The following is a 143,612-nucleotide window of genomic DNA, read 5'->3' as shown; positions in this document are numbered from 1 at the left end:
TTATTTTAGTGTGTGCAATATGAGTCAGCACGTAAGTTGATTTTTTTCCCCAAATACTTAGTCAATATTCCCAACACTTCTTGCTGAATAATCCATTCCTTATTCATTTGTGTATTCTGCTGCTTTTTCCCCAAAATACAGCTTTATTGAGTTTTACTTTACATGCCATAAAATTCACCCACTTTAAGTGTACAATTCAATAAATTTTAGTAAATATATGGGGTTATGCAACCATCACTACAATCCAGTTTTAGAATATTTTCATCACCCCCCAAAACAACTTTGGAGCATTTGCCCTCAATCCTCACTGCTTCCCTGTCCCCCAGACCTGGGCAACCACTGATCTGCTTCTGTCTCTATGGATTTGATCTTTCTGGGCATTTCATATTAATGCAATCACACCATGCATGTTCTTTTGTCTCCAGCTTCTTTCACTGAGCATGTTTTTCAGCTTCAGCTATGGTGCAGCATGTGTTCAGTAGTCTTATTCTTTTTTATTGCTGAACAATGTTCTGTGTTATGGATATACCAGATTTTATTTATCCATTCATCAGCTGATGGACATTGGATTGTTTCTACCTTTTGGGTATTATGAATAATATTATGAATAATGAAGCCATGAATATTCACGTACAAATATTTGTGTGGATGAATGTTTTTATTTTTTGGGGATAGAGTCCCTGGAGTGAAATTCCTGGCTCATATGGTAAGTTTATATTTAACTTTTCAGAGAAACTACCAAACTGGTTTCCAAAGTGGCTGCACCAATTTGCATTCTTATCAGCAATGTATGATGTTTCTAGTAGCCCTGTATCCTCACCAACACTTGTTATTGTATGTCTTTTTAAAAAAGTTACACATGCTTCTTTTTTATATTTTAAATTGTTACAGATGCCAGTCTTTTTCAGGGTTACACTTTAAAAGGAACTATGATGTCAATTTCTTCTATAGCAAGGGAAATCTAAACAATAATTTCCCTATGTAATGCAATCTTTTTTTTTTTCTTTTTTTCTTTTGAGATGGAGTTTTGCTCTTGTTGCTCAGGCTGGAGTGCAATGGCGCAATCTCGGCTCACTACAACCTCCGTCTCCCAGGTTCAAGTGATTCTCCTGCCTTGGCCTCCTGAGTAGCTGGGATTACAGGCACCTGCCACCAAGCCCAACTAATTTTTTGTATTTTTAATAGATATGGGGTTTCACCATGTTGGTCAGGCTGGTCTCAAACTCTTGATCTCAGGTGATCCACCTGCCTTGGCCTCCCAAAGTGCTGGGATTATAGGCAGAAATGACCGCACATGGCCCATAATGCATTCTTATCTCAAATTCTAGTAACTTTCATGAATGCTTATTTCCCTTAAAATATAAAGGAAAATTAAATATTTATTTTCCATCCCCTGCCCAATGCTTGGAAAATAATTTGAACTCAGAGCCAAGTAAATGTTGGCTTTGTTCTTTGAGCATTGTGGTTGTGTGTGCCATTGGGCTTTTGGAGATGATGAAAGTATCATGGAACCATCAGCTGAGTCCTTGCAACCCCTTGCTCTTGAAGCTCACCAAGTCATTTTGCACATAGCGGGCTGAGCAAGGCTGTTCTCCATGTTAATTTTTCAGGGGGTTCTTCACTGAGTACTTTGCTCTGGGACCTTTATCCCAGCTTTAGAGCTACTTTCAAGGACATCTGACTGTCCCAAATGGTAAACAACTGGACCAGTTCCTAGAAGGCTGGTCTCCATGCAGAGACGTGGGTGTCTGCTGGTTCACCAACCTGGCTATTCCCAGCTCCCACGGGCTCTTCTGCTTCTGCTCAGCACCCTTTGGCCTGCTTGGTCACATTGTCCTTGAAAACACTGGGTTTTTCCACTGTGCAGAATGGAATTTTTCATTTTGTGTTGTTCCTCTCCACTGACTATTTTGCCACCTCACTGGAATAATTAGACATGAAGGAAAAGAACTTCCCTGGTCAGATGACTTTCCCTGTCACTGTGTCTTGCTGAGCTGTGTCTCCAGGACACATGGGTGTCTCATTGTGGTCTGCACAGCGCAGGGTGGAGCAGTCATGAATAGGCATGTTTGACTTTATGAGCTGACGTTTATTTCGGCAAAGTCATTGCAGAGATCAGGCAGACAGACATAAATGAGGCAAGAGGATTTTAACTGCAGGTGCTGAATCTGAGTTGCTGTGTGAGCACCTTTCCCGAGTGTAATAGGGTGGCCTGGAGAAACAGCACATTCTCCTCCGTGAGCTTCTGCAGAGCCTTTTCTTTTTTAAAAAATACAGCTCACAGGCCAGGCGCAGTGGCTCACGCCTATAATCCCTGCACTTTGGGAAGCTGAGGTGGGCGGACCACTTGAGGCCAGGATTTCGAGACCAGCCTGGCCAACATGGCAAAACCTTGTCTCTACTAAAAGCAGAAAAATTAGCTGGTGTGGGGTGGCACATGCCTATAGTCCCGGCTACTCAGAGGCTGAGGCAGAAGAATCACTTGAACCCAGCAGGTGGAGGTTGCAGTGGGCTGAGATCATGGCATTGCCCTCCAGCCTGGGTGACAGAGTGAAATCCTGTCTCCTCACAAAAAATAATAAATAAAAAATACACAGCTTACATATCATTACCATCCATTTCAAAAAACCAATCCACATAAACTATCCAAGTGGATTTTTGAAATAATTAAATATTTATGTATGTATTTTTACTTCTTTCTGTTGTGAAATATGCTACCTATTCAGAAAAGCTCAGAAAACATATGAGTTATGGCTTCATGTTATAAACCAAACCTTCATGTAAACACCGCTCAGTTCAAGAAATGAGTGGCCAGCCTGGAGAACTCTCCTGCTCTCCGGTGCCCCCTGCCTGTCGAGCTCCTCATCACCCTCCAGCTGCTCAGCTGGTCATGGTCACCCCCTCCCACTTCCCTTATCACCCTACCCTCTCAGCAGCATCTCTAAACACTACCGTTTAGTTTTGCCCATTTTGCTTTCTTCATAGTCTCTTTTGATGCATACAGCTTTTCATTTCAATGTAGTATTTATGAGAAATATTTATATCTCAGTATTTTCTTTCATGGTTAGAAAAATTTACATCCAGTTTAAGAAGTCTTTGCTGACCCCAAGGTCTTGAAAACATTTTACATTACTTTCTAAAAGTGCCCCAAAGCTCTAGGGTTTTGCCTTTTACAAATAGAGTCTCAGCGTACCTGGAATTGTGGGAGGCAGTGGCGAAAGGTCATGTCTGGTCTCAACGTTTCCACAGGACTCCTTGGAAAGATCCCACCACTTTGTGGGATTACCTTCCTTGGAAATCAGCTATCATGTTTCTGTGATGTCATTCTGAGTGTTCTAGTCTGTTCCATTGGTTGATTTTCTTTTTTATCCTTGAGCCAAGATCACATTGGCTTAATTCTTGAGCCTTTATCATAAATCGATGTCCCAGAGTAAGTCCTCCAATCTTGTTGAATGTCCTGGCTCTTTCATTTTCATGTACTTTATTAAAATCAGCTTGTCAAGTTTCACACACACACACACACACACACACACACTTGAAATTTAACTGGATCACACTGAATTTATGAATGAACTTCTAGAGAATTGACATGTTTATGACATTGAAGTTTTTCATCCACAGACATGGTATAGGTCTTCGTTTATTTAGGTCTTTTAAAAATTTCTCAGTGTTGTTTTATGTTTTGCTATATAGACTCTTGCACATCTTTCATCAAATTTATTCCCAAGCATTTGATATTTTTGATATAATCATAAATGATATATTTAAAAATAGTTGTCTGTTGCTAGTATGCAGATGTATAACTGATTTCTGAATTTTGATCTTTATCTGGGAAACTTGCTACACATACTTTTTAATTCTAACAATTTTCCCATCGACCCTCTTGGATTTTCGTCCTAGGCAATTGCACTATTCACGTTACTGATAGTTTCATTTCTTCTTTTCCAATCCTTGCACCCTTTATTCCTTTTCTTGCCCTTTTCTGGCTATGGACTTCTGCACAGTGCTGATCCGCAGTGCCAAGGGTGGCATCCATCTTCCTCCCAATCCCAGAGGAAGGGATTTCAACATTTTATCATTAAATAAACATTTATGGTTACCCTTTATCAGTTAAAGGACTTGTTCTACTTCCACGTTTCCATATTTTCTAAAAAAAAAAAAATGAATGTGTACTGAAGAGAATCACAAGGGTCATCAATTTGGGAAGGAGAGCTTCATTTCTCATAAAGGGTTGCAGCCCGTAGATCAGCCGTCCTGCAGGCTGGGAAGCACAGCCTTCACGCCGAGAGCAAGCGCTTGGAGGGAGGGAAGAGTGAGTCAGGAATTCATGCTGAACAGGCTGGCTAAGTGTGCATATTCAACACGCTGTGGGAGGAGTCACGAATATTCATGAAAGGTGAAACATACACAGTGGAGCTTCACACCTCTTCACAGGTCACATATTTAAAATGGGCAGTGTTAGCGCCATCCAGGGGTGGAGTTTCAGGTCCTCTGACCTCTAAAGGTGAAATGGAGAACGAAAAAACCCTCACTGCGAATTCTCCGTAAATTGACCCAAATTAGTCAAGAGATGGTGGTCAGTTTTCAGGAAGGGATGTTTGTCAGCTGTGTGGAAAGCACAAAAGGAAGAGATCATTTGGTTGAGGCCTCAGGTGATTGGCTAATGATTGTCTGTTTCTCGTTTTCCAGGGCTGGTTTCTGCTTATTCCTTAGGAAATAATTCTGGTTAAAGATTAATAAGGAAAGGGGCATACTGAGGTGGGTCTGACCTCTCATCCCGTCACGGCTGGAAACTCAGGTTTTTTTTGTTTGTTTGTTTGTGTGTTTTGAGACGGAGTCTTGCTCTGTTGCCCAGGCTGGAGTGCAGTGGTGTGATCTCGGTTCACTGCAAGCTCCGCCTCCCGGGTTCACGCCATTCTCCTGCCTCAGCCTCCCGAGTAGCTGGGACTACAGGCGCCTGCCGCCATGCGCGGCTAATTTTTTGTATTTTTAGTAGAGACAGGGTTTCACCGTGTTAGCTAGGATGGTCTCGATCTCCTGACCTCGTGATCAGCTCACCTCGGCCTCCCAAAGTGCTGGCATTACAGGCGTGAGCCACCGTGCCCGGCCTGGAAACTCAGTTTTTACACACACACACACACACACACATATACACAACCCGTTCCCCCCACCCCCCACCCCACGCACACACAGGAAATTTGACTGGAATCACATTGAATTTACAGATCAACTTCTAGATAATTGACATCTTTATAACATTGAAGTTTTTAACCCTGGGGTTCCCTTGGCCAAGAAGGGGTCCATTCACTCAGTTGCGGGACTTAGGATTTTATTTTTATTTCTCAGTGAATAGCTGGAACTTTATCAAATACTTTTCTGCCTTTATTAAAATGATTTTATATAATTAAAAATTCTTTATCTTTTTAATATGACAGTATACTTTGATTTTTCAATATTCAACTAACTTTGCATTCTTGGAATAAGTTCAATTTAGTTATGATCTGTTATCTCTGTTTTATAAATTGCTGGATTCAGATTGCTAATACGTTGTTGGGGATTTTGTGCCTTTATTTGTAAGACAGATCAGCCTGTAATTTTCCTTTCACGTTCTCGTTGGCTTCAGGGATCACAATCATGCAGGCCATATGAGCTGAGTGGGAACTGTTTCCTCTATTACCACTTTCTGGAAGAATTTCTCTCTTAAGGAGTAATCTTTGTGGGAGGGTTTCAAATTATGTATTTCATTTCTTTATAAGGTATAGGGCTATTCATATATTCTATTTGTGGTGTGTGTGGGTGAGTTTTGGCAGATTTTGTTTCTCCTAGGACTGTCTTTTTTTTTTTTTTTTGAGACAGAATCTTGCTCTGTCGCCCAGTCTGGAGTGCAGTGGCATGATCTCAGCTCACTGCAACCTCCGCCTCTGGGGTTTAAGCAGTTCTCTGCCTCAGCCTCCTGAGTAGCTGGGATTATAGGTACTTGCCACCACGCCCAGCTATTTTTTTTTTTTTTTTTTTTTTTGTAATTTTAGTAGAGATGGGGTTTTACCATCTTGGCCAGGCTGGTCTTGAACTCCTGACCTGTGATCCACCCTCCTCAGCCTCCCAAAGTGCTGGGATTACAGGTATAAGCCACTGCGCCCGGCCAGGACTGTGTCTTTTATCTATTACTTCAAATTCATGGGAATAAAACTGTTTGAAAGATCTTTTTTTTTTTTAAATCGACTTCTCACGGTTGTGGGCTGGAGGCCACTCTGCCAGGTGGTCCTCTCCGCGGACAGTTCACTGCACAGCTCATTCTGAAAGGCCACCTGGAGGAGCTTCCTGAGGATGCGAGCCGGAGAGAGCCTTCTACACCCCGCACCTAATCTCAGAGGGACAGCCTTCCCCTCTGCACTGCTTTACCAGTTACAAGTGAGCTGCAGGTCCTGCTGACATGGAAAGGAAGGAAATGACACAGGTGTGGGCCACTGGGGGTCACCTACCGTGAGTCCAGGGAACAGTCAGGACCCTGCCGCCTCAGGACTTTGTGTCACTGCAACGGGATGTATGTAATCTGTGCGATCTTTTAGGAAATGTATTCTGAAAATGTATTCCCCCGGGTGCTCTTCAATGTGCACTAAAGTCATGGCCATAGTGCAGGTGTTCTCAGCTGGGGTGGTCTGGAAAAGGGGTAGGTAGAGTGGGCAGGGGGTGGGAACAGGCCAGGGTCTGTCCCCTGCCGGATGTGCGAGTTCCTCCTGCAGGGCAAAGGTGACAGGCTGTCCCTCTGAGATGAGGGTGCTGGCTATAGAAGGCTCTCTCTGGCTCGCACCAGAAGGGGCCCCAGCCCTGTCTCTTCTCTCTCCTAGGTTAATAGGCTAATATGCCCAGGTGAGCTGGGAACCTGGACGACGATAGTCAAGGCTTGCTCCCAGATGAGGAGCAGAAATGTCCTTGTCAGCAGGCATCAACCTGCACGCAGATGCACAGCGATGTGTAGAGCTGTTTTCCTCATTCCCTATTCTGAGGGCTTTTTGAAACACGTAATTACAGTATTTAATAGTAACCCTTAACTCTTTTTCATCTTGAGGATGCCTTCAAACATTAACAGACTAAAGTGGCTTTCTTTGTTCACCTCTACAGGTGTGACAGGGCTGCAGCTGCCCCCAGGGATCACCCTACCATCTCCTTCCCTTCCAGGGAGCCCAGGCAGTCTCTGTCTCCTCCTCTGCACTGCCCTGTGCTGTCTTGCAGCCACCCTCTCAGCCCTGTTTCCTTCCTGCAGCCCCTACCCTGCTGTCCACTTCTCCAGAAGCCCTCTTCACCCTAGCCTTGGGACCTGCTCACTCTTCCTCCAGCCCTGCACTCCTGCTTGGAGCCCTGGGACACCAGAGAGGCAGGGAGCCCTGTTTCTGCTGTGGGGGATGAGAGAAAGAAAGAGAGAGAGAGAAAGAGAGAGAGAGAAAGAGAGAGAGAGAAAGAGAGAGAGAGAGAGGACTTCCGTTTCTCTTGGGTAAGTACCTAGGAGTGGACTTGCTCAATCAGAGGTGACTAATGTTTACTTGTACAGGAAATTGCTGGGAAGTCTCTTGAGAGCAGTGACCATTTCCCACTCCTGATAACCATGTGTGGGGGGTCCTACTCCAACCCACTGCAACCTCCCTGACGCCGAGTGCTGTCGTACATTCACACTCCGGCCATTCTTGTGGGTGTGCTGTGGCACCTTCATGTGGCTTGAATCTGTGTGTTCCTGCAGGTGAACCGTGCTGAACCTTTCTTCATGTGCTTATTGGCCAAGGGTGTTCATTCCTTTGTGAAGAATCTGTTCACATCTTTTGCTCATTCAAAAAAATTCACTGTTGGTCTTTTTGTTATTGAGTTGTATAACATACACACACACACACACACACACACATATATATACACATATATTTGTTGTTGCTTTTTAACATGGAGTCTCACTTTGTCATCAAGGTTGGACTGCAATGGCACGATCTTGGCTCAGTGCAACCTCCGCCTCCTGGGTTCAAGCGATTCTCCTGCCTCAGCCTCCCGAATAGCTGGGATTACAGGCACCCGCCACCATGCCTGGCTAATTTTTGTATTTTTCAGTAGAGATGGGGTTTCACCATATTGGTTAGGCTGGTCACAAACTCCCGACCTCAGGTGATCCAGCTGCCTTGGCCTCCCAAAGTGCTGGGATTACAAGTGTGAGCCACCACACCCGGCCTTTATATATTTTTGATGCCAATTCTTCGTTATAGTTGATCCTTATTCTTCGTAGATTCCATATTTCTGAATTCACTTACTTGATAAAATGTACTTGTAATCCCTAAGTCAATAATCTGGATGATTTTGTGGCCATTCGTGGGCACACACAGAGCCCTGAGACATTGGAGTTGTCTGACGTGCACACCCCCAGCCGTCCTGGACAGGGCAACTCTCCACCTTCTTGCTGCAGCTCCCATAGGGATGGCGAGTATCCTTTTTACGGTCCATTTAGTGCCCATTTTTTCATGTTTCTGTGCATTTTGTTGGGGATCTCAGTTGGTAACAGCCCAGGCATGGTGCTGAAGTGCCGTCTGGTGCTCCGAAGTGGAAAAAGGCTGCGCTGTGCCTTATAGAGAAAACCAGTGTGTTAGAGAAGCTTCGTTCAGGTGTGTTGCCTGCGAGTTCAATGTAAAGGAATCAACAGTGCTGATCAAATAAAGCATCTTGAAATAGAAACACACATCAAACATTGTTATACGTTGATGGGTTGATGACAAGGCTATCACCAGAGGCTCACAGGAACCTTACTTTCCCTAAGAACCGTGGTTCGGTGTTCCCTAAATTGGTGCTGAGGCACTTCACGGGTCGTGACTGCCACCAATAATGAGAATCAACCCTGAATGGGTTGCATGTTTTCTCCCGATAGGAGGCTTGCCTCCTCATTTTCTAAATGGTGTATTTTAATACATCATAGTTTTGTATTTTCATGAAAGCTAACTTACCAATAGTTTCTCTTGTGGTTTTTGCTGTTTTCTGTGAAGCTGGTCCATGTTCTCTTCTAGAAGATTTATAGCTTTAGTTTTTATTCTGGGTTTGTAATCCATCCCGTACTTCTCTTTGTGTATGTGTAGGCAGGAGATGAAGTTTTTTTTCCTATAGATATCTGTTCACATAGAAGCAAATCCAAGGCAGTCTATCATTTCCTCTGAACTCAGTACAGTATGTATCACTGTGTTAGTTCAGGATGCTATAAAATACTATAGGCCGGATGGCTGATAGACAACACTAATGTATTTCTCACAGTTCTGGAGGCTGGGAAGTCCAAGATCAAGGCACCAGCAGGTGTGGTGTCTGGTGAGGGCTGCATCTGGTTTACCATGGTGCCTTCTTGCTGTGTCCTCATGTGATGGAGAGTAGAGAGAGCTAGTGAATTCTCTGGGGCCTCTTTTATAAGGGCACTAATCCTGCTCATGAGGGCTCCACCTTCATGACCCAATCGCCTCCCAGAGGCTCTGCTTCTAATACTATCAAATTTCAGGTTAGGGTTTCAACATATGGTTTGGGAAGAGGAGGCACATTCAGTCTTTCACACTAACGTATGAAAGTGTAAGATTCTATTGAATGCAATACCTGTTAAAGGCCTGTGATCATAGTCTGCCCTCAGCAGAGGCTTGCTCTTGCCTCTGATGTTAACAGTCAAACATCCCTCACTACTCAGGCTTTTGGGGAAGCTTTGGACTGGCTACATTCTCCAATTCACAGGCAGCTGCTCAGCAGGTTCTCTCCACCTAAGCTGTTATCTCTGGCCCCTCCCCTGTCCTTGCAGCAAATCCCACACGAAGTGAACAGCAGATAGTCAAAACATTATTTAATTCACAGCTTCAACTACTCTGAGTTTAGAATGGAGGAAACCCTTCTTTGTTAGGTGTTAATACTCTTATGATACTCATGTTGTTTGAATCAGCCTCTAACCTCATCCATTTATTCAACAAATATGTATTTACCTCCTACTATGTCCCAGGTACTGCACTGGTTTGGGTGTTGTCCAAGACAGATGAGACACCTACTATCCTAGAGCTTCCATTCTTGTTAGGGAAAGACACACTAAGCAATGAAGGATACCCTTCAACATTTAAACTACAACAATGCTCTCATCATTACAGTGCTTTAAATAATAAGTACAGGAGCCATTAGATTGCTCTACAAAGGGATCTGACCTCATCTGGGAAGGCAGGGAAATCTCTGACCAGTGAATTCTGAATTCTACTGGAGGAGGGGAATCAGCTAGATGAGGTAGGCGTATGGGGGCATAGGGCAGAGGCGGGGCTCCTGGTGCAGGGAGCCGCATGTGTAAAGACCCCAAGGAAGGGACTCTAGGATACCAGGCCTGGAGCAATGGGAGGGTGGCATGTGAGAGAACACTGTGCAAGGGGAGGCTGGGGGTGCTGCTGGGCCTCGAGGGCCAGTTCGAGGTCTTGCTTTATGTTTTGATTCAGCACCAACCAGCAGAACTTGCTGCACAGAGAGAAAACCTGTGTATCTGTAGTGACCAGTGTGGCAGCCCCATGTAACTCTTGAGCCCTGGAAATGTCGCTAGTGTGACCAAGAAACTGAATTTTAAATTTTAATTAAATAAAATTTCAATAGCATATGCAACTTGTGACTGCCAAGTTGGGCCTCGTAGCTGTAGGACAATGGCAGGCCACCAAGAATGTAGACCAGGAAGATGATACTATTGGATCTGCATTTGTTACTGTTATTTGTCACTCACTGTGGCTCCATGCGGACAGTGTAAGGACTCGTGGAGACGTTGCCACAGTGGTGCTGGGGGTAAATAACAGCTGCTTGATCTCGGGTGTGCGGAGCCTTTGGAGAGTCATGGAAAGATTCAAGAGACCTTTGGGGGTCAGAGTAGTGGTGGCCTCTGACAGTGGGCAGGGAAGGGAGCTGGCAGGACTCCTTCTCAGGCTGCTGACATGAGAAGGACAAGGTTGGTGGGGTTCCCCGTCCCTTTCAGAGTGGGTGCCCAGTGCTCAGGAAGAACAGGCTGTCTAGATGTGCAGCTGCAGGGCTCCAAGGAAAGGCCTGGGCTGCTGGAATTTCTAAGAAAGTCAGGAGGAATTTCACTTGTGATGCATCAGTATGAAAATACAACGTGAACATGAAAGAAAAAATGCCTGGGCAGGATGTGGTGGCTGCCATCTGTAATTCCAGCACTTTGGGAGGCTGAGGCAGGAGGATTGCTTGAGTTCGGGAGTGCAAGACCAGCCTGGGCAACATGGTGAAAACCCATTTCTACAAAAAATACAAAAATTAGCTGGTCATGGTGATGTGCACTTGTGGTCCTAGCTACTCGGGAGGCTGAGGTGGGAGGATCACTTGAGTCCCAGAGGTGAAGGTCACAGTGAACTGAGATTGCACCACTGCACTTGCACTCTGGGCGACAGAGCAAGACCTTGTCTCAAAAAAAAAAAAAAAATAAAATAAAATAAATGAAATAAAATAGAAAAATGCTCAGTAAAACTCAAACTTTCTTTTTTTTTTGATTCCTGTTCAAAATTGGCAATGTGCTCAGATAGTTGCAATTGGATGTACGAGTCCTATTAGATGCTCTTAAAAAAGACAAAACCAAAGTGCTTGACTTGCTCACACACGCATTTCCAGGAATAGTCCACGGAAATGTTACATTAGCGTGGTGTTTCTGAAACTCACCCATGCTGTGTGTGCCGGTGATCTGTCTATTTTCACTGCCAGGTGGTCTTTTGTTTCTAGATGTGTCACAATTTGTTTATCCATTTACAGGTAGGTGGACATTTGGGTCGTTTTCATGTTTTTAATGGTTGTAATGAACTGCTTTTAAAAGTGGGCAATATAATTTTAGAAAAATAAAGATGTTTATTATTTTATGAAAAATGTGTGTTATGCTTGTTGTAGTATACATGGAAAATAGAGAAAAGCATAAAAAGCAAAAAAACTTTATAGCCCCATAACGGTTTTAACCTACTATGATATTTTGCTGCAGTTCTTCCCAAACTGTTCCGTTCATGTGTATGTAAGTATGAATGTATATAAAATTGTCAACGCCGGGTGCGGTGGCTCACGCCTGTAATCCCAGCACTTTGGGAGGCTGAAGTGGGTGGATCATGAGGTCAAGACACCACCATGGCCAACATGGTGAAACCCTGTCTCTACTAAAAATACAAAAATTAGCTGGGTGTGGTGGCGGGCACCAGTAATCCCAGCTACTCGGGAGGCTGAGGCAGGAGAATTGCTTGAACCTGGGAGGTGGAGGTTGCAGTGAACTGAGATCATGCCACTGCACTCCAGTCTGGGTGACAGAGTGAGACTCTGTCTCAGAAAAAGAAAAAAAAATTGTCAAAATGTGGATCATATTGCAAATGCAATTTTGATTTCTACCTTTTGTTAAAAATATAAAAAATTTGGGCACTTCTCACGGCACAAAACCAGTCGTTTTGTGCAGATCAGACGGTGTCAAATGCAGACCCGATAGTGTCATCTTCCTGCTCTACCTGCTTCGTGGCTTGCCATTGCCCTAGAGCTATGTGGTCCAATTTGACAGCCACAGATTGTATGTGCTATTGAAATTTCATTCAATTAAAATTTAGAATTCAGTTCGCCAGTGACACTCGCCACATTTCCAGGGCTCAGTGATTGCATGGGGCTACCACCCTGGTAGCCAGTATTTTCCCAGCTCTTAGGTGTGTGTGGATGTGTTTTTAGCAGTCACTTTCCTCATCACTGCTTCTCAGTGGTGTTGCTTTTGGTTGCCTGAGGGATTCCTCAGCACCTGTAACCCTCATGGTCCCCAAAGCTTCGTCATGGGACATCTGGTTTTGTGCTATGGGAAGTGCTGAAGTTATTATAGAATCCAACTCCATCATTCAACTAGCATTTATAGAGACTGCTTGCTCTTATCAGGGATGGAGCTTGACGCAGGAAGTTCAGGGCCCATCTCCAACAGCCCAGCCTGGAACACCCGGGTCCAGAGTTTTGCCTTCCTCCCATCCCAGGCTCCCTGGGCTGCCCACCATGTCGTGGTCATAAGACAGTGGCTCCATCAACCCTCCTTAGAAGGGCTTCCTTGCCCTTGGCTCCCTGACCCCCTCTCTTCCTGATGAAATTCGGGCTCTCCAAGGCCTGTAAGTTGGCCAGCCTCAGATGCTGACGTGCTGTGATAGCTCTTGTTCCTTCCAGCACTGAGCAACCATGGGGAGTTAATGAGCAATTTGCAAAGGGCCCCAGAAGCTGGAGAAAGGCTTTAAAAAAGTCTGGGTATGACTTGGGTGTCATAGTTACATAATTCTTTAAGGCCACAGTGATCAGTTTAAGAAATTGTCTTTTCCACTTCACTGCATTCTGTTTGGTTCCCTAGAGAATAGGTCAGGCTAAAGATTAACCACGTTGTGGTCTGCCCACAATACTTAGATTCCAGATTAACTTACTCATATTTTTCATGGCCTCTTCTGTGACAATTTCTTTCCTCTGTAGTTACTAGCTTAGGGGTTGTCACAATAATCAAAAATTTTAAAAAGCATTAAAATATTAGTTTTGAAGCTAAACAGAACAATTAGGGAATCTGTCACCTCGCCAATGAAACCTACCGTTAATAAATGACTGTTTTACATGATTCCTGGGCCGGCTTGCCTTTCTTTTAATGTATGTAATTAGGTTTTTATGTCTCCCAGAGTGAATAGTTTAATTATTAGAAGTATTATATATGTGTGGTCTAACTTGTCTTTTTCTGACATTGTCAGTCCTGATTCAATGTATGTTGGTCACATTGCATCTCAATGACAGAAAGAGATGTTAGGGACGAGTATTGAAGATGACAAGATGTAGCAGTCAGAGTACTAGTGTGATGGGATGTTAGTATCCCAAGGGCAAGACCACCACCCACACTCCAGACCCTCAGCACACCTATGCACACATGCACAGACACCCCCCCCCCACAAGCTTGAATGGGCTGTTCTTATGACATTGTCCCACGGCCTGAGAGCTGGAAAGGGAATAGCTTTTCCACCATGAACAAAACAACTTCACATCAGGCCACTGCCTGTGCCCCTGGGGCTGAAGAACCTGCATGAGATCAGGGACCTGGGTTCGCTGCTTTCTGTTGTCGGTTGAGAAAAATGACGAGAGAAGTCTCAATCATTTTAGGTGGTTTATTTGCCAAAGCTAAGGACACACCTGGGAGACAGGTCTATGCCTTGCTCCAAAGATGATTTTGAGGGCTCCAAATTTAAACGGGAAAGACCAGGATATTGAGAAGCACACAGTTTTCATGTAGGTCATGAATGACTGTTTTTCCCTACCTCAGTGAATCTGCATTTTTACATAAGATGACATTGACAAATGGGGCAGGGGAAAAATGCAGGGAATCTGCATTTTACATAAGATAACATAGACAAAATGGGCAGCGAAACAATCCCATATGCATTTGTGTCTGGTGGGCCGGGGTGACTGCATCTGTAATCATAAGCTATGAATTTACACTGCCATGGTGAAATGTTAACAGTGCACTAGGAATTTCCTTGTGGGCAAAATATGGCAGAGGCAAGGAGCTTTTCATCTAGTAGTCATCTTATTTAGGAGCCAAAAGAGGGAGGGAGGTTTGTGTGGTCCAGGTCCCAGCTTGATCTCTCCCTTTGGCTTAATGAGTTTGGGATCTCAAGATTTAATTTCCTTTCACAATGTTCAGCACTGGAAACGTGCAGGCGACATGGAGGGGCTCAATAAATACTATTAGGTTGAAAATTGCCAACATCTGATCTTTTGTTGTGCCCCGCACAGTGGTCCGTGTGGTTCACCCTAATTTTTGTTGAACGGGGAATAAGGGAAGGATCTCTCTGATCTTGGTCAGCGCAGACCCTGCGTGTGTGTCTCTTTCGGCGTTTTTGCATCTCTAACATGGAGAACCATCCCAGGACTGCAGAGACCACCCAGGGAAACGACCAGAATGGAGGAGAGGCCACTGGCAAAGTAGCCTCAGTCTGTCTCAGGTGGCCAGGGCTGTGCTGGGTCCCCACAGGACTCTTGTTCTAGGCAGGCACCAGTATGCGGCTCCAAACTGCACTGACTGGGTGATTGATCACGGGGAACCACGGCCTCTGAGAAGTGGGGTGTCTCAGAGGCCTAGGGAAGAGAAAGTGGTAAATACTGACAGCCAGTCATTCACAAGATGGCAAAGGACAGGGCTGCTCACCTGCCACTTTTGATTCCTTGGCTAGAGGGAGCTCTCGGTGACAGCAGGGACAAGCCTCCGGCTAGCCTCTAGTGGCTGACAGCGGCTCTGTTGGTCTGAGGCCCTGGTTTCTTCCCGCTGATCTATGCTGGTGATGTCACGAAGCTCTTGGTGGTAATTTTCAGCTCCGTGATGTCAGCCCATCGCAGCCGGCCTAGAGACTGCAGAGCCAGCTTTGTCTGGAGGCTGGGACAGAGCTACACACAGGAGGATGAAGCATAGGAGAGGGGAATAAAAATGTTGATTAAAAACAAAAGCCAAAACAAACAATTTTCTAGTTGAGGCCAGAGCCTGGCATATTGGTGCCCCTTTCCACCACCAGCCCCTATTTAGGGTGCAGGTTAGTCCCCCCAGGCTGGAGAGTGGGTGCGCCAGGGTTCTGGGGTGGGACATCTTTCTCTCCACAGCGTCTCCCTTGCCCTGGGACCAAGTGCTTCCCCCTCCTCTCACGAGGGCTCCTGACCTACCTTTGGAGGTCCCAGACTTCCCACGGCAGGGTTGCTAAAGAGTGTTTTCTTTAGGCCCAGCGCGATGGCTCACGCCTGTAATCCCAGCACTTTGGGAGGCCGAGGCGGGTGGATGACCTGAGGTCAGGAGTTCAAGACCAGCTTGGCCAATGTGGTGAAACCCCATCTCTACTAAAAATACAAAAATTAGCTGAGGGTATTGGTGGGCGCCTGTAATCTCAGCTACTTGGGAGACTGAGGCAGGAGAATCACTTGAACCTGGGAGGCAGAGGTTGCAGTGAGCCGAGATCACGCCACTGCACTCCAGCCTGGGCAACAAGAGTGAAACTCTGTCTCAAAAACAAACAACAACAAAAAACAACTCTCAAGGCTTTTTTTCTTTAATATTCCCTATAGGAATTATGAAAAATTATGTACTACATCATATGTTATAAAACTAATAACTAAAAATGTCATCATAAGCTTATAGAGTTATGTAGAATGTAATTTCCAGTATGTAGTAAAGTTGACCCTCATCATCTTCCCTTTAAAAAGCCATACATTATTTTTATTTATTTATTTACTTTTTAAGAGACAGGTCTCACTCTGTTGCCCAGGTTGGAGTGTAGTGGCACAATCACAGCACACTGTAACTTCAACCTCCTGGGCTCAAGTTAGCCTCCTGCCTTGGCCTCCCAAGTAGTTGGGACTACAGGTGCACACCACCAGGGCCTGACTAATTCAAACTTTTTTTTTTTGTAGAGATGAGGGTCTCACTATGTTGCCCAGTCTGGTGTCCAACTCCTGGTCTCAAGCAATCCTCCTGCTTTGGCCTCTCAAAGTGTTGGGATTATAGGCATAAACCACTGGACCTGACCAAAAAAATCCATAAAATTAAAAGTCAGAAATTTTACATAATTAAGTCATTTTACATATTTAAAATGTTTACATGTGTACAAATTTTACATATTTGCATCATTAATTTCTTTCTTGAACTTGTATTTCTATCCTGATTTTCTCACAAAATTACGTACTAAATGACATATTTTTTATGCTTGGAAACTACAGTGGGTTGAATTGTGTCCCACCAAAAGATATGTTCAAGTCCAAAAGATGTGTTCAAGCCCAAGCTCAAGCTTGCAGTGAGCCGAGATCACACCACTGCACTCCAGCCTGGGCTACAGAGTGAGACTCCTTCTCAAAAAAACAAAAAACAAACAAACAACAACAACAAAAATCTTTACTACTTGTGTTTAAAATTATTTCTTAAAATGTGTAATACATTTTTATTGCTTTGCTCTAATAATTATACTACCAACTGAATCCAGGAAAAAAAATCTGTATTTTTAATTTTGGAACCTACAATCATGAGGAATTTTATTTCAATTTCTATTGAATTGTTGCATATGTTCCTGTATTAGTTTCTTAGGGCTGCCATACCAAATTACTGCAAAATTTGTGGCTTAAAACAACAGAAATTTGTCCACTCAAAGTTCTGGAGGCCAGAAGTCTGAAATCAAGATGGCAGCAGGGCCACTTGATTTCACTCCTCTGAAGGCTCCAGAGGAGAACCTTCCCTTGGCTCTTCAAGCCTTCAGTGGCTGAGGCATCCCTTGGCTCATGGCCACATCACTCCACTCCCTGCCTCTGTCTTGATGTGTCTGTCCTCCCTCAGTGTATGCCTTTGTTTCTCAACTCTCCTTCTCCTTTCTCTTATAAGGACACTAGTTATTGGATTCAGGGCTCCTCCTAATCCAGTATGATCTCATCTTGAGAATCTTAATTACATCTGCAAAGACTCTATTTATAAATAAGGTCACATTCACAGGTACCAGGTTGGTCATTTCTTCTGCCACTAAGTGTGTAGCCCTTCTAGGGTCCTGGGCTTTATATGACGACTCCAGTCACAATTTTCCAACATCTGTGGACCAAGCCCTTGCTCTGTCCCCACAGGGCCACTAAAACCCAGCCTTCCTTGGAACAGTGAACTCAGCATCCCTTTACCTTTCCTTGGGCAAGAGAAGTGCCCTGTCCCCAGTTTAGGGTCAGAGCACACAGACTACCCTAACTAAAGGAGTGAGCATGGAACCACAGCTGGCTTGTCTGGTTCTTTCTTAGAAATTTGCATATTAACTGAGACACACAAAAATGGAGAGGGGTGGGAAGTGAGCCCTCCTGTAGAAAGTTCCCAAGAGCTGACTGATGGGACCCTTCTGCTGAGGACCCCAAACTTCTCGAGACCTGTGATATGGTTTGGTTCTGTCCACACCCAAATCTCATCTTGAATTTTAGCTCCCATAATCCCCACGTGTCATGGAAGGGACCTGCTGGGAGTTAATTTAATCATGGGGATGTTTACCCCCATGCTGTTCTCATGATAGTGACTGGGGAGACCTGATGATTTTATAATGGGCTTTGCCCCGTTTTGCTCCGCAGTTCTCCTTGCTGCTGCCTTGTGAAGAAGGACATGTTTGTTTTCCCTTCCACCATGATTGTAAGTTCCCTGAGGCCTCTCCAGCCATGCTGAACTCTGAGTCAACTAAACCTCTTTCCTTTATAAATTATCCAGTCTCAGGTGTGTCTTTACTAGCAGTGTGAAGACAGACTAATATAGCCTGGCTGCCAAGCTTTTCCATTACAACGATCTACTGAATAGCCTTCCAATAATTTTTGTCTTAAGTCCACCAGATTCAGTTTCCCTAGCTTGCAACTAAAGAGCCATACTGACAGGCATTTCCTGCTTGATAGCATTTTCTCGCAGAGGATGTATGAAGGAAGCAATGACTCTTGAGATGGGTTTTGGTCAGGCCTGACTTTGAGAGGGGCCGGCAGGAGATGGGACTGAAAAAGTGTGGATTTCATCACATTTGACAATGCAAAAGGATGCATAGATTGACATATAAACTCAAAAGTAAGAATACGTTCTCTTTTATTTTCTAAATAAACTGAACTCTATATAAAAACTGTGCCAAGTGATGAAATCAGTAGTGCAAATCATTTAGCAAAAGATTCTAAGAATGTTTTAGTCATCTGATGTAGTTTTGAAATGACTGGCACAATCTTTGGTTTGCTTCCAGATGTCACTAAATGGGGCCCATGTCTGAACCTTGATTGAATGTACGAAGCTGCACTGAGCCTTCTCATGACCATCACGTTATGTAGATGAGGCCTTGCTCCTGGATGGTCCTCTGATCTCCACAGCATTGCTCATGAGAGAGAACCTTGCTCAGATTCTGCTGAACCAGCTGCAGCGAATTCAACAGAGCTTAGCTCCTCTAACACTGTTCGGAGAAGACCACCTTAAGTACGTGAAAATTGCTTATTGGTATGAAATATTTACTCAGTTGGCTTAATTTTATTAACTCACATTCAACCCGTCTTTCAGCCAAATTTTATGAGTCAGTAACAAGAACTTTTGGTTCAATGTATTCTTGCTGGGCATCATGGTGTGAACCTGTAATCCCAACAACTCTGGAGGTTGAGGCAGGAGGGTCACTGAAGCTCAGGATTTCAAATCCTGTCTCTTAAAAAAAATTCAATGTATTTTCCACTCTTATCATCATACAACACATGAATTTTTGTAAAATGTATTCAGACCACCTAATAGATTTTCTCTCGGAATTGATATTTCCATTTATTTTGTTTCCATTGGAATATCAGAGTCCTTCAGTACTGTGAGAGTCCCAAATGCTTTATTGTATATAGCTGATTCCTAATGTTGTTACACAGTTTCATGCTGATGAAACTTTATTTGAAGCATAAACTTTACAACTGCCCATTCTGATAAAAAAAAAAAGTATTTACCACTTTCAATCTTTGGTGATAAAACTTGTGAGTAAAATCTACAGCCAACATTAGGCTACTAACAACAAAGCCGTTTGCTTTTCTTGAAATTAGAGGTTTTATCTTTTCATTTTAGGAAAAATAAATTATTTCATTGCAAAGTATTGCAAGTTATTCAAAGTATGAATATGAAGGGCTGGGCTCAGCCTGTAACCCCAGTACTTTGGGAGGCTGACTCTCCAGCTTTTCAGTACCTTGTTCTAAAACCAGACAGCCAAGAATCAGACATTTGAAGAAAGAAGGAACAGCAAGAAAACACAAGAGAAAGATAAATTGACAGATGGGAGAAAAGAAAAAGAATGTAAAAATAAAAATGAAATTTTCTGAAAACTATAACATGTATTCCCAAATATAGATGTTGTCCCTAATAAATAAAAATGGGGAAAAACAAAAAGGAACATTCTTAGCATGAAAATAGGTCTTGAAAACTAAAAAAAAGAAAAAGAACATGGAAATGAAAGTTGTATTGGAAATGATGGAAGAATGGGAAATACTTCCCAGAAGATAGACTTACAAAGAAAATGAGACCTGGGCACCATGGCTCATGCCTGTAATCTCAACACTTTGGGAGGTCAAAGTGGGAGGACTGCTTGAGCCCACGAGTTCGAGATCAGCCTTGGCAACACAGTGAGACCTTGTCTCTGCATTTGGGAAAAAAAAAAATGAAAAAAATTATCCAGGCATGGTGGAGATGGAGTCTGCAGTGAGCTGAGATCACGCCACTGTATTCCAGTCTGGGTGACGGAGCATGACCTTGTCTTAAAGAAAAAAGAAAAAGCAAAAGAAAAGGGAAAGGAAATGGGAAAGAAAGTGAAGAACATTAGATTAACCGAGGAGTTTCATGATGTGAACAAATTCTACTAATGGAGATCAAAGGAAACAGAGAAGAGGAAATTATCAAAGAAATGCATTTAAAAATTCCTAGAACAGGCCTGGCACGGTGGCTCACACCTGTAATCCCAACACTTTGGGAGGCCGAGGTGGGCGGATCATGAGGTCAAGAGATGGAGATCAGACTGGCCAACATGGTGAAGCTGCATCTCTACTAAAAATACAGAAAGTGGCTGGGCATGGTGGCGTGCACCTGTAATCCCAGCTACTCGGGAGGCTGAGGCAGGGGAATCACTTGAATGCGGGAGGTGGAGCTTGCAGTGAGCCTAGATCGTGCCACTGCACTCCAGCCTGGCAACAGAGCGAAACTCCGTCTCAAAAAACAAAAAACAGAAAAACTCCTAGGACAGAAAGACTTGAGCTTCCAGTTTGAAAAAACTCACTGAGTCCCCTGCAAAATGAAAGGAAAAAGACCCTCGGTAAAACACAAATCCTGAAACGTCAAAACACCGAGATCAAGCCTCACAGTGAGAAAAATAGGACCCAAGCTAAGGACTAATTGTCTTCCCAACAGCAACACGGGAAGCTAGAATGCAGTGAGAATATGACTTCCCGATTCCAGGGAAACAGCATTCCACTTAGACCCTGGACCCTGAAGGGTGAGTGCTCCAGGGGCATGGAAAAATGACATTTTCAGTCATGCGAGTTCCCGAGGCACGCACTTTGCAGATACCTTTTCTGAGGAAGCTGCTATTGGACGCCCTCCAGCAAAATAAAAAATAAAATAAAATAAGGAAGCGAAGAACCCAAGATCGGGGTCAAAGGCACGCTCCCAACGACCTGGCACCTTGAGGTTACAGGGGGCAGCAACCTGAAGAACAAGATTCCGAGGAGGGTCTCTTTCCTAGGAACAAATGCCACTGATGGAATACATGATGTTTTTTGAATGTATTGAAAAGAGATTTATATTGCTGATGAAGAACTGTTGTAATGAATTTTCAACAGGTGCAGAAAAAAATGGATAACCTGTAGTACCTTACAGTGAAACAAGTATCTATTTCTGGAATGAATAGGTTGCTAATTTCAAGAAAAATGAGTGGCTCATTTTCATTGTTAATGACATAAATGTTGGATGCAAATGTTACTTGAAAGTCATTGTCTTAGTCCATTTTCTGTTGCTTATAACAGAATACCTGAAACTGGGCAATAGATACAGAAAAAGAACTGATTGCTTACATTTATGGAGGCTGAGAAGGATGAAGCTCAAGGGGCCATGTCTGGTGAGAGCCTTCTTGCTGGTGGAGACTCTGCAGAGTCCTGAGGTGGCACAGGATAGCACATGGTGCGGGTGCTGAGCGTGCCAGCTCAGATCTGTCTTCTTCTTATAACACTACCAGACCCACTCCCATCATAACCCATTAATCCATTAACCTATTACTCCATTAATCCATGAATAGATTAATCCTGCTCTCATGACCCAATCGCCTTTTAAAGCTCTCAGCTCTCTGTCATGCCACATTAGGGACTACATTTCTTTCTTACTCTTTTTTTGGAGATGGAGTCTCGCTCTGTTGCCCAGCCTGGAGGGCAGTGGTGCAATCTTGGCTCATTGCAATCTCCACTTCCCAGGTTCGAGTGATGCTTGTGCCTCAGGCTCCCGAGTAGCTGGGACTACAGGCACGCACCACCACGCTCGGCTAATGTTTGTATTTTTAGTAGAGACAGGGTTTCGCCATGTTGGCCAGGATGGTCTCAAACTCTTGACCTCAGGTGATCCACCTGCCTTGGCCTCCCAAAGTGTTGGGATTATAGGTGTGAGCCACCTCACCCAGCCAGGATTCAATTTCAACATGAGTTTTGGAGGAGACAAATATTCAAACCATGTCAGTCATTAAACGTTGAAAGCATTGAATACATATTTTATCCTGATAATGTTCACAGTTCAAATACAAAAAAATTATCATCATCAATGAGACAACATAAAACAACATTATGAGCCAGGTATAATAAAGAATTTGACATATACTCTTGGGGGAAAATTTACAGAACATTATTGGTAATACAAATTTTAAAAATGGAAAATAGCATCGGAACCTGCAACATATTTTGGGGAAAATTTCTGAATTAAGACAGTACAATTTTAGTTATCACCAATGAAATACAGTTTTATAGCAGAAGCATATTGTATTAGCCTGCTCACACTCATAACAAAATCCCACACACCATAACAAAATACCATAGATGGAGTGCCTTAAACAACAGAAATGTATTTTCTCACTTCTGGAGACTGTAAGTTCAAGATCAAGGTGCTGGCCAGGGTTGGTTCCTGGTGAGGGCCCACTTTCTGGGTTGCAGAAGCTGCCTTCTCGCCGTGCCTAGGGGTGGGGGGAAGTCTCTTCATCTTCTTATAAGGGCACTGATCTTGTCATGAGAACCCCACCACTGTGACCTCATCCAACCTTCATCACTCCCGGAGACTCCACTTCCAAATACCATCCCACTAGGGTGAAGCTTCAGCATTAGAATGAAGAGGAAGGCACAATTCAGTCAGTAGCATATATTAATATCTAGTCTTTCAAAAGGAGATAATTCTATGGCTGGAGTTGGGCACTGCCTCTTTGGAAAGCTGAATGTATGCATGCCCTGTGACCTAGCAAGTCTGTGCTCAGACATGTGCACCTGTGCACCAGGAGAGACAAAAAGAATGGTTACATCTGCACTGTTTGTATTGTAAAAAAGTGGATAATGTAAATATCCATTCATAGAAGAGTGAACAATTTAGAATATATGCCTACAACAGAATACTGTAGGTGGTTACACAAATGCATCTAAAAATGGTAATGTTCTTTGTAAGAAGACAAGTTGAAAAACAATGCCTTCTGGCTGGGGGCAGTGGCTCACGCCTGTAATCCTAGCACTATGAGAGGCTGAGGTGGGCGGAACACCTGAGACCGGGAGTTCAAGACCAGCCTGGCCAACGTGGTGAAACCCCGCCTCTACTAAAAATATAAAAATTAGCTGGATGTGGTGGCGCATGCCTGTAGTAACAGCTACTCTGGAGCCCAAGGCACAAGCATCGCTTGAACCCAGGAGGCAGAGGTTGCAGTGAGCTGCGATTGCGCCACTGCACTCCAGCCTGTGTGACACAGCCAGACTCTGTCTCACACACAAAAAAAGATGCATTCTATATGAGCCAAGTATACAAAGTAAAAAAAAAAAAAAAAAAAAAAAAAAGCATGCACCACAAAGTATTCTATTATTAATGCATGTATATATTTGTAGTATTTAGATGAACTTCAATTATATGAACAAGTTCTAAAAAGATACCGTACTAATTTTTGACTGGAGTTTCATAAAGCATGTAAGATAAATGCAGTTTTTCCATTAAGAAATAATATATATCTCACTACAGAAAACTCTTTTGTACCTCAAGAAGTAAATTTGGATGATTTTCTTCCTTAGTTTCTCTATATTGCTTTAAAGATCATAGGCATTTAATGTATTTTTGTTTCTGCTATTATTAATGGAGTATTTCCCCCATTATAGCTTATATTCTGTGATTGTCGTGTTACAGAAAAGTTATTAATGGGCCAGGAGGGGTGACTCACGCCTGTAATCCCAGCACTTTGAGAGGCTGAGGCGGGAGGTTCATGAGGTCAGGAGTGCGATAACAGCCTGATGAACATGGTGAAACCCTGTCTCTACTAAAAATACAAAAATTGGCTGGGCGTGGTGGCATGTGCCTGTAATCCCAGCTACTTTGGAGGCTGAGGCAGGAGAAGCGCTTGAACCTGGGAGGCAGAGGTTGCAGTGAGCAGAGATCGCGCCATTGCACTCCAGCCTGGGGGACAGAGCAAGACTCTGTCTCAGAAAAAAAAAAAGGCAAAAATAAGCTACTAATTTTGTAACATTTAATCTTATACATAATCAATGCATTATATGAAATTTAAGATGATTCACTGTGTTTTGTATATTATTCCACTATCTTCCAGTTGTGATACTTTTATTTACTTCTTTTACATAATTACACATCTTGCTTCTGTTTTATTTATTTTTAAATATTTTGCATTAACTGAAAATTCTGGACAAATAGTAAATAATAATTTTCACAACAGGTAGAATTTTTTTTCCCTAATAAAAACGAGAATGTCTTTAAAGTAGATTTTTGTTGTTGCTCAAAGGTAGGTAATAATCTCCCCTTCTTAGGGTTTTCAACTTTTCTTATTACTACTAGATATTAAATGTTATAAAATTACTTTTGGGAAATAAATGAATTTTTTACTGGACTTTTTCAAATTCCTGTATTGCATTATCTTTTAACAAACCGTGGTAAGCCAGAATGATAGTGTAATTGTGGAATTAGACCACTAGATGGCGGTGTGCACCCATTTTTTTGCTTCTGTAACCTTAAGTTACTTATTGTCAAAATTTAAACTTTTTATATAGGGGTGTTCAATCTTTTGGCGTCCCTGGGCCACATTTGTAGAAGGATTGCCTTGGCCACACATAAAATCCATGAACACTAATGATAGTTGAAGAGAAAACAAAAAACACCTTATGATGTTTTAAGAACGTTTACAAATTTGTGTTGGTTTACATTCAGAACCACATGGGCCTCATGCGGTCTGCTGGCCGAGGGTTGGACAAGCTTGTTTTAAATTAACATAATCCACAAGCTATCGTCTTCCTTTCAACTTTCAATTTCGTGATCTTCAATTAGGAATATGCTTAAAAATACTTCTTGTCTCTCCTGTATTTAGTCAGTTTTATTGGGGTATAATTTATACCACAATAACATTCAGCAATTTTAAGGATACAATACAGAGTTGTAACAAATGCATTCAGTGTTGTTTCCACCACCACACTTGTAATAGAGAATATTGGCATCACTCCAGTCACTGCCCATGTACCTTCCCTGCCTGCCAACCCCTGGAAACCACTGATGGGCTTTGTCACTTGACCTTTTCTAGAATTTCATATTAGTGGACTCATACAATATAGAGCCTGATGTAGGTGGCTTCTTTTCCACAGCCCCTTGCTTTTAGGACTCATCCATATTGTTAAGTGATTCAGTAATTCCCTCCTTTTTATTGTGGACTAGCTTTCCACTGAATGGCTTTACAACAATTTGTTTACTCATCCAACCACAATGGACATGTGGGGTGCTTCTAGCTTTGGGATATTATGAATAAAACTGTTTACAAGCATTTACACATAAGTCTTTCTGTTGATGTATATTTTCATCTCTTGGTAAATACCAAGCAGTGGCATTGCTGTGTCATGTGATGAACATATGTTTTAACTTTCTAAGAAATTGTTTTCTCAACGGTTTTCTGAGGTGGCCGCAGCATTTTATGCTCTCCTCTGCCATGTGTGAGAGTTCCAGTCTCTGCACATCTCTTTGCCAGCACTTGTCATTACCAGTCTTTTTAATTTTGGTGAGTGTGTGGTTATACTTTATTGTGTTTTGACTGCACTTCCCTAATGTCTAATGATGATAATAAGCATCTGTTCATGTGCTTATTTGCCATCTCATATCTTCTTGGTGAACTGTCTGCTCAGATCTTTTGATTGTTTTTTAAAATTACCTTGTTTATCTTCTCATTTTGCATTGTAACAGCTCTTTATATATTCTGGATAGAAGTCCTTTCTATTATTTGCAAATATTTTCTCACAGTCTATAGCTTGCCTTTTCATTTAACAGTGTCTTTTGAAGAGCATATGTTCTTAATTTTGATAAAGTTCAATTTATTAAATTTTTAATATATAATTATTGTTTTTTGGGTCCAGTTTAAGAAATCTTTGCCTAACCCCAGGTGTCCAAGATTTTCTCTTGTGTTTTCTTCTAGAAGTTTCATAGTTTAGCTTTTACTTTAAGACCTATGACCCATTTCAAATTAGTCTTCTTCTACAGTGTGATGTAGCGGTTGCATTTAAATATTTTGTTTTGGCATGGACAAATTTGCATCCAGTTATTTCAGTACCAGTTATTGAAAAAAATTATCATTTCTTCATTGAATTGCCTTGGCAACTTTGTCAAAATTTAATTGATTCTACATGAGTAGATCTATTTCTGAACTCACTATTCCATTCCACTGACCTATTTTTTTTCCCTTAGACTAATGCCACAATGTCTTGATTACCGTTGATTTATAGTAAATCTTGAAATGAGCAGTGTTAATCTTCAAACCTCGTTCTCCTTTTTCAAAATTGTGTTGGCCACAAGCAAACAAAATTGTTCTAGGTCCTTTGCATTCCATGTAAGTGTTATAATTAGCTTCTCAATTTCTGCAAAAAAGAAGAAACCTTCTGAGATTTTACTTGAGATTTCACCAAATCTCTAAATCAGTTTGGGGAGAATTGACATTATAACAATATTGACTCATGAACATGGTGTACCTCTCCATTTATTTAGACCTTCTTTAATTTTCCTCAGGATTGTTTTGTAGTTTGTGCATCTTTTGTTTAATTTGTTCCTAAGCATTTCATAATCTTTGATGTCATTGTAAATGTTACAATGTCATTGTAAACGTTGCTAATTTCCAATATTTTATTGTGTTTTGAAAATTTCCACCTTTCAGTGTACTTCCAGTATATAGACATCCAACGAATTTTTAAAAATTGAACTCGTATCTTATAATCTTGCCAAATTCACTTGTTAGTTCTAGTAGCTTTTTGTACATTCCTTAGATTTTTCCACGTAGATTATCATATCTCTGAATAAATCCAGCTTTATTTCTTCCTTTCCAATCATATAATTTTATTTTATTTTTCTCAGAAGGACCTCTGTGGTTGGCAGAATAATGCCCCCAGTGATGTCTATATCTGAATCCCCAGATCCTGAGAATATGTTACCTGACAAGGCCAAGGGGGAATTAAGGTTTCAGATAGAACTGTAGTTGTTAATTAACTGATTTTAAGAGATTATTCTGGAATATCCATGTGGGTCCCAATGTAACCATGAAGGTCCTTGTACGTGGAAGAGGTTGGGAGAGAGGACATCAGCATGATGGATGTGAGAAGGACTCGATCTGCTCTTGCTGGCTTTGAAGGTGGAGGATTAGTCTGGTCTCATTCTGCTAATAAGGACATACCCAAGACTGGGTAATTTTTAAAGGAAAGAGATTTAATTGACTCACAGTTCAGCATGGCTGGGGAAGCCCCAGGAAACTTACAATCGTGGCAGAAGGGGAAGCAAACACACACAAACCACGGGGAACGATGAATTACTATTGAGGAAGAGCACATTCAACATGTCATAGCAATCACGGAATGTAAGGTAGTTCAGTCACTGTGAAAAGAAATTTGGAGATTTCTCCCCAAAGAAAACAGAGCTACTATTTGGCCTGGCAATCCCATTACTGGATATATGTCCCAAAGAAAATAAATTATTCTACTAAAAAGACACATGTGTTTGCATGTTCATCTCAGCACTATTCACAATAGCAAAGACGTGGAATCAACACAGGTGCTCATCAATGGTGGACTGGATAAATAAAATGTGGTATGTATACATCATGGAATACTATGCAACCATGAAATGGAACAAAATCATGTCCTTTGCAGCAACATGGATGCAGCTGGAGGCCATTATCCTAAGCAAATTAGCACAGAAACAGAAAACTAAAGATTGCATGTTCTCACTTAGAAGTGGAAGCTAAATATTGGGTACTTGTGAAAATAAAGATGGGAAAAATACGCACTGGGGACTACCAGAGGGTGGGAGGGGCGCACTATTGGGTACTATGTTCGGTGTCTTGGTGATGATGTCGTTCATACCCCAAATCTCAGCATCATGAAATATACCCAGGTAACAAACCTGCACATGTTCCCTTGAATCTAAAATAAAAGAAAAAAAAAAAAAGAAAAAGAAAAGGCAGATTGTCAGATTGGATTAAAAAAAAAAAAGACACAAGTCTATTTTCTGCCTAAAAGAAACACGCTTTAAACATATAAACATAAATGTTTTAAATGTAAAAGACAAGGAAAGATATACTGTGTTTACACTAATCAAAACAAAGCTGGAGTAACTCTGTTAACAAAAACATAGCTTTCAGAGCAAGGCATGTGGCCAGGAAAAATTTCATAGTGAAAAAGGGGTCAATCACCAAGGAGACACAATAATCCTAAACATTTTTGTGTATAATAATAGAGCTTCAAAATATAAGAAGCAAAAACTCAAAGAACTTGATGGAGACATAAGCAAATCCACAATTGGATTTGAAGAGTTCAATAACCTCTTTCAAATGATTGATAGGATAATTAGGCAGATGTTCAGTGAAGATACAGGCGATTTGAACAATACTATCAACCAATTTGCTTTAACTGACAGAACATCCAACCAACGACAGCAGAACACATTCTTTTTTATTTTTTTTGAGTGAGAGTCTCGCACTGTCGCCAACCAGGCTGGAGTGTAATGGCGCAATCTCTGCTCACTGCAACCTCCGCCTCCCGGGTTCAAGTGATTCTCCTGCCTCAGCTTCCCAAGTAGCTGGGATGACAGGCGCCTGCCACCATGCCCAGCTAATTTTTTGTATTTTTAGTAGAGATCGGATTTCACTGTGTTGGCCAGGCTGGTCTCGAACTCCTGACCTTGTGATATGCTTACCTCGGCCTCTCAGAGTGCTGGGAGTACAGGCATGAGCCACTGTGCTGGGCGAACACATTCTTTTCAAGTTCATATGGAAAATTTGCCAAGACAGACCATAGTTCTGACCATACAACAAGTGTCAAGTGTCAATACATTTAAAGGGATTCAAATCATAAAATGTTCTTTAGCCACAATGGGATTAAATTAGAAAACAACGAGAAATCTCTGGGAAGTCTCTAAATATTTGGGGCGAGATGCGGCACATTCAGGGTGATATGGTTGTAGACAAAATCTCTAAATATTTGGAAATGAACATTTCTATATGCCTCATGGGCTGAAGAAGAAATCAAAAGGGAAACTAGGAATCATTTTGGACTGAATGAAAAGAAATATCAAATTTTGTGGCATGCTGCTAAAACAGTGCTTACAGAGAAATTGTATCACTAAACATGTATATTAGAAAACAAAGGTTTCAAATTGATGATCTCAGCTTTCACATTAAAAAAAGAAAAAACAGGCTGGGCGCGGTGGCTCACGCTTGTAATCCTAGCATTTTGGGAGGCCAAGGCGGGTGGATCACAAGGTCAAGAGATCGAGACCATCCTGGCCAACATGGTGAAACCTCGTCTCTACTAAAAATACAAAAATTAGCCGGGCGTGGTGGCGCATGCCTGTAGTCCCAGCTACTTGAGAGACTGAGGCAGGAGAATCGCTTGAACCCGGGGAGGCGGAGATTGCAGTGAGCCGAGATCATGCCACAGAATAAAAACAAGACAAAACAAAAAAAAAAAAAAAAAAAAAAAAAAAAAAAAAGAAAGAGAACAAAAACTACCCCAAATAAGCAGAAGAAAGGAAATAATAAAGATGATAGGATGAATAAATGAAATAGGAAGATGATCATAGGGACAATCAATCAATTGATTTGAGATGGAGTCTTGCTCTGTTTCCTAGGCTAGATTTGAACTTCTGGGCTCAAGCCATCCTCCTGCCTCAGCCTCCTCTATATCTGGGACTACAGGTGCACACCATCATGCCCAGCTAGAAGCTGATTCTTTGAAGAGAGAAGTAAAATTGATAACCTCTAGTCAGATTGACCATGAAAAAAACCTACAAGTTATCATGTCCAGAAGGATAGAGATGACATCACTACTGATTGTACAGATGTTAAAAGGGCACCAACAAAATGTAATGAACAAATTTATGTCAATAAACCTCACAACTTAAAACAATGGACAAACTCCTAAAGGACACAAATGACTAAATCTTACTGAAGGGGAAATAGAAAATGGAATCGCTCCATATTGATGAAAAATGTGGAATTTGGAGTTAAAAACCTTTCTAGAAAGAAAACTCCAGGCCCAGGTGGCTTCACTGGGGAATTCCACCAAATGCTTAAAGATTTTTAATTTAAAAATTTTTATTTTAAATCACGATTCTTATTTGGTTTATTTAATTATTAATTATTATTTTTGTTATTTTTAATTTTGAAGTTGCATCGCCCATTGTGACTACTAAGTACTAGATTGCGTCACTGCACTCCAGCCTGGTGACAGAGCAACATTGTGTCTCAAAAAACAAACAAACAAACAACAACAACAAAAAAAACAACAACAAAAAAAGAAATTAAGATTTTGGAGTATTTGGCAATACTCCAACGTGATTAAGAGGGTGGACTCAGGAGTCAAAACACCAGGGTTCTGTCCTGACTCATACTTGCTGGGTCCTTGGGCAAATGACCTGACCTAACCTCTGGGAACCTCAGTTTCCCCATTAGCTGGGGTGGTAATATAGGAGTGCTGCCCCATAGGCTGTTGTGAAAATTAAATAAGAGTATGGAAGTGTCTGCACAGTGCCTGATGCAGAAGTGCTCAGTTGATGTTATTTTTATTTTTGAATGTTTTAGTGTTTTCTTTTTCTTTTTCTTTTTTTTTTTTTTTGAGACGGAGTCTCGCTCTGTCGCCCAGGCTGGAGTGCAGTGGCCAGATCTCGGCTCACTGCAAGCTCCGCCTCCCGGGTTCCGGCCATTCTCCTGCCTCAGCCTCCCGAGTAGCTGGGACTACAGGCGCCCACCACCTCACCCGGCTAAGTTTTTGTATTTTTTTAGTAGAGATGGGGTTTCACCGTGTTAGTCAGGATGGGCTCGATATCCTGATCTCATGATCCGCCCGTCTCGGCCTCCCAAAGTGCTGGGATTACAGGCTTGAGCCACCGCGCCCGGCGTTTTAGTGTTTTCAATGGCACTCAAAAAGGAACCAGCATCACAAAAGGGCCTTTTCAATTCAGGGGGACTTTTGTTCCAGAACAAATTCAGGTGAACAACCACAAACCTTTTAGTGGTTCAAAGAAGGAGGATGTGACGTGACATCACTTTTCAGTAGTGTGGATGGTCCAGTAGTATGGATCCTGTGATGTGATGTACAGTTTTTGTACACAGCCACAGCTCGGTGCTATTCATGGGACAGTTGACAAAATGAGAGGTCTAGGTGCCCCCCACCAAGGAGGTGAGGCCAAACCCACCTGGTCTGGCCACAAACCATAGACTGACCAGGAGGTGGGGTCCCTGACTGGCAGCTATTTCTGGCCCCTAAGGGGTAGGATGACATTAGTAGTAGAGTGGGGGAGAATTGAATTAAGCACAGGTAGATACTAGAGTCAGGTGTATGTGGTTCATGCACGGTGAAAACTGTTTTGCTGCTTTTGTAGTGTTTCCATGTTTTTACAAAGATGACCCAGAATGTGCCCTTTAAAACCAATCTCTTATCTTTTCTATACTTCCCAGAAATACAGGATGTTATGTCTATATGCATCCGAAATCCTGCTTGGGTGGGTCGTTGTACCACTGCCAGAGAGGCTTCATCTGCTAACTTGGACTGGATCCTAAGATCCACCCAAGCTGAGCTGGTAGCTGAGTGGAAGGTGCTGGCCACAGAGGCCTCTGTACAGGTTGGGGTGAGCCCTCCCACTTCTTCTTTATTTCTTTTCTCCGCCTTGATGCAAACAGATGGGCATGGCCAGTCCGAGTAGGTCTCTGGGCGTTGGGATAGAAATGGGGGCTTCCAATGTGCTTCTGGAATTCTGAGTTAATGCTACTGTTTGAAATTGTATATGTGCATATTCAGAATCATGGGAGACTTTTAAAAAATATCGTACCTTTTGAGTCACAAGGAGACTTCCTAAATGAGCCACACAATTCCAGGGTGGGAAGACCCCTTGTCTCCAGTTAAAACCTTCTAGTACTTAAGAAACCGTCAGGGCCAGGTTCGGTGGCTCAGGCCTGTAATCCCCAGCACTTTGGGAGGCTGAGGTGGGCGGATCACAAGGTGAGGAGTTTGAGACCAGCCTGGCCAATATGCTGAAACCTTGGCTCTACTAAAAATACAAGAATTAGCTGGGCGTGGTGGCGGGCCCCTGTAGTCCCTGCTGCTTGGGAGGCTGAGGCAGGAGAATCACTTGAACCTGGAAGGCGGAGGTTGCAGTACTCCAGCCTGGGTGATAGAGTGAGACTCTAACTCAAAAAAAAAAAAAAAAAAAAAAGGAAACCATTAAGAAGATGCCAAACAGCAGGACTCTGTCTTTAACATCCATGAAGCCTGCAAAACGTAACCCCCCTCACTGCCCCTGTTAGCTGAGCCCAGGGGTGATTACAAGCCAGGGGTCAGGCGCTGCACTGGGGAGCAGCTGGCCTCGGCCTCAGCCTCAGATCGTTGCCTTGGCATGACCCGAGCAGCTGCCACAAAAGCAGCTTGCCAGGGGTCATCGCATTATTTATGCTTAGTTTGGCCCAATTACCAGCAATAAAAGTTCCATCAGAGCGTGTGCCTGGACATGCAGGGGGTGACATCTGTGTCCCCTGTGGGCTGGGGCAAAGCCGGCTCTGCTCTGGGCTCTGACTCCAGCACAAGCCTCTGCCACAGACCCATCCTGTCCTTAGGTCCGGCTGCAGTGTGGGCTAGCTGAGCGCATCTGCTCAGCTGAACTCAGTTATCCTGACACCAGAGGGGAGCCTCTGTCGCTAGGCAGGCCTCCCCCAGAGAGTGAAGTCCCTGGTGGGGATGAACAGGGTGAGGGAAGGAAGTGGCACTAGGGACCTGGTATCCAGACACCTGGCTGCACAACCCCTTGGCGCCCACTCCAGCAAGGCTAGGGCTCCAACCAGTGGCTCTAGGAAAGCTCTTCAAATGTTCATTTTCTCTTTTTTTGTTGTAGTTTTTGGAGAACTCTCTCCTTCCCCAATCACAGTTATGAGGTCCCTTTCTCTGGGAGCCATCCTGGGTGGCCTTGTTTCTTTGCCTCCATGGCACCCTATGGGTCTCCCGTCTGGCCCTGTGTGTCTGTCCCCTACAGGGCCCTGGTCAGCTGTGCAGCAGGCCCAGCACATGGCAGCGTGGGTGCACGCTTGCTGATTCACATTTGTTCCTTAAGCTCTTCTTCCTCCTTCGAGACCCTGCCTGTACACCTTCCTACATCCTCCTCCAGGCTGCCCACTTGAATTTGCCTCTTCCTTCTCTGTGTCCCACATCCCCCTGGTTGAGCTCTGCTCTGTGTTCTCATTCTGGGGGATACCTATGCTAATGTCATCCTTCCACTGTCCTGCCCTGGCCAAGAGACATGGATACTGCTTCCCTGCCCGGTACGGTGGCCCCGATGCTCCATGTGCACGACAGTGTTCAGAGTCAAGGATTGAGGACCCCACCCTGCTCTATGACAGAAGGCAGACAATCACCAAATAATAAAAGCATGGCCACAGGATGATACTAGGTATATGTGAGAGTCCTGGAAACTGGGAGAGGCGGTCTCCCTGCTGGAGTGTGGAAGGAGGGGGCGCCAGGCAGAGCAGCTTCACTGCTCAGGCAGGAATGGAGCTGGGTCATGAAAGAGTAGAATTGTACCCAGGGCGAAGTGGGGCAGGGGGCAGGTGGCATAGCTGGTGTCCTGTTACCCCACTGCAGTGGGCCTCCGGTTGGAGCCTGCATCAGAAGCCCCTGCAGAGTTGGCTATAACACAGATCGCTGGGTCCCAGGGTTCGGGTGGTTGGGTGGGGCTAAAAATGTGCATTTCTAGGGAGTTCCCAGGTGAGGGGAGCATACTATGAGAACAACTGTTCTATGTGAACCCAACCCTGATGCAGTGCTAGGGCTGGGAGCTACTTGGGAGCTGTGTCCCCAACTGTGTTCCATAGCATCCTCCTTTTATGGTCCCCAACAAAGAGTTTAGTGGTCAAATGTGTGTTATCTGTGGCATGCCCAAACCTCGCTCTTGGAGATTCAAGGCATACTTGGATACAATGGAAGTCTCGGTGAGTCCTGCAGTAATGAATTAGACTTCTTTCAATCCAGCGTTTTCCAGAGCTATTTAAAAATGAAACACTCTTTGGCTTCATCCCTTCTGCCCTGGAGTGGGGCTCTGCCGGGCGTCAGTCTGAGAAGCTGCTCCAGGACTGCCTCTGTCCCCCGCCCCCTTGTGGTTGTTGGAGTCTGCAGGCGAGACCAGCCTTCCTCGCTCTTGCCTTCCCTATGAGACCCAATGAAGTGACATCCCAGGCTTTGTGAGTTTGTGTTTGCATGAGCTGTGGGCTGTCCCTCATCCAATGCCTTAGGCATCTTCCAGACTCTTCCCCACTCCCTTCTGTGGCTTTGTCTCTAGGGCTCTGGGGCACTCCTGTCAGGGGTACACACGAAGAGGGAGAACACCTAATGTCCAGCAAGGTTGGGAGATGCCCCACCAGAGTAAGGGCTTCCCGAGGTCAGAACCCAGTCCACTGCTCGATCCTCAGCCCCAGCTCACTGTCTTGCACACAGTAGGTGCTCAACTAATGCTTGTGGCAGAGGTTGAACTGCATTGACTCAGTCTGTCCTTCTTTCCCACGAATACATGAGAGCTGGCCCTTAGTGAAAATCAGCAAGGACTGCTCAGGGGCACACAATGATCCTGGGATGTGCGCAGAGTTCAGCTGGGGCAGACGCGCTCAGAAATGGAGTCTTCCAGGAGCCCCATAGTCTTACATTCTGGAAGCAGGGGAGAGCTGTGCCCTTAGAAGCTGTGCCCTCGGGAGGGGCCAAGGCTATGGGGGCTGCAATTCAGTGGACATTGAACTGTTTTGGAGGCTGGCTCTCAGCAGGCTCCTGGACACATGGATCTCTGCAGACTCCCCAGGCTTCTGGGTTATGAGGGGCGGGTCCCAGATGAGGCTGCACTCTGGAGGGCAACTGTGTCTCTGTACTGCCCGACCAGTGGGGTGTGGAGCAGAGCAGTGGCCAGCTCCTGACACTGGACATGCTGTGTTGTGAGGGCTGGAGTGGCCCAGGCTGACATGCTCTGCGTTGCAACAGCAGCATACAAACACCACCAGCAGGGGGAATAGGTCACAGGACTGGTCTTGTGCCCTGGAGAGGATGGCACTTGGTGGCAGGTGGAGCATCAGTGTTTTCTGCTGTGGTGGTTTTGGAGGCAGGAGAGGCTTCTGCTCGGGGCCTTGGGTCTTGCCTGCTGTCCAGAGCCTGTGTACAGAGTGACCACTTCTCACCTGCCAGAGTTTATGGGTGAAATGATGAGGTCCAGGCCTGTTGTTCGTAAAGTGCTCAGTGCAAAGTGCTGGGTGAAAAATCCAGTTTACCTCTCAAGGAATGCCTAGATGATGCGACCTGTTTCTGCAGAATTTTGAGAAGAAGCTTTATTTGGGATAGTCTACATAGACGAATAGTTCAGGAATTGGCACCTTTGGTCATGTCTGTGTAAAAGTGGCCTGCTGAGCGGTGTCCTAACAATGTTGGGACCACTTTTACCAGCTCTGGTCCCCTTTCTGTCACCAGGTGCTGGAGTGAGCAGTACCCATCAGGGAGAGCAGTAGGTCTCTCTGCATCGCTCCCTATTAGTTATAAAGGGAAATGTCCATATACATTTTCTGACATAAACGGAGTGAGGACGTCTAGTCACACTGCTTATTTATGACATATGTTGGAGAAAATATTCTACCTCCTTCCCTGCTAGAATTCATTCCGTTTACCCACTCTCTTATTCAGAGACTGCGTGGCACCAGCTGAGAGCCTGACACAGCGCTGGTGTGACCAGGTCCACCCCCCACCGTGGCCCAGCAGATCCCTCTCCTTGCCGCATCCACCCCTTTCCATCCTTCCTCCTTCCCTTTCCTGGGTCTGGCCTGTCATTTGCCAGTGGTTCCCAGACCCTTGAAGCAGGGATCCTTGTCTCTTTGTGTACAGAGGATTCATTCCCAGCTGGAATGAGGCAGACACTGTCCTTGCTCATCCAGTCCCCTTCTCATGGGGACAGTGTATGGGACTGATCCAAGGCCCTGTGAGTGACTCAAAGGCCTGGCAAGACATCCTTGTGATGAAGGTTGTTACCACCACCGTACAGGAGAGGAAAGAGGCAGGAAGCACCACTGTGATCCAAGATTCTCCCCTTAGGGCATATTGGCCCTAGGTGGCCTCGTGGTGGCCTCCTGGCAGGTGCTGAAGGGTGGGGCAGAGAGATGCTCAAAGCCAGGGACCAGCAGGAGCAGAGGCGAGCTGGAAAACAGCAGAGATGGATGGAGCTGGGCAAAGGAGAGGATGGGGGAGCTGCACGGCTCCATGGCACCTACTCCGACAGGGTTGCCATCCTCTTCCTCATTGAACTTAGTGCCTGTTGCATCCTAGAGCAAGGCAGGGGCCAGGACACCCATACCTCCATGAGGAGGGTGAGCCTCTCCAGGTAGGATGGCTACTTAAATCAATTATCCTGGGGAAGAGCAAGAGCGGTGGGATTCAGCCTGAGAAGACAAGGGGAAGGCTGGGTGGAGCCGTTTGGTTCAGCCACCCTAAGCTGGGTCATCTGTCGTGGAAACCAAGAGTGAATAGAGAAGCCCACTGTCCTCTCGGCCATGAACTATTTCTTGCTGTAAACTCTTCAGTAAAATGGAAATGCACCATCCAGGCTCTCTTCCGGGCTGTTTTTTAAAAAATTAATATTACAGTTTAATGTGGATTCAGGGGAACTAATGAAAATTTCCCATCTGTTCAAAATATTAGGGAAGGATGTGAATGTATATACTCAACAACTCCTGATAAGCAAAAGAGCCTGGGTTTGCTGCTGAGTTTTCTCCAGTGCTAACCTAGCACATATACTAGTGACCGCAGCCACCCTGCTCCGATGACCTCCGACATCCTCCTGCAAAACACACTCACTGATTCCAAAGGGCAGAATAGCAACTTTAGGCTGGAGAAACCTGGCAGACACCATCTTGGTCAAATGATCATCACCCCATGGCAATCAAGAACCAGAGGACAAGTCGAAGCACATGATCCTGATATGGCACACCAAGAAGGGCAGAGCATCACCACTGTGATGGTCCAGTTAATGGTTTATCACTTGAATCGAATCAGGAGGAAAGAGCAGACAAGCTAGCCAAACCCCAGCAGTGTGTGGAGTGGAGGCGGAGAGGAGTCTGTAACATAACAGGCCTGAACTCTTAAAAAGATATCAATGCCATGAAATATTACTGTCACAAAGCAAAACTCAGGAACGGTTTCGGATTCAGGGAGATGACAGAGACATGACTACTGAATGGACCCGTGATCCTGGACTTTCCTTTGCTACAGAGGACATCGCTGAAACAACTGACAAAAATCTCAGCATGGTCTGTAGATTAGATAATTATGTCAATATTAATTTCCTGAATGTCATCATTTTACTATATAGTTTATAGATTTTGGATAATATTCTTGTTTTTAGGAAATACATATTGAAATATTTAGTGGAAAAGAGGCATCATGTCTGTATCTCACTCTCAAATGGTTCAGAAAATAATGTATATACTTGAAGGAGAGAGAGAAGGCTGAAACAAATATAGTAAAATGGGGGGATCTGAGTGAAAAGTACATGGGAATACTTTGTTTTACTATTTATATAATTTTCCTATCTTTGAAACTTTGTCAAAATTTAAAAAAATTTTAAAATACCTCCAAAATACAGAGGCTTAAGAGAGAAGATTGTGTCTTGTCTACTGAACACAATAGTGTGGAGTGTACAGGCTAGCAAGGAGGCTCGGCTCCACACAGCCATGCAGGACCCCAGGCCCCTTCCCTTTGACTGCATGATTGAGTCACAACAGCAAGGAGGAGAAGGAACCTAGTTGGCCAGCCCATAACTTCTGTTTGAGCAAGGGAAGTAGAGGAACTGGGGCCCAAGACCACCCCATGCAGCAAGGGAGACTGGGAATGCAGTCTCTAGCTGGGAGTCCCTGTGCAAAGTCAACACACCATTACTGTGGATCATCAGAGAGCAGACCCGGGGGCTCATGAGCAGTCTGCCCCCTCACCTGTTCTCGGATTCAGAGGTAATCTGGAGTGGCCATGACCGTGACGAGCCTGAAGGTTCTGCGTCTAGTTTATATTTCTCACATCTGCCCTTGCCTGACAGCGGCTTCCCCTGGGGGCCTCACACCATCCTGCCCCTTAGCTTCTGAAACAGCGCCTCCCATCCACACTACACCTTGCACCTTTTAGCGAACCAACGACCACACACTTGTGTGCATGCATGTATGCATTACCCTGGGATCTGATTAAAAGGCAGATTCTGATTCCATGAGGCTAATTAGCTCCCAGGGGAAGCTGAGGCTGCTGGCCCTGGATGCACTGGGCAGCAGAGGTCTATGGGCATCTTCAGGGTGCGCCTGCGTGCTTTGCAGATGAAGGAGCTGCGACTCCTGTTCCTTCTGAGAGGGCAATGCCGGGCGGTGTTGGGTGCATGGGAAACTCACCAGCAAATGGGACTCACTTTGTCTGGAGTGGATGTCATGCCGCATATGGGATTTCAGCTGTGTCAGGCTGTTCGTGTCAGGTGTTGCTGAAGAGATTGGGAAATTAGACAGGGTTTTGGAGGAAGTCACCTTGTAGGTCCCTCCCAAGTTTAAATTTGCCTGTGGGTTTATGAGTAAGAAAAAACCTATATACTTCACATCATGTGGCTGACAAGGGGAATTCAGAACCAAAGACCATGGGAGATTCAGAGCATTCCTGAGTTTGTAAGAAAAGCAGGGTATACACCCTGCCTGATCCTCCCAAGCACAGCTGAGCTGCATGGGAGGCTGTGCCCCAGGGCAGCTGTTCAGCTGTGAGCCAGTGCTCTGCCTGTGGTGTGGCCTCATGAACCTAGGGCTGGAGGCCTGGCACATGCTGGCTAGAATTCCAGCTCCACCACTGGCTGTGTGCCTTTGGGCCCGTCGTTAATCTCCCTGAAACTGAGTACTCCTATCTGTGAAGTGGGCACGGGTATTACAGCTGACACAGGAACGCTCCCTGACGGTGGGGTCTGTTCTCCTTGGTGGTGGTGGTTCATACTGCCCTGACTACCAAACCCTACTGCACCATCCTCTGAGCTGGCCTGACTTCTCGGGGGCTACCCAGCAGTGGCACAATGGGATCTGAGCCCACTGTCACCAGGGTCCGCTGCATCTGGATATTAACCTTCATGTGGGATGAGAGCCCACGGGCTCACCAGAAACACGCTTAAGGGGCAGCACTTGCAGGCCTGGAAGGGTTTAGGCCAGCTGAAGTGCAGAGGCTGCTTTTTGGGGCTGGGAGCGATATTCTCTTTGACCACAAGATGTCACCCTGCAACCATGATATCGGGACAGGCACCGTCGGATTCAGGGTTCCTGAGGAGAACCAAAAGTGGTTTTGAAACCTCCTTTTCACCTGGATGCTCTCCTTGTCCTTGATGGTCAAATGGTTTGTTCTAAAGGCTCGAGAAAAGGTTTCACAGTGAAGTTCATCTGTTCCCTCTTGCTTCGGAGAGGAGCTCTGAACACCCAGCTTTGTCACCTCCCAGCTGTGTGACCTTGAGCAAGTTGTTCAACCTCTCTGTGCCCAAGATTCCTCATGCCTAAAATGGTGATAATAGCACCTACATCACGAGTTTCTTATGAGAATTAAATGATGTTTTCAAAGTGCTTGGAACTGTGCCTGGTGCAGAGCAAGTCCTGGAAAAGTCTAGTAAATAAAATAATAACAATACTACTACTAATAGTGTACTCAAGGAGTGCCCCACCCTTCTCAAACAGACAAAATTCAAACACTGAAAAATTAAATCCTACCCTAGAGTCTCAAGCACAGGTTGAGTATATTACATGTTTTGAAATTTTAGAATTCCCTGCTGTGTTATGTAGGCAATGGAAACAATTTTCATAATTTATTGCTGTAATTCATTTCTGGGAAATAGACATTTTCACCAAGAAGAGGGTGAAAGATAATTTCTTCCATTGCTACTTTTGCCTGGCTGTGCGCAGAGGATTCCCCAAGGGTCCTGGGAACCGCAAGTCTACGGAAAGGTGCCGTCCAGGGTGTTTGGTTCTGACTCGCCTGCTGGCCTTCCTTCCTGTCTCCAGCGTGTTGCCTGGGATTCCATCCCAGTCATACCAGAGGTAACCTCCGAGTACAGTTATGACGATTTTCACTCAGTCACAGGAGCAGACCGGCATCAGATGGCAAGAGGAGGAGTGCAGGAATCAAAGGTCACAGTCTCAGGAGCAAAGCCCCACAGACGTCTGGCTTCTGGATCTGTGACCATATGGTCAAAGATTGCTCTGCACGATAACCTCCACAGCAGTCAGGTTGAGGATGTCTGGCACTGAAGTTACTCCATTTGAGAAGTTTTATATATTTGTATTAAATAAAATTGAATTGTAGAATGTTTAATTGCAGAAAAGCACAGTGAAGGAAGTTAAAAATCACTTATAATCTCATCACTCCAAGATACAATCACCATTTCTGCTTTGTGACTTTATACAGTGATAGTCGTGTACGCTGAAAGTTTTTGCAAAATTAGAATCGCACAATTTTATATTTTGCTTTTTTCATATGATATCATGCCAGGAACTACGCTTCAGAACTCCTTCTTATGGTTGCATAATGTTTCATTTCTGGTTACGCCATGAGTTAACACTAGCCCCCTATAATTTTTTCTAATTTTTCACTATTTTAAGAAATGTTGCAATAAATATTTGATTGTCATATACATTTTTGAATGGCTTTTTTTGGAGAGCTTAATTAATGGGTATTTAATGGGCTAACAAGCATGGATTCTTTTTACCGTACACTTTAAATCATCTGCTAACTCTTTGCTCAAGGTCAAAGTTAGCAAGCAGCTAAGCCCAACTTTGAGTCCTGCTCCACAAAGTTTAAACTCCAATGTCAAAGTGCCTTTTGGATGTTGTTAGTACCTTTTAGCTTTTGGAACATAAAAGAAGGAAGGCTTTACTTTGGAAGTTCTGTGGTTCTATTACTCTATTATATGCTACATGTAAACGTTTCCAGAAATCTGTTAGAAAAGAAAGGTTACTGCCAATCCAAATGCCTGCAGGGACCAGGAAAATGCCAGACAGGGCATACACACACCAGCGGGCCTGATGTGACATTTGGGACGTGCTTACGGTGACAGAGAGGATGTGTGCCATCCCCTACACAAATGAACAAGTCAGACTTGAATTTGTAAGTCTTTCGGGACACTGTCCACCAAGCTAAACCCGTCTGTGGGCCGAATGGTCACCAGGAGCAACCTTATAAGACCCCAATAAGGTTCATGAGGGGTAAAGGGCACAATTTTTATTTCCTAGGTTGGGAAACCAAGGTTCAGAAGACTCGGCTGCGGAGTCAAGCTGGGAAGACCGCACGTCTGTGGCTTCTCGAGGGTTTTCAGCTACAGTGCGGGCTGGTGTCTGTCACTGCCTAGGACTGACAGGTGCCATGAATCATTCCTTACCATCGATGGAGAAAGGAACAAATGCATAAATAATGTATCCTTCCCCCTCAATTACTTTGAAGGATTTCCCTGGGCTAATGTTAACCTCTTTCACGCCATGTAAGTGCTTACCCAAGAATAACTGCTCCTTCCAGAAAGCCTTTCCGTAAGCATGACTGACCAGAAATGTCCAGCTTTTGCTAGGTGTGTGTGTGTGTGAGGTGTCCTCCTTTCTCAGCTTCCTGTGTCTTGTCTCAGTCATCATCCGAAGCCTACCCCATGTGCAGATCCACACTTCACCCAGAGTAAGGAGGAGGGCGTGGTGGTGGTGAGGGCCAATGCAATGGTGAAGGCATCTGAGATGCACCTGCTGGGTTTTAAGTAATAGTTTTTATGTGTCCTGCATGAAAACTTGGCTTCTTTTTGAGTTAATGTAGTATTGTCACTGACTTACTGCTGCCCCCTATCATTCAAGAGTTCTTTTGGACCAAAAAAAAAACAAAAAAAAAAAAAAACAAAAAAAACTCAACAGAGGACCCCCGAGGAGACTTGTTCTGGCTCGAGAAGGGGCTGGATGGGGGGGAATAGTGAGGACAACATGAAACCGTTTGGCAAGAGGCCAGCCCAGAGTGCTCCAAGAGCCCTGTGCTGACATAGGACATTGTCCTGCACAAGCTGAGACACAAATGATGCTTAACCTTTTTGGTTTCATCTTTAGGAACTTGGCCCCTTTATTTTGTGCTTCAAACTTCAGTTTCTTGATTGCAAGCGCAAACGTCTGCAGGTGACAGGAAGGTGATGTAAATGAACAAAGCAGCAGGGTGTCCTCAGCTGGGGTCTGGTGGGGATTGTGGTGAATGGGAGAGCAGTGCCCATTGCGGGATCCCAGTGCCCCTGATCCCTGCTGAAGATTACCAAGGTGGGGAGCGAATTCTAGGTACATCATGGCCAAATCCACCCATTTTCCAAGAGAAGCTAGAAATCCAGATGTTTATATGAATGCAGCTAACTTTGAAAAGTGGCAGTGAATCTGACTTTGCCTAAGACACCTCATAGGCCAACGAAATCCCACCTGCAGCCTGCATGGGGCTGGTGTGCAGCCAGCAGCTTGCATCCCACAGCCTCTGGCTGGACGGTAGTGGCTTCGGGCATATTGCTTGGGTAGGATAAGGGCATACACCTACTATTTAATAACGATGTTGTGCACTCTCCACACATAAGTAACGTGTGAGAATGCAACAAAGAATGTCTCCTAAAGCGTACTGCTTACTTAAAGCTCATTTCCTTCTGTACCCAGATGAAAGACATCTGCCCATCAATGACCCAGTCAAGCCATGAAAGAATGAGAAGCACATTTCAGAGAATGTGTTAATAAAAACAGTTCAACTATAAACATTTCCAAAAAGGTTTTAAAATAGAGCATCTCTGAGGATATCCCTTTAAGTAAGTCACCATCACCTGCATTATTGAGATTTAGGGGAAGGTTTAGGGGTGCCGTCACAGGAAGCTCAGGGCAACATCTCAGCCACCTGTGACCTGAAGCACAGAGCAGGCTAAGTCCCCTGGGAGAGCTGTGGCCACAAAGCCGTGTAGTGGGACATTCTAGATCCTCAAACTTCTTCTAGTGGGCATTGCCCACTCCTCAACACAGGGGCATCCCAGGCCCAGAAGCTTTGAGCATGTGACTGAACTGAAGACGCATGGTGGTGGGTCTGCTGGAAGGCCAACTTTGCCTGCAGACAAAATGGTTCTTCCCTAATTGAGATGGAGGCTTTGGGGCCATTGGGACTGACCTAATAAAGCAAAGCGGTGCTGTATCATGTGTCAAAAAGGCAGTTTCCTGAAATTGAATACTTTAAAAATGTGAGCAGAGTAGAACAGCCCCAGGGGTTGTCAATCATCCCTCCTGGTCCGGGCTAGCTCAGCAGGGACTGGAAACGCACCCGCCCCTGATCCAAAGTCGGGAGTATTCAGTAGTGGCCTTCCTCTGGGAGGAGGGGCTGAGGCTTCAGGCCTAGCCTTTGTTTTCTCTGGCCTGGCATGTGGGCAGATTTTAGTGTTATAAATTGGAGGGGTGGAGTGCTAGCATGTTAAGTAAATTTTATTTCCAGCATTTCCTGGAGACCTGTAACTAATACATTAAAAAAAATGTTTAATAGTAGGCCGGGTGCAGTTGCTCATATCGGTTATCCCAGCACTTTGGGAGGCTGAGGTGGGTGGATGACGAGGTCAGGAGTTTGAGACCAGCCTGGCCAACATGGTGAAACCCCGTCTCTACTAAAAATACAAAAATTAACCCGGCGTGGTGGCACACCTGTAGTCCCAGCTACTCGGGAGGTCGAGGCAGGAGAATCGCTTGAACCCGGGAGGCGGAGGTGGCAGTGAGCTGAGATCGGCTCACTGCACTCTGCCTGGGCGACACAGCGAGACTCGGTCTTAGAAAAGAAAAGAAAAGAAAAAAGAAAAGAAAAGAAAAGAAAAGAAAAAAGAAAAGAAAAGAAAAGAAAAGTTTAATAGTTTTAGAAGAGTAATACCTATGTTCCAATCACTTAAAATTAACGTATTTTATCCAATCAAGGCATATCATCATTTTATACACCAAGAGAGAAAGAAAAGAAACTAGCGAACAAACGGGGCATAATGCCTCCTGGCCCCGCTTCCCCCTATGCCCACGTCCTTAGGAGACACCTCTGGAGTTCAGAAATGCTAGGAGAGCAAGTTCTTCATTCTTACAATCCAGGATCGGCCGGGCTTTTGCAGCTCTCCTCTGCCGGGAAGCCGCTGGGGGGCGCAAGACGCCAGTTTCTCACTTTGGCAGAAGCGCCTGCCTGTAAGCGCAGAATGAAAACTTCCCCATAGCAAGTTCAGAAGTACCTTGTACATTCACCACCCACGTGAAGAAAGCCTGAATGAAAGGAACAAAGAAAGCCTCGGCGTTGTTTACTTTCCCATTATCGCCCCAGTCTTGCGGCAGGGCCCGGGTTTCCATCCAATCCACCCGGCCCGCCACTGTCCCAGCCAGTCTCCAAGGCCTCACCCAAAAAAGGGGAGCACTGAGGTGTCCCCAGCGCGCCTTTCCACGTAGAACAGAAGGCGCAGACACCAAAAGTGCTGCGGTCAGTGGGTGAATCCTCTGAAAGTGCCAGCGTGTATGGTCAAGCGGCAGCAACCTCTAGCCTATTAAACTCTCTCAAGATCCAGACTTTTATTCTATTGCTGGAAAAAAGGCTTTTTACATATGCTTATTTAAGTAATTAAAATATTTCAACATGGCATAAGACGTAGGGGCTCTTACTCCATCAGTACTGGATGGGAATCTCCTTTTGCCCTCTACTCCCCAGGGTAACTGCAGCCCCACCTGAATGCGTTTTGCAGCCCTTACTGGGGTTCATATTAATGCGCAGCTTGGACAGGGCTCAGTGGGCCCGGCCGGGCAGCTCCGTGGCCGACCGCCTCCACCGCCCTTCCCCCGCACCAGGCCAATGCAAGGGTGTGTGTGTTGGGGGAGGGGAGGAGAAAAGGGATTCAGGATGTTTTTAACCTGCCTGTAGATGGCGCCCCGGGAAAGAGATTCCGAACTACATCCCCTAAGCTCCAAGGGCCGCAGCCGCGGGGTCCCGGCCAGAGGGCGTCCAGTCGCGAAGGCTGCGCAGCAGCTCTCTGTTCTTCCCAACTCGCGCGGCTGCTCGGCACCCGTGCGAGGAACGGGTGGAAGGGAATTACATGTAGCAGGGCCAGTACAGGCGGCGCGTACTCAGGGACCACGGAGTGGCACTCAGCCTCGACCCCACGCGCCAGGCAGCCCGGCGACCCCCACGCGCGGCGGGGGCCTGCCCACCCCACCCGGCGGCAGGTGGACAGTGTTGCTATGAAGAGAAAGCCTCGATTGTCCCTACTGCAAACCGCCACACGCCAGACCTCTGCTATTGTGCGCCCTCCATAGAAATGCAAACGAGCGGCGTGCGCCGGCCGCAATCTGCTCGCCCCCGCCCGCCCCCCTCTCCGGCGCCCCGCTGCTCTCGGCCAAGGGCGGGGAGGTGGGGTAGGATCTTCCAGCGACTACTCAATGTACACATTGAGTATGCCTGGCAGGCATTACCAGCGCGCTCCGGACGCTAGTGGTCAGCTGCAGGGGGCTGTGCCCACTGCCTTTTGCAAGCCTTTAACTGGCGTTACCTGTTTTTACCTTAATTTCCTGCTCCAATGCAACAGTCTCATAAACTTCAAATTAAAGAAAAGAAACAAATAGAAAGGTAGCAATAAAAAATGGAAATAAAATTCCTTTTGATTCTATAAAGGTGCTTTTCGCAAATTGCAGCATCATATTAGCAAACAAGGTTTCTGTGGATTGGATTTTTTTTTTTTTTTTTTTTTTTTTTTACTTTTTTTTTTTAAGGACTTCAAAAAAAAAAAAAAAAAGAAAGCCAGGCGAGATGAAATCTGCAGGCTCCAGTCTGCCTGGTAACACCCCAACAAAAGCGGCAGATTTGAGGCATTGTCATCCCCCGCACCCCTCCCCACGTGGCCTTCTGGCACGAGCCGCGGGCTCGCCGTCTCATTTACATCAGAAAGCGGGTGCCGGCCAATAGGCGGGCAGCCTCGCGCCAGCTGGCGGCGCCGCACCCACCAGCCTATATAAGGACGCGCAGTGTAGCCCGGGCGCACTCGCTGGTGGTGGGCGCGCCGTGCTGAGCTCTTGGTCTCAGGGTGTTCGCCCGCGTCCCCTCCGCGCTCTCCGCCTGTGGATAACTTGCTGTTGTTTGATCGCACTATGACTCTGGAAGAAGTCCGCGGCCAGGACACAGTTCCGGAAAGCACAGACAGGTGGGTTTCAGGGCGCTGAGAAAGCGGCTGGTCAGTCGGCGACCGTCAGGGTTCTCCAGGGTGGGAATCCGCGGGATAGGAGCCGAGCCCGGGGGTGCAGGCGTCAGATCCGGGTTGGAGAGCCGGGGTGCGGGCGCCAAGCCGGGATTGGAGTGTGGTTGGAGTTGGAAAGCCAAGGGTGAATCCCCGTGGCCGGGGCTCGGGGCTCCACAGCGCCCCACGGCCGTCTCCCGCTCACTAGTTGGCTCCTCCGCAGGATGCAGGGTGCCGGGAAAGCGCTGCACGAGTTGCTGCTGTCCGCGCAGCGTCAGGGCTGCCTCACTGCCGGCGTCTACGAGTCAGCCAAAGTCCTGAACGTGTAAGTGTAGACGCGACCCAGGCTGGGAGACAGGGGCGGGGATGAATGGCGAAGAGACCGGCGGATGGGAGGGGTGGCTGCGGGAGAACTCGGTTTGCCGGTTCTGACCTTGGTCCCCGTCTTGCCCTCGCAGGGACCCCGACAATGTGACCTTCTGCGTGCTGGCTGCCGATGAGGAGGACGAGGGCGACATCGCGCTGCAGATCCATTTTACGCTGATCCAGGCTTTCTGCTGCGAGAACGACATCGACATAGTGCGCGTGGGCGATGTGCAGCGGCTGGCGGCTATCGTGGGCGCCGGCGAGGAGGCGGGCGCGCCGGGCGACCTGCACTGCATCCTCATTTCGGTGAGTACAGCCCCGTCCGGTCTCCGCCCCGGTGTAGTTCCCGCCTCGGCCCGCGGCCAGCCAGGCTGACCCTGCTCTCTCTCAGCAGAACCCCAACGAGGACGCCTGGAAGGATCCCGCCTTGGAGAAGCTCAGCCTGTTTTGCGAGGAGAGCCGCAGCGTTAACGACTGGGTGCCCAGCATCACCCTCCCCGAGTGACAGCCCGGCGGGGACCTTGGTCTGATCGACGTGGTGACGCCCCGGGGCGCCTAGAGCGCGGCTGGCTCTGTGGAGGGGCCCTCCCGAGGGTGCCCGAGTGCGGCGTGGAGACTGGCAGGCGGGGGGGGCGCCTGGAGAGTGAGGAGGCGCGGCCTCTCGTGGAGGGGCCCGGCGGCAGCAGGGCCAGGCTGGCCCGAGCTGAGGACTCTGCAAGTGTCTGGAGCGGCTGCTCGCCCAGGAAGGCCTAGGCTAGGACGTTGGCCTCAGGGCCAGGAAGGACAGACTGGCCGGGCAGGCGTGACTCAGCAGCCTGCGCTCGGCAGGAAGGAGCGGCGCCCTGGACTTGGTACAGTTGCAGGAGCGTGAAGGACTTAGCCAACTGCGCTGCTTTTTCAAAACGGATCCGGGCAATGCTTCGTTTTCTAAAGGATGCTGCTGTCGAAGCTTTGAATTTTACAATAAACTTTTTGAAACAAACTTATGCTCTTTATTGAGGGTAGGGGATCTTTGTGTCGGGGGAGGTGGTGCGCAGGGTTTCAGAGGATTGCTGGAACTCCGTGGAACTGATGGCACCTGTTCCGTCTTCCTGTCGGGCAAGAATGACAGGCTCCTCCGCGCTGGCAGAGGGAGGGCATGCTGCCCAGTGCTAGGGTAGAACTTGAGCCTGGCTCCTACTTTTCTCCTTTTAGGAAGATTTTAAACTTGCAAAACAGGAGCATACTTGAGAAAAGACATCAGTGCAGCAGCTGAAGTCTTGCCTTCCAAGGCGATAACAGTGACCTCTACCTCCCCTCCCCCTCCCTCGGCCCTCCTCCCCCTCCCTCCCACAGCTGCTTATCGGAACAGCTTGCCGGAGGCCGCAGGCTTTCCTGCACAATGAGCATTGCCTTCTGCAGGCCCTGCCCTTTGTGGTCCCTGAGGACGGTGGCAGGCTGCTCCTGCTCTTGGGGACTTTTTCCTCTTAGATGCTCTGACACAAAGCAATGCTACAAAGGTATTAATACCAAATATGACATTGATGACTGCATTTAAGTATGAGTCATTACTTTGTCATGGCTGTAATCGAACTTGGAAGATCTGAGAAAAAATTGGAAGGCAGCATCTATATAAATAGGCATGAGCAATTCTGAGGGGGCCTGGCATCTGCTATCTACTATTTTGAGTGTTCTCTGCCCACATCAGAGTTACGAGGATTGCTGCTATTCACAATTCCGTTTAAAGACTCATAGGAAAAAAAAAATTAAATATTTTAAGCCAAGACTTTCTTTAAGAAGGAAGGAGGGGGAAATGCCCTGATCGAATCAATCTTTTTTATGAGACAGTATGGCTTGAGTTGGTTCTGTGTCTAACTAGTTGCTTCATCTGGGGAAATACATGTGGGGCCCTTGTGCTCTCAGCTAGGCTGCCAAGCAGGCCGAGCCTTCTGGGAAAAGGACACGTGGTGTGCTGTCTTCAGTCCTTGGGGTGGCTGATTTACCTTGTTGAGTGCCACTTCCTAAAATTCTCTCCAAATTACAGGAGCATTCTTGAGGCAACAGGAAAACTACTGAATTACTCTTCTTGCCATGAAAGCATCCTGTTTTCCTTTTATCAGCTCCTAAAAACATCTGCTGCTCAATGGGACAAAAGCCCAGATAAAAAGTTCAGTTGTGTTTGTGCCCAATTTTCATGACTATTTTACCTATTTGCTGCTTGAAGTCTTAAGGTTTTCTTATTGAGGTAGTCTTGGGGTGGGCCTACCAGTCTGTGTTCCCGCAAAATGACCAGAACATGCTATTGGAAACACAAAGTAGACATGATTACTTTAAATGAGTAAATTCAGCAGAACATTATACAGAGCGGTAGGCAGACCCTCCTGTTGGCCAAGCAAGCCTTGCAGAACATGAGGTTGCAAACCCTTGGTTTTTTGATTAGAGCTTGTTGTGAGGCCACCTGTTAGAGCTCCAGAATTTGCAGGGAAAAAAATGCATGATGGAACACAGTAGCATGCCCAAAAGTTGTGCTAAACTTTTTTTTTTTTTCTTTTTGATGAACTGGTGTTTAATGCTATTAACATGAACTAACCCAGAAGGCAGATAATAAAATGCCCAGTGTTTATAAACACATAATTGCATTTAATACTTCCAACAACCCTAAGTGATCATGCATATATAAGCCCTTAATGCATGGTAATTGTCACAACATATGTGTTGAGGTGACCCAGAGAGACAAGCACAATGCCCGGCATCTGGAAATCACTGAATGAATGTTAATGACAGTAATACTTAAAAGCTAATGAAGACATTTGTCTCAGAGCACATAACTCCACGTGAACTAGTGGGTTTTGGACCAGCCATCTGGTTTCAGGACCAACACTTTGCTGCCATGAACTTCCAGGTGCTGGAGCATTTGCAGCAGGTTTATTTTGGAAAGAAGACTATTTTCATTAGATAACTTTCTACCTTTATAAGTTATATGTATTCATTGCAGGAAAATTATAAAATATATAACCATTAAAGAAATAAGTAAAAGCACCTGTAACTGACCATCAGCAAGTTTTGGTGTATTAATATTTCCTTCTGAACTTCTATTTTTCCTCTTACATATCCTGTAACATCCATAAGCACACCCAACAGTTTTTAAGAAGCTGTATTTGGCTCAGTCTGCATTGGATTTAGTTACTGTCTCCTTTTCATTAACATGCTATTACAGCCCACATATATCCACATGACCTTGGGACAGGGCTTGTCTCTGCTTTAGCAGGCTCCAATGCCTGGGTGAAAATACACATTCCAGCCTGGGATCCAGCTGGGGCATCTTCTTTACCTTGCAGCCCTCACTAAACTAGAAAGATGACTGCTGTTTGCAGGATTTTAAGTGTCTCATGTCTAAAAACCTTTGCCACCCCCCAGAAAAATGAAAGTAAAGCATGCTTATTTTTAATTTTTTTTAAGTTTTGCATATGATCACTGTAAAAATTGGTGCTGGCAAAGCACCTGTCATGAAGATGAAATGGATACAGAATGACAACAGGAGCAGCTTGGAGAGTCAGGCATTCCTTGCCCACACCCTGCATTGCCCACATAGGGAGCTGAGGTCTCCTTGTTCCTCTCCTGGCAAGATGATAGGACAAAATGATCTCTGAGATTTATTTTATTTTTAAGGGCTCTAATTCTCTGTGTTATATATTTTATTAAACCATTAGCCTCAATAGTACACTGTGTATTGGTTTTGAAGCCACTTGAGAAAAAATAAAAAATGAAAATTTCAGAGGAAAAGCAAGGATGCTGGCAAGGCGTGTAGGGGTCAGCTCAGTAAACAGATACTCAATTTTGCTTTTTCAAGATTCTTGTGATTTTCAGTTGCTTTTCTAAGACGCCAACCCCTGTACTCCTCATTTGAGTCCGCCCTCCAGAACATCAAAAGGGAATTGTCTTTCCACTGTCACAACGCAGAGTTTATGATGTAACTGGGGGCAATGAGACATGATCGTGTGTGGTGCACCCGAGCTGCAAGCTGCCGCCGGAGGAGTGGCCAAGTTTGTGTGAAGGGCCAGCTGGAAGCCTCGGGGTGCCTGGAATGACTACACGGCTTTGAATTCTGTCCTAGCGCAAACTTATATCTGGTTTTTAGGTCTAGCTCAAACTTTCCTTCTTTATCAACTAGAATAAAATTGCCCAATAATTTCACTTCTTTCATCAACTAATAGTGTGTGAGTAAAGTTCACCCACACAGGGTGGCAGAGTCTAGATACTGGGTGCAGGTGGCTGCACCACCAAGATGAGTGGCTTCTTGCCTACTGATGCAGCAGAGGCCTTTCAAACCTCTGTGAGCTCCTCATGCTGGTAAGACAAGCACTGCCTTGGGCTGCTGGGCTTCAAGGGTGGGATACAGGCTGTCCACCGTGTGGTTCAAGCATTCATTCATTCATCCCCTCATTAATTCAGCTGGTATTTCCTGAACACACATGCTGTGCCAGGCACAGTGCTAGGCATGGCCTCCCCACTGATCCTTGCCTGCCTGGAAGGTCCTGACAGCATTGGGTTGAGCCCATGGCTCTGCATTCCCAAGCCCATGTCTCTTATTCATCCTGCCTAGAAAACACGGTGAGGACAGGAATGAGAAAGGTGAGTGTGGGGACACCATTTCCCATACCAATTGCTAATTTTATGAGACTCTGACCGGCCAACTAAAAAATATGTCACAGTTGGCATTCTGTTACCTTTTGGCATCAAAAGCACCCTCTGCTTCTTTCCTTCTCATCGTCTACCATTTATTTCTATTCCTCTGATTTTTCTCCAGTGCAAGCCTTCCCAAGCTGTGCCTTGTGCTTCCCTCCTGAGCACTGCTAGTGGCTTCCAAAGACTGCTTTCCAATTCTACTTGCCTCCCCACAGCCTTCTCTCCTTCTTCCTTTTTTTTGCCTCCACCTCCACTTCCTCTCTTCCCTCTCGTCCATTTTTCCCCCCATCCTTCCCTTCTTTCCCCTTTCTTTCTCCCTTCTCCCTCCACCTTCACTTCCTTGATGGAGCTCCTGCTGTGCTCCCAGGAGCTGGGCCTGGCCCCAGCTCTCTGGCCTGGCCTGGGGCTCTCTCCAGTTCCCTTCCATCCACTTAGTATCCCAGATCCATCCCCTCACACTTGCCAGGCCCTGACCCTGTGTAGAGGCCCAGTGGACACCTTGTCTGACTGAGCCCAAAGTCAGTCTCTGCCCAGGGTCTGGCCTGGTGCGAAGAGCCAGGCACACCCTCGCTCGTTCCATGCTCTTCCCTGGGGGCCAAAGTCCTGACCTTTGAGGTGGGCCTGTGGATGGATGACTGGGGCTGTGATGACAGTGATGAGGAGCTGAAGTTTCCCAGTGAAGAGAGTGTCACAGCCTGTGCAAACATGGGTGGGATCCACGTATCCCAGCGTGCCCAAGGTGCAGGGCTCTCTCCCTTCTAAGTTTCTCCATGCTCTGTCCATGCTCTGCTTCTGCCCCTTCCATCCCTGTCCTCAGGGTCCCGCTCTTTACTTTCACCTACCTGAGTCCCATACTTTTAGGGATGCTGATGTAGGCTTGGGGGTAGCAGGAAAGCACCTGGTCAGAGGAGCCGCTGGTATAGGGGAAAGCATGTGACTCCTCTGGGTCCAGCCCAACCGGCATCTGTGTCCTGGGCCATGGCCAGAGGGAGCTCACCTAGGCTTCCTTTTCCATCTTCTTGACTCTCCCTAAATCCCTCAGAGCATCTGAGAGAGTCCAGAAGTTGTTCATCGTGGGGGGAAGGGAAGAGAGTCTGGGGGCTGGCTAGCTTGCTGGGGAGGGTGGAGACGCAAGGGTGGGCGAGGATGAGGGCCACCTGCCACCATCGCTGAGACCATAATCAGGCAAGTGGTACAGGCAGAAGGCTGGTGGATGACTGTGCAAGCCTGAAAGCACAGCCTGATAACAATCAATAAGACAATTGTCCCGCAGACTCCCCTCTGAGCTTCAGAATAGAACAGTGCTTCTGGGAGAACAGAGTGGGCCGAGTCCTCCTTGGCTCTTTGTCACATGGAGGAAAATGCATTAGAATTGACATCTGAGAAGTGGCATCATCCTAGGAAATACAACCCGACCAAAATGGGTGGAAGAAGGTGCTGTGGAAAGGAGACAGCCTGCATGTTTTCTATGCCTCTCATGGAATACAGGGTCGTTCAGCAGAACTGCCTTTGGAGCAGAAAGAAGGGATGGGTGACTCCTTGAGATTGAGCCGACGGTGTCAGGCTGCAAATCAGCGAAGGTCACAGGAAGAGTTGTTGGCTACTGGGGAGCATGGGATTCCACAAAACCTGCCGGAGATGAGCAATTTTCTGTTTTTAGAAATTCAGTAAATGTCTCAGAAGGACCCCCCAAAGCCCCCGAGTCCCTTTCCCATCCAGATCCAGCACAAGCAACTCCCTCTGAGTAGGGCTTATGGGGAGCTGCTCAGACTTGCCCCTGCTGCCGTCCACCTGTTTCTCACCTGGATGCCCAGTGACTGACAGACGAAACTGTCTTACTTATCTTAGTGATATCCCAGCTGATATCTCATCAGAAGGCAGAATTCTACCACAGACCCCCAACCACCGCCTCCTATGTTATTCCCACAGTTGTGGGATTAAGGAATCTTGCAGATGTAATCAAGGTTACTGATCAGATGACCTGAAAACCGGGAGATGTTTTGTATGGGCCAAACCTAATACAGGAATATGTTAAAAGCAGAGACTGGCTGGTTGGGGAAGAGGGAGCCGGAGACTTTGCAGATGTTTGAAGAGTTGGACACACCATTGCTGGCTTTTGGGGAAGAGGGAGCTGGAGACTTTGCAGATGTTTGAAGAATTGGACACACCATTGCTGGCTTTGAAGAGGAAGGGGGTCATGGAACAAGATTTGAGGGTGGTCTTTAGAAACTGAGAGTGGTGCTCGGCTGACAGCTAGCAAGAGAATGGGGACCTGATTCCTACAGATGCATGGAACTGAATTCTGTCAACCACGTGGATGAGCCGGAAGCAAACTCTTCCCCAGAGCCTTAGAGACGACCCCAGTCTGGCTGACAGCTTGGTTCAAGCCTTGTGAGATGCTGAGCAGAAAAGCGAGTTGAGCCTGCCTGACTTCAGATACATGGAACTGTGAGCCCATAAACAGGGACTCTTTCAAACTGCTGAGTTTGCACTAATTTGTTTCTCAGCAATAGGGAACAAATACATCCCAGGCACATCAGGGTCCCCTCCTTCCCTCCCCCCACCTCTCATGCTCCAATTGGGTCTACCTGGACCTCGTCTTACAGTTTTTGTACTCGTGTCCTGCACTACCTCCCCCACTCTCACCCCTCCCTGTGTCCCACAGGGCTCCTCCGTCTCTCCAGACATATCATGCCCTTTCATACCCTGGGGCCTTGGACGTGCTGGTCCTGCTGCGTGAACTGCAAGTTTTCTTGAACAGAGGCTCTGCTTGCAGGTGGAATGCGCGGAGTGCACGGGCATCTGCCTAGAGAGGAGATGTGAGGGCTGGGCGTGGAGGTAACAGAGGAGTCAGCCTGTGGGCCCTGGGCCCTACCAAAGCTGGGTTCCACCTTAGCATTTAAGGAGGTGGCCTACACAGAGCAGGTGGCAGTGTCAGGACATGGGGGTCCTTCCAACGTCACGATGGGAATGGTGGGCAGGCCTGTGCCTGTGGGCCACTTTCTGGCTGTGATTGGAGCACGCTCATTCCTGCAGAATATTGGCAATCCTCTATTGCTCACCTGCAGCTGGGGATTAAAAGACCCAAGGGCCACTGATTCATTGATTTTCATCCCCAAATCCTTTCCCTTATATGAAATTTCCCAAGTGCTGTCAAATCACTGATTATTAGTGTTGGAGGGAAGTGAAGTTATTTATTCTTCATTTCACAGACAAAGAAACGGGCTCAGAGAGGTGAGCCCCTTGTTGCAGGGAGGTCCAGGTCTCCTCACCAGGTCTGGGCTTTGTGGACCCAGGCCCTTTTGGTCCAAATTTGAAACATGGGCCTTTCAGCAGCCCCTCTGGGCTGCCATCCAAAGCTTGTGTTTGATGGGCCAAACACAAGCAGTATGGCTACGGAATTCACGGTGCTCCAGAGAAGCAAGCAGACAGGAAAGTGGGGTCTCCACCTGACTGACCTAATTTTCTTGTACTACAGTCTTTTGGTGAAAGTATCTCTCATTTTGTTGTTGCTCGTGGCTTCCCATTACGAAGAGTTGATGCATTTGTCTGTCTGTCTAGCCTCTGGATGTGGGATAGGCAGATCAATGAGATCCAGGAAAAATTTGTGTCTTGCTGTGTGAAAGCTGAGAATGACAGAAAAAGTCACTCAGTTATGGGAACACTTGTTAAAAGGATGTCAAAGCTTTTTATTTTTCCGCCTCAAAGTGGGTCTCTCGTCCTATAACCACCGACCATCTTGATCTCATACTGAGCCATTGATGTGGTTTTACTTCACCACCTCCAGGGGAGGTGGGATTTGCTACTGAGTTTCATGATTCATTTTTCAGCTTTCAGAGTTTGCTTTGGTTTGAGGTTTACACGCCTGTCAGTGATGAAACACGGTCATTAGAATTGATTCCGATGTTTGACACTTGTGCTATCCCTACCCTGCAATGGTAGCTTGGGGTCACTCATTTACGGCCTATCTTCTGCAAGTGGGAAAATTCAGGAGAATGATTAAAATGTGTTGCATTTTCATTATGATAAAGTTCAGACAGATTGAATTCTAAGGAACAACAGTGAAACAACAGTAAAAAGCAACATCGAAAGGAAAGGAAAGGAAGAGATACACTGTGGAGAAAGTATCCTCTTTTGCAGCAAGATTAAATTTCCCTAGAGTGATTCACGGCAGCAAAGCAATTCGTGGAACTCCTGCATTGAGCAAGAATCTGATGCTAACATTCCAGGAAGGAGGATGCAACTGCGGGTTAGGCTCAGCTTTCAGAAGACCAGTTAAAACCATGGTGTCTTCACATGTCTGCACATCATTCAAGTTCTAGCCCTGCAAGGCCAAAACAATGACCAAGGTAAAGTCCAGGGAGTTGGTAGTTGGCCCACATGTCACCAAATGATCCACCCGGGCTGACTGAGGGTTTGGGGTCCTGCCAGGCTGTGTGGGTGCCCACGGCCCCCATGCAGGGGAGAGTGAGCGGGCTTCTGCTTTCACCGTCATGAGCAGGGGCAAGCAGCTGCTCTGCTTCTATGTGGCCCCTAGGCCCCTGGATATGCTGTCTCTCCAAGAGCTTGGAGAAGACTCAGGAGAAACAACTGCCCACCCAGAGGGGCTGCAGGAGCTGGGGGTCCCTGGGCAGCAGTCTCTGCTGGGGAAGGAGCTTAGCCATCTGGAGCTGCCTGTCCACGCTGAGTTCCCTGGCCTTGATCTTGATTATGTTGATAGAGAAGCAGACCACCCCACAACTGGGAAGTCTATTCCAAGGCAAACGGGCCATTCCACCTTCAGAGACCCCCGAGGGGGCCCCGGCTGCTAAAATGAGGCCTGAGCAGACCTTGCTGGCTTCCTCTGGTCGCCAGGCTCCTGCAGTGCCCACATGAGGTCAACAGTGTGGCAAGAGGCCCAAATGAAATCACGTAGGGGTTACAGGGATTAAACTAGGAGCCCAGGGGTACATCCCCAGCTGCATCCTCCAAGGGACTACCATCATAAGCACTTCTCAGTGGTCACTGTAGGCTCAGAGGACAGCTGCTGAAGCCCACTGGATGAGGCCATGTGCCATAGTCTGAATGTGTCCTCTAAAATTCATGTGTTGGAAACGTAAATCCCCAGTGCAATGGTGTTGGGAAGTGGGCCTAACGGGAAGAGTTTAGGGCATGAGGGCTCTGCCCTGGTGAATGGAGTAGTGCCCTATAAAAGAGCTTGATGGAAGGAATTTGGTTCTTTTTTATCTCTCTAACCCTCTTGCCATGTGAGGATGTAGTGTTCCTCGCCCCAGAAAATACAGCAAAGAGGTGCCATTTTGGAAGCAGAGAGCAGCCCTCACCAGACACTGAAACTGCTGGTGCCTTGATCTTGGATTTCCAGCTTCCAGAACTTTCAGAAATAATTTTTTTAAAAAAATATAAATTCCCCAGTCTCAGGTATTTGGTTATAGTAGCACAAACAGATGTACACACCATGCTTACTGTTTAGGTCTTGAGTGTCCTGGGAGACAGACCAGGTGGGGGTGATGGGCTAGGGCAGAGCTTTAAAAGTGAGGCAGAACTCAGGCAGGCAGAGCTCATGCACAGCATTGAGGATGGTCACTGTCCTGGGGACATCCTCTAGGTTTGCTCCCGGTCACCCCTCAGTCCTCTCCTAAGTCTGGGTCTGCAGGGAGCCCACGCTTGGAGAGCAGACGCTGGGCTTGCTTGTGTTACCTTTGCTTTTCCTAGCACAGGGGTCTGGGCTCACACTCTTGCAGTAGGAGAGATTCCAGGACCCAAGGGTACACTTTTCCGATGGGTGAATGGAGAGGGAGAGAGGGAAGGTGTGCGTGTGTTTGTGTGGAAGAAGAGAGAGAGAAAGAAAGAGGTTCTTAGAGGCTAAGCAGGAGTAAGATGGCCCACGGTGGAGAGCATGGCAGCCCAGGGAGTGGGGTCTGTGTTAGATGTGGGCTGCCCATGGGGGCAGGGTGGGCTTCTAACAGGCTCAATGTGTCTGAGGCGCTTGGGGCCCTGGGGTGACCCCGCAGGATCTGTTGACCTGAAGGTGGGGACAGGAATTGCTCAGCTTCTGCGGGGAATGTGGCGTTTCTCTCCATGTCCCTCTGCATAACAAACCACCTCCACACACATATTGCGATGTGTTTCTCAGCTCCCGTGACCAGCTGGCCTGGGCTCAGCAGTTCCCTTGCTCTACCTGAGGCTGCCCAAGGCTGCCTGGTGGTCGTTTGGGGGCTGGACTGGCTGAGAGGCTCAGGAAGTGCCATGGAAGGCATGGGGTGGGGCTGCAAGGCTGGTCTTGGCCGGGAAGCTAGACATCCCTGCTGTTCCCCTCCCATGGGGCCTGTCCACGTGGTCTCATCATGGGGTCTCCCTCCAGAGTGTCCTGCACAGGGATGTTCCACTCCCACTGCATTTCGTGGGTTAATGGGAGCCACTGGCTTGGGTTACACAGTGGAGAAGACCACCTGAGAGCGGGGATCCTGGGAGAGTGGCCAAGGGGCCATCTTTGGAGATTTGCTGTGACTCGTTTTCCTGAATTAGGTGTGAGGCTTATTTAGCTTACATAACTCATTTCAAGGGGAAATAACTTCAAAGTACAAAATGTTATCGTCTGTGCCATTGCAGTTTTGGGGAAGAGTTACTGCTTTCTGCTAGGAAAGGGCTTTGGAGGGTTTTTAGAGACAATAGGAATTGCTGAGATGAATTCCAAGGCAGAGATGCTCATGCCTCAGCTTAGCCCAAGGGTTAATTCGGCAACTTAGCGAGGGCACATCATCAGCCCCTGAACTCTCCACGGGCACCTGACGATACTAGGCTCCACACAAGAACACGGCTGCCTGTGCACTGTGGTGTCTGCCTCCTCTTGTAACTGGGCCTGCACCCACCCCTGCTTCTCGGAGCTGATGGGGACAAGGCTTGTGTCTCAGCACATCCTCCACCCAGCCTCCTGTGCCCTGGGAAGTAAACCCCCTGGGACTCGTTTTCCCTGTGCCCCCACCCCATCAGATACTCTCCACTTCATTGGAAACATCTGGAAGGTGGGAATATCTGTTATACCATAGGGTGGGTAGACGTGTTTTGGAAGTTCTTTCTGCAAAGAGGAGCTTCTCAGCAGGGCCAGGGGACTCTCACTCATCTCCAGGGAGTAAATCAGCTGGGCGGGGTGGAGTGGGGGTGGGCCTGGGTGCCTGTGAGGAAGGGGTTTCAAATCAAGTCCAGGCTTCCCCTGTTAACTCACCACTCTTCCCTCATCCATGGGAAAAATAACAATATCATTTCATGCTATGATTTAAGTCAATAATGACAATATCAGTTAATACACTGAGCTTTAAACCCTGATCCAGCATAGAGGTCCAAGTTCCACTCATCATTCTCCAACATGTGTTCCCCTTCCCCCATGCCTTCTTTGTGGCCTGTCTGTGCTGCAGGACTGCGTGTCCCAGGAGGACATGGCATGGGCCCTGCCCGCTGACTTCTCATTGGATTTGGCCAGTGACAGGTGTGGGTGGGAGATGAGGGGGCTGTGGGGAGGAAAGTAGGGGTGTGTCTTCTCTCTTGCTCCTGCTTTCGGCCGAGTCCCCAGGGGTGCGTTGTTCCTCTGCACTTTACCTCCTGCCAGGAATCCCTGCCCCACGGCACTGGTGTGGGCATCTCCTGCCCTCAGCCCTCGGCCCAGGGCTGGTGACAATCCCAGAGTCCCCGGGAATACATCAGCTCCATCCTCTTGGCTCTCTGAGCCACCACACATCTGAGAATGTGAGCCTTCCTTTCTCCGTGGGAACTTGGGGTGACACCTCTTTCTGCTTGGCCCTGGCTGGTGTGCACACGGAGGAGCTGAGTGGAACCATGACCCTGAATGGGTCAGGTCGGGGGCTGGCTTGCTCTTGGCAGAGCACTTGGCTTCAGTCCCACGTACCTGTCCCTGCCTCTCCCACATCACTGGCCAGAGCAAGGCATAGGATTGTGCCTAATCAGAGAGCAAAGCAGTGCAACCTCTGGGTGCCTGGAAGGAGGGGAGCAGGAGGTTTATGAGTGGTGCCAGGACCCACACTGAGGCTTGGCTGCCAGTGACATGGGTGCCCCCTCAGACTCCCTTTGGCAACAGGTGTGCCCATCCCTCAGCCCCTGAGAGTGTCACTGCTAACCAATTCCTGCCCCTCCTTCTCTGCAGAGTGGCACGCAGGGAGCTGTGGGGGCTTTCCCTCTCTAGACCTCAGCCAAAGACCAAACGGCAAAGGAGATAGGAAAGGCCAGCCTGCTGCCTCCAAGTGGGACCAGCTCTGGGTACAGTTCACACTCCAGAGACCCTGCGGGCTCAGGCCCAGGCCACGTCCTGGCTGAGCTTTCCTTCCTCACACCCCTTCCGCTGAGAGCACCCCCATCCATCACTGGAAGACAGGTCTCCATCCCAGCCTCTGGGGAACCCAGTCTGAGGCAGAAACTGTTTCAGAGTTACAAAGCCAGCAACAGGAGAAGCCAAGACCCAAAGGGAGGCCTGTCTGACTTAAAATCCTGCCTTCCTTCTATTGCTAGAAAGTAAATCTGCTATGGTTTGACTGTTTGTGGCCCGCCCCAAATACGTCTGTTGAAATTCTAACCCCTACGGTGACGGTGTTAGGAGGTGGGGTCTTTGGGAGTTGATGAGGTCATAGGGGTGGAGCTGTCATGACTGGGATTAATGCCCTTACAAAAGACACCCCCAGAGAGACCCATTGCCCCTTCCACCACGTGGGGACACAGTGAGGAGGCCCCGCGTATGAAGCAGGAAGCCACCGAATCTGCCGGTGCCTTGATCTTCTATTTCCCAGTCTCCAAAACTGTGAGACATAAATGTTTGTTATTCATCAGCCACTCTGTATGTGGTATTCTGTGGTACCAGCCCAAATGAGCTAAGACAAAATCCAATATCCCCGAAGGAAAATAAGACTTCTGGTGCATCTTGCGGTATACACCTTTTGTTCCGTGGAGAAGTGTGACACAGCCATAGAAGACCATGGTAAATAACAGTGACTAAACCCCTCACCACTGCGGGAGGAAGCAGGGACTGCACCAGCGGGGAGGACAGCAGCATTTGCCTGCTGGGAGCTTTCCTTGGAGCTGAGACTGGGGTGAATCCCATCCCCCACTAGCTGCAAAACTTGGTTCAAGCTGCTTCCATCTGGAAGGCAGGCCTTATCTCATCAGGTGGTTGTGAGAGAAAGATAGAAAAAATGCTCCCTTTCTCCAAAGGAGTACAACTGAAGTGTTAGAGAGCCCCTGCTAAGTACCCCCTCTATCAAGAGTTGAGGTGTTGGGCACTAAATAACCAGCTATAAAAGTCACACGAGCCCCAGGGCTCAGGCCACCTGCAAGCGGTGGTTCCCTGCAGCCAGCCAAGCTGCTCTCCAGACCAGAGAGCGCTTTGCTTCCCTGCAGGGGTTGTGAAAGGTGCCTTTCCCCGCAGCATGGCAGCTTCACCGGGTGAGACCAGGGCCAACCGTGGCCAGGGATGAGGCAAGGCTAGTCTGCCGGGGATTCCTTCAGGGGCTGGGGAAGAACTTGCCAGAGAGAAAGCCAGGGCACTCTGAGGTAGGCCAGCTTCCCTAGGGGATGTGCTGGCTGGCTTCCCCCAGGCTCTGGCTGGCTGCTCCTTGACCTCAGGGTCTCCTTGGGTTTGGGAAGAGCAGCCTGTCTTGGTCTTTAACTTGCCTGTCAGTCCCCTGGGATTTCCTGCACACTCAGGAGGGCAGCTTTTCCAAAAACGCTTCCGGGGACTGTGCTGCTGCTGCTGCTGGTTCACTGAGCACGCTCTGGGCACCGAGAGGACAGAGGAGCCCTCCACTCCATGGGGTGGATTTGCATTTCCACTTAGGTAGAGCTCTGTGGGGAAATTTCTGGCTCAATGGGGCCAAGCCTGAACCTACATTGTACCTGAACAGGAGCTCAGGCTGCAGCTCCAGGCTGATCCCAGGATAGGGGCCGTCCTCTGCTGATCTGATCCCATGCAGCGTTGGTGGAGAAATGGGAGGAGCGCTGTGCTGTCACACGATGAGACAGGACGCTGTCCTGCCTTGGCCCTTATTGGCCACGGGCCAGAGCTCTGGGCTAGGAGCCAACGTGGGGCTGGGGACTGCATTTTGAATTCCTGATCTTCCCAGCTTCCCAGTTGTGACTTCAGACTCTTTGGTACCTCTCTGAGCTTTAATGTCCACATTTTTAAGACGTCTGATCTCACACAGTACCTGTGTGTTCAGAGGTGCCCAATGCACGAATTGACTCGGGATCCGACCTTGGGGCATGTTGGTGGCCTTCCCCGCCTCAGTGCTCAGTATCTTCAGAGACGGCCAGAGGCCTTTCTGCTTGTGAACTAAGGATTAAAGCCAATGGGCTCTTAAAGGCTCTCTCAGTTATAGGGCACCAATTTCCCCAGGTTCCATAATCACCTGTTCTGTTAGCTGCTTCCTCCCACACATGCATGCACATGCGTGCACACGCATGCGCATACACGGGCACATGTGCCCATAGTCCATACCTGTCTATTGTGAAGCTCAATCATTCAACCTCGCTGGACTCCCCAGCTATTAAATGAGGTCAGCAGTGTTGGCTTTACCAACCTCAGATGGTCAAGGATGAGTGAAAAGTAAAGAGCTGCTTTGCCCCTGCAGAGAGCGGCAAAGGTGCCGGTGAGGAGGGCCAGCATGCCGTGCTCAATGGCCTGCAACATTCCCCGTGAGCCTCCCACGTGGGCCTGGCAGCTCATTTTTAAAGAGTGAGCACTAGAAAATAAACAGAGAGTGATTCTCTTGCTGTTTTTCATTCTCTCGGATTCTTTCTTGAGGCCACCTGAGGGTCTGTGGGGATGTCTGGGTGTTACCTGGTGCAGGCCGGCTCTGCCTGTTCCCTCTGGTTTTGACGTTGTCACCATCCAGCCACGTGCTGAATGAGGCTGTGGCCTCTTTTGCTTGCTTCCGCTCCTTTCCGTGGAGGCTGACATCCATCTCATAAACATGAAAGGAGAAGGCCCTATTTCAAAGCTGACTGATCCTTTTTGCCTTTTTCCACAGGGTAAAATTGAACAAAATCATTTTTTCTACAAGCGTCCTCTCTATCTAGCACTTGCCCTATTTATTTATTTATTTATTTATTTATTTTCAGGGCTGCAAATTACTTCAAATAAACAAGCTAGCACAGAAAAAGCAATGGCCAGAACGCTTGGTTTCTATTAAACGATCATATTATGGGAACATTGCACCCTGTGGAATCCCCGGGTGAGGTGATGGACAAGCAGCTGGTGCACAGTATGTTCTGTTCTGAGCTGGAAGTTGGTTGCTTTGATTCTCTTGCTTGGTCTTGCACAGGTTAGCAATTAGTGAAGAACGACTTCAGCTTGCAGGGTTCTCCTGGAGCCTGTCTTGTTTGTCCCAGGGCCAGGATTTGGCAGCAGACAGCAGATTCCGAGAGGTTCTGTTACCTGGCTGACAAAGCTCTGGGCCTCAGCACCAACGCTGCCATGAGCATATCTGCCAGGAGTTGGGCAGGAGGAGACCTCTCTGGCTGGGGTCTGGCCTGGTGGAGAAGGGACTGGCCCTCCAGTTCACACCTGCTGGAAGGCAGATCTCTGGCACTTCCACACCCTCTCCTGCCCACTAATGTGGTCCCAGCCTCTCCCAGTCTGCTGTTCTATCCAACAACTCCACTCAGACAATTTGCTATCATTGTTGCAAAGACTGAGACAAGACGCATGAAGGGTGTGTGCCCAGGAGAGGGCCTTGCCTGGAGTGGATGCGTAATGAAAGTGAGTTTCCTTCCCACACTTGGAATGTGAAGCATGTTCTTTTTCCCACCACTCGACTGTGCCTGCAGCTGCAACTTCACCCAAAGGTTTCCCCTTTTCATCCGCTGTGGGGTTCCTGTCTGTGTTCTCTACAAGCCACAGAGGTTGACAGTCCCCTTGGGGCAGTCTGGCCTTGGGTTTTCTTTCCTATTCATGCTTACTGGCCACCCCAGGGCCCGCGATGCCAGGAGGTGGAGATCTGGGAAACTGTTCTTGCCCCCTATTTCTTTACTTGCTTTCAGAGGAAGGTGTATTTCTGAAAGTATACACACTCACCCTGGAAGTTTCAGGAGAGGAAGGTCTGTTGGAGTTTCCAGAAAGCCCAGTGAACGAACTCAGGGTGCACCAAAGTAACCCCAGGAGCAGTGTGGTGCGGTGAGCAAGGAAGCAGAGCCGCGGCCAGCTTCAGCCGGGAGAAGGTGAATCCATCTTTTGTGGGATTAAAGCTTTTCTGGTGCATGGCAAGGTACCATTTTTTTTCCAACTGAAAAACAGAAGGAGAGATCCCCCAAGTAGCCATGGGGCCTCCCTGGCTATTATTCTGGCAGAGTGAACACCATGCAGACATGTGGATGAAATTTCTCTTCAGTTAGTTACAAATACGTTTGCAAACCCTGTGTGTCATAAACCAGAAAGCAACTATATGTATATATGTATATGTGTGTGCCTGTGTACGTGTTTATATCATACTTCTGCTAAGTCCTCAGATAGAACCAATGCTGGCAACTAGATTGAGAAATCATGGCCCAGGCTCAGCACCGCCCAAGGGCAGCTGACCTGGCCTTTGCAAGGGCACTGGCATTAGCTGGGGAGGTCCGCACCAGGACACACTCCCTGGCTGGGGTGGGATGTTCTGAACTGTGCAGATGGGGATTAGGCCGAGGTTCGCACCCTGAGCTCCTCTGTAAACAAAGGGCTTCTCACTAAGCAGAGCTCAGCATTTAAAGCCCTGCTGCTGATGGTCCTCGCTTGCCATGACCTCAAAGGCTGGGTATCATTTTCCATCCTGGGAAGGGGAGACCCCAAGCCGCCTGCAGTGAAGTGACTGGCTCAAGGTCACCAGCGAGTGGATGACTCCAGACATTGGGAACAGGCCCAGGGGAGTGCTTTGCAGCCATCCTGAAGCCTGTCTGGGAACTGTTTACAAGGCCTGATCGAAAGCTCTGCTAGGAGTTGGGTATCCCAACTGAGCTTCTCAGATGTCTGCAGAAGCAGGGAGCCAGTGAGAGGGAGAGAAACTGTACAAGCTAGAATGAGGAGGGAGCCAGCCCCCACGGCTGCTGGGGGTGAACTGCCTGCTGTCCTCGCAGTTCGGGTCCCGGCCCCAGGCCCAGCGGCAATGAGGAGCTGTGAGCACAGCCTGCTTCTGGCAGGACCTCCTGTACTGCTGTTATTTTTATCTCTGTGCCGGGCTGGAGTTTACCTTTTTGTTCTGCTTTCCCATAAACACAGCTTGTGGGCTTCCCTTGCTGTCTCCTTTCTTGGCATTTAAGACGTACACCTGCCTGCATTTCAGATCTTTCTGGCAGGCTCAGGAACACCAGCAGGCTCTTTGCAGCCATGGGCTGCATTGAGAAAGTCTAAGAAAACCAAGTGAGGCTCTTGGGCTCTTAGCTCCTCGGCCTGCATCTCCAGAGTGGCTCAGTTCTGCTCAGCAAGGGAGACTGTGCACAGCTCAACACACGGGAACCAGGAGGGGAGCAGGCCAGAAACCCCCACGGAGGGCTGCTGCCGCTTTGAGGTGAGGAGGCCGTGGTGCCCCCCAGCCAGCTGGTCTGCGGCCAGGAGCACTGAGTGCCCTTTGTTTCTTGGTGGTGATGACTTCCCTCTGTGGGTTAATTATGCAGCCTAATAGCTGTTATTACTTCTGAACAAAGTGTGCTGCCGGCAGCCTGTGGCAGTTTTAAGGGCAGCTCTATCTACCAGCTTCCCTTTCTCTGGGTGCCCTGCCCACCCTTCAAAAAAGTAAAGTGAGAGGGTGCCTCTCCCAGCAAGGCGGCGCTCAGTCCACGGCCGGCGGGAGCTTCCTCCGGGCTGCTGCGCTGCTAGTGACGTTGATTATTGGAGGACATCTTACTTTCTTGGGAGACCTGGGTTTGGGGGCTGACTATGCCAAGGAGGAAGCGGCTGGGCTCAGCAGTTTGGTGGAAAGGTGCTGAGCATAGTGAGAACCACTCTGGGTTTGTCCTGAGGCCCCGGGTGCCTTGCTCAAGGCTCAGAATTGTCAGTTGTGGGGGCACAAAGGATCCCATGGGCACGGCTCCTGAGGACTGTGGATTTGGGGTTCAGAGGGTCCCTCAGAGCTCACCTGGCCCCCATCTCTACCCAGCACAGCAACCATAGCCTCAGGATCTCCACCTCCTCCAGCGAGGAGCTAAGATCTCCACTGTGCCCAGCGAGGCCTTCCCTTTGTAGTGGCTGGGAACAGGGACAGCCTCCACAGAGCATACTGGAGTGCACAGAAGAGGCCTCACTGTCTGGCTGTTGGCTTCTGATTATTCTCGAGGTTGACTCAGACTTGTTTTCTGAGGGTCCTTCTGATGGCCGCAGAGGGGCTGTTGCAGTTACCATGCAGATTGTTAGTGAGCTCTCATTGTGTGTGAGAGATGGCAGGGCAGTGTGGGGTCTCAGATGGGCTGGCCAGGACTTCCACCCTCAGGGAACCGAGAGTCCAGGTGAGAAGCCGGTGGTCCAGGATGGAGGGGAGGGCACCAGGTACGCCCACAGGCAGCATGCAGGGTCAAGGCTGCAGACTCTGCTCCGGAACAGCAGCCACTGGTCGCCTGCAGCAGGCCACTCTCCTAGCTCGGGTGCACGGAGGGGGGGTCTGCTGCAGTGCTCACTTCATGGTCATTTTAGCTGAGACAGTCACGTGGCCACCACAGCCAGGCCTGCAGGTAGAGGCAATCTGTGTGTAAAATGGCCGTGGGTTCCCCCACGCTGTGGAGGCAGGGATGAGACCACCACCCTCAGTGCCCGGTGAGTCTGCAGTGACGCCACAGAGCACTGAGCAATGTGAGTTCTATGGGCTTTCTCTCTTCTCCAGGCATTTTCCACTGTTGTTGAAACAGGGGCCCAGAGCAGTAGGATAATACATTGACCTTTGTAAAGTTGTCAATAATAGGTGTTGTTTTAGCTTAAAGCAAAATGCTAGCTTTTCTGCCTAATCCTTTCCACTGGGACACTAAGTTTTTCTTCATTCTTCAAAAACAGGCAGCTTTTTGTTAGCACACGTTTCTTAAATGTTGGGCTGCAGCCCCTCCTGGCTTTGAGCAGAGCCCAGCTGGATCTGGGAAGCATGCGACCCTGCTGATGTCATGCTGTGGAACTGCCAAGCACCCAAGAGATGGGTGCAAGCTGAGTCAGAGAGGCCCCTGGCTCGAGGAGACAGGAACCCTGAGAAGCCGATGGCTACGGAGAGGCCAGCAGCAGGCCAGCTGCGGCCGCTGACTCCCCCACTGACCTGGTCCCTGCCCTGCTGGGGCATTTCTGCTCGCATGAGGGGCTCCTATCCTGCAAAGGCTCTTCCCACAGCCTAACTCAGTGGGCTGGCACTCAGTGCAGGCAGAGAGGCCCCAGATACCTGTGCGATCTGCGGGTGAATGCAAATCGGAGTTGTACCGCCAAGCTGAGTTCTCAGCTTGCTCACATTTCTTGTGAAAATCAGGGAACATTCCACTCAGGTGGGTGTGGAGTTGCCTGTGGCCACAGGGTGTGACCTACAGCCCCACAGAACCTCTCTGAGGAGCAGGAGAAGCAGAGCTTGTGTCCCCGCTCTGGCTGAGACCCAGGGAGAGCTGCCTGATGTCAGAACTCCCAGGGGCAGATAAAGAGCGCTTTGACACGCCTCAGGGAGTGAACACAGCTCCTGGCGCTATTTTTCCGGATCAACTGCAGGCCTTGGAACCCTGAAAGGGAAACTGTCTTCCTTCCCATCATTTCTCAGCATGGACAGGGGATCCGATGAGTGTCCAGTGCTGTGTCAGGCTGGGGCCTTGGCCATTTAAGGCCCCGCTGACCTTGGTGTGAATAGCGCGGGGCTGGGACATGGTGCAGGCTGGGGTTTCAGTGAAGGGGTTCCTGGTGTTATGCTATTCACCCACCATGTTTCTTATGCCCACTGCAGGGGGCAGAGCCTGCCCTCAGGCAGATGGACCTGTAGATGGAGAACAGCATGCCAGCCAGTGATCACAGAAGTAAGCACGCAGTGACAAAGTGAGAGGCATGTAGGGAAGAAAGGCCAACAGCGGTGCAAGAACACACTCTCCGAGGCAAGAACAGCTCCGCTAAGGAGGAGGCATGAGCTCAGCCTGGGAGGGGATGCGCTTAGGAACCTGGATTCAGTTGCTCTGAGGCAGGCTGAGGGCTCCACTGCCATGAGACGCTGAGATGCCATCAGATGGAAGGTTTTGGTGACATGTGCTGAGCTCCCTGGGGCGAGCTGTCCTGAAGGAGACCCCACACCTCGGCACAGTGAGAAACCCGGAAAAGAGCGCTGGGCCGGCTGATCATAGGCACAGCTCACCGTGTGGCACCTGCCCCACTGGCCCTGCTCTGCCTTCCCTGGGGGCAGGCATTGGACAAGGGTTCCCCTCTGCTCCTCTGAGCTCACTGGCCTGGGCGAGTCCTTCCATGGGTCTAAATGACACCCAGTGCACTAAGGAGAGGTAAAGACCAGGTCAGGGGGCTGGGGTGTGAGGGGCCAAGTACCAGGACCTTGGGGTCAAGGTAAACCTGGGGTCTCTATCGCCCTGCTAACCAGCTAGGTGAGCTTACCAACCCTGTTTCTCACTTGTGACATTGGGGCAAAGTCACTTGGATATTGGGCTATTCTGAGAACAACTAAGGGGAACATCTTTTTTTTTTTTTTTTTTTGAGATGGAGTTTCACTCTTGTCACCCAGACTACAGTGCAGTGGCACAATCTCGGCTCACTGCAACCTCCGCCTCCTAGGTTCAAACAATTCTCCTGCCTCAGCCTCCTGAGTAGCTGGGATTATAGGTGCCAGCCACCACGCCCAGCTAATTTTTGTATTTTTAGTAGAGACGGTGTTTCACCGTGTTGGCCAGGCTGGTCTCGAACTCCTGACCTCATGATCCACCCGCCTCGGCTTCCCAAAGTGCTGGGATTACAGGTGTGAGACACCAGTGGAACATCTTACCGTGGCCCATGCCGTGGCACAGACGGAGCACAGTCTATCTGCGCGAACTTCATTCTGCACCCCGATTCCTGTTCTACACCCTGCAGAGCTGCTATCCTGTGGGGTGTCCTGTGGGGTCTTTGGGAGCACTGGGTGGGGTCAAGCAGGGTGGGGCATGTACCAAATCACCCATGCAGGCACTCACCAGCACCCTGACTTCCCCGGTGTCCCTGGCAGCTTTCCTTGGTGACTGAGTGTCCCCAGGCTTAGCTTTGTGCTTTCAGGCAGTTTCTTTCTGGAAAACTCAGAAATTTTCCAGAGATAAAGGAGGTATCCCTAGGAATCTCTGGACTCCGATACAGTGTTCTCTGTGCATGGTAATTAACACCAGGAAAAAGGAAAATGCTGAGTCCCTGGCCTGGGCACCTTGGTGGTCTGAAACCTTGCCTATGGACAGTCATGTGGTAACTGCTTCCAGCGGGGCAGAAAGTCTTAGGAAGCCTGGGGAATCACTTGTAAAACCATGCGACTCTGACAACGACAGATTCAATTTTAGGCATACCTTTGTCTGATTTGGGGTAGGAGTTGCCCTTTAAAACTTGCAGGACCAGAAAATAGAAAGGACATCCCGAAGGCTGACAGATTTGATCTTGGAAAAGACAAACTTGCTGCATCAAAGTTAAACATTTCTGTTTGGCAAGAAGTAAAATGACTAAGAAGAACCTGGGAAAATGTTTGGCAATTTCTGTGAAAGATAAAAGGTCAGTGTCCACCATATGCAAAGAGCTTTACAATTAAACGCAAACCAAAAATGGGCAAAGATTTTAAAAATGGAAGAAGAGGCCACCTTGGTTGCCAAGATTACATAAAAAGATGCTCAATTTCACTAGTAATCAGCAAAATGAAGATAAAAGTCACAATGATGTATATTTTCCACCTCTAAGGCTGGCACGTTTAAAAATGGACAACCTCAATGGTGGCTGGTTCCTAGGAAGTGGGCACACTTCCTTCACATTATTGCTGGGATGGTGAACCACAGCGAAGGCAAGAGAAGCCACTGTGGCAGTTTTCGTTACACTGTAAAATGCCTGGACACTTTGACTCAGCAGTCTCCTTTTTAGGAAGTTATCCTTCAGAAGTAAGTGAACTGATGTATAAGAATATATGCATAGGGTGTGTACTGCAGCTTTATACAAAGATAGCACAAAACAGGACAGCTTGAATGTTCCTGGGGAGGAGAATAGATGAATACATGATAGGACATCCAGTCAGTGGAATATTAGGTAGCTTTCAAGAGGAACAAGATAGATCTGTGAGTATTAATCTGGAGGAATGCCCAGGAAATGTTAAATTACAGAAAAGCAGCAAGTGTCCAGCCAGTGCCCAGGGTGGCCTGCCCCGAGTGGGGCTCTGGGTTGTGTGTGTGCACATGGTGCAGGAAGGCAGGGTGCTGCAGGACAGGTCAGGGCCATGGCTTTGGGTCTTGGAGGTGGGGCGGAGGGTGAGCAGAGGACTAAGAAGTGCTCCCTCATGCAAGTGTACTATGTCACTTGTTCCAGCAACATGCACTATTTTTGTAGTATTAAAAGAGTCAACAATAAAACCCAGCTGGTTGCAGGCAACGTGCCTTCGGTGAGCCTCTGAGATGTCTCATGCTGAAGTTTCTCTTGGATTTGGCTCCATTTCTGTTTTATTCCCTCCAAGCTCCTAGTTCTAGAAAAACCACCAACCATGCAGTAGTTTAAAAAGTTTCCTTCTACAAAATCATGTTTTGAAGTCTCAATTCCTCAAAAACAATGGCACTGTCCATTTGGAAAGAGCAGTGTGCCTGCTGATGGTGGCTAGCATGCAATTTCATCTTTTGAGTCTGTGTGTATGTGTGTGTGTGTGTGTGTGTGTGTGTGTGTAATAACGATATTCTTCTAAGCCATATCATAGAAGAGAGGAAGAAAGTTCTAACATTCCTGTTTGGCAAAGGAGAACAAATAGTCACTATTCTGTGCATGGAACCCATCCCTCCTCCTTTTCTAGAAGCAGTCACATTCTTGCAGACAAGTTCCAGTTTCTGGTATTCATGGGCAGAGAGTAGGGACCCAGTGGCTCCTTGCACTCAGAGCAGGAGGGCCCAAGGCAGAATTTCCCACTTTCCCCATCAGTAGGTACAAGCAGGTAAAGTTTACTAGGTTGAAAAAATCTCAGGATGAAAGCTTTCCTGAGGCCAGGACAAATACAGGGTCAGACCAGGCAATGGCTGAAAAAAATGGATGTTTGGTGAGTATCTTAGTCCGATTACGCTGCTATGAGAAAGTACTGGAGACTGGGTAATTTAGAACACACATTTATTTTCGCATAGTTTTGGGGTTTTGAAGGTGGCCCTGCCCTCAGGGCTGCACCGAACATTCCCTAACGAGGACTCTGCTGTAGCCCTGACTCCACGGCTCTGCTAGGCATTCCCCAGTGGAATGCTATGGTGCGAATGTTTGTGTCCCCTTCCACATTCATGTTGAATTCTAAATCTCAATGCAATAGTATTAACAGGTGTGGCCTTTAGGAGACAATGAAATGATGAGGGTGTCTCCTTCATGAATGGGATTAGGCCTTTTCAAAGAGGATTCACACAGCCTCTCTGTCTCCTCCAGAGGACGCAGCAACAGGGAGCCATCATGGAAGCACAGTGCCAGAGCCTTGATCTTCAACTTTCCAGCCTTTTGAACTGTGAGAAATACATTTCTGTTGTGTGTAAGCCACCCAGTCTATGCGATTTTGTTGTATCTGTATTAATGGACCCAGACAATGAGCAAGGTGTGACAGGGACCCATGGTGACTTTCCTTCCAGCACATGGCACTGTTGAGGCATTGCTATTTGTACTCAGCACTTCTCTTATTCAGAGCATCCTCGGGCAGCCAGGTTGTGTAGGGCCCTCTGCAAAACTCGAACTTGCTGGATCGTGTGCCTGGTCTGCAGAAATGGCCATTGGTTTGCTGGTACTGGCCCAAGTTACAGTGTCTCACTAGAAAGAGAAACGTCTCTGAAGTGTTGGCCTGGCAAACTCCAAACTCCAAACTGGGTATAAAATGCGGCTCCTGATCGTGTTCTGTGAAGATCCTCACCCTATGTGCTAGATCTTGGAAACAATATTGCTCTGGTCCACTCGGACCCTTTGGCTCTTCTGAGGTAAGGACCAATTGCCCAGCTACCTGCAGGACAGGGAGGAGATACCTGGCCAGGAGCACATGCCCTCCACCGTGTTCTTCAGCCTCTGAGTGAGTGTTCCTGTCAATAGCTCCATGTGTCTGCGGGCTGTGGGAAATAAGCCACGGCTCTGAGTCATGGCAGGAGGAGCTGCCTTCAGCTCTCCTCCTGGTGTTTACAATGTTGCTGGGCTGTCAGGGTGATGCCAAGTGAGGCGTGGGACATTTCAGCAGCCTGCTAAAAGCATGATAGGCCACATGAATGGTCCCTTGGTTTTGCCTTTCCCCCTAAGTACTGTATCTGTTCATTTTAACATCTTTATAAATTTGGGGAACATTCACCCCAAAGTGGATACATACATATTGCACTGAGGGGTAGGGCTATTCCCTGAATGACTGGGGTCCTTCTGCATGCTCCTTGTCTTTACCTTTAAAAATAAACAGGGTATCAAACCTGGAAGCTTGTAGTCAAGGTTTGTTGTGGACCCAATATAAGTGAGCTTGAACTAAGAGAACGATGATTGCTTTCTCTGAGCTGCTGCAGGCCACATTCTGACGTGACCCGCTTTAATGGGTACAGCTGATGGCCTGACCTCCTGGCTCTGGGGTCCCTGGATCACCACCCTCTGGAGGGGGTTGCGGCATAGTTAATATGCCAGAATCTCCAAGTTCCCAGGTGAGGCTGCTGGGCCATGTGGCCCGTGGTTGGAACTTCCTGGAGGCTTGCTCTGAAAGCATCTCCTGGATTGGCACAGAGGAGTCAAGTGAGAACAGGACAGTGCCTGACTTGCAGTGGGTGACCCCCTCACAGATCTTCTGCCCAGTGCATCTGGTATGGGGCCTGATTGGACATGCAACCTTTGGGCAGTCTGTACTCGTTCCTTCAGGATGTGACCGCCGGTTTTAAGTGATAGTGGTGATTTGCTTTTACGGTCTTCACGAGTCCAAGCTTGGGAGCCATGCAGAGCATGCCGGTGTCCAGGGCCCAGCTGGGAGCCTCTGTTCCCTGAGCTTACTGGGCTGACATGCCGGTCTGCATCTGCTTATTAGCAGCTCGTAGAGAGGGAAATCTTTTTGTTTTACAAGGAAATGGGATGTTTGATGCTACAAATCTTTCAGGACTGGCATGCGGAACGCCGGCAGATGTTGAAAGCATTCCGACCATGTTGATCCCACCAAAGTTTGTTTAAAGATTTGTGTAAACTGCCATCACAGAAAGGGCTGGGGGGAGGCGAGAGGCTCCAGATCCAGCTCCGGCTCTTATCAGAGATCCTAAGAAGTAAAACACTTGAAGAGTACTCTGGCTTGGAGGACAAATGCAGCAGTGTCTTGCGGATGGCCTTCCCAGGGACACTTACTGAGGAGGAGACTTCTGGGGCACTCTTGGGATTGATGCCTGTAGAAGGAAGGAGATGGGGAGCTTCAGCCGAACCTGCAAGGGCACTGGAACCTTCGGTCGGGTGGTCCTGCAGTGGTGTCCTGAGTCAGGCCGAGAGGATAGGCCTTTGTACCCCAAGGTGGCCGGTCCCAGGGGCAGGCTGCCTGGGAGGAGTGGGGCAGCGCGTTTCAGCGAGGCTGTCCCCGGAGGGCCAGGGAGTGGGTCCAGCAGCTGGGGTGTAAGTCCTCTATTCCTTAAGGGTGCTCTTTGAGGTGCTTGGCTAAGCCATGGCTGGACCCCAAATGAACCTGTAACCTGGGCTTGCCTGGAACATTTGCACCCCAGTAATGCAATGTTGCTTTGGGGTGCAGTAAGGGACTAGGCAAGGCCTCCTTGACCATGCCTCCTGGGGGATCCACCTGCCACCTCTGCAGCTCTCTGTCTCTGGCAGAAACGTCCTGGCCCAGCTTGGCCATGCCTGGCCATGGGAGTCATGTCCTTGAGAACAGTTTCAGTCCAGGAGAGCTGAGGGTTGTTGCATAAATCTCCTCGTCTTGCCCCTCCATGACATGGCACTGGGGCTACATCCCTACCCCTGAGCTCCTCAAGGCTGGAGCTCCAGTTGCCCACAGTTCCAGGTACTCAATAGCATGTCCCTAATCAGCTTTCTCCCCTCCTCTGATCTGGGGCTGAAGGTGCCCAGGATAGCCACGAGGATGGGGCCACCCCACCTCTCCAGGGTCACACCTGATTCCCTGGGAGGCCTTGGAGCAGGCTCAGCCCTGGGGGCCCTCCATGGGATGGCAAGTGAGGGTGCTTTTGAGGGGCTTCCCTTCTGCATGGAGTTGCATCCACAGGACAGGGCTGAGACGCCCTTTGGTGGGACACTTTGATGCCTGCTTTCCATCACATCCTCAGTCTCAGAGGCTGGTGTGGACCCAGGCCAGCTGGGGGGCCTTGGAAGCCAATTGACCCCGTGGCCAGTCAGTGCTACGAATTGTGCATCCCCTCCCCACAAAGACTTGTTGAGATCCAGTCCTCGTGAAGGTGACCTAACTTGGAAATAGGGTCTTAGCAGATGTAATCAGAGGTCATTAAGGTGGGCCCTAATCTAATGATTGGTATCCTTATAAGAAAGCAAAGAGACAGATGTACAGGGAAAACAGCCAAGTGCAGATGGGCCAGAGACTGGAGGGTACGTGGACAGGCCAAGGAACGCCAGGAACGGATGACAGGGGCAGGAGCTAGGAGGCGGCACAGAAGGGTTCCACGTGGAATCTCAGAGGGAATGTGGCCCTGCAGACCCCTGAGTTTCTGACTCCAGGCCTCCAGGACCGTGAGACAATCTGTTTCTGCTGTTTGAGCTGCCCTGTGTGTGATATTTTGTTATGGCAGCCCTAGCACACCACACATACCCCATGATATGACACGTCCTTGTGCTCTCCTGGGCCACGGTTATACCCGCTGTCATGGCCCACCCTATCAGCGCTTCTCTTCCTGTGCTCGGCGGGTCACTGGATGAGTTAAACCCTGAAGCCAAGTGCTTTCACTCCATGCGGCCCAGCCACCTGCATCACTTAGCTCATCTTCACAATGACAGGCTGGGCGGCATCATCATCCCCACCACACAGAAGAAGAAACTGAGGCTCGGAGGCAGCTTAGTGACAGATCCGTAGAACTGCCCAGGACTGCGCAGTCTTCTGTGCAATGTGATTTACCCAGTTTTCTTATGTTTATGCCCTCTTTTTGCTTTCTCTATGAATACACAAGATTAAAAAAAAATCTTTAAGACAAAATTAAATACTCTAGTATCCAATCTCTTGGCTCCTACACTCTGCTCATCAAGATAAGTTGACATTGCACACATTTCCGAATTCATCTTTTACAACATTTCCCGTAGGAAAAATGGGTTGAATCATACATAAATTAAAATGTACCAGCAGTGAAACGAAACACTAAATTTGTTTATATCCGTATCTCTGGGGAAAGTTTCCAAAGACAGAACCTAAAGCTGAGCTCTGATATTAACAATGGGTTTGTAAACTCAAAGTCAAGGATTACTTTGATCCAATGCTAAAAAGTGGGAGGACAAAGCCCAGGGTGTTCCTGGGCAAACTTGGGAATGATATTCACGGAGGGCGTGAGCAGTATTCCATCGTGAAAGCCAGGCCATGAAGCCATCTACCAAAATAGCAACACACTTTCCAGTAACCCTAGTTTCTTTAAAAGCCATGTAATACCTAAATCCCACAATTATAGTTGAGAAACTCTCCTACCCCACCTTTTTTCCCATTAAAGCTGTGCCTCTACTGTGTCCATTAGTCACTTGGCATGTTCTGAATAGAACAGAGTGAGTCAGTTTAAACAAGTGCAGGAGGCAAAATCTTTCTTTTCCATTGTCAGCTCAGAAGAGAATTTTTTCCTTTGTTACTGTTTGTTATGGAAAGGAGGTGTGTGGGAGTTGCTGTGGTCAGTCTTTAGATAGTACCTCGTTGAAAACAGATAGAACGTTCTTCAGAAGGCAACCCTGCAAGGGCAACTTTGTGTGGAGAAGCAGGAACAGAGCCACCCAGAGCCCTTTGCAGGAGCTGGAGGATCGTTGCTGGCCTGGGTTAGCTAGGGAGTGACAGTCCAAATGGCCTTGAACAAGCCAGCTCAGACACACCAACCCATAGCCTGGGATGTACCCAGCCATCTAGTCTACCTGCCATGTTGGTAAGGTAAAGTGCAGATGGCTTAAGCCAGACTGAGAGTGTCTCCAGGTGGCCAGGGGTGCTCTGCATTGCTTTCCCCCGGCGGCCAGCCCAGGGTGCCACTTGAACAGCAGCCAGCCCAGCAGATCACCTGAGGGTGGAAGGACCTAGTGTTTGTGGGTGGCATCTTTTAAGAAAAACACAATCAGGAAGGTTCTGGGATTTTGGTCAGTGCCATGCATTTCAGGGTCCAGGCCATGGCTCAAGACCCCCCCGCAGCACCCTCACTCTGCTAAGCCATTAGAGGTGCTAACCATGTGTGCTCAGAGAAGCTCCAAAAGCCCATCGTGGCTGGGTTGCTAACGTTGGCCAACCACTGTTCACCTTGGATGGCTCTGTAGACAGCTCTAGCTGCGCCATGTATGAACCAGGGCAGTCCTCCAACCATGCCAGCTGCCATTCATGTAGAGACAGTAGATTTGCATGGCCAGTGCTTCACACAGATGGCTCTTCCCCTAGCAGCTGCAGAGATATGCCTGAAATTCACACAGGCTGCTCAAGGGTGAGCCATGGTTCCTGGATGCATGGCCCAGGGTCCACTCAGATTTCTTTCATCTGACTCACCAAGGTAGAGGAATTCAACATGCTTCTCCATCCTTGTATGGCCTCCCTTGAGAATCAACCACAAACTAATCTCTGATGACTGTAGATAACAAGCAGTACACATTTGGGACCAAGAATGAAAGAAACACAAACTACAAGATGCTGATAGATTCCTTTCCACCTGGCCGTCTGGTCTTGGCAGTCACGCCCCGCTTGACGGAGCCCTAACACCTTACTGGAGCTCGAAAACCCACCTAGCAGGGACTGGATCTTCCGGAAACGGTGCCACATCTGCTACCATCTTTGCCACATGTAAGAATCTCCCATTCCACAAGACACTTGCCAAAACCCTCCTGAGCAAAGGGCTGAGGGTCCGTCCTGCCTGGCCTCTGGGAGCCCACCTCTCCAGGGCTCCAGGAGGCCCCGGCTCCCTCAGGAGAGATGCAGTAGGCCCACCCCAAGCGTAGGCTCCTGGAATCAAAGATCTCTTCGCTGAGTTACAGGATGCCTCCGCCTTATGGTCAGGTATCCAGCTGCTACTTTTATACTGATTAGCTTCCTAATAGAAATAAGTCCCTGAGATAGATTTAGTTTTTTAATCCCCAGTTTGTGACAGATACTCACCATTAAAGAAAACATAGACCTTTTCCACAAATTTAAAAATACACTTAAAAAATAGGCTAGGCGCCGTGGCTCATGCCTGTAATCCCAGCACTTTGGGAGGCTGAGGTGGGCGAATCACTTGAGGCCAGGAGTTTGAGACCAGCTTGGCCAACATGGTGAAACCCTGTCTCTACTAAAAATACAAAACAAAAGAAAACAAAACAAAAGTAACGGGGCATAGTGGCTGGCACCTGTAATCCCAGCTACTTGGGAGGCTGAGGCAGAAGCATCACTTGAACCCAGGAGGTAGAGACAAGAGTGAGCCAAGATTGTGCCGTTGCACTCCAGCCTAAGTAACAGTGCAAGACTTCATCAAAAACAAAATACACTAAAAAGAATTGACCTGAGTTTAAGGAAGTTAAAGGAAGTCAGTTCTGCACCTGCAGGTGCTTGTTCTCTATCACATGTGAGCTCTATTGTACTTTGCAGCAGCCCTAAGAAGAAGGGAGGCTTCAGAAGATTTTAATGACTATCCCAAATGCGTGATTTTCCAAGAGCCGGCTGCGGGCTTCCTTCCCTGTCTCTCACCGCTGAGCACCACGTGTTCTAGGGGCTGTGTGTCGGCAGGCTGTGTGTCTGGGGTCCTGGGTGTCTGTAGGGCTATGTGTCTGGGGATTGTGTGTCTGGGGGCAGTGTGTCTGGGGACTGTGTGTCTGGGGACTGTGTGTCTAGGGGGCTGTGTGTCTGGCGGCTGTGTGTCTGTAGGGTTGTGTGTCTGTAGAGCTGTGTGTCTGGGGGCCTGGTTGTCTGTAGGGCTGTGTGTCTGCGGGTTGTGTGTCTGGGGACTGTGTGTCCGGGGACTATGTATCTATAGAGCGGTGTGTCTGGGCCTGTGTGTCTGGATGTCTTTTCATTTGGAGCAGGTGTTTGCCTCATCATCTCCCAGGTTAGCAGGAGCCTCGCAGGACTCCTCTCTGTGGCCAGGCCTATCATCTGCACCAGAAATCCATCTCCACGTGCATCCTGTCCCTGGCCTCAAGTCTTTTTTTCAGTTGTCTCAGTAGAGGTGGTTTGAACTAAGGTTAAAAATTGATCTTCCATGAAGCTGGAAGCTTCGCCAGGGGCTGGGGGACACGACTCAGGTCCCAGACAAGTTTTTTTTTTTTTTTTTTTTTTTTGGAGACGGAGGCTCGCTGTGTCGCCCAGGCTGGAGTGCAGTGGTGCCATCTCTGCTCACTGCAAGCTCCGCCTCCTGGGTTTACACCGTTCTCCTGCCTCAGCCTCCCTAGTAGCTGGGACTACAGGCGCCCGCCACCACGCCTGGCTAATTTTTTGTATTTTTTAGTAGAGATGGGGTTTCACTGTGTTAACCATGATGGTCTCCATCTCCTGACCTCATGATCCGCCTGCCTCGACCTCCCAAAGTGCTGGGATTACAGGCCTGAGCCACCGCGCCCGGCCAGGTCCCAGACAAATTTAACAACAGAATCCTGTGTTTCAAACCTGTGGTCTGCTGGGCCCACAGCCTCCAGTTTTCCGAGCACCCCACCCCTCCCTATTGTGCACATGGGGTTCCTGGCTTTGGGCCCAGCCAGTGAAGGTGTTAGGACCTGCCATCCTCTAAATCTGAACTACGTGGGCATCATGAATCCAAGTCAGTCCAGAACCATGGCCCGTGGATGGGCAGGTACCAGGGAGCTCTGGGATGTGGGACAAGCAGCCTTGTCCATGCAGGCATGTGCACCAGGTGGGGCTTCCCCTCGTGTCTCTTCCTGTGGGCTGCACCTCACTGGCCGAACTCTGTGTGTGGTAATCCAGCCTCGGGTGACTCACCTAACCTCTCCAAGGGTCTGGAGCTCTGTGATCAAGACCTGCCCCTCTGCCCCGCCTCCCGCCTCCCTCTGGGCTGCTCAGCTCCCCAGGACCTCTGGGCAGGCTCCCCCTGAGACCTGCCAGCCGCTCTGGACACCACTGGGCTTGCTGGCTCTTCACAGCCTTGTTCCAGACTGCATCTCTGCAGGACTCACTTCTGTACGGTGTCCTCGTAATCCAGCACTCCCCGCTCTGCTAACATGCAGACTCCAGGGGCAGGCTCTTGTTTTGTTCTGGAGGCATTCTTGCACTGTAGGAGTGAATCCAACACAAGTCACAGCCACCTGGCCTGGGCTCACCTTGCTCCATCTTAAAGGCGAGGAGCTCCAGTCCCTGAGCTCTTGCCAGCCTGTCCAAGACCACACAGTGGCTCTGGAAGAGGAGGAGCAGGTAGCCTGGGATGTGCCTAGGGACTTTCTGAAGGCTCAACCATCCCAGTTATGACCTCCCCCTGCTTCTCCTTGCAATATCCCTCTTCATTCCTTATGGAGAAGTGTGGGCTCCATAGAATGAACTGGCAAGTGTGCACGGTGTGGACGGCTCTGAGCAGCTACCACCACCTGGGGTAACATGGGCAAGGCAGAGGACACAGTCTCCAGCCAGGCCCCTATCACCAGCTATGTTACTTCTCCCTGCCTCAGTTTCTTCATCTGCACAGCGAGGATAATAACAGTGCTTACCTCTTAGGGTTACCATGTGGTTTAAAGAAGGAAATGCAGAGAAAGTGCTTAGGACAGTGCTGGCCTTGTAGGAAAGACTCACAAATATTCATTGTTTCATTGATGAGAGCAAGAAGTGCGCTTGTTACATATTCACCCAATAGTGTGGGGTGGAGGAATGATGTACAGGCGGACACCCTCTTGGAGGACCTGCTAGTGTCTTACTTCCTCTGTACATGGATGGCGACACAGAGGAGGAAGTCTCAAGTTAACTTGTTTTTCGTTTCAAAGCGTCTCGTGTCATTTAATAGCCCTGCACTCACACTCGCCCGGAAGTGTGAGCTTGGTTCTCCCTGCAGCAGCATCGTCACTAATGGGTATTTTCAGCCCTGCTGAGGAATCTGGGCCTGCTCCTTGCCTCCCTCGCCTTCCTCTGCAGCCCACGTGAATTAGCCTGCCTGCCTGCTTAGGGACTGGTCCCTGCAGTGTGGCTCCTGGGGCCCCAGCTTCACTCCTTCAAGGGCCAGGATGTTGAAGAATGGGGAAAAGGACCCCTATGCTAGCCTGCCCTGTGTGGCCCAAGGACCCTTGCCAAGACCAGGTGGGGGTCAAAGTGCAGAAAAAGAAGGATGTCGATTTCAGAAGAAACCGTTGTGAGAATGGCAGGATGGCTCCAGCGTCGGCAGCTCCCCTGGGGCCCCACCCCAGCAGCTCTTGGCAGCAGTCACACAGCTCTCGCATCCAGCCTCGGCCACATGGAAGCAGGCCTCGCTTCCCCCAGCTTTGCTTCTCTGCCCTGCAGGGCTCCTTTCCTGTCCCAGGGAGCTCTACTTCCCAAGCAGTTCTGTGGCCAACAGCTGGAGTCTTATTTTAGGGACAAGCTGGCAGCCCAGCATTTGTACTGAATGTTCCGGGTCGGCCTGGCCCGCGCCTGGTGCACCAGTGGGAACCCCATAAGGCTGGGCGTGGGGGAGCGAATTGCTTCTGAGGTTTGCTGACATTCTGTTTGGCTGCCTGAAATGCTTTCTCTTCATTCAAAAAGCAGCTGCTGGTCTCCGCCCCTCTGTCTTTCCTTCCTCCTCCCAGTGGCTTCCCTGTTCCTGCTATCCTGGCTTTCCTGGCTTTTTTGATCCTTATCCTGGCTCTGGGGGGAAGGAGGATGGGTCTGGAGCACCTGTGAGACCCAAGCCTGGGCCCACCACCACAGAGGATGCAGCCTCCCAACCCCAAGAGCCCAAGATTGGAGGCCCTGAGCAGAAGCTGGGGTAGGTGAAGTGGGCACTCAGTCTGCGTGTTATCTGGGGAGGAGCTTGGGTCTCTGGGACACACTGGTAAGATGCGCTCCACTCGATCCTCATCATAACCAAGGGCCCACTGGTGGACTTTTGATTCTGGTGGCCCCAGGGCCCCTGTCTTCTGGCTACTGCCAACTGTGGCGGATGAGGGATGTCTGACTTCCCCTCTCTGGGCTGTTGGCGGGAGTGGGGGTAGTGGGAAAACACACCTATCAGGCAATCCCACCCCTGCACAGAGGAGCAGAGACTGTGCCTCAGCCCCAGATTCCTGCCCAGTGGGGACCACATCACAGACAGACACGTTCCTAGCTGGCTGTGTGCAGTCACTGCCACCTTGGGCTCCTGGGAGGCACCAAAGGCCCATTGGGGGTCCCTGAAATGGCGGCACCCACCACAGTCAGCTGCCATCATGCAAGGCACCGAATCTGCTGTCCTGGTGGATGGGATCCCCTTTCTGCCTTTCCTGTTCAGCCTCCCCGGGTCCCATGCCCTCTCTGTGAGGCCATGGCAGGATATGTTGTGGGCAGCTGGATTTCCGGCCCTCTCTGGTAGAGTCAGAGGGGTTGCCTTTGACCAGCAGGAAAGGGATTTGAAGGCAGACGCCAGTGGGCCCTGCCCAACTCAGACTGAGGAGGAAGTCTCTGCAGCTGCGGAAGGAGAAGCAATGAATAGCCACTGTCTAGACCCTCCCCTATGACTCCACCCCCAAGGTGCTCCAGACAGGCCTGAGAGTCCCCTCTTCGGTCCTAGCCACACCACTCCTGGTGTGAGCCGGGCAGGCAGCCCAGCCCTCTCCAGCCCCGGCTCCTGCTGGCAGGAGGTGCCTTCCTGGCTGTAGCAGGAAGAGTCTCCAGGTTATATGGCCGTGTCCCTGTGCCAGGACTCGGGGTAGGGGTACACTCTGCTCTGGCCCCCGCAGGAAGTGAGTTCCAAAGGAGTCAAGCTTTTGGAGGAGAACTTGGTGGCTGTGCTTTTGACCTGGCATTGCAGGAGCATAAGCCCTGGTCAACTTGTACGAAAAAGCCAGACCCACTGTCACCATCTCACAGGCTGTGTCGCATGCTCTGGTGGTGAGGGCCTGTTTCCCAGCCCTCCTCCCTAGCACGGGGCTGCTCAGGGCAGAGCTCCGGAGATACTGTGGGTTCCTTTGGGTTGGGAGAGCCTGTGGCCAGGTCAGCGAGGAGAACAGAGCGGGAGCATGAGGGTGGGCTGGAGAGGAGCTGTTTGTCCTGCCTCCCTGACCGCAAGGAGGGCACAGTCCACAGGCTATTTTAGGGAGCAAGAACTGGCCAGTCAGAATGTGCCTGAGCCTCTCCCCAAGACAGCAGAACCATCAAAGGGGAACATCTTTGTCTTGGGGGAGCCACGTGGAATTGCATCTAGAACAGATTGTGAACAGGAGCGCCTGTCAATTTACGTTTATCAGGACTTGGTTCTTTTCCCTCCCAGACTTGCCCTGCAAATCTCGTGGTGGGGTGGGGATCAGAGAGCAGAGGGCTTATCTTGACTTTCACGATCTTAGTGTTAATGATAGTTACCCAGGTTGGAGATTTTTAGCCCCTTTCTTGGCCCTAGACCCAATGGCTCCATCCATGGTATTTTTCAAAGTCTAGTGAAGCAGCAGAGAGAGGAGGGAGAGGGAGGCGAAGACAGAGACAGGACTCTGTTGGCAGATCCCTGCTGTCTTCCAAGACCCTATATAGGCTTCTGTGGAGTTCTTGCAGCTGAAAGCTGAGTCCTTTGCCTGGGGCAGGGGTGGCGTGGGTTCTTGGCCATCACACTCCTGGAACCCTGAATCTTACTGTTCCACAGTCGCAGACCAGCCAGGCCTAGGACCTCAGAGCTGCTTGTGGGCCCATGGAAAGTCATACTTGCTTCCAGTCGGCGCTGGGCCTGCTGCCATTTTGCAGCTTCTGCCCTGCACATTTTTAGGTCTCTAAAACTCTCACAGTTAATTTTTCTCTTCCTTTAATGGCACCCAGAAGGGCACCCAGCATTATGCATCAGGTGTTTGACCCAGCTGCATGTGGGATGGAGGGCGTTTGGTGGGTCCTGGGAGGAGTTCAGGCCAGGTCAGGATTTATCATTGTTATTGATGCTACAGATAACAGCCTTACCCTGAAGCCTTTCACAGAGTTTATCTCCTTTCTTGTTACTCTGATAGGGCTGGGATTGTCCACCACCTGCTCAGTGAGGGCTAACATTGAGTATCCAGCAAGAGTGCTGTATTAAATCATATCTTGGCCAGGCACTGTGGCTCATGCTTGTAATTCCAGCATTTTGGGAAGCTGAGGTGGGAGGCTCACATGAGCTCAGTTTAAGACCAGCCTGGGCAACATAGTGGGACCGTGCCTCTACAAAAAAAAAAAAAAAAAAAAATTAGCCAGGCGTGGTGGCACATGCCTGTAGTTCATCTACTGAAAAGGCTGAGGTGGGAAAATCGTTTGAGCCACAGGAAGCCGAGACTGCCGTGAGCCATGATTATGCTACCGTACTCCAGCCCAGGTGATAGAGTAAGACTCTGTCTCCAAACGAAAAGCAAAATCTCCCCTTTGGTGGAGACCTCTCAGAGTGCTGGGGAAGGGGCTCCGGAGTCCACAGCCTCTGTTCTCCTCACCCCTCCCTCACTTCCTGGCTGTGTGGGTTTAGCTAGATCAAATGATCTCAGGGTTAGTTTTAGAAGCCAAGGTTTGCATGCTAGGCCCTAAAAAAGATTGCATTTTCAAAAGGCAGTCACATCAACCTAAAAACTCTCTCATCAGCTTTTCTTGCAGTATGGCTTGACACCCCTCCTCTGGGAGGTGACCTCTCTGTCCCCTTCCCTAAGACCTGGTTCCCTCAGTAGACTCTGATGGAGGTCACTTTATGTGACTCGAAGCCGTGTCATAACAGGTGATACAGATCACAGACGGCGCCTGGCCCGCACTCTCTTGGTTTGCTCACTCTGTGGGAAACCAGCTGACATATTGCGAGGACACTCAAGCAGCCCTGAGGGGTGGCCGACACCCAGGATGAGGGACCACAGCCCAGCCCTCGGGGGATTCCAGCCAGAAATGCCTGAGTGAGCCAAGACCCACAGAAACCATAGAGATGATAAGCCACTGTTGTCTTCAGCCACTTAATTTTTTTTTTTTTTTTTTACTTAGTATGATGCCCTGAACAGGTCCATGGCAATAAGAAGAAATCATTATTGCCTTACTGGATTTTAGATTATAGGCAGACAGAAACTTGCTAGCTCAATTGCCAAGCCTCACGCTTTAATTTATGAATAACATTTCTGTTGTGCCCATTGACTATTTAGATATCAACTTCTAAGGGTTTTTTCTTGTTTTGTTTTCTTCTGAGACCAAGTCTTGCTCTGTCACCCAGGCTGGAGTGCAGTGGCTTCATCATAGCCCACTGCAACCTCCACCTCCCGGGTTCAAGCAGTTCTCCTGCATCAGCCTCCCGAGTAGCTGGGATTACAGGCGGCACTACCACGTCTGGTTAATTTTTGTATTTTTAGTAGAGATGGGGTTTCACCATGTTGGCCTGGCTGAACGTCTAAGGTTTTTGAATGTGGCTGTCCTGGCTCTGATATAACTGGAAGTAAAACTGAGACAAAAAACATGGCTCTTCACCTACCGCTCAGCATACCTGGGCACTGGACTTCTTGTTTCTTTCTTTCCCCTTCCAACCAGAAAGCTCTGTAAATAAGAAGAAGGGGACTGAGACCCACAGGGTTGCCTGGACATTTGGAAAATAATTTTAAATATTTTCACTTGATCTACAGGAGATTACACATTTGCTATGGAGAGCTTCAATTACTAAATGATTAGGTTCACTAGACTAAAAAACAATAATTCTCAGCAGGGAATTTTATATTTCTACTTTAAACTTTGCTCTGCTCTGGTTAAATGTGTTAGAAAGGAACACTTGTGCTTGTTAAAGGAAATTGTCAGAAGAAGACGAAGGGGTTGAAACGGAAGGATGTTCTTGGATTTGGAGTTCCAAGAAAAGAATGTAAATGTTGGATGCAAACTTCCAGTTGCTTGCTCATCTCTGGGCAGAAAGGAGTTTGGTGCTAAGTGCAGGTGGAAAAGGGACTTCTATTTCCTGATTGGGGTGACTAGACCGTGGTGAGTGTGTGTTCATCCATAGTACCAGAGCGTGTGTTCACTCTTTACCCTCTTCCTCATGGGCACCACACTTCCAACTTCTGCTGCAGGCCATCATGGCTCTGGGATGGAGTCCTGCACAGGGGATGTGGGCGGATGTGGCAACTTTTTAAATTCTCTGTGTCTCCTTCACGTTCTCTCCTCTCATTTGCTAGACAGACAAAGAGGGCCTGGAGACCTCCGAGGCCATGGTGGTGACAGGGCCACTGAGGAGGGAAAGCCTGAGTCCCTGAAGGTTTGTGTGGAGTACTATTTCCCCCAACCTATGGTAGACTGGGACAAAGGGATAAACAAACTTATAGCTTATTAGGTCACTGAGAGTTAAGAGTGGTTTTCATAGGTGTTAACTCATCTTGGCTAATATACCTACAAACACCTTGGGGACAGGGACACTTGTTAGTGCTCCTTGTCTTTGCAGAGTCTAGCTGGTAATGGGCACAAGGATGTTTACGGAATGAATAAGTGAGAGATAAATGTGTCTTTACTTAGCGCAGCATGGTGCTCTGCTTTTCTTTCCTTTTGTTTTCACAGGATGATGGAAGAAGAAAGTGCTGAGGTCAAACATTGCTATGGTCTGATGGTGTCCCCCCTAAAATTCATATGATGAAATTCTAACCCCCAAAGTGATGGTGTTAGGAGGTAGGGCATTTCGGAAGTGATGAAGTCATAGGGGATGAAACCCTTATGCATGGGATTAGTGCCCTTGTGAAAGAGGCCACAGCACTGCCTTCCCCCCTCTACCATGTGAAGACACAGTGAGAAGTCATCATCTGTGAGGAAAGGGCCTTCACCAGTCAGTGAATCTATCAGTGCCTTGCTGTGGGACTTCCCAGCCTCCAGAACTGTGAGAAATACATTTCTATTGTTTAAGAACCACCTAGTCTATGGTATTTTGTAATAGCAGCCGAAAGGGACTAATACAGCACTCTAAATAGAAAAAATGGAGACTTCCTAGCTCTTAGCATCTTCTTACTCGTTTACAGAAGAATAAAGTCATCAAGAGTTATTGATGCCAGCACTGCCCTGGAGGGACCAAGAGAACAGGAACTTGTTTTCCTTGTGTTTACCTTTCTTCAAATCTATCCTGTAGACGCATCTCATGGTCAGAGTGGTATCATCTTAACAGTTATGCCTAATTGTTTTCATAAATAATATTATTTAGTAGGAAAAGAATAACTGAGTCAGAAAGTTTTATATAATAATGTCCTTTAGTTGACTGTGTTCTTGGAAACTCTGGTTGTTCAGAATTGCAGACAAAAATCCTATCACACCGGGAAAGAACCTAGGTCAAAATGAAATTCCACATTAGTGTTAAATTTGCAAACTTGAGGTGAACACAAGCATATTGTGTTAGTCTGTTCTCACACTACTAATAAAGACACACCCAAGACTGGGTAATTTATAAAGGAAAGTGATTTAATTAACTCACAGTTCCACATGGTTGGAGAGGCCTCACAATCATGGCAGAAAGTGAATGAGGAGCAAAGTCACGTCTTACATAGCAGCAGGCAAGAAAGCATGTGCAGGGACACTCCCCTTAATAAAACCATCAGATCTCATGAGACTTATTCACCGTCACAAGAATAGCATGGGAAAGACCTGCCCCCATGATTTAATTACCTCCTATGATTCAATGTCTCTCTCATGACACTTGGGAATTACGGGAGCTACAATTCATGATGAGATTTGGGTGGGGACACAGTCAAACCATATCACATATCATTGAATATTTTGTGTGTGTATTTCCAAAAAGGTACTAAATTGTCCCTCCCCCATGCATAAAAATGTAACTCCAGGTACTTTCACCTCCAGGCTGCTTGAGCCTGCTGAGAATCAGACAACCCATGAACATCCTCCATGTTCAACTCCACACGTCACAGGTGGCTTTCACGGACAGCCAGCAACCACCATGCTTTACTGAAAAAATATAGGAAGAGAAACGTGCAAAATGCCGCATGGTACACGAGGACTGGAATACGTTTTTAGAAACTCATGTGTTCCTTATTAGAACATACCAAGTAGATTTTTGACTCCTTAAATAACTTTATTATGGATCTTCATGTCAAAGAGGGAGTTTTAAACGGAGACATTGATAGGCTCAATTACTTCCATAGGTTATTACATTTTCCTTCATTGTAGACCTGGCTATGTGCTGTGGTCAACACATTTGTACCTGCCTACCCTTGGATGGATTTTACTACATTTAGTGGCTACAAACACCTAATTTGCATGAGTAGGTTACAAGGCTCTTTGAAAAATAGGGCTAAAATCCCCTGTGGATGGAGTCCAAAAGCATGCATGTGTATTTATTTTGAACTACCAGAACAATCTTGGTCATGTCCTTCTATCTGTTCAGTGTACAAGCTTCGACTTAAAGTTTTTATTGCACAAACACCATGCCGAGGATGTTTGAGTCTGCAAAGGACAGAGCGGAAGCCCAGCTGTAGCAAGCTGCATTTTCATTCTGAATGTCTCGGAGATTAGAATTTAATGTAGTTCACAGGAGTTAAGGTTTTCTTCCAAATCCTTTGACATGTTGTGGATTGTGGATTCCAAGTTTATGATCATGTTTATTAGCGCCTTCCGCATTTGTGGCGCAGATTTGCCTGTGGGGGAACGCTTTACTCTTTCTGGTGGATAGACTTGTTTTTCTGAGGTTTGGGAGGCGGGGGTAGTGGTGATGATGCTAGAGAGGTTGTGTTGCCCCAACTTTTCCTCCTCCCTGTCTCCTCCCAAGATGTGGGAGTCATAAAACCTGAGTTAAACTGAGCAGAAATGCAAAACCTCACTGCCTAGGCAAGACGCCCCAGAGCAAAGGTCCTGAGACGTCATTGGGGTGCGCACCCACATGGACTGATTTCAGGGACACGTGTGGTGGGTTGTGGCTTTAAAACGTAGCCCGAATTCTGTGATACTCCTCCAGTTGAGAGATGGGGTCCCCCTCTCCAAGCAGCCCTTCACAGTTGGTAACCCCATGACTCCACAGCAGCCGAGCACAGGCAGAGTGGGCTGAGGCCCGGCTTGGTCCATGGCTCTCATGGCTGTGACCTGGAATCATCTCCTTTGTTAAGGTCTTGTCCTGTTGGGAGGCTGAGGCTTCTATCTGTCATTAGGGGTATAAACATCAGGTGGACAGTTCTCGGATGAGGGAAGGAAGAGACATAGGAAGTCAGGAGGAGAGGGCACTGAGGAGAGAGCCGCCCACCCCAGACCCAGCCAAGCGTGCCCACCTAGGACTCCTTCTGTCTGTGCTTGTGGACAACACAGCCAGACGGAGCTGCATGCCCCACAGTGTTTTCTTTTCCTGGGTGGCTCAGCTCCTGGAAGCTCATCCGTCTCTTGTGTAAGGAGGTGGTCTGACAAATGCCTTTTGCTTGGGAATTTGTGACTCTGTGTTTGCGATGCAAGCCTGGGGCCACTGCTGCTGTTGCAGGCTGTGAAACATGGAGTGGCTGCAGGGTTGGAGGCTTTGGAGCTTCCTCTAAGGAAAAGGAAGGCACCGAGTTCAGGGCTCTGGGTGGCCTCCAGCTCAGTGTCTGCTTTCATGGGATATGGTAACACGGAGAGCAAGGCTGTCTGTTTGGAAGAAGCGAGCAAACTGTCCCCACACGTGAGAGAAACCAGGAGACTCAATTCTAGTCACAGGGAAGTGAGCTGTCATAGAGCCCTGAGTCTGAGAAGGCGTCTAGTCGGGGACACACCAAGGCAGAGCTTGGGTGTGAGGCCAGAGCAGGATGGACCGTCCTGTGCAAATACAGGGTTGGGAACAGAACTCTTGCTGGTGGAGACTCCCTGATAGAAGTACCCGGGAGGCCCCACTTTCCATCGCTGGGCCCCCCTTGTCTGTGCTGTGGGTCCTTCATGCTGTACCTTTGTGAGTGCGGTTGCTGGTGTAAACTCTGTCTGGGTAGTGGAGTGGGGCTGCTGAGAGCTGGAGGGAGAGTTTTGGGAGAGTCAGCACTGGGGGGCTACTTTCCTTGCTGTGTGGGACCCAGTGCCCGCAGCCATCTCCTTGAAGTGAACTTTTAACAAAGTTCTTTGTATGGTGAGCTAATCACTCCTTCCAAAATGAGTATGGCCGGATGTTTCCCTTCTCTGTCTAGGAACAGAGGAGCACGTGTTCCTGCTGAACTATCCACATGTTACAAAAAAAAAAAAAAATTAAACAAACGTCGAGCTGAGTTCATGACACTTACGCCCATGTGCTTAGGGCAAAGGTCCGGATGCCTGCCCTTGTCTTTGAAGTAGGTACATAGCACGATGGACTGATGAGTGGGTGGACAGATTTGAGAGAAAGCAGGTATGGCAAAATGTTCATGGTGCATGCACACCGTGGGGTTGAGGGTGCAATTCTTTCCGCTTTTCTAGAGATTGGAAATGTTCACAGTGAAACACTGGGTGATCTCAGAGTCATGGGGCCCCTTAGGGTCACCCACTCATGTCTCTACTCTGCATTGATCGCACTGTCAGCGCACAGAACTGGAGATGGGACACCTGCCCTTTGGTAGTGCATGGTGTGTATTCTTGGGAAGGACACCCTGTGGTGGAGGACAGGCTGCCTCCTGCAGGCCAGTCAGCAGCCCTGGTCCTCAGGCACTGACTCCTGGGAGAAGCCCTCAGTCACTGAGACAAGGCCAGACAGGGCAGAGGAGGCAGTACTACCCCAGGTCGACAAGCACTAGTCTAGGCCTGGAAGGCCCAGGGAGGGCAGCCTGCCCTGGGGAGGGTACACAGCATGGGAGTGGCCGCCACAACCTAGAGCCTGGGAGCCTGAGTCCCTGGTTGGACTCTTTGTTCATTCCCTTTCTTCTTATAAAACCAAATGGTGCTTGAGCCAGTCGTTTAGGGAATGGTAGCAGTTCTCTGCTCTGGGTACCACTGCATGTACTGAAAATCACCGTGGTCGTGCTTTCTCTCCAAGTTCATGAAACTATGGGGGAGGCGGGGCAGTGTGTGTTTGGAGTTGTTTTTCCAGGAACCGTGACAGGTCCTGCTGATTCACACACAACAGAGAAGTATCTGATAGGGCTGCCAGGTTTATGGCTGCAGCCTGTGACCTTGAAACGATGTTTTTAAATCTAAAGTTACTGATCTAAGTAGTATTAAACCTGAGACTCCACCTGTTCCTAGTTGGAGCTCACAATTAAAGTCAGTCGACCAGATTTACCATTTGTGGTGAAGTCACTGTCAATGCCACACACTCCTTGGGGGAGTGGGGGTTGCACTGTGACTGCTCCAGTGGCTGAGGGGACCTCACTGTTTCCAATGTCAAGCCTGTGTTTCTATGGGAACCCAGCCATCCCCCCACTACAGTAAGACCCAGCCCAACTCACAGGACATTCAGCTACTTTCCACTGAGAGATATTTTTTCTTTGGGGAGATTTCTTGCCTCATTTTGGATCAAGCTTTTATTTTAAATTAGTGGTGAGCTCTAAGCATCGTGGAGATCAATGCAGGAAGCTTCCCCCTTTGTTCTTGATATTGTACATGTACAAGAAGCAATGGAAGGTGAAGCCTGCCTGGGCTCAGAATGACTGTACAGATATGGCAGTGATTTTGCTGTGGCTGAGGGCGACCGTGGGGCACACCTGTTTCCCAAGTTACTGCCTCAGTTTACCTGAAGTGATTTTAATTTGGCTCTGGGTTTACTCATTTAGAAGCACTAAGGAAAGCTTTGCTGCAATTTCTGGTTAAAATTGGCACATCGATCATGTGTGTTTTTCTGCATTCCCTCTGAATCATCACAAAATTATAGTAAATGAATAGGAAAAGATATCAATCCAAAGGGATGTGGATACCAGCAGATCAGACATGTCAACACAATTTTGGAAAACAGAAAATACATGGCTTAGCTTAGTTAATACCTGTGTATTTAGTTAATACACAGGTATTAACTAAAACCTATGTACCAGCAAGTTTGTGTGTGTGTGTGTGTGTGTGTGTGTGTGTGTGTGTGAGAGAGAGAGAGGTACTGGTATAACAAAAAAGAAAAGCTATGGTTGTTCCAGTTACTGTTGGTGCACAACAAACTAACCCAAATGAGAGTACACAAAGGTCATTTTGTCATCCCCACAGATTCTGTGGGTCAGGAATTCAGACAGAGCAGAGCAGGGCTACCTTATGTCTGATCCACTGTGTCAAGAGCCCTGGCTGGGAATACTCAAAAGCTGGACTCAGCTGGAGCTGTCAACGGAGCACCTCCACGTGGCCTCTTATGTGGCAGGGCTTCCTCACAGCATGGTGGCTAAGTGCACAGTGGGAACATTCCAAGTCTCTAGGTGACAGCCGCTTGGCCTTTTCTGACTTAGTTGCAGATGCCACATTGCCCTTCTTTTAACCATAATCAGTTGTTTGAAGCAGTCACAAGCCTGCCAGATTGAAGGGTCCGTAGACTCCTACCTCTCAACAAAAGAGTAGCAGAGAACTGTGGAACCATGTTTTACAACTGCAACGACGGTCACACAGAACCCCAGGAGACTTGCAATCAGAAGCACCAAAGGCCAGGATGTGGCACAGCCACCCTGTAGAAGGCAGGAAAGTTACTCCTTGGAGACACTGACCAGGGAGGCTCTGAACTTGGAGATTCCGGTCAGAGTTGAGGACACAGAACCCAGATGGAGAGCAGATGAATTAAGTGAAAACCTGCTTTTTGAATAGTCAGACCCCTCCCACTCAGCCCTCCACTCCGTTTTGGGAACGTTGCCACCAGGATTATGCCCGTTACCCAGAATGTCAAAGGATTCTTCTTTGGTGAAACTGAGAAACCAAAGAAAAATGACCTATTAATTGACATAAGACCACCAGGTACCCACCTGATAAACCTACAGTGAAGTGATCCTATGACAAGCTCCACTCATCCTCACTGAGCTTCCAGCCAGCTGACTGGGGCCTTAATTAGTGAAAGAGATGGCCCTAGACACCTGGGCAGCTGGGGAAGACCGCTGTTGGGAAGACACAAACACACAAACAGATGAAACAGCAACAAACAGAAAAAAGGAACTCAGGGAAAGAAGTACAATGCATTAGAAAAACAAAGACAACTCAAAGACAATGCAAGAAATAGCCAATGGTGAGATGTTAAAAAGAGAACTTTTAGGGTATGTGAAAGAGCTCTTAGAAAATTAAAAAAAAAAAATGTGGCAGAGGTAAAAAACTCAATAGGAGTTTGGGAAATGGTGTTGAGGAAATCTTCCAGAAAATGGAACAGAAAACCAAAGAGACATACAAGAAGAAAATTCAAGGACTAATCAAGGAGATACATCTGACAAAAGAGGAGTTCCAGAAATAGAAAACAGAGAGAGAGGAAATCATTACAGACATTTACCAAGATGGAAGGAGGGGAATTTTTTAGGCTGGAAGAACCATGAAGTGCTTGGCACAATGGTGGACAAAAAACCTCACATCAATGCATATCATCATGAAACTCAGGACTCCAGGGATAATGAGAAGATATTAAAGGCGTGTTGTGGAGGAGTGGGAAAAAAGAATGAAGGGAGAGAGGGAGGGAGGGGGGGAGAGAGAGAGAGAGAGAGAGAGAGAGAGAGAGACTGAGAGACAGTGAGAGAGAATAGATCCTATGCAAAGGATTTAAGATGAACTTGACCTCAGACTCCTGCTCAACAGCCATGGGAATCGAACACCAGTGGAAGGATGCCTTCCACACCCTGAGGGGAAATGACATGCATCCTAGAATTTCATACTCAGACAAACTTTCAGTAAGGTGCAAAGCTCAATGAGTAAATTTGCTGCTAGAAAACTTGACTGATTGCTTATGAAAGTGTCCACATTTTCCTTGGTTTAGATTCACACAGAATCTTTCAGAAGATTCTGAAAGATCTGCAGCCTCATCTAGTATGGTGTTTATCCCAAATTTACAGGTACGCTCCTGACATGCTTTTCCCTTCAAGTGGGTCCCATGTCTGTTTTCCTTTATGGTCAAACTTCTCGAAAACATAGTATACATCAGTGCTTCTAACTTTTTTGGACCTTTTTTTTTTTTTTTTTTTTTTTTTGGACACAGGCTGGCACTGTCGCCCAGGCTGGAGTGCAATGGCAGGATCTTGGCTCACTGCAACCTCCACCTCCTGGGTTCAAGCAATTCTTCTGCCTCAGCCTCCAGGGTACCTGGGACTACTGGCATGTGCCACCACACCCAGCTAATTTTTGTAATTTTAGTAGAGATGGTGTTTCACCAGGCTGGTTTGAACTCCTGACCTTGTGATCCGCCCCCCTCAGCCTCCCAAAGTGCTGGGATTACAGGCGTGAGCCCTGTACCTGGTGGATCCCTCTTAAGAATTGATAAAAGTGACAGAACATCTTTTAGAAACGAAAAATGAATGTATGCATACGTATGTGAGATTTTCCAGTTAACCTGGAAGGTCCACAGGTACACGGGCCACCTGCTCTTTCTCTTCTCACACCCAGTTTTTACATGCACTGTCTTATTCCATTTTATTAACTGCCTTCTTCTTATTTTTTCTTTTGTATTACAAAAGTAATATAATGCAGAAAAATAAAATCAAAGAGAAAGTCCCAATTTATCCCTGTCTTACTGGATTATTCTCCCTCAGGTGTTCTGATTTATCCTCCAGGTATTTTTAAATTATGTGTGTGTATCTGTGTGTGTGTGTGGTCGGCGGGGGGTGGGGGTTCATGTATACATACAAAATAACTGCTTATAATCTATCTTACAGTCACATAGTGTGTTTTGAATAAAACCCATATTTCGAATCACAATATAAATATCCTGCTACAGGTTGAGTATCTCTTATATGAAATGCTTGGGACCAGAAGTACTTCAGATTTTGAATTCTTTTGGATTTTGGAATATTGACATTATACTCAGTGGTTGAGCATTCCTAATCTGAAAATCCAAAATCCAAAATGCTCCAGTGAGCATTTCCTTTGAGCATCATGTCAGCACTCAAAAAGTTTTGGATTGTGGAGCACTTTGGATTTTCAGATTTAGGATGCTCAATCAGTATTTGGCTCCTCATGTGATAAATTATGGACGTCCTCCATGTTAACACATAGAGATTTTTTTTCCCACTGATTTTGTCAGTTCCATTATATTCCTTAGAATGAGTCCTCTTTTATTAACTTCACGCCTTTTTGGTGGCTATTTAAGTTGTTGAACTTTTTTTTGCTTATACAAAGAGTGCTGCAATGAAATATACATAAATATATAGAGAAATCAGTAGAAATATATACATATATATTTACATCACCAGCAATACGTTTGTAGAACAGATTCTTAGAAGTAGAATTGCTAGGTATGTATTTTAAATGTTCTGTGGTTGTTGCCAAGCTATTCTCCAACAACATTGTATGAATGTATACTTCCACCAACGGAGTACTGGAAGGCCTCTGTCCTCATGCCTTCTCCAATGCTGGATGCTAGCAATAGTTTAAAAATATTGAGAATGGGTCAAAAGTAGTATAGTAGTTCAAAGTTGTTTTAATCCTCATACATTTAACCCAACTTAATTCAACCCAAATGAATGCTAACTCTTACAGTAGACAGACTCCATGATCGAATGAGCTAACACGATCAGGTTGTATTTTCTAGCTTACTCTGTCTAAAGCCCTGCCCTTGGACTCATGGCAGCTGACGCAGGGAAGGGAGGGGCACAGGAGTCAACACACTCAGTCTGCCTCAGTTCTGCAGGGGTTCTTGTCACCTGATGCCCTGTCTCCTTCGCCAGACTGGTGGGTCTGTCCCCTGCCAGGGAAGTTGGGAAACTCTTGCTGTCACCAAAGTTTGTCTTTGTTTTGCAAAGTTTTGCAAAGTTTGGCAATGTTTGGCAAAGTTTTGCTTTGCCAGTGTTTTTATTGGTTTGTCTTTTTCTTTTACTAATTTGTAAAGGCTTTTGATGTATGATGGACCATAACCCTTAGTTTTGTCATGGGGGGCTTAAATATTTCCTCCCACTTTATTGTTTGTTTTAAAACTCTGTGTTCTCTTTCGCCCTACACACATGTTTCGGCTTTATGTGTTTCCAGGTAGCAATATTCTGAGAGCTTCTGGATTTTCGTGTTTTGCTTGGGGGGGTTGTCCTGTGCCAAGGTTATGACATCTCCTTCCACATGTTTCTATTAAGTTGATAGTTTTTAAAGCGTATTGATATATTTAACCCAACTGGCATCTGTTTTCATGTACATTGTGAGGGTGTGGGATTTTCGGGGCAGCTCTCTTCACCCTGCTGAATCCCTTGTCGCTAGGACACTGCTGGCCTCTGAGGGACTGGATCCCAGGGTTGTGTTTCCTGCTCCCCTTGCCTTGCCCTGTGACGCCCCCGGCTGTGATGCCCACTCCTTTCTCGCAGTTCCTTCCTGGGTTTCAACAGAGGCCTCCGACCCTGATTTCCATCCTTCTGCTGCAACTGCTCCTTCCAAGATCCTCCTTGGCGCCTCCCCTGCCTCATTACCCTTCCTCCAGCCTAGCTGGAGAGCCCTTCCCAGGAGCCTCAGAGCTGGTTTCGTGCCTCTGTCTCCTGCCAGCCACTGTGGTCTGTATGCCACTGGCTAGCCCCCTGCAGGTGCCTGCACACCTTCCCTCTCTGGACACCTGCCTCTTTCTCGTCCCCTCACCGACAGACCCTAGGCACTTCTGTCTTCCCCTCCCATCCCGACAGGTCCCCTCCACTCTGGCCGTATGGCTGACCCAGCCGATCTCTCTTCCCAGCCTAGACCTTGTTTCCAGTGACCTTCCAGCTTCCTCCTACTCAAGGACTCCTGCTCCAGACCATGGTGCTGCCTGCGCTTCCCGCAGCCTGACACCCCATGGCTCCATGGCTTTGCAGGGGCCACATCTTCTGTGCAGAACTCTTCCTCCAGCTCCCTTTCTGGCAAATGCCTGTTTCCTTGCAGCCCGGTTTAATCTACACCCTCTGCAATATCCCCTGACCTGCCAAGTGACTGGGTCTTCCTCTCTGCCACTTCACAATCCGGCAGAGCCTGCGCACGCCGAGCTTGGCCTGAGGCTCTGGTGTGCCAACTCACTGTCAGTTGTCGATGAGACCTTGAGCTCCCGGAGGCCAGAGCCCCCGTCCTCCCGCCCTCGGCTCCCAGTGCCTGGTGCCTCGCAGCGGCGGGGACCTGATGAGAATAAAGCTGTGAAACAGATGGTCTTGGAAGGCGAGGAGGGCAGGGGCTGTCCCTGTATAGGTCAGGTGGGCCTTGGCAGCAAGAGTAAGTAGCCAGCCATGCCAGGCACTGCTGTGGGAGCTCAGGCCTGCTCTGCCCTGTCTGTCCATTCAGCTGCAGTGCCACAACAGGGAGGGTCCACGGCTGGGAGCCTGCCCAGCTTGATCGAAACTTCTTTTTAAAAGCACGCATTTGTTCTTCACATTCCAAAGCCTCACCCAGCCCTCCTAGAACTACCCTGCTGTGCACAAGGCCCCCAACACCCCTCAGAGGGAGTGATGACTGTGAAGATGTCTTGGAACTGGGATCTCCCACGGGGTCAGGCGGGCCCTGCCTGTGCGGGCACACACACCACTGGATGCGTTTCCCTAAAGCCCCTGGAGTGAAAGTGATGCTGCCCTCCACTGCCTTCAGCAAGAGGCTTCGGTAGGAGGCTTTCCAGGCCCTGAGTGCGGAGTCATCCGGAGGGCTGGCTGCTGCGTCCAAGCACACACTCTGACCTGGCTGGAGCTCAGGTCCGGTCACAGGCTGGGTCACCTTGGCCTTTCGTCCTCTCAGCACGGAGTGACTGAGGAGGACCAGCTGCTTTTCAGCCTCAGAAGTTGGCTAGCAGTGGGGTGCAGACCCTGCCCCTGATAAGGAGAATTTAGCTGTCCCTTCTCTGTCAGTCCATCTACGTTACATGCAGTCCTCTCCCCACTGGACTTCCTTTAAACCTGGGTTGGCAAAGCATCAACATGTAAGTCGCCACCACTTCCTTCCTCTTGGGCAGCCACCATGAACTCACCACAGGCTGTCTGAACATAGCCTCAGAATCCTTCTCAACACTGGAGGAGAACCACCGTGTGAAATGAGCGCTGCAGACTGTGCGTGCTGCTGGGGCGGTGATGAGACACCTCTGAAGGTGCCTGTTGTAGCTCGAGGGAAAACCCTGACCATGTCCACAGTGATCATCACAGATGGTTGGCAACGGGGTCAAGGGTGCCTTGGGGCTTCTAGTTCAACTCTCTTGTTTGGAGGATGGCATGGTTTGGATCTGTCTCTCCACCCAAATCCCTTTGCAATCCCCAATATAGAAGGTGGGACCTGGTAGGAGGGACTGGATCATGGGGATGCTTCTTGTGATAGTGAGTGCTCACGAGATCTGGTTGTTTAAAACTGTGTAACCCCTGCCTCCACCCTTGCTTCCTCTTGCTTGCTTGCCCCTTGCCTTCCGCCATGACTGAAAGCCTCCTGAGGCCTCCGCATGCTTCTGGTGCAGCCTGTGGAACCATGAACCAATTCAACTTCACTTTATCAATTACCTAGTCTCAGGTATTTCCTTATAGTTGTGTGAGAATGAACTAATACAGAGGACGAGGACACAGAAGCACAGAGAAGGTGAGTGACGCCCCATCCGTGTCCAGCACAGCATTCCAAGGCATGCCTTGTGGGCCACTGGGCCCTGTGGAGTGGTGGGGACCACATGCGCAGCTTGAGGACACCGCATTCTGGGGCTCCCTCTGAGGGACTGTGTATGTGGTTGATGTTACAGGTTCTAACAAGCATGGCTGTGAGGAGCTGATTTTGCTCACAGCATGTGGTGCACTATGCGTGTGATCATACGCATTCCCCGTGTGGTCCTCCAGCCCCCAGGGAGAAGCCCACACTGGGGAGGCTGTGCCTGCTTCTACCTGAAAACACTGAGGCTGGCTCAGGTGTCCACAGTTGGTGATGCAAGCAGGAGCAGGGCCAGCTGTTCTCTTTATTTCCATCAGAACCAGAGTGGTAGAGTATCAGTCACTGGCTCCATCGCCCATGGGACTGACGATGCATTTCTGCTGTCAGAATCTCACACTCTTGGGACCAAGCTGAGCGAGATCAGGTTTCCAGGCATCCACATGTGGTTCCTATAATGAAGACAGACGATCTCCTTGAGTGGAAAGCAGTTTTCCATCACTGGCATCCCAGAAACAGTACCTGGGATCTATTAAAGCCTCAGTAGGTATTCACTGAAAATTTTAAAAATCAGTTAAATGCTTGTCTGTGCTAATAATGCCTCTTTGTCCAAGCACATTAACCCAAGCATGAGTCCTGCATGTATTGAGGTGTGTGTGAAAGTGCATTTGCACGCAGATATGTCACTACTGTCAAAACCAGGTAGCGTTGCTTTGACCAGGTTGCATGCACCAGGATGCAGCACAGAGAGCCCACGACCGTGCCGTGTCACTGCTGTGACAGGTTGGTGCTGCTGGAGACGTGGAATGAGCTCATAGAGGGGACTGAAGGTGAAACAGAGACTCAGGTCCTGATGATGTTGCTGCATACACACCACCCCCATGTAAACACTGGGAACAACCATCGTTTTATTGTATCACCTAATTGTGCGGATCAGGAATTTGAACAGTTGTTCCCTGCCCCACAGAGCTGATAGTGGTTACTTGTGATACCACATCTGGCACATGAGTTGTTCGGGGAAGTCCAAGACAGATTCACTCCCATGCTGGGGCCTCTATGGGGGTGGCCAAGAGGCTGAGCTTGGCAGGGGCCATTGACCAGAGCACCCACATGTGTCTCCATCTCAACTGTCTTGGGGTCTGTGGACTTTCTCCCAGAGGGAGAAGGTTGCAAGAGAGGAGGTAGAAGCTGCCAGGCTTCTGTGAGTGAGCCTCCAATGTGCGTCTCTCCTGGTACGTCCCCTGGAAAAGTCAATGGAACTAGCCCAGATTCATGGGACTGGGAACTGGCTTCACTTCTCCATGAGAGCAGGAGCAGAGGCTTTGCAGCCACCCTTCATCTGTACAGACTGACGGGCCCTGAGATGAGTGCAGTGTGCTGTGGAGAAGGGAGAACCAGCCCTTCCCACTGAGGAGGCAGGGCTGAGCCTATGTGCTTGCTTCTCTGCCAAGCCCCTCCGCATTGCTCTGTGGCCTCTCTGCCAACTCCATGCCCCTTGAGGCTGGCCCTTAGCAACAGCATCTTCCTCTCCCTTGCTCTTCACCCCTGCCCCTAGGCCATGCCTGCTGCACTGCCCTTGTGCACACCTCCCTTCATGAGTCCCTCTTCTGTTAACCCTGTGCCCGTGCCATCTGTTTTCAACATGGGCCTGACCCCAAAGGCACATTCAAAAAGAATTAATCATATTTTTACGATAACAAAATGACAAAAATTACATGATCAATTTGTAATAAAATGATACATGCTAAAAAGTAACTTGGAAGATTTTCCTTCTTTGGAGTGTCTGAGGGGTTATCAAGGCCCTTCTGGAACTGACGATATGCAGAAGTGTTTGCTCCACCTTACGGATACCAGGCCCGGGAGAACCTCTGATCTCCAGCAGGAGATCACACATCTGCCCTGCTGCCCAGGTAGCGTGAGGCACTTGGCTCAGCTTGTCTCCTCGGTGCATTGGGCACCCTCCATCCACCTTGGGAGGTGTGGCACAGGGTGTGGCCAGCGGGCGTGTTGGGCACTTTCCACCCACCTTGGGAGGCATGGCATGGGGTGTGGCCTGCAGGCGGTAGCTTCTGCATCAGACAGTCCACATGTGAGACACGCTCCCCACCCCTCTCGAGATGCCTGCTATCTGCAGAAAGAGATTCCACTGGGCAGCCCCCAGAAGAGGAGACTTCAGCATACTGTTGGTGGTTAATAAATGCCAGCTCCCCTCTGTGATCCTGTTGCTTCAGGAGGGTAGGTGAGAGGGTCCAGGCTCACGGGGCTTGCCCTCATATTTTCTTGAAGAAAAACACAGAATTATGAGTCCTATGTTGGGTGTGGGTGGTGAGGGTGGTGAGGCTGAGTGCATGCTGCATTTGGGGAGGGTTTGAGGTGCCCGGGTTCCTTCACGCCTGTATTCAGAAGGCAGCACTGATGCTTCTGATTTGATCGTCACCACAGCCTGCCAGCAGGGTCATGTGGCTGTGAGCACCTGAAGTGTACAGTGAGGAAATGGAGATGGGGGCGTTATGTCTGGTACCCAGAGCCCTTGGCTGGCCCAGGAGAGAGAAGGCCGATCTGGAGCTCCAGTGAGCCCTGGGCCAGGCTGTGCCCACTGAGCTCCTCACTGAGACCCTGATGGATGCAGAGATGAAGGATAGGGGAGGCAGGCTGGGGAGTGTCCTGGAATGTGGGGAAACCCAGGGGGTGGGAAGATGAACCAAGAAGGAAGGAATGAGCATTCTTCCTTGCAGCTCCTCCTGCCCCTCATATCTGCAAATGCCCCTCTGGGTTTCTGCTACTGCTGTGACCTTTACACTAGGATGTTCACATGAGCCCATCCCTGCCCCCACCGCTCACTGAAGCTGGGCCATGCAAGGTGAAGGGCTGACTTGGACCTCCTTAGTCTGCAATCCTGAAGTGGGGTGCAGGGGCAGGGAAGGCAAGCCCCAGGGCCAGTGGGTCTAATTCAGAGGCATCACGGTGAAGGGAGGGAAGCTAAGGAGGAGGAAAAGTGGCTTCGTAGTGAGAACAGACGCAGAACCACTTCCTTCTAGGGGAAGCTCGGGCTTCCTTCTTGGAAATGAATAACTCGCTTGTATTGACTGGTTCTACTTGAGGGCACCTTCTTTGACAGTGCCCTGACCCAAGGCTGCATGGCCCAGGAGCCAGTGGACCTGGCTGGCCTTGCTGCCTCCATCCATGTCATCCCTATAAGTGTCTCTTCTCTTCAGGCCACGACATTGAAAGGCTTTCGTTCCTCTTCTTAGCAGTTTCTACTTCTCCAAGTATCTGACAAATGAAGGGCCATTGCTCACCCTGGAGGCCACTCTCCCCTTGACACCGCATCCCCAGGCAGCTCCATGTAGACCTCCACCGTGAAAATGCAGCAGAGAAGCTTTGGCCTCATGCTGTGTCGTTCCCCTAACACTGGAAAAGACACCTGAGGTCACGTGAGGCTGGTGGGCCAGGAGTTTGTCTGCCCCGACCAGGCAACTCTGGCCTGCAACCCACATGGGACTGACCACTTCCTGAGAAGAGGAGCTCCTCACGGCCACACTCAGGGCTGTCGTCTCTCCCTGCGCCAAAAGACTGGGTCCCCGGCATGCCCCTAGGCCTCCTTGAGGTCCTTCTGGCCAAATCCAGACTCCCGTTGGCATCAGTGCTGTCACTTCACCATCTATGCCTCTTTCAAACCCTCTGTGCTTCTCAGCAGGGCGGGGTTGGAGGGGTGGGGACCGGGGCTGTGGGGTGCAGTCTCTTTCCTTCCTCTGCCTTCTAGGCCCTCCATGCTCTTGAGGTGCTGGGCACAGGGAGGAGAAAGCTGGGTGACCTCCAGAGGGAGAGGGGAGCCCGTGAGTGCCATGTCGGGATGGGAGAAGCAAAGCCTCAAGGACAAGAAGCTGAAGGTGCAGTACTAGAATGCTTTGCAGACTTGCTCCTCTTGTACCAAGACAAGTGTGGCCCCCAGACTCTTTCACGTATTTGATAGACAACCCTGTCACATGTCCACCAGGGTTTTGGAAAAACCCTGTTGCTTATTCTTGAATGGAATCATCCAACAATGATGGGATATCACTTAGGAAGCATCATGTCTCAGCAAAGTCTTGTGCTCTGTAGAAGGGCAATTTTGGGAGCATTAACGCTCTCTCATTAACGCTTTCTGTAGTGTTTAGTGATGATATTTGGGAATCAAAGTGCATAGTTAATTTGAATTTGCAAGAAGAAAAACTTCTAAGAGGTAATACTTTTCTTCTTTAGCAAGAGGGGCCATGCTCTGCCCATGCACCAGGGGAGGGGCAGAAAGAAGAAAGCTGTGGAGCCTGCAGGAGGCTGGCTGATTTCTCACCAGCTGAGCCCTCCCCGGGCAGCTTTGTCCAGGCCTTCATGGCTGTGGAGAACAGATCCTGCATGCCTTTTGTCCTCTGCGAGCATCTGCCACTCCGGTATGGCCACCAAATGTTCTTCTCCGTGGTGCATGCCAGGGAGCTTTGCACACAGCATTCCATAGATAGCGGGGACTAGGGGACACACCCCAGGTGGACATGTGACAAGCAGAAGAGTAGTGCAGTGTGCTGTTCAGGGCGAGCATGCAAAGATCAGGCCACCTCTTGGGGAGACGGCCCATAGTGCAGAAAGAAGTCATCTTTCTTTCTGGCCATTCTCTTTTTCTCTACACACGAGCCCTGCAATAGGACTCAGTGGCTGCTGCCTTCATTCTGGGCTGGGCCACTCCTGCTCTCCAGGGTGGAACACTGAGATCTAAGGGCCTCTCCCTGTCATGATCCCTGTTTATCGTTCGTTGTGCTAAACACGATGTTTGTCATTACCAAAGGGCTCTTAAAATTGCATCTGCACGTCTGAATAGCCTGCTAATGCAGAGCTGCCCTTTGCATTTAACAGAGGAACCTGCTTCTGCCTGGCTCTAGGACAATGCTTCTTGCTGGACTCCTGCCAAGTGCAGCTGGGCTGGGCCTGGAGCGACCAATCCACTGATCCACCAATCCGGAGGGCAGCCCAGGAGGAGCGAGATCTTAGTGGAGGGACGCCCTGCCTGTCTGTGGAATGGCTTCTTCCTGGGGCAACCCCGAGAACAAGAGGGAAAACAGCCTGTCCTCCTCGCCTCCTGCCCTCCTGCAGGCAGCCACCTCCCCAGCTAATTGAAAACAAAAAGGGACGCCGTTGTGAAATTCAGCCCCCAGCGCCATCATCATCTCCTGCGGGCTCAGGGAGCTCCTCACTGTGTTTATTTACACATCAGCACATGCTGTTTTGGCCACGGCAGCAGACAGTGACCCCAGAGAGGCAGGCCCGGAGCACTACACAAATTGCACAACACAACCGGGTCATCTGTCCCCTTTGCTGAAGATTCTTAAGAAAACAGAGGCGGCTGACTGCGCGAAGAGGCCATCTGGAAGCCCCCTCAGGGGCCGAGGGCTCGGGGCGTGTACGCCAGCCTTGGGGGTGCTATCCGGACACCAACAACGTCACTGCTGCTGCCAGCCTCAGTTTCTCCATCTGCCAAGGGCGCATGGTGGGGAGGGGAGGCGGGGGGTCAGCATGCAGTGATTAGCAGCCACCTGGGGTACTCTACCGGGCAGGCGTCTGTGCTGTGTCCTATAGTTTCAGCCTCACGTTCTCTCTCATTTTACAGATGAGAGAGCAGCTGGGTGGCTGCCGATTGTCGCCCTGCCCATGGCTGCCCTGGCCTGTAGCCGAGGCTGCGATGAAGGGCAGCAGGGGCTGCTGTTCTGTGCGAGGCAGTTAAGCAAGGTGTCCGGTGGGCTGCATGGTGACTGGGTCAGCCAGGCCCTCCCCTTTGTCTTCCTTCTGCTCGCAGAGCTCGGGGCGCAGTTTCTGGATGGAGGCTGCCGGAGCTGCTTCCTGCTTCGTGCTCCCACACCGTTCTTCAGCTGACCAAGGAGTGACAGCAGGACCCCAGGGATCTGCCTGTGTGCGGCAAAGCACACACTTTCAGTGCCGCAGCTGATGCTTGAGACATCCAGTGGGAGGTCATTGCTTGGACTAAGACACAAGTCCAAGCACAAACGTCCCCCTGAGGTGTCGCCGGGGGTGTTCGGAGTGGGGGATGGGAAGAGGAACAGTCCTCGGATGGGGTCCTTGAGAAGACTTTTTAAAGGATCTAAGAGGAACTGACCCCCTCCACTGCCCCCAGTCGGTGCACAAAGAAAACGGGCCCAAGAATCCCCAGAACTGGACTCTGACATCCACACTGTCTCCTTGCTGGTCACCAGCAATTGCTGTGGCTCACCCTCCTGGTGCTTCTGTGGGCCATCTGGGCACCTTGGGGAAGTCCCAGGGATTTCTATCAGCACCCCCTTCTCCCTGAATGTTCTATCCCACTGGCTCCCCAGGGCGGGGCTGGAGGGAAGAGCAGTGGCCCGGCGTTGTCAGGTCCTGCAGGGCTGATGGGAGTGGCTTCTGTGGGTGCCATGGCTCTCCTGTGTGGGTTTCCTGCCCTGGGCTCTGGGTGTGGGCCTTGATGGGCACAGGACTGTTCTTCTACCTCGTGGCACCTGGCCCTGTAAAGATGACAATTTCTGAAACAAGAGCATTTCCTCTGAATTCCAGGGATCTTGGCTCAAGGGCCAACTTTGCCTTATGCAGGCTGGAGCCTGAATGTTCGCTCTGCTACCTGCTGTGTGACCTTGCAAAAAGTCCTTAAGTTCTCTGGGCCTTACTTTCTCTTTGGGATAATATTACAAAAGGCTGCTTGAGAAATGGGATGCTTTCAGAGATAACATAGAATGAAAGCACCGGGCACAGTAAAATTCAACTGCTATTCGTTCCTTTCTCCCTTATTGAAGAAGGAAGGCAGATGAAAGCAGCTTTCAGGAATGGCAGCTTGGAGAAGAGGAGAGGGAGTGGAGGCCTAGAAGAGGAGAGGCAGTAGGGGCTATGAGAATCCTCTGACATTGGCTGAGAGCCAGCAGTAAGAAAGAGAAACAAGTTGTCCTTCATGTACCCACTGGCTTCTTCCTTGCACCCTTGGGTGCCGAGCTGAGCTGCAGACACCCAGACCCGACAGCCTTTCCTCCGGAGCTGGCCGTCCAGGTTGGGAGTGACATTTGGCCAATTTCTGATTTTGAAACACAGAAACCAGGAGAGTTGAGTTAAACCAGGTTTACCGATGTGAGTGGCTTATTGACTATAGGTGCCCCTGGCCAGGCCCAGAAGTCCAGGGCTGGAGGGTGTGTGAGCCACCCAAATGCAGGGCCGGCCCTGGCAGGCGAGCACACAGCTAATGGTAATGGATGGCATCGGAATACGGAGCCAAAGCTTCTGGCAAGAAAACAATGAAAAATGCGCTATCTCTGAATTTTGCTCTAGGACTCAGTTGAATTTTAGTGGTCATGACCAGAGATGAAATTCAACCAGTTGACTGATATTTTTAGAAATGCCTCAGGCTTTGTTATCTCAACACTGGGGAGTAAGTATCCCAGAAATCTTGGGAGTGTGGGTCACAGCACCTGAACATTAGTCCTGTACACCTTAACATCAGAATCATGGATTCCCAGGTTCCCCTTGCAGAGAGTCTAGTTGGGTTGGAGCCTGGGAATCTGTGTAAAAATACCTCCCCAGATTTGGAACCACTACCATAGACAATTAAGCAAAGAATGAGGTAAGGCATTCTTTTCTCCAAAATGTAATTTTCTGGGGCCTTGCTAGAGATGTGTCACCTGTCTAGGTCTCTTCTCTGGTGGGAGCTCAGAGTCCTCCTGAGAAGGGCATGAAGGAGAGAGCCTCTGGCCTTTCCCTCTGTCCTTTGCTCTAAAAACATAGCCCTGTTTAACCCGACAGAGGGTGACTTTCTTCTCTGGAGTGCTCCGGGTCACGCTTGGGGACACATGAAGGATACGCCCTCCTTGTCAGGCTCCCATCGCGCACGTTGAACCTGGCTTGTGAACACAGCCGTCCTGGACGCTACTAGGAACAAAGTGTTCCCGGCGCTGTAGGAGCTCAGCTGCCACCTGGAAAACCTGTTTGGCCACTTTAGGTCCAGATGACGGGAGCCAGCCTGGCTCAGGAGAACAGAGTTGGCCCATGAAACACCCCACTGCTGCTTCCTCCATGCTGCTGAGACCTGGGAGGGCTCTGCCCAGCATAGCACACTGGGGTGGCCCCGCAGCAGCATCTGGGCTGCTGTACCCATCGTGCCTCCCAGCTGGAGGGGCTCCCGGCAGCTCTGGGGCCTCCTGCTGTCATGTCACCTAGCCCCTCACCTTCACTGTCCTCATTATCTCCTGGATGGGTGTGTCCACACCATTCCTAGCCTCATTTATTTATTTATTTTTGAGAGAGGGTCTCGCTCCATCACCCAGGCTGGAGTGGAGTGGCACCATCTCGGCTCACTGCAACCTCCACCTCTGGGGGCTCAAGTGATCCTCCCACCTCAGCCTCCTGAATAGCTGGGACCACAGGTACACACCACCATTACCAGCTAATTTTTTGCATTTTTGGTAGAGATAGGGTTTCTCCATGTTGCCCATGGCCGGTCTCGAATGCCTGAGCTCAAGTGATCTGCCTCCCTCAGCCTCCCAAAGTGCTGGGGTTACAGGTGTGCACCACCACACCTGGCCTCATTTAGAGACTGAGAAAACCAGATCCCAAGAAATTTGCTCACTATTGAGGATAGCTGTCAACAGACACCAGATTTGGGCATCGAGTTAGCAAGCTCTGGCTATGTGCTTTAGTACTAGCCCAGAAAACATCCCCAGAGTCATTTTTAGAATGAGTTCTTCTTACTTAACCTTATTAAAAGACTTAAATGTGCATCAATAGTTCCCACAAAAGCCTAGTGTTACTGTTTTAAATACTGAGTTCATGAGCCAGTCAAAGACTGGGGCTCTCGCTGGTTCATTAGCTTGTTTCATGTTTGGAAGGAGACCCACGTTTATGTCCAGAACCTGATATTCTGTGTATGTGCTGATCTTGTTGGGAAGTGATTTGAATAAAGCCAGAAATGCCGGTATATTTAGTTATGAATCCTGGTTTGCAAAGGTGCTGACTTTGGCTGTCCACAAGATCATTGGCCCCATAGCTTTCGTAACCTTCCCACACAGCTGTGGTCTTCTCTGTGGGACCTAGACGGAGGAACACCCGAGGGGAGGAGCAAGAGTGGGTTGGTTGATGACCAACAGGGCAGAGCACCGTATCCCATTTGCATACTCACATTCTGGAAGCCAAGGGGCCTCTAGAACGAAGATATTCAGTACTAAGCAAAGTGGGCAAGAAATGAGAAAAAAAGGTGCAATGTGCAGGGAGCAGGGCTGGGGCCACTGGGAGAGGAGGAGGCTTCCTGGTTCAGAATCCGGTCATCCAAGGGCAACTCTTTAGAATCCAAAACACGTGGATGCAGGGTTGATGGGTAATTTACAGGTTTGGGCTGACATGTGAGGGACTCTGCAGTGCTTTTGAGCTGGCCTAGGGCCCACGCTGCTGGCTGTGGGAGGCTGGCGTGTCAGAGGCAGAGCTAACCAGCTGCCTGCTTGGACCCCCCCGGGACTCAGAAAAGGGCTGACTTTTTTTTGTGCATGGCCTGGGTTTTGTGCTTCTGCACAGGTTTGACCACACAGTCCAGGGGCTGACAAAGGGGACTCGGAGGGGCCACCAAAGGCTCTATGCCTGTGCTGAGGATGGAGTTTAGGAATCATGGTTGGGCATGGACGGTGGCAAAGGGCTGGCCCCTGCTTACCCTCACTGCAGGGCTGGGTTCTGCTGCCTGCGTCAGCATTCACTGTGGGAGTGGGTCTCAAAGGGGCATGCTGGAAATTTGTGGGGGCATTTTTTGGTGGAAACAATGACCACAGGGACTACTGGCTTTGTGGTCCAGGACTGAGGACGCTCGAGGTTCTGCCAGGCAGAGAAAGCCCCACACAGACAGACGGCACTGTGGCTATCGTCACTCCCTTGGCTTCTGATTTGGGTGGCAGATCTGTGTTTGGGGGTCTGGTCTAGTTCCATGCCTGTGTTCTGTCAACACCACCCACTTCTCTCATGGCTGTGATAGACCCTGGATTTCCCAGTGCTGCAGCTATGGCACAGACGAAGGGAGGATCCAGACTTTGTTTTGCTCCAAGCTTTGCCAAGCTTTGGTCATAATTTCAGAAAACCACAGCCCTAGTGAATGCTAGAATTACCAAAGCAAGGCCCACTGTCTGGTGGAATCCTCAGAAATTTTACCTGAATGCACGCATCTGAGGACTTGATTTGTCATCTAGGGTAGTTGTGCCTAAACATTTACTATCAGATGTTATTGTGTATTGTATCTATTGCCGTTGTTTTTGTATTACCGTTAAAGCATTACATATATGATCTATCTATTTATCCATGTATCAGCTATCTGTTATATCATCTATCATCTGTCTATCTAGTCTATCTATATCATCTTTATTTTTCTGTCATCTATCCATCTGTAGCATCATCTGTCCATCACGTTATAGACACATTATGTTATCCAAAAGTTTCATTGCAGGATAGTAGAGAGAATGTTAAAATTATTCATGATTAAAGGTGCTGTTTGAGTCTAGCATTCATATACAAGTTGCTGATGGAATGGCCCTAGAGCTCAGCCTCCCTTCACGGAGCCCCCGCCTTTGGAAAAATGGTCTGCCTAAGGCTCACCATGCCCTTGCTGCTTTGCTCTGCAGGCGCTGGGCCGGATCCCCCAGGCCAGTGAGCCCTGGCTCTGTCTCTCCCTCTGTCAAACTTGCCTGGAAGTTTGTTGCTGAGTGTGTCCTGGCCGAGGCACCTGCTCCCTTTAGAACATCACATCCAGCCAGTTCCTGGAGGTGGCTGAGTGTTTGCTTTCAGGACATTCAGTAGTACTGGGAAATGTGTGTTGACACAGGAGATAAGACGGTCAGATGGGAAGAGAGGAAGGAGGCGGCCGCTGCCCGGCAGGCAGCCGGGAGGCCTGTGGATCCCAAGATTGGGGGCGATTCCTTGGGTTCGTCTCAATATTGTGGGAGGAAAACATAAAGGAGCCCAGAGCCACTTCTTGAGGACTCTGGAAACTGTGCGTATGAAATAGGCACCAACACTGAGCTGTGACCTCTTTGAATATGACGAGGGTAAATTCCTAATTCCCCTTTTCCAGGTTTAGAACACTTAAAAGCATTTTCCTGAAGCCCTTCTGCCTCCATCCAGTAGGATGCCCTCCCACCTTCTCACAGAGGCCCTATGGCTTTCCATGTGGCAGCTGAGTTGGGTTTGGGGATCCCCCTTTGAGAGGCAAAGCCTTTGATGTGCACCAGGGAGCGGACCAATCTGAAGCAGTCGTTTGACTTCGGCAACTGCTTCCGTTTCCTCATGGCAGGTGTGCAATAGGCCATGTTTCTTTGTTGATTCTGAAATTAGCTTTGAGAAGAATTCTGGAAGAGGGGACCCAAAGCTATCTAGAACAAAATCCTGGAAAGAAGTGGATGGCCATCCCCAGACAACGTGACTTTGGTTGTGTAAGTTCTGGTGGTTTTCTGGGGAGACACCAGGCTTAGGGTCACTCCATGTGCACATGCTGGGTGATTCTGAGTTGGAAACCATGAGTGCATGCTGCAGCTGGTTGTTATGGAGTCCCGTGGACTGTTGTCCTGAGAAAAACTTGGATAGGGAGGGTGTGTGTGTGCATGTCTGCCTAAGTGCTGTGTGTATATGTGCCCACATGTGTATGTGTGTTGTGAGCATGTGTGTACAACTGTGTGTTTGTGTTGCATGGGTGTGCATGCCTGTTCATGTGCCTGGGGAGGGTCATAAGAGGGGTAGGAAGAGGACAGACAGGCCCCCAGAAGCCCTTTGCAGCAGGCACTGGGCAGGCAGGATTCACAGGACCTAGCCTGGCTCTGACAGGCATTTGGAGGCCTCCCTCTGGGTCTTCTAGGAGCTTCATTAAGCTGTGGACACATCTATTCCAGTTTGAGAGATGGGTGCACATGAGACTTGATGTGTTCCTGTGTGTGTTTGCAACTCCTTGCACCATCCAGTGACAAGCAGACCCTGGCAATGGTGGCCGAGCAGTGGAGCCTCATGGAGACTCCAGCCTTCCTTGAGGATGGTGTCGTGCCCACTTTCTGTGCCCACGGACCTTCACCTGCACCTTTGGAGCAAAACAGCATTTGGACCTGGGAATTTTTTGGATTATGGTGTGGATACTACATACCCTACACCACCCCTCAAGGTGTGGGGAGCACCCTGTAAGCAAATGGGTTAGTGTTTCACAGTGAAACCAAATCAGGCAAATAAAGACTCACGGGCATTCAGGTCAAGCTTGGCCTCCAAATGAGTTATGGAGTAATGGTCAGTTCTCAAAGTTCATTGGGTTTTGAGTGACTGCATAGCAATTTCAGACCTGCAAAAGTCAACAAACTCAGTTGACCAAACAAACCCAGTTGACCCAAAAATCAGGCCCCTTCTTGGCCACAGGACTTGGCTCTGTTTGCAGATAGGCCCTGTGCCCTCAAGCGGTGGCTGGGTAGGGGACCTAAAGGCCAGCACCAGAGGTGGATGCTACTGGGAAGAGACCTGGGGCAGGAGCGACCTGAGGATGAGCTGCTTGGCCCAGGTCCAGCCTCTGCTGAGGTGAATCAACCCTTGGATAGTCTGGAGCCCCCAGGAAGGTTGGGTGGGGCAACAGCCAGGACAGCCAAAGGATTGACCAGAGACAAGTGGCTCTGGGCTGGGCACAGTGGTGCAGGCATGTAATCCCAGCACTTTGGAAAGCTGAGGTGGGAGGATTACAAGGTCAGGAGTTCGAGACCCATCTGGCCAACATGGTGAAACTCCTGTCTCTACTAAAAAAATACAAAAAGTAGCCAAGCATGGTGGCACATGCCTGTAATCCCAGCTACTCAAGAGGCTGAGGCAGGAGAATTGCTTGAACCTGGGAGGAGGAGGTCGTAGTGAGCTGAGATCACACCATTGCGCTTCAACCTGGGCAACAGAGCAAGTCTCTGAAGAAAAAAAAAAAAAAAAAAGTGGCTCTGATGTGGGCACCAAGTACTTAAGAGTTCATCTGCTTGGCCCAGTGAGTGCCCTGGGGTAAGAGAGGGGTGGCTCCTTTGTCCCATGTCACACTGCCTTTTGTCCCAGTGGACCCAGCAGAGGCTGGACCTGGGCCAAGTAGCCCATGTTCAGGGACAGGGGCAAAGGGGGAAGGCGAGAAGGGGAGCCTCCCTCCCCAGTGCCCTGGCAGGTAAGGAGGCCACAGACGTGAGGGCTCTGTGAGTCCCGTCACTAAGAACGCTGCTGCCAGCTGTCCTGCATCCTGAGTGTGTGGGGCTGTGGGGATCCATCGTCCCACCTACAGTCCTGAGGGGAGCCTCCAGGTTCAGGCCTGCTCAAGGCTCTCCTAAATCTGAGATTGGGTTTCCTATCTGCCTGGAAGAAAGAGCTCTAGATTTAGCTTTAAATCAAATTAAACAGGAATAACAAAATGTAATGTGTTGGCCTAAGATTTATAATCACTATGTCTACCACTTTAGGCCTTCTGTGGAGACAGAGGCACCTAGGGCCAGACTTGTGGAGGGTAGATGGCCACAGGCAGGAGCCCCTGGTCAGAGTAGCCTCTAGAGATGCTTCTCATCATCCCTTCCGGAATTTTTTTTTTTTTTTGCCTGGTTGGAAATTAAAAAAAAAAATTGAAAATTCTGAAATGAACTATACACACAAAAGAGTACCTGTAACTTACGTATACATGGAAAATAGCAATAATAAATGAAGACGCACCCAGATTAGCAGTTTGAATGTTACACAGACCTCTAAATGGTCCCATAACATTCTTCTTTTTTTTTCCACTTTCACTGCAGTAACCACTGACCCGGATTATGTGTTAATCATTACCTTGTCTTGTTTAAAGTTTTACTGTAAATGTGTGAGTCGTCAAGCAATAGATGGCTAAACTGTATCTGTGTTTGAACATTTGTCAATAAAGTTATACAGTACAAATTTGGTGACTTGCTTTTTTCTGCTCATGAGATGTGTGCATGTTGAGGCTTATACCTGCTGGTCAATCATTTCACAGTGCTCCCTTGTAGGAATTATTCAAAGGGTTTACAGTTTTTGCTACTGCAAACAATGCCCACCTGAATATTCCCTTAAGGGCACAGGTTCCTAAGCGTGACTGCTGTGATTCAAATTCTGCCTCCCAGCACCTGCCTGTGTGGCCTTCTATGGTCCAGAGTCATCCTTTTTAAAATGCAGATAATAATACCACATGCACCAGGTGGCTCTAAGGAGGACTAAGAGAGTGAATTCAGGTAAAGCATTTAACATGGTACCTCACACAAGATTAGTTTAAAGTTTAGATATAATGATGGTAACGGTGGTAGTCATGATAGTGGTGATGATGGTGATGGTGGTGATGATGGTGGAGACAGTGGTTGTGGTGGAGATGGTGGTGATGATGGTGATGGTGGTGATGATGGTGGAGATAGTGGTGGTGGTGGTGGAGATGGTGGTGATGGTGGTGATGATGGTGGAGACAGTGGTGGTGGTGATGGAGATGGTGGTAATGATGGTGATGGTGGTAATGATGAGTGGTGATGGTGGTGGTGGTGATGGAGATGGTGGTGTTGGTGGTGATGATGGTGGTGATGGTGGTGGTGGTGATGGAGATGGTGGTGATGATGGTGATGGTCGTGATGATGGTGGTGAGGGTGGTGGTGGTGGAGATGGTGGTGATGATGGTGATGATGATGGTGGTGATGGTGGTGGTGGTGTTGAAGATGGTGGAGATGATGGTGATGATGGTGGTAATGATGGTGGTGATGGTGGTGGTGGTGATCGAGATGGTGGAGATGCTGGTGATGTTGATGACAACTCTTGGGTACTTATTTAGAAACAGAGTCTTTACAGACACAGTCAAGTTAAAATGAGATCATGAGGGTGTACCCTAATCCTAAATGACTGGTTCAGGTGTCCTTATAAAAAAGGCAGTTTTGAGACACAGGCACACAGGAAGAATTTCATTTGAACATGCAGGCAGAGATCTACAAGCTAAGGAACACTAATGATGGCCAGCAAACCACCAGATGCTTAGAAAGAGGCCTGGGTCAGATTCTCCCTCTCAGCCTCAGAAACCAACCCTGCCGATGCCTTGATCTCAGACTTCTGGTTTCTGGAATAAATTTCCGCTGTATAAGCCACTCAGTCTGTGATAGTTTGTTATGGCAGCCCTAGCAAATGGACACAGAAAGCACAGAAAGAGAATTCCTCTCAACTGGAAATGTTCCTACCATTGTCAAGAGATTGAATTTTTAAAATATCATTTTATGTGGGCCAGGTGTGGTGGCTCACACCTGTAATCCTAACACTTAAGGAGGCCAAGGCGGGCGGATCACAAGGTCAGGAGATCAAGACCATCCTGGCCAACGTGGTGAAACCCTATCTCTACTAAAATGCAAAAAAAATTAGCCGAGTGTGGTGGCACGCACCTGTAGTCCCAGCTACTTGGGAGGCTCAGGCGGGGGAATTGCCTGAACCTGGCAGGTGGAGTTTGCAGTGAGCTGAGATCACGCCACTGCACTCCAGTCTGGTGACAGAGCAAGACTCTGTCTCAACAACAACAAAAACAAAAAGATGTTATGTGCTATAAAATTTTTCTTAAAAGATTTATACTACTTTGACACTCTGTGTTACAAAAGGGAAATCTAGAAGAAAACACTTTGGGTAGAATTTGATGATGGCCAGTGTGGGCAGAGTCCATGTAATTCTGTCTGTGGCATGCAGTGGCTCTTGAAGACACCATAATATGGATGCTGCACAAAGGGCACTACTTCCTGTTGCTTCACTGTAGGAATTAAGACATTGAAGGAACAGAAGCAGGCAGCTGCTAGCATTGCATTTCTGTCAAGAAGCTGCCCCGCAAAATGTATGGATGTATCTCTGTGTGCACCTCTACATCCAGTAGTGCAAGCTCTGCTGGATGAATGGCTTATAAAGATCTCCCCTGAATAAAATTGTGCTTTTTAACTTTAGTCTAGAAGAACAATGTCAATTCTCTGTGCATTCTTTATGGCAGCCTCAGCATGGGTTCAGCACTGGTATTTATTCTATATGACTGCTTGTTAAGCAATAGGCTGAATTAAAATTGGAAAGCTCACTGAGAAGTTTTCTTGAAATACTGTTTTTCTAGCACAGAGAACATAGAAGATGGTGAGGCAGCCACGGCTGGAGAGCTGACTGCCTAGAAGCAGAGGGGCAAAATGCTCTTCAGTGTGGATTTTGGTCATTGAGGCTTTGCTGAGAGCATGCTCCAGGCTGGGTTCACTGTTGCCTGAAGAGGCTGCAGCAGAATGAAAACTCAACTGCGCAAAACAAAACACTCAAATTCTAAAAAACAAAAGATTCTACTGGAATCATCTGGCAGCAGGGGCAGCAGGAAAGACGTAATAGAGATTTCAAAGCAGGCTGAGGAGGAGGACAGGGCATTCCAGCCTCTGTGGTTCAGCAATCTCACCACCCCACAACCGATGATGGCTTTCCAAGTACGCAGATTTGAAGGGTGCCCTTCCATGGAGGGTGATCGAGGTCTGCTAATGCCATTGCTCTATGGGTGTCACAGTGAACACAAGTGCCTTGGCCAGTGTGCACATCCCAGGTGTGATTAACTGAGTGTTCATGTCCCCAGTATGTACATACTCATGTTTCCTCCAGTGTGCACATCCCCACAGTGTGCACATTCCCTTAGTGTGCACATGCCCCCAGTGAAAAATTCTCCCAGTGTGCACATGCCCCCAGTGTAAACATCCCCCCAGTGCACACATGCCCCCAGTGCGTACATCCCCCTAGTGTGCACATACCCCCAGCGTGCACATCCCTCCAGTGTGCACATCCCCCCAATGCTCACTTCCCCCCAGTGCACACTTCCCCCCAGTGTGTACATCTACCCAGTGTGCACATTCCCCCAGTGCATACAACTACCCAGTGTGCACATCCCCCCAGTGTGCACATCCCCCAAGTGTGCACATCCCCCTAGTGTGCACATACCCCCAGCATGCACAACCCCCTAATGCGCACATCCCCCCAATGCTCACTTCCCCCCAATGCTCACTTCCCCCCAGTGCGCACTTCCCCCCAGTGTGTACATCTATGCAGTGTGCACATCCCCCCAGTGTGTACAACTACCCAGTGTGCACATCCCCTGTGTGTGCACATCTTCCCAGTGTACACATCCCCCCAGTGTGCACATCCCCCCAGTGTGTACATCTACCCAGTGTGCACATCCCCCCAGTGCACACATCCCCCCAGTGTGTACACCTATCCAGTGTGCACATCCTCTCTGTGTGCACATCTTCCCAGTGCGCACATCCCCCGTGTGCACATCCCTCCAGTGTGCACACCCTGCAGTGTGCACATTCTCTTAGTGTACACATTCTTCCAGTGTGCATGTCCTTCTATTATGTATGCCCCCAAGTGTACACATGCCTCCAGTGTACACATCAGCCCAGTGTTCATGCCCCCAGTGTGCACATCTCCTAGTGCACTTCCCCTAGTATGCACATCCCCCCAATGTACACACACCTAGAGTGCATTCCCCCCAGTGTGCATATCCTCCTAGTGTGCCCTTTCTCAGCATTTACACCCCAGTGTGTACATCCAATACACCTGGTGTGCACAGCCCCCAGTGAACAATCCTTCCCCCAGTGTTCACATGCTCCAGCGTCCACAGCCCCCGGCCAGCCTGTTCCAGGACATCTGTGCAGGCTCAGCCTATGTAGGCACATGAGGACAATGCAGCAGAGTCAGAAGCGCCTGTGCTGAGATGATGATAAGGACAGGATGCGGGGCACATGGTCCCCACTCTCAAGCACCTTCTAGTCCCCAGGGTCAGAGTGCTTAGATTGGAGAAGGCTGCTGGACAGGGCTGAGGGGGTCTTAGCTGAGTGAAAATGCTCCATCAGTGAGGGCTCCTGTGGGGACCGAGAAGGCAGCACTCCCCTCACTCTGAGTCTGCTGATCCGGTGAGTTCACTGCGCAGGGCTTCGGGACGGGGCAGTGCTGCTCGTGCTGCTGATGGGAGGAGTCCTGGGCTCGCAGCGCCTGCCTTCCCCGCCCAGCAGGCAGCTCGGAGTTCTGCCCAGCAACCAGGCCCCCTCCATCTGCCGTCTGGGATAATGAGCTGACCCTGAGGCTGCTGGCACAAGCCCACTTTGTGTCTTCTATTCACTGGGATTACCTTTCAGCTTCCCATTGTTCTTTGCTAATGGCCTTAAAACATGCCTGCCTGTTACCTTCCCTAGCCCTGCTGGCTGCTGGAGGAAAGCCTCATCTCCCCCAACTTGAAAGGCCTCCTCTACTCCATCCTGGCTCGGGCGGGTGGTAGGAATGCCAGCCTGGGCACAGGGATGTGAGCCGGCCACCCAGCCTTCAGCTGCAGCCATTAGCCAGGCCTCAAGTGTCACAATATTTTATGGGATGCCTCTCCCTGCCCTTGGTGAACTGGCCGGGTTGCCACATGGCCCAGCTTCTGTGCTTTCCAAGCCCTGCCTCCACTGAGAGCGTGGCTGTCCCTGTGTCTGGACAGATGGCTGAGGTGGGCTGGAGGCTGCTGGCCTCTGGCCCTGGCAGGAGCTCATTCACTGATTATCCAGTCGTCACCCTGCAAGGGCAGAGGGGACAGGGCAGCAGTGGCTGCATTGACTTTTAACCCTTTCCAGAGTGAAGGGCTGGATCCTTGGGGGAAAGAATTCATCCAAATTGGATCAGCCCTTCACACTCGCCCTCATTATTATCGACGCGTGCAGCAAAAAGGGGAAGCCAAAGGTCTCCAGTTATTTACACTGCATCTGGCAAAAAGAGAATTCACTTCTTTTGAAGGCGTTTAAAGGCTGAGCCGTAGTGAGTTTTCACCTAATGCAACCATCAGCATTAGGATGAAGCAACGTATGATAGCGTTATTAAAACATGGCCACTCATTGCCTTTTTGCTTAGCTTTAGAGACGATGAAAACATAGAGTGATTCCTTGTTTGAAAAGGAAATGTCAAAGGACAGACGCCACCAGGGTCTCATTTATCAAAGCGTGGGCAGAGTCCAGCTTTCCTGGGCAGCATCTGTAGGGGACTCTGGACACAGCTCAGGGGCTGACCCCTGACCACTGCCAAGCTACAACCTTCTCAAGGCCCTGAGTCACAGAAGACAGTCTGCGGGTGGCAGTGTCTGTGGCCTGTGTGTGCACATGTGTGCCGGCTCCTGTGCACGGCCCCGGCACGCGTCTCAGACGGACTGCTGGCTTTGTTGTTGAAGGCGCAGGCTTCTCCAGATTGGCTGGTCTTCAAAGCAATGACATGCCGTGTCAGATCTGCCATAGTCCAGGCACGTGGCAGGCGTCCAGCATGCAAATGAGTCGGAGGCTTTGCACTGGCCTGGAGCGCCCTAGACAGCCGCCCCACACCCCTGGGAGGCCCAGCAGGTGCCCGCGAGGCAGGTGTGCAGCTCACCATATGCTCTGCTGAGCGTCGGGTTTCTGCCAGCATCTTTCAATGACCGGCCAGGTGAGATAAAGTGAGTGGAAAGGGGCCCGCACCAACCTGTGGCTGCACGGGCCACTTCTCGGTAGGGACAGCCCTGAAACCTGGGCAGGGCAGGCAGAGGAGGGACAAATGTCAGGGTGGATAATTGCTTTAAAAATCCCCTGCATTTTAGAAACAGGGAACGTTTATGGCTAAATTAGATGTGTGCTTTCCAAATGCACTGTCTGTCCCTGCAGAGCCCAGATTTGGAGCTGGAAGCCTAAGACAGGGCCCCAACTTTTCTCCCCATCATGGCCACCTGGGGAGCCGTAAAAATCCCCATGCTCAGGCTACTATCGGAGCAGTTAAATCAGACGCTCTGGAAGTAGAACCAACCTAGGCATCTGAATTTTTTGTTTCTCATGTGATTCAAAGTTTGAAAACCCATCGTTTAGAGCTGTACTATCTAAGGCAATAGCCACCAGCCAGATGTGGCTACCTTAATGTAAACGTATTAGCATTTTTAAAAGTTAGTCTGTTATACGTGCAAGCTGCATTTCGAGTGCTCAGTGGTTGTACTGAACAGTGCAGACCCTGTTCAGAGAACCTTCTCATTATTGCAGAAAGTTCCACGGGGCAGTGTGCTGTGGAGAGTCCTCTCAGTCCCTTGTCCTCCTGCCCTGACAAGGAGACCTGCCCTGCTCCGGGGCACACTGGCAGTGTAGGGCAGTACTGTGCGATTCTACTCTCATTCCCTAATGCCTTAGGCTGCTGGGGGCACAGGTGTGACCAGAGAAAGGCTCCAGAAAATCAAGCTACCACACGCCTTTCAGCAAAGACTCAGCATGCAAACATGAGGTGCCCCCAAATACCTTCATGGAGGCCCCTCCCTGGTGCCAGGCCAACTTTGGTTGGCTTCGGTAATATGTATTTCCACAAGATCCTCTTGTCCTCTGGTCATGCATGCCCAAGTCCCAAAAAGCATAGATGCTCCTAAACAGCCCCCTTGCCCTGCCCCCATGAATGTCAGCGTGGGGGGCTCTGGCAGGCCCATGTGGGCATGTGCCGGTGAGTGTGAAACCTCTGTCTGTCTGTCTGGGTCCCCTGTAATTCATCAGATGCATGTTTGTAACAAAAGGATCATGCCACACGCCAGGGATCTTTGAAACTGAAAGTTTGGTTCTTAAATGAGCCCAACTGCAAACCAAATGGTGTGCGGAGCGCTGAACGGGTGGGGACAAAAATCGTGGTGGGGGAGGTGGCTTTTCTAGCAGGGCAGCATTTCACAGCACGTGCTGCCAACTGTTGCAAAAAGAAAAAAAATCCTAAGAAGAAGAAAGAGAGAGGGAGATGTACATATTCCTGCAGCCCTGCAAGTGCCCTTTCTTCTTCATTGTTCTCTGGAGCAGGCAGCAGGCCCGGCCAACAGCTGTGCATTGCGTGTATCACTAACAGCTGCTTTTTCCTGGGGTGAAATTAAAAGATTAGGGGATATGGGCACGTGCTGGCCTCAGGAGCCCAAACAATGCTTGATTTAGGGTGAAACTTGTCTGGGGAGACTGACAAAGGAGGAGGCTCCGAGTTGGCCAGGGGTCAAAGAGGGGAGCTGGCTTTGACAGAGACAAAAGGAGGGAGGGGGCGGGAGGCAGAGGGCTGGGGGAGCCAGGCCAAGTGAAAAGAGGCCTGCAGCAGCTGCTCCTGCCCCAGAAATTTGAGACGGGTCTTTTCACAAACACAAATGCCTGAGAAGAATAGGGGGCCACGCTTAGCTGAAATGGCTCGTTTGCAAATGAAAAGGAGATTGGGAGCCCTTACATTTTCCAAGTTTTCACCTAAGAGGATGGAAAATGATTAGTGTAGGCAAGAAGTGTGCAGAGGAGCAGATGGGCTAACCACCCTGGCGCTGCTCTGTGTTTATATAACAAGCATGCCCACTGCCGGGGGGCAGAGGCCGGGCCCCCTAAATGTCCAGCAAGGACGCTGGCACCCCGGGATTCGATCAGTACAGTTCCAGCTGGGACTCCACAGGACGTCTTTGCTACAGCGCGTGCGGATATTAATTTAGGTGCCGGGTAAATGAAATACACTCATAGCCATGAAGTGGCAAGGTGATTGCCGCAGGCGGCAGGCTGGCAGACAGCGCGCCGGTGTGGTTGTTGTTCCTCGGCAGGATGTCTGACTTCCCAGATTTGCTGTTTCTTCTTGGCCACTGCTGAGAGCATTGGAGGGGGACCCCTGGCCAGCACTTCACCGTGTGTGACGAAAAGGGTTTGAACCTTGAGCAAACACAAGGTTGGAAGTCAGTCCCCCAAATCAGGCAGCACAGAAGGAAGATAGCAATAGCCATTTTAATAGGAAAAGCACCTGCCACACCTCAGGAGCTTCCCATGTGCCTGGTGGGGTCCCACGGCAGCTTCGTGGGTTTGCAAGGGTGCCCCGAGGGCAGTGAGGCCTTGATTCTAGAAATATTCCTGACAAAAATGCATGACCTGAGGTAACCTTGAGAAAACATCTGACAGACCCACATGACCTCTGCTTCAAGTTGGATGCCAGGGTCCTGGAAGACAGAGAAATTTTGGAGACAGAGAGGCAGGCCAGCTGCGAGCAGCACACACTGGGGACGCTCCTCTGTGGTAAAGGACATTGTCGAAACAACCGGCAAAATCGGAATCAGTTCTGCAGATTAGACCACACGATTGCATCCTTGTTCATTTCCAGGGTTTTAGGACAGTACCGTGGTTACATAATAGAATGTCTCTGATATTTTAAGGAAATAAACAGTAAATATTCCGAGTAAAGAAGCATCATGCCGACAACTGACCCCCATATGGTTCACAAAAAAATTACAACTCTGTCTCTCTACACATATCTCCATTAAGGGGTGACGGAGGAAGAGAGAAGGCAAAAGTGGTAAAACATCAACATTTGGGAAATCCGGGTGAAGATTATGGTCATTCTTTGTACTGTTCTTGCAACCTTTTTTCTAAGTCTGAAATTATGTCAAAATACAAATGTTAAAAGGGCCAACTGGGGCAGTGTAGGTGTAGACCATCTGTGTGGTCATCCTGGTTCCCCTCCCAGGTAGAGACACATCTGGAAGTTGTTAGTTCTGGGACATTTTGGCACCTCGCCCAGCAATCCCCGGGCCCAGAGCGGCCCTGGCCCAGGCCTGGTATTCTTATCAGCTCCTAGTACATCTGTGACGGACAGTCCCTGCCACCTGGGATTATGTTGTCCAGTGTTGAGTGTGTGGAGGAGGAGACAGGGCTGCTGTTTTGCGCACGGACACTCTCCTGGGCCAGCCTGAAGGACAGAGTGTCCTCCCAAAGTTGACTCAGTTGGAGAGGTCTGAGTCTCTGCTCTGGCTGTGGGATGTGATTGGGTCCCCAGGTGGGAAGGTTTCCCCAGGGCCAAGAGGACAAGTCTACAGTTGACCTGGTTGTTGTAGCAGAAGAACAAGGGGCTCAGTCAGCAAACAGGAGACAGGAGACCCACATCCCAGAGAGGCCCCCGGGCACTGTGGTAGTGGCCACCTCTAACATGCTGTTTTTTTTTGTTTTGTTTTGTTTTGTTTTTGTTTTTACAATGAGCTACTCTCTTCATACAGTGAGTGATAACTGGATCATTGCATTAAATTGACTGCTTCTCCTGCTAGGTATTAGCTGATACTTTTCTCTTTTGGCCCTGCCTCTTGCCTATACATTTGTATCACCTGGACAGGTTATTAAGAGATGCCCAGGCCTCATCTGTCCCCGAATAGCTGTGTCAGAATCCCTGGGGATGGGGAAAAGGTGGAAGCTGTGTTTTATTGTGCTGTGAAAAGTCAAGATTGGGGTTTTGACTGTTTTTTCAGCATTGCAAAGGTCTGTCTGGTAGGTTGGACTCAAGGACCTAGACGTGTTCTCAAGAAGAGCGTGGGCTGGGTGCAGTGGCTCACCTGTAATCCCAGTACTTTGGGAGGCTGAGGCAGGAGGATCACGAGGTCAGGAGATTGAGACCATCCTGGCCAGCATGGTGCAACCCCATCTCTACTAAAATACAAAAAGTTAGTCCAGCGTGGTGGTGCATGCCTGTGGTCTCAGCTACTCAGGAGGCTGAGGCAGGGGAATCACTTGAACCTGGGAGGCAGAGGTTGCAGTGAGCCGAGATTGCACCACTGTACTACTCTAGCCTGTCAACAGAGTGAGACTGTCTCAAAGAAAAAAAAAAAAAAAGAGTGTGGATACAGCTACCTGCACATGCACCTTGGTGCCAGAGAGGTCCTGGGGGCCAGAGTCAGGCATGGGGACATGCTGACCCGTGGCTTCAGGAGACAATGCGGCCACCTCAGCTGTTGAGAGGCTGGTGTTATTTCAAAGTCTCTATTCCAACCTTGGCCGCTGGCCAGGGCCAAGGAATGCATGGAGAGCATGGAGTTTGCACTGCAAGCAGCAAAGGGTGAAAGCTCACACACTAGACATTGATGGCAGGAAGGTGAGTGTCTTCTTAGATCCTGATGGTGCAAAACCTAGAGATGTCCCACAGCTCCTGTGAACACTCAGCAGGGCCCCATGGGCAGGGCTGGCATAGGTCAAGAGCCGCAGGAATGCTTCACAGACCTGTGCTCTCCGTTGAAAGGGCTGGCCACAGTTATTTCAGCAGTGAAGTTTCAATCACTTCCTTTCAGGACTTCTGGGGTATACATGTGCCATCTTTGCTTTCTGTTCATAGTGCAGGCTGCATAAAAACCTACCACTTGCCGTATGTGTTTTTACACAATGTCAGATGCAGCAGGGCTGCTTCTAAAGCATAGAATGGAACTCAGGAGACTTGAGCTGTCCTGCCAATTACTCAGCTAATGTTAGTGGCAACAACAAGTGCGTGCTCCCAGTTCTCTGGGGACCGGAGGGTTACCCAGGTGTGTCTGGAGGGGCTGTAAGGACGCTGCCTTGGAGCCATTTATTTAGAAAGGAACTTATCTGAAGGCATCCGCATAAGCTCTGTGCCTCCTCTGGCTCCAGAACTCATGGAAATGCACCCTGTCTGCAGGAAGATGAAGAGGCACGGCTGTTGAGAAGAGCATGGAACAACAAATGTGGTCCCTTGATTCAGCCTTGGACCCAAAAGATGAAAGAGCCTTGCTGGATGGGTTCCCAACATTTCTTCATGCAAAGAAGCTTAATTATATATATGATATATTATATCATATAGATGATATGATATACGATGTGTGTATATGTATGATATATGTATTATAGTATACATATGTGTATGTATGATATCTATGATATGATTATATCTGTGTGTGTGTGTGTGTATATATATATATATATGAAGAGGCAGGTGGAGAACAGAAACCCCGAGAAGACTGCCTGCCTGGCCAATGTGCTCCCAGCAGCCCGCTGGCTCTGGTGTAAGCTCCAGAAGGCAACACTGGAACTTGGCCTTCCAAGGTCGAGCTCAGTGGAACTGAATGCCAAGTACAGGAGATATGGGAAAAAGTCGTTGGGGCCGTTTGCTACCAAACTGAAAAAAACTTAACAAAAGTTATCAACCAGGAGAAAATCATTTTGCTGCTCTTTGATAAGGTCATTTCAATTTCTCTGAAGGCTTTTGGTGTCGGAGAATACATGGCACTGATGTTTTTCTGGGTTCGATGGTCAGACCTGGTCTCTCTGAAATTCCTTTCTTGCTGAAATACTAGTTGAACTGCTGGGAGGAGCTGTGTGCCCGGTATGATGATTCAGCCTTAAAAAAGAGGGAAAGCTTGTCATTTGCAGCAACTTGGATGAACCTAGAGGACATTATGTTAAGTGAACTAACCAGGCACACAAAGACAAATGCTGCATGATCTCACCTGCAGATGAGTGGAGAAGTGGGGCTTGCAGAAGTAGGGTAGAAAGATGGTTGCCAGGTGCTGGGGGCCTGGGGAACAGGGAGATGCTGGTCGAAGGATATAACACTGTGCTTAGGAGGAATTAAGTGCAAGAGATCCATTGCATATCATGGTGACTCAAGTTCATAACAATGTATTGCATACTTGAAAATTGCTGAGAGTAGTTTCAAGTGTCTCACCACAAAAAAATAATTATGTGAAGTGACAGATATGTTAAATAGCTTGATTTAGCCATTCCACAATGTAGCCATATATCAGAGTTATACATCATGTTGTAAGCTATAAATAGATACAATTTTTACTTGTCAATTTAAATAAATAAATAATTTTTTAAAAGAGAAAAGATGGCTGGGCACAGTGGCTCCCACCTGCAATTTCAAAACTTTGGGAGGCCGAGCCGGGAGGATGGCTGGACCCCAGGAGCTCAAGACCAGCCTGGGCAACATAGTGAGACCTGCTGTCTATTTTAAAAAATAGTAATGATAGTAAAACAAGTTTTAAGAAGAAAAAAATGGGAAGAGCCAATGCAGACGACGTCTTTCCTCAGCCAGCCTTCCACCATGCCTCCACGGAGGGCTGGCTTTGGTGAGAAGCAGGTTTCAGGGCAGCAGGCAGCAGTGACCGTCCTGGTCGCTCGGCGCTGGCATCCGCCTCGTGGGCTGGGGGAGGGCAGCAGGGGGTCAGGGGCTTTTGCGGATCACAGGACACCAGGGGCCTCCGGCACAAAGGCCCAGCTGCTGGGGACAACACGGCCGGAGGCTGTGGTTTCTGGCATCTTGGGAGGCAGGTGAGAAAGGCTGACCCGAAGCTTGCCCACCCCCAACCATCGCAGGGTGCCTCAGCCATAGGGGGCCCCCTGACAGAGTAGCTGCTTCCAGCCCAGATGTGGCTCGAGGATGTGCACAGCAACCTGCCCTCTCAGCAACAGCTTCTTCGCAGTAAAAGGGTTGCTCAGTAGGTGGATTGCCCCATTTCATTCTCCATCTGAATCCAGACTTTCTCTCTGGCCCACGATATTCGTGCCGCCTCAAAGCTTGACTGAGCACTGTCTGATTTTGTGCTAGTAACCCTGGAGTGAGTCTGCATGCTCCATATAAAAATAAAAAGCAGAACCCATAAAAGACAGAATTCAGAAATGGCATGTTGTCCTGCAAAGTCAGTGAGCAGGGTGGCCCAAAGCAGGGAGGGTTACCTGAAGTTACACGGCCTCTCTGGGCTTCAGTGTCCTCATCTGTGAGCGGGAAGAGCCTCGCCACCATGTCTGAGCACCTGCAGGGTGCCTGGAACCATGCATGGCTCCCTGCGGCTGCACATGCTTGTCTGCTGAGTATAAGAAAAAGACCTGAAAGAAATCATTGCTGTTCAGAACAATCTTCACTCAGCACATTGCAACATGCCGGGGCTATGCTCGTGTCCATGCACACGACCTGTGCTCAGGAAACTGGGGAAAGAGACTGACAGTAAACCAAAAAAAACCCAGCATGTTCTCAGGGCACACTATCACACACACCCGCACTCAGCTGACTCCTGTGTGACTTGCTTATTTGTGGCCCAAATCACCGTTTTGCTCCTACTTCCGACCTTCCCAAGCTCGGAAGGTGTTAGTAGAGAGTCGAATTGGCAAAGTGTCATTGCCATACGGAGGGTCCTGTGGGCAGTGACGTCTTGGGGAAGACAATGCAGAAAGGTCAGCTGTACTTACTTGCTCCTGGCTTTTACCTCTCTGCTTCCGCAGAGATTCGGAGCTACAAAAGTCAGACTCGCTGTCACAGGTTTCAAGTGCCGTGGAAGTCCTGCATGGGGACAGACAGGTTCCCTCTAGTGCGGGGCCTTGTGACATCTTGGGACACAAGCCCTTGGAGGCAGAGGGAGAGGCCACAGACATCTCCAGAGAGAGCACAGAGCCTTCAGCAGCTGGCCTCACCAGGCTCTGGAGGAGGTACCTAGGCTTGCCTCTTTCGAACTGGCATCTTTTCCAAGGCCCAAGTGACTTGCAAATCCACCTTCATCTGCCATAGCATGTTAAAGTTCTCAAAAACCATGGGGCAGGCTGGGCGCAGTGGCTTATGCCTGTAATCCCAGCATTTTGGGAGGCTGAGGCGGGCAGATCATGAGGTCAGGGGTTCGAGACCAGCCTGGCCAATATGGTGAAACCCCGTCTCTACTAAAAATACAAAAATTAGCCGGGTGTGGTGGCACAGGCCTGTCATCCCAACTACTCGGGAGGCTGAGGCAGGAGAATCACTTGAACCTTGGAGGCAGAGGTTGCAGTGAGCCTAGACTGTGCCACTGCACTCCAGCCTGGGTGACAGAGCAAGACTCCGTGTACAAAAAGCAAAACAAAAAAAAAAACCCACCAAAAACATGGGGCATCTGAAGGTACGATTTCCAGATCATTCAGCAGAAGAGATAGGTTTCAGAGTAGGAATTTAGCTCTGATTTTTTAAATTAAATTTTTTAAAATGTGAAAGCACATATTGTGCTATCTCTTAGCCCCAGAGCCAGAGGGCAATTAGACTGTAGTGTCCTCATTGTCCCCTAAAGCAAAAGCGAAGTGTGCCTCTGGCAGGCACGGGCAGTAGGAGGGCCTGTAGGCTGCCCCTTTCTTGGTGGTGCAGTGATCCTAGCCAGATCCAGGCATACGCTTGGCCCCCGGTGAGGGGCTGGCAGGGCTGTGGGAGAGGGTCTGTGTGGCCCATGCTGAGTAGTGGATTGTTCTCAGAGTGAAGTGAGTTTTTCTTCTCCAGCACTGCCTCTCTGTAAAGACACGCCTGGCCGGCAGCAGAAGCTCCAGCTCTCTTTGTCATCACCTCCCTGGACTATGTGAGAAGAAGTCCACCTGTCTTATCCCTCTTTACTTTCCAACTGGGGTTGGAGCCAGCGACTGCTGCATACTGTGGGTGGCAGTTTTGAGATGCACCCACATATTCTTCAGCAGCCCTACCCCTGAGGGGTGAGGTCTGCCTCCTCCCCTTCGACCTAAGCTCATCTTCATGACTGGCGGATCCACAGCGTCCAGCAGAAGGGGATGGTGCCTGACTCCTGAGGATGAGCACTCAGAGGCACTGCAGCTTCTACACTGAGTGCCACTGGGAGCTTCTCGCTGGAGCCCTGAGCGTTAACAACACCCAACAAGTCTTGCCACCTGTGGCTGCCATGTCGCCAGGAAGCACAAAATATCGCATGGGAAGAGAGCACATGGGAAGAACTGAGGCCGTGTGATGAGATGCCTGGCCATCCTCTGACAGCTCCTGTCACTGTCTGACTACACTGCAGAAAGCCCTAAGTCAGAGCCACCCAGCTGAGCCTTCCTGACACCAGGAGAGAGCATAAAATAATTGTGGTTTTAAGACACTCAGTTTGGGATGATTTGTTACACAGCACTAAACAACGGGGATACCTGATGCTCCCTACTATTACCCATCTCCATCCAGACTGGGAAACCCCATGCTTCCCTGGACAGTCCATAGATTCTCAGAGAGACGGCCCAAGGGTTCTTCTCCTGCCATTTCCAGCTCTCAGCCCTCAACAAGGCTGCTTCAGATTACGGGGCACAAATGCCAAGCCCTACGCTTGCTTACTTACAAGTGCCTCTGCTAATTTACTTTTATTTCCTCCCCTTCTTTCAAAAGGCTTGCAGGTGCCTTGGCATGCTCCCACAAGAAGTTAAAATGAAATCAAGGACATTGGCAGACTTTAGTTGAAAAGTGGGGAAGAGAAATGAATACATCAGGAATCTAAGATAAAGTGGATGCTGGCATGGAGTTAATATTTAACTCTCATTTCTTAACAGCTAAGGATTTTTTTTTTTTTAAGTGCCAGTTCTTAAAAAAAAAAAAAAGAAATGTAGAGTAATTCCTCAAGAGAGGCAAGTTATTTTCCTGGCATTTTTGCCCAGAAAAATAAAGTATTTAAATATACAGCATAGGAAATACCATAACATTTAAGGTTTCCAACAAAATGTGTTTTTTGAGGAATAAAAGTCTCTCTCACATGGTAATTTTTCATGTCATTGCATAATAAAGTCCTTGGGCAAAATGTTTTGTCCTTCTCTGGGCACAGCCTATCTGTTGGCAGCTGGACAGAGCTCAGAAGACCTGGGAGACAGAATCTGCCTTGGCCGGCAGGTCCCTTGTGGACATCGGCAGCCCTTGCTGTGCTTTTAGCAGGAACAGGGTGATGTCCCACCAATGCCAGGGGCAGATTTTCTGGGCTGCTGATTGAGGCCAGATCCACATGCTCTTGAGCTTTCCAGACAAAGCAAATGCTGACATTCTGTTCCACAAGTCCTGTCGGGAACTCTGGCTCCGGCAGAGAGTCAGGGGACCGTGAGGGCCAGTCAGCGCCTGCTTCTCCCTTAGAAGGTTTATTGGGCAGGAGTATCTGGACGGCACTCCATGGACTTCTCTGGAGCATGAGACAATCTGAATAGGCACGGGTGGTGTCTTGGATCCGTGCTGTGTGAATCAAGCTGCAGGCTGGGGGTTCTCCCTGGAGACAGTTCGGGCTGCTGTCCTGCTGTAGGAACTGGCCAGGCCTCCCTCTGCAGGCACCTAGTAATGGTTTTGCGTTCTTGCTGGTCACGGCTAGCATGTATTCATGCCACACAAAACACAGGAACGTGCGGTGAGCGGGCTTTTATGCCTTATTGCCTGCACCAAAAATAAATCTTCCTTGTCAGGCCTGACAGCAGAGCATGGGAGCGGACACAGCGTCAGTATCTGGGTGCCTCCCTTGTCATCCTTGGGACGCCATCACTGAATTGATCTGCTCTGTTTCTGCTTTGTCTTAGTCCTCCACTCCAGCCTGTACCCACAGAGAGGAATGGCCCAGGGGACACAGATTTCCCCTGGATGTGGGACTTCTGCAAGGGCTCTCTGTGTGTCCCTCCAGCAGGAGGACTGTGTCCTGTTCTTTGGGGGAGCTGGGGATCTGGTGGGCACAGATGTTCCACCTCCGGCTTCCAGCATCCTCACAGAGGTTGCGCCCATTTGGGCAGAAGATTGGACCTGGGGCAGGGACCGTGTGCACTGGGCGGCTCTCCAGTGGCTTGGCCCTGCGTAAACCTGGACAACTTGGACAAACTCCAGGACGCGGTAGGGAGAGGCCCAGGAACTGCCCAGATGGAAATTCCCACCCACGTGGTGTGGAGGATCCTGCTCTTTATATGTAGGGAAATGAAGAAGATGAAATTTTCTGCTCACCTGAGATCCAGGCTGGCCACAAGAGCATTGTTATTTTCGGACAGGACAATAAAAATGCTCCTTTCTCTTACCATCTAGCTCTATGCACTCCAGTTAAATCACACCTAGCTAGCTGCTGACTCAGCCTCTTGCAGGATGTCCAGACAGATGTTCCAACATTACCTGGTCACTCCTGCCTGGAGCTGCAGCCTCTCTGCTGGTTCCCACCCCCAGGGAGCCGGCCTGCTCTTCCTGCCCTGCCACCTGTGTTGCTCCAGGCTCAGCCCTCAACCTCAGGGAGCATCAAGGTCAGAGTCAGCGATGTTCTCACGTGGTTCTGAACAACATGCCCAGGCAGCTCCCAAGAGCAGTTCTACCGAATTCTGCCATTCCCATTCTCCTCTTGGTGACTATATGCTTTCTCTTTTATAAAACGATTTCCTTCTCCTTTATGGGCAGATCACTCAGTTTCCTTATGCCTGAGTTTCCCCCTGGGTAAGTGAGAGATCAGATGTAGGATGCCTAGAAGCCCCTCTACAAAGGACGTCTATGGCTATGATACGGATGATGTGCAGCTTTCTAGAAGCATTGGTGGACCCTGCTATGCTTTCCAAACTCCCTTCCAGGAAGACCTTGCTGCCCAGCTGCAGGGATGTGGTCAGCAGACAGCCCCCAGCTGGCCTCCCGCCAGGCTCAGGGTCACCTCAGCTTCCTGAGCCACTGCACCCATCCCAGGTGGCCACCTCCAGTGCTGGGGTGCAGTCCAGGAGGCAGTCGCACAGGGCCGGCAGCTGCCTAACAGGGGCAAGGCTTCAGCGGTATCCCAGACCTACAGCGCCCTCGGAGCCAGCCCAGGCTGGCAGGAAGCCTGCATCTTGCTGTCATGCACCCTGCCCCACGCTATGGATCCCAGGGTGCTCCTTCATCCAACCCTGGATGCCAGCTCTGTGAGACTCTGCCAGGATGGGCACAGATGTCAAAGCTGGGGGGCCCGAGAGTTCACTTCCAGCTCCCTCTTTCCATTGGTGAGGCGCAGCATGGCTGACCTGCAGCTTAGCCCCAGCCTCTCTCTGCCTATTCATTGGGACAGCAAACAGGAGGCCAGAGAGCCAGTGCTTCCGACAGAAGCCAGGGAGGCCTGCGGAAAGCTGTATTTCCTTGTGGTTTATACAATGAGAACACTGGTGTAGAGATTCAGGCCCCTCCCCTCTGTAGGGCATTTTATTTCTTGGTTTCAGTGTCAGAGGACAGAATGACATTAGCCCCTGTTCAATATTTCTTTCACGCTCTCAAGGGAAGCTGCAGGGCTCCACCTGCCCATCCTATATGTCTGTAATTTCTGCTTCTGGTTTATTACTTACTCACATGCGCAATGTAAACACGTGCCTACTGAGTGGCCAGGCCGGCCACAGCATTCCCCTCCTGAAACCTGTCAGGAGGGGCAGGAGGGGCTCAGAGCCACTTGTGTCCTGGGAGCACAGGACTGGGAATCGGATGGGCTTCAAGTTTCCCCTCTGACTTTTATCAGAGCCACATGACCTAGAGGGCTGTCTTAGTCCATTTCCCATTGCTTGTAACAGAATACCTGAAACTGGGTAATGTATAAAGAAAGGGAATTTCTTACAGTTCTGGAGGCTGGGAAGTCCGGGGTCGAGGGTGTGCCTCTGGGGAGGGCCTGCTTGCTGGTGGGGACTGGCGAGCATATGCTCAGCAAGGCATCACATGGTAAGGGGGCTGAGCATGCTTTCCTCTGCTCATAAAGCCACTGAGATAACCCTTTAATCTGTTTATCAATGAAGAGATTAATCTATTCCTAAAGGCAGAACCCTCATGATCCAATCACCTCTGATAGGCCCCACCTCTCAATATTGCCACATTGAGGATTTAGTTTCAACACAAGCTTTGTAGGGAATATTCAAACCATACAAGGGTATACACATTCCCGGTCCTCACATAGAAACTGGGTATAATCATCTTTCATGGCGGGAGAGCCTCAGGAGCTACAGTACTGCCCCCTCAAGTTTCCCTAAAAGCAACCGCCTTTCTTAGAGCTCAAGGCCGAGGGCACAGCACTGCCCAGCTAAAGCTCGGCTGCACTGTATTCTGACGGATCCTTATTGACAAGGCCTGGAAAAGACATATCCAGGGGAAAAGAACCAATAGGAGAGAAATTGTGATTCAGGGCCTGGAACAATTTTGAGACTGTAATCAAGCCAAATACAGAAGGAAGAAAACCCATAAAAACAAGGTAACTAAAAACAGGGTGAAATGATAAGCACTCTGAGAGAGTTGTAGTGCAAATACAAAACAAATAAAAGGATGCTGTGAAATGAAGCCATGAAGAGCTATAAGACAGGAGGAATTAGTTGATCTTCATGCTGGGAATATTGTTCCTGGCCTGCAGGATGGGAGAATGGGCAGAGAAGGAAGCTCCTTCCTAGGGTAGCTCCACTTGGCTCAGAATTGAACAATAGTTGATAGTTATAACAATGTGAATGTAATCCTAGCACTTTGGAAGGCCAAGGTGGGTGGATCACTTGAGATCAAGAGTTCGAGACCAGCCTGGCCAACATGGTGAAACCCTGTCTCTACCAAAAATACAAAAAAATTAGCTGGGTGTGGTGGTGCACGCCTGTAGTTCCAGCTACTTGGGAGGCTGAGGCAGGAGAACTGCTTGAACCTGGGAGGCAGAGGTTGCAGTGAGCCAAGGTCGTGTCACTGCACTCCAACCTGGGCAGCAGAGCAAGACTCTGTCTCTGGAAAAAAAAATGTGAATCATGTTTATTTGTTTTTAACTGATAGAAATCATTTATAAACAGAGCACATGCTGCATGTTTGTCACTAAAGTGAAGACGGTCAAAAGTAAAAGGTGGGGGCGGGGAAAGGGACATTTAGAAAAAGGTAGGAAAGTCAAACAAAGGTCGGGGAATTGCTATTCTCATGGCTATTCTTTCATCTTAGAAAATAAGGTGTCAGGAATGACTCCTGAAAGCTGGTAAAACAGATATCGAAAGATATTCTTAGAGTCCCAAAGGTAACAAATAAACTAACTAAAATCATAAATATAAATGTCAGACTTTGGGAAAAGAAGGTAGTATAAGTTAGCAAAATATTCATCTTCCTTTCTTTTTTTTTTTTTTTTTTTTGAGACAGAGTCTCACTCTGTAGCCCAGGCTGAAGTGCAGTGGCGCGATCTCGGCTCACCGCAACCTCCGCTTCCCAGGTCCCAGTTCAAGCAATTCTCCTGCCTCAGCCTCCCGAGTAGCACAGGCACGCTCCACCAGTTCATTTTTGTAATTTTAGTAGAGACGGGGTTTCACTATGTTGGCCAGACTTGTCTTGAACTCCTGACCTCGTGATCCACCCACCTCGGCCCCCTAAGTGCTGGGATTACAGGCATGAGCCACAGCGGCTGACCGCAAAATATTCACTTTTCAACTGGAAAGTCAATTGGTGTTTCCCACAGCTGATAACTTGTCAGAACAGAGGCGTCTATCACAGGCAATCACAGGTGACTGAATCCAGGAACAGCTATCAGATTTTCCCCGGAGAGGTGGAGAGGGATGAGTGTAAGACCTTTGCCTTGCGTCATAAGCTCTTTTGTTGTTGGTTTTTTTTCCACTGTGGTTATCAGGTGATGTATTACATGGTACAAATAAAACTTTTTTTAAAAGCAATATGTCTTTGCAGAAAACTTGGAAAATATAGAAAAGCAAATAGAGAAAAGAAAAATTACTGGCAATTCTACTAATCAGGGATAATCAGTTAGGATTCTTATTGTTGGTAGATTTCATATTCCATTATGGTCACTTTTCTTAAATAATTATTATGTATATATTTTTGACATTTCCTTTTTTTTTTTTGAGACGGAGTTTCGCTCTTGTTGCCCAGGCTGGAGTGCAATGGCACGATATTGGCTCACTGAAAGCTTCGCCTCCAGGGTTAAAGCGATTCTCCTGCCTCAGCCTCCCAAGTAGCTGGGATCACAGGCATGTGCCACCACGCCCAGCTAATATTTTGTATTTTTAGTAGAGACGGGGTTTCTCCATATTGGTCAGGCTGGTCTTGAACTCCTGAACTCAGGCGATCTGCTTGCCTGGCCTCCCAAAGTGCTGGCATTACAGGCGTGAGCCACTGCACCTTGGCAACATTTTCTCTTTTAAATGATAGTATGTGATAAATTTAGATTTCTTTGAAAATGAGGTTTCAAATATTATGCATTAATATTTACGTATTATCCTCCATCACCTTATGCATCACAACATACAATAATTCCCCTAATATGCAATATTTGGGTTGTTTGCAGTATATGTTATTATGACAAATTCCAAGGTGAGCTTTTTTTAAACATAAATCTTAGTATTCCTAAACGTTTCCCTAGGATATATTCTTAGAGCATTACAGGGTCAATATGTATACAGATGTTTAAAGCTCTATGTTGCAAGAATGCTTTCAGTAAGACTCCACTTAATTTCTTTTTCTTTGAAGGTCTACTGGTCTACCCTTTGCCATGGTTTGTATCCTTTGGACCTATAGGTTATACTGAAAGTTAACATCTAATTATCAGAGATTTGCTATTTATATGGGAAAAATTCCATTATTGTGTGGTGTTGCTAGCACACTGTAAATATTGACCTCTGTAACTAGGTGTAAAACCACAGGACTTGTGAATTCAAACCACTAATGAGTCCTGAAAATAGCAACTCTAAGAACTGAGTATAGGGTTGACTATCATGCTGAGAAGAGGAGGGAAGTATTGCTGACTATGCAAAGACTAATGAGTCAAAGCCAAGCAAGATCAACCTCAAACTTTACCAGCTTGTATCTTCCTTCCCTCCTCTCCCTCCCCCTCTCTCCCCTTCCCTCCCCTCCCCTCTGTCCCCTCTCCTTCCCTCCCCTCCCCTTCTCTCCTCTCCTCTTTCCTTTCCTTTCCCACCATCCCTCCATCCTTTCATTCACCTGTCTATCCTACCAAGATTTTTCTTTTTTTTTGAGATGCTGTCTCACTCTTTTGGCCAGGCTGGAGTGCAATGGCACAGTCTCAGCTCATTGCAACCTCCATCCCCTGGATTCAAGCAATTCTCCTGCCTCAACCTTCCGAGTAGCTGAGATTACAGGCGCCTGCCACCATCCCTGGCTAATTTTTGTATTTTTAGTAGAGATGGGGTTTCACCATCTTGGCCAGGCTGGTATTGAACACCTGACCTCGTGATCCGCCCGCCTCTGCCTCCCAAAGTCCCATCAAGGTTTTAAAGAGTTTCTTCAAAATACTACTGCAGGCCAGGTGTGGTAGCTCACGTCTGCAATCCCAGCACTTTGGGAGGCCAAGGCGGGAAGATCTCTTAAGCCCAGGAGTTCAAGACCCGCCTGGACAACATGGAGAAACCCTGTCTTTACAAAAAAATACAAAAATTAGCAGGCATGGTGGTAGGCGCTTGTGGTCTCAGCTACTTAGGAGGCTGAGGTGGGAGGATCACTTGAGCCTGGTAGGCGGAGGTTGCAGTGAGTTGAGATTGTTCCACTGCACTTCATCCTGGGTAACAGAGCGAGACCCTACCTCAAAAAGACAAAAAAACAAACAAAAAAACCCCAAAAAACAAAAACAACAGCAACAATAACAAACTACTGCAGCAATCCCTTTCAGTGTCTCAAAAGATCAGAACTTTACCACAACTGACTACTATGAAACTGAAGCTCTATGGGGCATTTTGACTTCAAAAGCAGCCACACGAAATATACCTCAAGTAATCCAAGGACACAGACAATGTTTGTGGGGAGGCTCAGAAATACTCCCCCACTTCTGAGAAAATCAGATATTTTTATCTAGAGTGAAGAAAGCAGAAAATGACAAAAGATAAAATTCGTATACCAGAAGTTTAAGAGGACCGTATAGACCAAATTCATTTTTGTGCAGGTCAGGGTGGGGAGGTGCTTCTGTAAAGAATTCAAAGGCCTCTAGAAGCTTCCAGTCACTGTGCAGGTTAGAGTTTGAAAAAGTGCAAATAACTGAGAGGGAATCCATCTTAAACTGTGGTCTCTTTTCAAACTTTTTGTGGGTGCTCTGGTTCTGACCTCTCTCTTGGGTTGGTGACAGCTTTGCTGAGACAGAGACTTTCTTCCTGTCTCGAGAAGGGAGCATCTGCACCACTATCAGTTCCTCCGGGTTGTTAATTACTTTTTGGTTTTGTGATTCTCTCAACCGAGTAACATATCAAGAGAGGATGTTGCCCAGGCCTGGATTTACAGTCGCATTATGAATCTTCTTGGACTGTCCTCTGAAGTTGGCCAAGCTCATCAAATATTTATAAACTCAGTACCTAATTCCACAGGGCGCCTCGAAAGATACACCATGAATGAGGCTATGGGCCTGGAGGCTAGGATCTTCAAGCTCACTGAAGCGACAGGGTGTCCTTATAAAAGAGCTTCATAAAAATGCAAATTAATAATAACAGTAGATCATCACTTACTCGACCTCCACTTTGAGGACTGTGGGCCACAATTAGGATGAAGGGCCGAGAACTGAGCCCCAGGGAGTTTGCAACTTTTTTACTCTGGGGTCCAAGGGACATCATGGGGGCTTTTAGAGTTGAAGAATAAAGTGAAATTTGTGCTCACACTACACCTACAGTTCCTTCTTGTCTTGATTGCCAGGAGGAAAGACTGAGATATAATACCTGTCAGAGAATACTGACTGAAAAATAATTCACATTAATGTTTATCCACAATGCCATTTTAATCATTAAAACATGGAAGACTTGGCTGGGCACAGTGGCACACACCTGTAATCCCAGCACTTTGGGAGGCCGAGGAGGGTGAATCACCTGAGGTCAGGAGTTCAAGACCAGCCTGACCAACATGGCGAAACCCCGTCTCTACTAAAAATACAAAATTAGCTGGGCGTGGTGGCTTGTGCTTGTAATCTCAGCTACTCGGGAGGCTGAGGCAGGAGAATTGATTGAACCCGGGAAGCGGAGGTTGCAATGAGCTGAGATTGCCCCATTGCACTCCAGCCTGGGCAACAAGAATGAGACTCCATCTCAAAAAAACAAAACAAAACAAAACGTGGAAGACTAAAATGTCAGAGGTGAAGTTTGGTGAAGTTACTGGGTCAGCTCCGTACATTAAAAAAAAAAGTGCTTGAAAAGTCATCCAGGATGTCTGCTGGGCCATCTGCAGATGAAGGTGGTGTTCTTTGGCAAGTGCTAGTCAACACAGCGGGAAAAAAATAGAGGAATAAAATGAATGGTGGTACAAGATGATGGCCTACAATTAATGGAGAGGGGGTGACACTGAAAATCTTTGGGGGGTGAGTAAATATTAAAGGCGGTTGGATTTTTTAAAATGAGAGAAAATGTAGAAAAAAACAACAGCATGAGGTTGAGTAAGATGGAGATGATAAGATAGAAGACATTTGGGTGGGGACATGAAGCAGAGGCAGACAAGGGGAGTACAAGGCCAAGAATGTGCTTTGGAGATGAATGGAGAACTTAGGAACAATAAAGACTGCATGGAGAGAGAAAGGTGGAGTGAGAAAAAGAGAGGGACCGGCAGCTACAGTGGCACGTGTGCACTGAAGCAGGCTCGTGGCTACTGCCGTACCTCCATCTCTCTGGCTCTCTCTCCTCCTCCCCAGCCTCCAAGGGGCCAGCATGAAAATGCAGAGGACAGAGATGTGTGCTAGGCACAGTGCTCATATGGTGCACCCCCAGTTGGGAGACTAAAGCTGTGCTAGTAGGGGCATAAGATAGCTGGGTGCACTCTGGTGTGAATTTGGGGTAAAAAGCGAACCATCCAATATAGCCGTAGGAGGTACATCAGTCGCCTTTTCCTTCGTGTTCTTGGAGGTAGAAGGGCGAACTGTTTCTGAGAGTAGAGAATGCCCTTTCCATCCTTTCTCTACCATTGCATGACAGGGCTTGGGCAATGCTGTTTGCTTAGGCAGGAAGGCTATGTCCAGGGAAGCAGCATGAGAGGGAAGGGGACTCCTACAGGGAGGCTGGAAGGAGAGGATTCTGAGGTGGGGAAGAAGTGGACGACTCCACTGGGCTGTCTGCCAGCCCGAGGTACGAAAGGCTCATCACAGGAGCATGCTCAGAGGACGGCGGGTCCTTACAAGGGCACAGGGCTGCTGAAGGAATGTGCTGCTATGTGGGGGGAGTTTGCCAAATGACAACTTTGCATGAAGAACTGCTCAAGTCTTCTTTGGTGTCCCTTGTGAGCTCACCCAGAGGAAACCTACCTACCAATGCAGAAACTGGATGAAGAGGGGAGAAGTCAGAAAGTCCTTTATCATGGATCATGGGGCCATGAGGGGTGCCCTACCCACACATGGGCATCCAGAAGGGAACAGTCCCCTGACCTTCCTCCCAAGTTGTAACTAGAAATCCCTACGGAACAAATAAGAAGAGGCTCTCACATATCCCAATATATAGATCAATTGATCTATGCATTTAGACAAATACATAGATCAATTGACATATTCATCAATGGATGCACAGATGGGCACATTCATACCTGGAACCTAGTGGGGCACACATTTTGAAAACACGTTTTCTGTAAAGTGATCTTGATAGCATCCAGGGGTCACTGAGTGCCTACTTGAACATTATGTTGAGTACTTCACATTTAATTGGCACAATACCCTTCTAGGTAGTTAGTTGCCCCGTGGTCTAGCTTGAGTGGTGATGCACTAGAGTTTGAGCTCCTGCTCAGGGTCTCACCACTGGGCATGAAGCTGGAGACAGAGCTCTAGCCCTTGGTGCTGCAGGGCCTACCCTGGAACAAACCACCCCCTCTCCCAGTGTAATGCAAATAAGGAGAGCGGCTGGAGTGAATGGAAAGCACCATTACACTTTTATGAAGATGAACCTTGATGAAGATGAGCAATGGAAATGTGTCGTGGAAAGTCAGCGATGCTAAGGAGCCATGGCTGGAAGGTTCTGCCGAGGCAGCAGGTGTGGAGGCGGAGGCACCGAGGTGCCACACCTTGCACAGGCTCCCCAGTTTGTCTCTAGTGGATCCTGCACTCCATCAGTAAACCTTGTTTTGAACATACTCTTCATCCATGTAAGAGATGAAAAAAAATATTAAGAGAAGCTCTAAAATGTTCTCCCTGCCCCTGCGGCCTTCATTGTGTGTCCTGCTTCACACCGGGGCATCTGGGAGCTGCAGAGACGGGGAATAGGAAAAGCGATTTCGGGGTCTATTGGCTCAGGCTTGAACAGCGAAAGGGAGGTTGGATAGGCGGAACTTGTATAAAAAGGTTTAAGGGCTTTCTCAGTAAGAGGCTTAATGAGGGCTAATATGTGCCATCTAATGTGGAGCATCTATTTTTAGGAAAGCTTGATTTTGCTAAGTGTCTCTGAGATGTTAGGATTCAGACGGTAGGGCAAATGATGGCTTTGGAATAAGGTGTTCTTATGTAAATCCCCGGGCTCTGCAGCCAATGAGATTACCCATTCCAGTTACAAGGGGGATATGGGAGGGGGTGGAGGCCCCAAAGGGTGGGATCAGGGGCCGGCTGTGGAGCCAGCTCTGCCCTGAAGGGGCTGAAGCCCACCCAGCCTGCAGCTGCTCCCTGCTGCGGGACAGCCCTGGAAGTTCTGCAGCTCCCATCAAAGGTATTGTCTCCCCGTGTTCACTTTGCTAAACTGATGTGATCAATGTAATCAGCCTGAAAATCTGCAGACATATCATGCCAGAGACACAGCCTGCAGCTTAATTTTAAGAATGCAGCACTCCATGGTTCCTTTGATTCAGCTGGGGTGGGAGCTGCTGGAAGGTGATATGCAAATTGATGCAAATGCAAAGCAATTCAGAGTGGCTCAGAATCCAGATCCCTTTTGTTCTTGGCTATAGTTGGATTAGGCTCCTGGGCTGAGGATAGCAGGACTGTCTTATGAACATCTTGCCCCTGAGGGTAAATGCTATAGTTCCTTTTTTTTTGAGACGGAGTCTCGCTCTGTCGCCCAGGCTGGAGTGCAGTGGCCGGATCTCAGCTCACTGCAAGCTCCGCCTCCCGGGTTCCCGCCATTCTCCTGCCTCAGCCTCCCGAGTAGCTGGGACTACAGGCGCCCGCCACCTCGCCCGGCTAGTTTTTTTTTTGTATTTTTTAGTAGAGACGGGGTTTCACCGTGTTAGCCAGGATGGTCTCGATCTTGTGACCTCGTGATCCGCCCGTCTCGGCCTCCCAAAGTGCTGGGATTACAGGCTTGAGCCACCGCGCCCGGCCCAATGCTATAGTTTCTCAAACCTCTGCTAGTTGTTAAATTGTCTGCAAGTATTTTGACCCAGTTGAAGCTAATTTGAGTTTATAACTACCTGTAACAGAGCACTGGAAAATTAAATTAATTGCAACTTAATTGACTTAAAAAAGAATTCACCAGGTTTTAGTTCCATTTGGACGTTCAGTCCTATTTTGATCCTTTGTGACCTATAGTCTCTGTCACTTTTGTTTTTTGTTGTTGTTTTTTGAGACGGAGTCTTGCTCTGCTGCCAGGCTGGAGTGCAGTGGTGCCATCTTGGCTCACTGCAACCTCCACCTCCCAGGTTCAAGCGATCCTCCTGCCTCAGCCTCCTGAGTAGCTGGGACTACAGGTGTGCGCCACCATGCCCAGCTAATTTTTTGTATTTTTAGTAGAGATGGGGTTTCATCATGTTGGCCAGGATGGTCTCGATCTCTTCACCTCATGATCCACCTGCCTCAGACTACCAAAGTACTGGGATTACAAGCATGAGCCACCGCACTCAGCTGTCTCTGTCACTTTTAAACATGACACCTGGGACCTTGACAGGCTGTAGCCCTGAGGCAAGCACCATACCTTTAGACGGTCTCTGGTTCTAGGTTCTACTAAAAGAAGACCTGATAAAGTGGCTATAGTTTAAATTCTGGAAAGCTTGGTCACCCCACGAGGTCCCTGGTGAAATTTGCATGTCACTTAGGTTGGCAATGCCTATGCCCTCCCTAGTGGTGCCAGCAAGGCAGTCATTTCTCTAACCTACCAGCTGCTCCTGTGAAAAGCGACATTCAGTGCAGAAAACTGGGATGGAAAGGAACTCCCCTCCACTTCCTGGGTGCTGATGAAAGATGCTGACATTTCCCCTTCCTCTAGGTGCAGAGGGTGCAGGCCCATTTCACAGTGGGGAAGACTGATGCTCAGAGAATAGCCAGTATGCTTGATCATACTGACGGCATGTGGCAGAGAGGACTGAAGTCCAGGTTCTACTGTGGGCAAAGCTTGGGCCCTTTCCACTCTGCTGTGCCTTCCTCACCACCCCAGTGACCTGGACATGAAAGGCCTGCTTGGATGAGCTGGTGGTGTCACTAGCAGCAGCTGCTAGGGTACCAGGCCTGGCGGGCTTGCCATCCTGGCTTCCCTACTGGCCGGGTATGTGGACCTGTGTGATGGTGGATTGTACGTGTCAACTTGGCTGGGCCATGGGGTGCCAAGATATTTGGTCAAACATTCCCCTGGGTGTTTCTGTGAAGGTAATTTTAAATCAGTGAACTGTGAGGAAAGCAGATTGTCCTCCCGTGTGGGCCTCATCAGTTCATTGAAGACCTGAATAGGCCGGGCGCGGTGGCTCAAGCCTGTAATCCCAGCACTTTGGGAGGCCGAGACGGGCGGATCACGAGGTCAGGAGATCGAGACCATCCTGGCTAACATGGTGAAACCCCGTCTCTACTAAAAATACAAAAAACTAGCCGGGCGTGGTGGCGGGCGCCTGTAGTCCCAGCTACTCGGAGGCTGAGGCAGGAGAATGGCGTGAACCTGGGAGGCGGAGCTTGCAGTGAGCCGAGATCGCCACTGCACTCCAGCCTGGGTGACACAGAGCGAGACTCCGTCTCAAAAAAAAAAAAAAAAAAAAAAAAAAAGACCTGAATAGAGCAAAAGGCTGATCTTGCCCAGGAGGAGACAGTTGCTTTGGACTTCTCTGTACCACTGGCAGACAGCCTTCAGATGCCCGCAGTGTCAGCTCTCCTGGAGCTCCAGCCTGTGGCCCACCATCTCTGCCAGTCTCTGTATTCATGTGAGCAAAGTGCTCTAGATTCTCTCTCTATACACACTTCGCTGGCTATTTTCCTCTGGAGAGCCCTGACTCATACAGTTGCACTGAGCTTTTTGACTTTTCATATCTCCCACTTTTCTGTGCTCTCCAATAAAACACTCGAATCACAGAGATGGGATGATGAAGGCTGGTGGTCTTTAAACTTTAGCAAGAACCACAACCATTCAGAGGTTTCTTAAAAGCCAGGTTGCTGGGTCTCAGCCCAGGAGATCCTGATTCAGCAGGTCTGGGATGGGACCTGGAATTTGCATTTTTACATGTTCCTGGGTGGTGCTTTGAAAACGACTTCTGTCAATGACAGTCCGGAACAATGACTGACCTGCTCTAAGCATCTGATAAACAGTGGCGACTGTGCTTATTGACTCATGTGCTCTGAGAAATGTTTCTGCTGTGGGAGGGCTAGCAGTTTTGTTGGGCTTATTTGGTGTGGATGCAGTTCCCAGGTATCCCTGAACTCATTTTCAGGAGTGGGGACTTCGGGGAGACCATAAAGGAAGGACCTGGTACCCACAGACCCACCCTAATCAAGTTTGTCATGGTCTTTCCCTGCGTACAGCGCAGGTCTTCATGGACTGCAGCATTCGGGACCTGAGTCCATGCCCATGCAGAGGCCCACTGCGTTTCCAGAATGCAGGCAGGAGAAGCTGTAATAGATTCTCACCCTGCCATGCGCACTGATGCTCACATTCTAAACAGTCAGGTGAGTGAAGTTTTTTTGGACTCTGAAGACGTAAAAATTTGTATATTTGGCACTTTTTAGAATAATTGAGTGTATTTTAAAACTGATCAAAGGCCGGGCGCGGTGGATCATACCTGTAATCCCAGCACTTTGGGAGACTGAGGCGGGTGGATCACAAGGTCAGAAAATCAAGACTATCCTGGCTAACACGGTGAAACCCCTTCTCTACTAAAAAATACAAAAAATTAGCTGGGCGAGGTGGCGGGCACCGGTAGTCCCAGCTACTCAGGAGGCTGAGGCAGGAGAATGGCGTGAACCCGGGAGGCGGAGCTTGCAGTGAGCAGAGACCGCGCCACTGCACTCCAGCTGGGCGAGAGAGCAAGACTCCGTCTCAAAAACAAACAAAGAAACAAACAAACAAAAAATCTTGTCAAAAATCATGGCTGGTTTAAGGGGTTATGCCAATCTGGATTCTATTATTTTAAAAAGAGCAGAAAATCAGAGAGACTAGTCTGAATTTTCAGAATCTTTGGAGATTGAGAGCCGGGGCCTACGGTCCCAAATTTGGAGAAAATTCCTTTGAGATGACACATTTTATTTTAAGGTGCCTTCGTCAAATTCCACAGGGCATCAGGAGCCGTGTTCTGCACCCTAAGAGTGGAGTGTTAGCTGTGCCTGCTGCTGTGGGATTCCTATCACAGGGGACTGGGTCACCATGGAATGACCGATGAGCTCTTCTCCTCTGTGTCTGGAACACAGGCAGCAACGGCACTGCATACACAAGGGTAACCCACACAGCTGCCTGCAACCACCTGCCCTTCACAGCCCAGATGAGCCATCATTTTACATTAGTAACTGCCCAGGCTCAAACTCGGGTGAGCCTGGGCAGCTGCCGGCCTCCACAGTGAGGGGAGAGGGGCAGAGAGCAGGTGTGGGCAGGGAGAGCCCATGGCAGTCCAAGGACCTCAGCCCAGGGCAGCTCCCTTGACTTCAGGGTTTTTGTGTGTGTGTGTGTGAGATGGAGTTTCGCTCTTATTGCCCAGGCTGGGGTGCAGTTGCACAGTCTCAGCTTGCTGCAACCTCCGCCTCCTGGGTTCAAGCGATTCTCCTGCCTCAGCCTCCTGAGTAGCTGGGATTACAGTCATGTGCCACCAAGACTGGTTAATTTTTGTATTTTTAGTAGAGATGGGGTTTTACCATGTTGGCCAGGCTGGTCTTGAACTCCTGACCTCGTGCTCCACCCGCCTTGACCTCCCAAAGTACTGGGACTACAGGCGTGAGCCACTGAGCCTGGCCTGACTTCAGGGTTTTTAACTGAGCTCATTGTTGGGAAGAGCCCTGGGACAGTTGATGGACACAGCCTTGGTCAGTGACTGCCCAGCTGAGAGGCTCTTTGGAGGCTCCCAGGGATGGGCAAGGCTGGGCTGCTCGTGCCACGCTATCTGGGACTCAGGAGGGGTGCAGACCAGGATTAAAACCCCCTGTTTGATTCCTGCTCTCTTCCCAGGCAGAAAGAGCTTGGGTATCGCTCCAGGTCAATTATGTTCAGGATTAAATGGGGATGCTATAGTCTTTTGGGAAGCTGGCAGGAATGAGGGCTCTGACGCAGCAGGGCTGGGGTGGGGCCTGAGGGTTTGGCTTGCTACCCAGCTCCTGGGAGAGGCTGCTGGTCTACAGGCCACACTTTGAGTAGCAGGGTTCTAGTCTCCATGGATGCTCCTCTTGATAGAGACAAAAGCCACCTTTGTAATCCTGGATGTAATTTGGAGTAGGGGAAGTCCCTCCTTGTTTTCTAACTTCCCTTGGCACCGATTTTCATCTCTTAATGGCAAACTCTGTACCGTTAGGGGCCATATGTATGGGTGGCTTCAGCAGTGCTTGGCAAAAATGTCCCTGTGTCATGAACTCATGATCAGTTGAATGAAAAAGGTCAGCGATGTCCCCCGCTAAAGCATTTATGGGAGCAAGGCACATTTTCCTTTTTGGTAAAACAGGAGGTCAACTTTTGCATGTGGGTCTCATGAGAGATTTCCAGCTCATTCCAGCAACAGGCCCTGGATTCTTAGAACATCTGCCTAGTGACTTATCAGCTTGAATTTTTTCTCAGGCCTGCCCGCCAGGCTCTCCTAGTCTGACGCAGAACATGTCACCAACTTAGTGGCTACCATCTCCCTTAGAGGCATTGTTTGCTTCAGATGCTCACTCCTGACGGAAGCCAAGGGTCATAGTCCCAAAGTCCATACTTTCTCTCCTCTCTCAGTGACAATCCAGTCCCAGTAGGACAGTGGCCCCTTGGCCACTGGGACTCGAGCTATGTTCAGAGTCACTTCTTTTCGCTTTGATGTGCTCACTTTGCCTGCTTTGAATTCACTCAGTCTTCCTCTTTCTCTGGCATATTCAATGCTTTGGGTTCAGGTCAACTAGTTACCCAATGCCCTCCAGGGCCAACCATTTCCAAACCCTCAACCCTCACTCCTCTTCTCCCAATCCCACTCTAGCCTCACCTACTCCACAGCCCTTTCCAGGGGACGTGTAGCCGCTGCCCTTCTCTCTCCTCCTGTGGACATACATCACCTTCTTCAGTTGCAGCCAAGGTGTCTTCATGTTGCACCATTCTCTCTAGTGTGTTTGTTCATATGTCTTATTTTCAGCTTTCTTTATTAGCTGGAAGGGCCCTGGTGTACCTGCATCCCTCTCCAGAGAGTTCTGTCTGGTGATTTGCACACAAGAGGCCAGGAGAATTGCCATGTAAGGTCTGAGTGTCCACCTCTAGCTTTTTCTTGTCTCAAAGAAACAAAATACAGGGGTCGGGAACAGTGGC

At 48.7% G+C, this 143,612-nt stretch overlaps 1 protein-coding gene across 1 annotated transcript; it reads left to right on the top strand.

Moving 5' to 3' along the window:
- The first annotated feature begins 46,298 nt into the window (after positions 1-46,298).
- On the top strand, positions 46,299-47,885 carry GADD45G (growth arrest and DNA damage inducible gamma). The gene is made up of 4 exons (XM_003911896.5): positions 46,299-46,504; positions 46,761-46,862; positions 46,996-47,209; positions 47,298-47,885. The coding sequence occupies exons 1-4, from the start codon at positions 46,452-46,454 to the stop codon at positions 47,406-47,408; spliced, it is 480 nt and encodes a 159-aa protein (XP_003911945.1). The 5' UTR covers positions 46,299-46,451; the 3' UTR covers positions 47,409-47,885.
- Positions 47,886-143,612: the final 95,727 nt, after the last annotated feature.

Source organism: Papio anubis, chromosome 13, assembly GCF_008728515.1.
Source record: "Papio anubis isolate 15944 chromosome 13, Panubis1.0, whole genome shotgun sequence".
NCBI lineage: Eukaryota > Metazoa > Chordata > Mammalia > Primates > Cercopithecidae > Papio > Papio anubis.
The sequence above is the reverse complement of the archived record's forward strand: the minus strand, read 5'-3'. Positions and strand labels throughout refer to the sequence as shown.

Excerpts from the sequence above, each read along its gene's own strand:
- GADD45G (XM_003911896.5), top strand. The coding sequence starts at position 46,452 with ATGACTCTGGAAGAAGTCCGCGGCCAGGACACAGTTCCGGAAAGCACA. Across the intron at positions 46,863-46,995 it reads TCAGCCAAAGTCCTGAACGT|GGACCCCGACAATGTGACCT; the intron begins GTAAGTGTAGAC and ends TTGCCCTCGCAG. Across the intron at positions 47,210-47,297 it reads TGCACTGCATCCTCATTTCG|AACCCCAACGAGGACGCCTG; the intron begins GTGAGTACAGCC and ends CTCTCTCAGCAG.